At 40.0% G+C, this 144,179-nt stretch overlaps 1 protein-coding gene and 1 long non-coding RNA gene across 3 annotated transcripts; both read left to right on the top strand.

Annotated features, from left to right (window-relative positions):
• Positions 1–20,203: 20,203 nt before the first annotated feature.
• LOC110015080 lies at positions 20,204–22,488 on the top strand. Of its 2 annotated transcripts, none has more exons than XR_002290142.2 (3): positions 20,204–20,369; positions 21,833–21,927; positions 22,014–22,488. It is a non-coding gene; the product is annotated as an uncharacterized LOC110015080 (long non-coding RNA). The 2 variants fall into 2 exon arrangements; XR_002873263.1 differs by lacking the exon at positions 20,204–20,369 and adding an exon at positions 20,531–20,698.
• Positions 22,489–50,949: 28,461 nt separating this feature from the next.
• LOC101162284 (contactin-3) lies at positions 50,950–139,961 on the top strand. The gene is made up of 23 exons (XM_020703382.2): positions 50,950–51,253; positions 67,257–67,389; positions 69,194–69,329; positions 87,534–87,709; positions 91,106–91,204; positions 101,286–101,489; positions 103,305–103,407; positions 103,567–103,751; positions 104,111–104,247; positions 106,647–106,776; positions 108,842–108,992; positions 111,655–111,782; positions 115,336–115,511; positions 120,563–120,680; positions 122,455–122,613; positions 122,707–122,856; positions 125,328–125,398; positions 125,676–125,910; positions 127,874–127,983; positions 131,586–131,772; positions 132,375–132,487; positions 132,580–132,745; positions 133,265–139,961. Exons 2-23 carry the CDS (start codon positions 67,305–67,307, stop codon positions 133,354–133,356), a joined length of 3,111 nt encoding a protein of 1,036 aa, XP_020559041.1. The 5' UTR covers positions 50,950–51,253; positions 67,257–67,304; the 3' UTR covers positions 133,357–139,961.
• The last annotated feature ends 4,218 nt before the right edge of the window (positions 139,962–144,179 follow it).

Genomic DNA, 144,179 nt, shown 5'->3' with positions numbered 1-144,179 from the left:
GTGTGGTATGTGACGGGCAGTGTGTTCTAAGTTCTGACAATCAGTGCGCTGTTTCACCTAGCTGCCTGAGCCCACTACCCCTTCCCTTTCCCTTCTCACACATTTGCAGCTCCTTGTCAGAGACAGGAGTGCGCAGCTGCGGGGACAACAAATCGCAGGTTTCAAACTCTGTGATATAACAGACAACAGTAAACCAATAGTGGTACAGATTTACATCGCATCGCGCCCATTTTTATAATTAAAGATTTGTCTGCGAACCAGACGTGGCCATCAAAAGAGCCAGATATGGCTCTCCCGACCCCTGCTGTAGGCAAACCATGGTATGTTTTACAGCAAACCAAAGGGTAAATACCCACACTTGGGCTATGTCCAAACTCCCTCACTACTCCCCAGCTACTAAAATCTTATTTTAAACTTTAAAAGACATTTGGACACTGTGCTCACTACTTTTTTTTATGTAAACTGCTGCAAATATGTCATAACCGATTTTACAAAGAAAATTGTTTTACATATGACAATTTTACGAAGACCATTTATGACTAATTATAAAAATGTGGATGGTTTGCAAAAAATAACTTAAAATATATATTTTTTCCCCACAAAAAATGTTCAAACGCAATGCATTGGGATTTATATACTATCTAGTGAGCATCGATACACACTGGTTTTTTGCAGAGAGTTTGGGGAAATTTGTAGGACACTTGATTTTGGAATCGTAAATTCGGACACCACCACAAAATGGTGAATGCCCTATATAGTGCACTATGTAGTGAGTAGTGAAGGAATTCGGACACAACCTTACTATACCTGCATGTGTTGTAATGGTGGGAATGGATGGTAGTTGAGTAGTTTAGGAGCAGTTGGGGACAAAAACCAAACAGCCTCCTGCTGTGATGATGATGTGATGATGCTGTGATTTGTTACTGTTTTCATTTCCTAAAAGCCACTAAAGATGTGTTTTTTTGCAACTACTTTTAACTCTTAAACTTGAATTAAAAAAAAAAAATTGGTCAAGGAAGGGCTGGAGATTTCTTTCCTGCTTCTCGTCCAGCATCATATAAAACAATTAAAAAGAAGAAGAGCATCTGCCCAACTCTATGAGTTCTGGTACATTGCCTGTCCGTCCTGGGGGAGGATCCCTCCTTCATGTGGGCACCCCTGAGGTTTCTTCATTTTTAAATAACGGAATCCGTTATTTTTTAGGAGTTTTTCCTTACTGCGTAGGAGGGTCAAAGGGCAGGGTTGCCAGTTTAGTTTAGTTTAGTCTTTTTAGTTACAGTTTAGTATTATCCTATTGAATTCTATGCATTCATGATCCTTTTTATTGTATGTTTACCCTACATTAACCGGTACAAAGCCCACTGAGACGACTGTTGTTGTGAATTTGGTCTATACAAATAAAATTGAATTGAATTGAAAAAAAAAAAAAACTAAAAACAGATGCAAGAAAATTCCTTTCTCCATTTCTAGCCATCCATGTCGGATCCTTGTTGGTAAATGCAAGAAAGTCTCATTTAAACTTTGTGAGTATTCCTTTGTGTGGGATATACTTTATATCACCAGGCAACAGCAATGAAGACGGCTGTGATTTCTATCTTGCGGCAGAGGCCGACACCACGTCATTAAAACAAACCAACATCTGATCAGACGTGGGGGCTCTGAAATGTTTATTTGAAGTTCGGTGTGGGCGTCGTGTTTGAAAATCTCAATACAAAGGAGCAGTTTGTGACGACTTCAAAATTCCGTTCCAGCTCGCTCTTTATTTTTTTTTATTTCTAAGAGTCTTTAGTGAGTCACGTTTGGGCACAAACCTCACTTGACGACCAAACTCAGCATGGAGACCTCAGTAAATGACATTTAAAAACTGCTGAGTTTTTTCTTAGCAGACAGATGAGAAGAATTTACGCTGTAGGAGTGATTAGCGGAAATAAAAAGCCTCTTCTGAAGAGGCTTGATGAATGGAACTCAGTCTGATAATTGTTGTGAGACACAAAGGAATTGGAGCATGCTGCTGGTTCAGAAGAGAGTTTAAACTACTTGTCATGTGCAGCTGCTTGTTTTATTTCTTGAAAAATAATGAAAAAAGCTCTTAAGCTTTAGTCGTGTGCCCCATCTCTAACATCCTTCTTCTTTTTTATCCGTTAAAAAAAAAAGTATGCAAACATAATCAATATAAATGCAGTTTAGCCTCAAATGCAAAAGGGGTTAATACAAATATACATCTTCTGTGTTAGGAGATTCATAAGCCCATTGCTCAGCTGTTGGACATGACAAAAAAATAAATAAATAAAAAGAATCCAACAATAAACAAATACATATTAAATATTTGAAAATAAAACAGAGAAAACGCACCTTTAAGGAACAATACAAAAGGTTAAAACGATAAAGTGAATCAAATCGTTCTTTTCAGATTTTGAGTCAGTGACTCCGTGTAACAAAAGGTGAAATTTCATAGAAACGATGGACAAAAAAATGATGTCAGCATTCATTCATTCAATCATTCATTGATCTTCTTACAACCCGTTTTGTCCCTTCCGAGGTTACGGGGCTGCTGGAACTATCCCGGCCACTCGTGGACAAATGCAGGGCACCTCCTGGACAGGTCGCCAGTCTGTTGCAGGGCATTATGTCAGTAATGGTAACTCCATTTTGTTTTAAACTATAAAGTGAGTAATCATCTGGTTGAAGTATACCGAAGTACCGCATTTCTCGATGAGTTTGTCGAGAACATGAGGTTTTCTTTATGCATCTTGGTGAGAGATCACAAATAAAATCCTCAAAGTCTTTGCTGGAATGTATTCCAGAAGTTGAACATTTTGACATTGGGATGATTTAATGTCAAATTATGCAAAATGAGCTGGAAGCCAAAAAAAAAAAAAGCTTGCAGAGCAAACCAGATATTCCGTTCTGGCTCCATCTCCAATCTGCTTCTCCTCCAGCCCTCTCTAAATTCATGCCGATAGATCAGAGGCCTCTCTGGCTCTGTGGGTGAGAGTTGCTGTCCACGCTTGCCTGTCTCTCAGGGGTCACGCGACTCCTAGAACGGAAAGAATAATAAGCAGATTCTTGGCCGTTGCTGGGAGCATGCCGATGGCAAATCTGCCCTGCGTACGTCCCTCCGAGCCTGAGCAACATACGCAGGAGAAACTAGAAGTACACCATAGGATCAAGGGCATGGAGGGGAACACGATTAAACACATTTAGGGATGATGACTCCATCCTGAATGTCTTGAACTAATCCCGGCATTTTGACAGTTTAAACCCACACTATTATGTTTTTTTTTTTAAAAGGGGGGAAAAATCCTTTAATGGCTGCTGAGTTTTAATATTAACGAAGTTGTGACATGCAGAGTATGAATTATAAAAAATAAGAAGTATTTTAATATTCTTTCAATAGTTTGATGTTGCAGGCTCCATATTGAACCCTTTGCTAGGATGTACTGACGCATGAAATCATTGAAGTTGGAGTAGTTCAACACAGAAATCACATAGATGTTTTTCACGCGAGTACAGTGGATAAACAAAAACATGTGTGATGGTGTTAAAAATGTGCTGTTTTGATTCATTGCTTCATTTGAACCTCTTGGTGGATGCAACAAAACTCTCTAGTTATGTTAACACCAGGCAAACAACACCATATGCTAACTGTGCGTTCAAGAATGTGCTAAACATGCATTCTGTCGCTACCCAATACTACCCTATGTACTCTCAGTTGGAAGAGATTTGGTTCAAAATATTAAAGTGGTGTAAATCTAGTGAATCTTGCTCAAGGCTTTTTTTTCTTTTACAGCTCTATTCCGATATATAAAAGAATTGGTGTCATAAAATTCCAGCCGGCCACAAACTGCAAATAATTTCTCCTCCGTGATCAATTTTAAATGGTTGGCACTTCTGTGAATTCAAAGGGACGAGCTCCTAATTGGTCAAAGTTCAACCTGGTTTAACTTTCAATGATAGTTCAATGGTCGTTTTGGCGTTTTGTACGTATAGCCTGAAAACTGTTACTACTGTGCGTAGCTACATTTTTAACATGGTTGAACTGCATCATTAATATTTACCAACCAATTATTTAAAACACTATAGTTAATATGACAAAGATAAGTTAAAGTTTTAAAAATGACCAAAACTTTTCCCGGCGAAAGTGTTTTTTGAGATTTTGAAATGAGCAGGTAAAGCCCTTCTACTGCCCCTAGTGGAATGATAATGAACTACATGGCACGTTTTGTACGTATCGCCCAAAAACAGTCTAAGCAAAGTTTTAATTGAAAGTGGTGTCTAGAATGTGCATGAATGTAGCTTTGATGACTTCGTCCCCGCTCAGTCGCCCATTTTTGGAATAATAATGAGGCTTTTTTTTTTTTCAACAGTTCAGAATTCTCTTGGTGATGTCAGAGTTTATCACTCTAGTGTATCTATGTCTAGGATTTGGTCTGTTTCTGACATCAGACTTGTAGAAGAAATCAGTATTGTAGTAACATCCAGGCTTGGGGCTATTTGTTTTCAGCTCCCCATCAGTTCATCCAAAAAATAAAAGTTCACTCGGCCAATTCCGGCAAGTTCCTGGTCATCCTGCAGGAATGTTTCGAAACGCCGGCCCTCAGGGCACTTGCTACCCTGCATGTTTTGCTGTTCAAACACAACTTTTCACCTCGTCAGTGCTCTACAGACACCTGAACATAACTCGTTAAAGCCAGGCGTGTTTAAAAAAATGATGAAGTGCCTTGTGGCCAGAGCGTGAAAAGACTGAGATGCACTCTGTAAAGGGAGGTGGAATCTGCCACCGCTACGGTCCGCTCGGTGTCATACCCCTGGAGGCCCCTCTTCTTACTTGAACTGGAGACAACCGATTGGTCGCACATCATTATAGGAGCAGAGGCAAATTACTGTGGGGCATTCGGGGACCCAGAGACAGACGAAAGAATTAAACCTAAGGCAGGCTTTCGCCCTGGGTCCTGGTCACTCTCTGAAGGCAAGAAAAAGGCTAAACCTGTAAAGGACATGCAGTTATCACGTGAACAGCACTAATGGGCTCCTTGAGATGTGCACAGGATTTTGGGTGGGGTGGAAAAAATTAAAAGGCCGTGCGACAAACCTGCCTCTAACTTACTTCACCCTATTTTACTCTTGTGTGTTGTATAAGTGTTCGCTGCGACCTGTCACATACAGCAAGCCTGTAGTAAATGTGCATGTACACTTTTTCTCCACGGCTACACCAAATGGTCTACCACCCAGTCTGTGCTTTCACTGTCCAGGTTTGCCCATTTTTTACCCACTGACAGGCTGTAGCTAGGTAAAGGGCATGTCAAACAGCGACAATTCACGCACAATTTCCCCGTATGAAATTTGTCATTTGTTGATGAGCGCAGATATCTGTTTGGGGTTTTGGCCCATGGGTCTATATGGGAATTCTGTTTTGAGCTGTTCAAAAATTTTGGTCAGTTGAGAATTACACAGATTACGTGTATTTTACATAGTTTATGCACAATTATACAGTTAATCATACGCAATTCTGAATTATTTTTGCTAGATATTTATGCAATTTTGTGGCTTTTCACGACCGTAACCCTTGTGTCTAACAGACTTTTCACGAAATGTACCTTCGATGTATAACTTCTATATTGCGACCCAGACCCTCGGGTTCAACCTGGAGGTTTAATACATCTCTGTTAAAAGACCAGGAATTTATTGAATTCTTTAAAAAAGAGTGGGCAACCTTCTTAGAATTCAACAATACTTCTGAAATATCACCAAGTATTCTTTGGGAAGCAGCAAAAGCAGTCATGAGAGGGAAAATCATCTCTTATTCAACGCATAAAAAACGCAAAGAGAAAGCAGATTTATTAGAATTAGAAAATAAAATAAAAACTCTGGAGACTGCTTATGCTGCTTCTGCACAGGAACACATACTGGGCGACATGAAAAATTTAAAGCTGCAGTTAAATGACATCATCAATAAACAAACACAATTCCAGATACAAAGGCTTCGACTGGAAAGATATGAAAACTCAAATAAATCTGGCAAATTTCTAGCTAATCAGCTTAAAATTAATAAAGAAAAATCAACAATCACTTCTATTATGGACCAAACAGGGAATGTCACCCATGACCCGGTAAAAATTAATAATGCGTTTAAAGACTTTTATCAAAACTTATACACTCCACAGATCAATCCATCAGAACAAAGCATCAACTCATTTCTCAACAATATAAACCTGCCCAAGTTAAACGAAGATCAAATCACAAATTTAGACTCTCCGCTCTCGTTGTCTGACGTTGTCTGCCTGACGGCTTTCCTGCAGAGTTTTATAAGGAATTCTGGGAACAACTGGCACCAACGTTTTATAAAATGGTAAAATTTATCAATGAAAGCCAATCTCTACCACCTAACATGAACTCTGCCAACATTATCCTTCTTCTAAAACCAGACAAAGACCCCACGAGTCCTTCAAGCTATCGCCCCATTTCTTTAATTAATGCAGATGTAAAAATTATCTGCAAAGCACTAGCACAGAGAATAGAAAAAGTCACTCCTCACATAATTGACTTTGATCAAACTGGATTCATCAAAGGCAGACACTCGGATGATAATGTCCGCAGACTCGTTAACATAATAGACTTTGCCACCAAAAACCAGGAAATGACTATACTATCACTGGATGCTGAAAAAGCCTTTGATAGAGTAAACTGGAAGTTCCTCATTGCTGCCCTCCATAAGTTTGGGTTTGGAGAATCATTCATCAATTGGATCAAAATATTGTATCACAACCCCAATGCATCAGTTAGAACTAATAAACAGACTTCCAACAGGTTTTTTCTTGGAAGAGGAACTAGACAGGGTTGCCCACTCTCCCCCTCTCTTTTTGCAATATTTATCGAGCCTCTAGCTGCAGCAATAAGACAGAATGAGAGTATTAAAGGAATTAAAACCAAACACAGCCATCATAAAATTAGTCTCTATGCAGATGACATATTACTGTTTTTAAGTAATATACATTCTGTAAATGAAACGGCAACAATCATTAATGAATTCTCTTCTATATCAGACTATTCCATTAATTGGAATAAATCTGTTTTATTACCACTGAACAGTAATGCGGAGCAAGGACTCACAATACCAGTCAAATCAGGCAATATAAAATATCTAGGTATTTATTTTTCCCCCAAAATTTCAGAACTGGTGCAGCTAAACTACACCCCATTACTGAAAAACATACAGGACGATCTAACACGCTGGACCAACCTGCCTTTGTCCCTTATGGGCAAGGTAGCCACGGTAAAAATGAAAATCTTACCCAAAGTTAATTATCTCTTCTCAATGATTCCCACACAACCGCCATTAAAATGGTTCAAAACATTAGACTCATCCATATCAAGCTTTCTATGGAACAACAAACCTGCAAGAATTAGTCTAAAAACTTTAAAATCTGCAAAAAGCTGTGGAGGATTAGAATTACCTAACTTCCACAATTACTTTCTTGCAAATAGATTACAATATATCTTAAAATGGTTAAAAAATAATCCAGAAACTAACTCATGGTTAGACTTGGAACAGGCGTTATGTGGAAAGATCAACCTGTCAGATCTTCCATTTATTAGCCAAACAGTTAAAAAACAGGATTGTTTCAAAAGTATTAATATAAATGCCACTTTAACAGCCTGGTGGGAATTTCTCAAAATATCAAAATCATCAATTCAACCGTGCAAAATGACACCCATCTGGAACAACCCGGACATCCTCATAAACAAAAAAATTATCCACTTCCCAGCTTGGCAAGCAGGGGGCATAAAACAACTAGAGCACATAATTATTGATAGAAGATTCATAACTCCCCAGGAACTTCAAGACAAACATGGAATATATAACTTCTTGGAATATCAGCAACTTAAATCAATTATTACTAAAAAGTTTAAATACAGAGACAATGATTTAAAGCTACCAGATGTAGTTACCACTCTGATCAATTTCTCAATGAATAAAACTCTCTCCAAAATATACAAACTTTTATGCAATTTAGATAACAATATTTCACTTCCGACAACAAAATGGGATGCGGATTTGAGCATCAGCACAGATGAAAGTTTTTGGTCAGAAGTTTGTCTAAACACCTTTAAAATGACAAAAAGTCCAAATCTGCAGCTAATCCATTTCAAAACTCTTCACAGAATTTACTACACTGGACAGAGGCTGTTCAAGATGGGTCTCAGTAACTCAGACATTTGTCAGCACTGTGATAATAATCTACCCGACAATTACATGCATGCACTATGGTTCTGCACGCCTGTCCAGGCTCTCTGGCGACAGGTATGTGCCGATCTATCAGTCTGGCTTAAGGTTTCAATCACAGCTTCACCGTCACTTTGTGTGCTTGGTGACATGAGTGCCATCGATGTAGAAGGAGGATTAGGCTCTATCATTTTCATACCTCTTTGCACTGCTAAAAAAACTATTTTAATAAATTGGAAAAGCAAAAAAAATATAAATATAAGTCAACACAGAAATCTGCTGCTTGATCATATCAGCTTGGAAAAAATGTCAGCCCAAAGTTCAAGTAACTTCGAAAGAATTCGGTCTCTCTGGTCTCCCATAGCTAACTCCGTGACTTAGGGGGTGGGGGGGGCCTGGTCGTCGCTGCTCCTTGCCCTTCTGCCGTGGGCTGGGGTGGGGGTCGGGGCCTCCGGTGCCTGGCGGGGGTTGTTGGGGGCTCCGTTGGTCGGGGGATCGGGTCCGGCGCCTGGGTGGGAAAGGCTGGGGCGCTGCGTGGTCCTTTGGGCTTGGGTGTGGGGGTGCGTGGTGGGGGGGTGGGGTGGTGGTCTGGCTTGGCTTGGGGGGGTGGTCCCTTTGCCTGTGCTGGGGGGGGTTGGCGGGGGGCGCTGCTCGGGGGGGGGGCCCAGCGGCGCTGGATGGGCTTCCCATCTACGCCTGGGGCTGGGATCGGCCCTTCCCTGGCTCTGGGGCGGGACGGGACAACCTTCTTGGGGCCCCCGGTCGCTCTGGGTGTCCTCCGCTTCGGCTGCGGGGTCCGGGGGTGGGGTGGGGTGGGGGTTCTTGTCGGCCCTGACCTGTGGGGGGGCATTCTGGGGGAGGGGGGGGGGGGTCCACTATTGGTACGGGTACAGGACAAGTTAAAAAAAAAAAAAAAAAAAAAAAAAAAAAAAATTCTATATTGCGTATAATTGATACTTAATTTTTGGTGCCGTTTTGGCCTTTATAATTATTTGCGTGTTCTTTCCAACTTTTTCCGTGTTTTTTTTTTGTATTTTTTATGTGTTTTTTTTACTTGTCCTGTCCAACAGCTGGGCAGGCAGATGAGAGCTGAAGGCCTCTTGTGTTGGACATATTTTACTTTAACAACAGGGGTTATGAATCTTCTGACAAACCAGAGGTATGTCTGAATAAACTCCTTTTGTAATTGAGGCCAAACTTCATTAATTTCAATCATGTTTGAAAATCTTTGGTGTTGGACCGGACGGAAAAGAGAGAGGAAAAGAGAGAGGGATGTTAGGGGGGGGGGGGGGGGGGGGGTAGGAGGGTGATAATAGGAGGGGGGGAGGTAAGACAATGAAGCAGCATAAAGCAACAAGTTTACTGGTTGTTTATCATTACGGTAAAGTTCAAATGTAGTACAAATCTCAAAGGGCGGGGCCTGTCCACACACACACTCAAATGTTATCAACACACCTGCTAGCTGCAAAAATGTCCACATGTCAACATGTACACAAAACAGATAGTGTTCACACACGCATACTTATGCCTTTAAACCAACTAATGTGAAATATTTCAGTCATTCAGTCATGCAAACTATTAGTGCAAAGGTGAGCTAACACCTGTGCTCAGGAGAGTGTTTATGTTCTTCTAAAATGGATGGTGGAATGTGAAAAGAAGGAAGGAGAGTGCCCAGCCAAGACCCCCGCGTGGTTTTAATGTAGTTCATTCGTTGTATATTTGTAAAAATTCCATGTCAAGGCCCCAACTTTTTGGACGTTTTCACGTTTGACCAATTTGCCTTAAGGGCAGTTGTGACTGAGGCACAAGTTTACCTGTTTCTCTAGCTCCCTCCCAAACTACTGATTAGACAGTTTCTGTTTATAGTGTTCAACTGGACAACAAAACAACAGAAATTAACTATTAGTTGAATTTACAATCCTATTTGGATGAAATTATATTTTCTAATTGCAAAAGTTGTGACTTTCTGGACACATGACAAGTACCGTGAATGGTTAGATTCTATATCCCGTCCCTAAAAGCTTCAGCAAAAACAAAACCAACTCCTGTAAGAGAACATGTACTGCGAGGATATGTTTCAGCTTTCTTATTTCGATAAGATTGACTGTACATAAAGAACTCTATAGAGAAGAAGACAAAGAACGTCAACATAATAGTGTGCATGAAAACAAAACTGCATAAAAATGTCCTTTAGTCACTAAACAAGTTTTATGTTTCAGTATGTTTCAGTTTGTCAAACAAGTGTAGTTTTTTTTTCTTTTGGCACCTGCATTGTTGCAGTCACCATGTGCGGTAGGTGAGAATGCCAGTGTTTCAAACATCCAGACTCTTTTTTTTATTTTCTATTAATAACTACTCGCTTAGTTGGGTTGAATGTGGGGTACTCCATGGTTGCAGGATGTTTTGCCCAAAGAAATGTGTCCATCCAACCATCATTTTTTAGAATCTGCTGAATCCATATCGAGGTTGCGGGGTTGGTTGAAGAGAACCCAACTGCTGATCAAGGCAGGACATCCAGTCTTTTGCCGAGCCACACAATCTCACACATCTAGGAATACCAAATCACCTATGAAGCAAGTTTTGGAATGTGGAAGGACACCAGGATTTCAGACAGGATTTGAACACTAACCACTACACCACAATGCAGCCTCAAAGATATCCTTTTTAAAATAAAAAAATTAAAAAGAAAGAATAAACTGCATCAGTGAAGTTTTATAAAAAAAATCTGTCAGCACTTAAGGAGATTTTGCGAAAAAGAGTTAAGAAGTAGCAGCTTTTTTGGCTGTAATCTTTGTTATACTCGTGTATTGCAATACCTGTGCAGGTTTGAAATTAACACACTTGTGTAGGGAATAATTAGGACGAGATCTTCCTAAAGCAACCCCACGGCCCCGCCTATGTCAGGGAGCAACACAAGCAACAGTCAGAATGGAGTTAAAACCCTGGAGTTTTCCTCCACTCGACAAATAAGTAAAAAAACAAATAAAAAAACATGTTTTATATGATGCCAAAATATCAAGGGTTTATCACCGAATCTCAGCATAAAAAAAATATACAACCTAAGGCAGCAAAGAATGTCAAATTTTTTCGTGAAATATTTTTCTCTTGTGTTTTCTCCTTTGGTCGCAAAGCATGAAAAGAAAAAATAGAAAAATAGGTCCAAAAAAACACGACACAAAGTTGTTCGGTTCTACCAGACGGTCTCTGCAGAAACAGCATTCTTCCATTTGAGCGACATTATTAACACCATCCTCATTACATTAGACAGTTGGTTGCAGAATGTTATGCATTATTATTGCAGTGTGTTAGGACCAACTGTTGTAATAAATCCATATCTGGAGTAAAGACTCCTGGTTTTTGTTTGTCAAATGCAGACTTCTTTTTTCTTTCAAGTCAAAGGCTCTTCTGTTTCCTCACTGGCTCTTTTCTGCGTAAAGAAACTTTCCAAAAAGCCTACATTTGTTTCGTTAACTTTGCTTGATGGGGGATTTCAATTTATCGGTTGGCTAAGCCATTTGAGACCGAGCAATTTCACATGCGTCAAGAACATTGACTGTAAGAGAGAGCTGGACTGAGTGACCTCCTGACTGGCGAGAGCGGTTGCCATAGAAATGTGGACTCAGACAAATCACTGCTTATTGACTATTTCTGGTTCTAACATGGTAATGGCCTTATTACAAAAAAAGAGGAGAATTTACTTAACTTTGTTGGAACCGGAAGTAAGTCATTTCTATGGGTGATGTCACACTTATTCGACCCAGATCTCTTATACAGTCTATGGTCAAAAAAGGAGTTGGATGTGGTCGGGAGAATCCAGTAGTTTTCCAAAATAGACTTCCTTCATAAATTGATCATTAATAAAATGCAAAAAAGTTTGTTTTTGTTTTCTCTGTGGCCCGGTACCAAGTGTCCCACAGACCAGTAGCAGTACGTGGCCTGTGGGTGTTGACCTGCAAGTAACAGATGTTGCAGTTCCTCCAAAGTCCACTAGAGGCAGGTTTAGAAAAGAACAGTTCTCTGTAGAATCCTAAGAACATCAGCAACTTTTTTAAGGGATTTTTTGTGTGCCTGGTGGCATCAAAGCTTCAATCTTTTTCACCATTGTTTTTGGAAGGTTGTTGAGGTGGGCGCAGGAAACTCTGCTCCCAACACAGGCTTCTGCAGAGACCATTGGATGACTTCAGAGATTATGTCTGTGCTTTTTTAGCATCAACATGGCTTTCTCTCCTCAAAGGCACCTTAAATCTTCCTTGATTCTTTTTTGTTTTCTAGAACAGCCTGAACTCCAGAAATTATTTGTGATGTAAATCCCAGCATGCCATTAGCTGCTTGAATACCAATAGTAATCTTTTGTTCTCCATTACAGATGCTCAGGTAGAACTTCAGGAGGTTTTCTGAAAGCGCCTTCATGCTTCATCCTACAGCATTATTCATTTCAGGGTCTCGGCTGGTTTGACATTGCAATGCAGGCACTCCACTCCTGAATTGTTTTTACCTCAGCCAGCAAAGAAGCCAGAGGTGAGGAGGAAAGTAGCTCCTGTTACCATGGAGACAAAGTCCAGCATGGTTGTTTTATTGCAGTTCAAAACTTTTCATTTATACTGAAAGGACTGACGGCGTATATAAACAGTTGATGAAGCTTCTTGAAAAGACTTGTTTCATCCATTGAGATGGCATTTGTTGTCAGCATTGACTGCATATGTAAGCTGGACTGAGTGACCCTTCCCCCCAAGTGTTCCTAATAGAAAGTGCCAAAATACCATAGACTTTTCTTGAGACATATACAGTCCTTGTATTCATGAAAAGAACCTTTTCTTTCACAATATTCTTTTCGGTAGTGCAAGTTTTTCAAGTTATACACTGACCAATCAGATGAATCAAAAAAGTAGGTGGTCTTGTGTTGAGTGTTTGAAGCGTTTGACACATTCTCCAAGGCCCACCTTGAGTGGAAGAGGTGTGGTATTTTAACATACTCGCTCCTGATTGGAGAAAGTGATTGTCATCGAAATGTAGGGTGAGACCATGTCAGACCAATCAGTGCTTACTAATGAGTTCTGATTCCAACATGGTGGTAATTGTATCGCAAAAAATGGATTATGTGAAATCCTCTCCACCTTTATCCACCTTTGTCATGGCAGGGATAACACGTCAATGGTCACCTTGACCCCATGGGACAGCACAAGGCAGTACATGAACCGTGCCTGTTTATTCCGCTGTTTATTAGTGATTTATTAGTAAAAGAACAATTTGAACACGATTTGTGTGCCTTTTATGCAATATAAAGGTTTTATACCAGTGATACATGTGTAAAAAGTCTGTTGGAGATACATTGAACGTCGTAGAAAGTCCCAAATTTAAGTATGGATCTCGCAAAAATCCTGCACAATTGAGTAAAATTTATGTAATCATTGCATATAAACTATGCAAAATGCGCGTAAACTGCATAACTCTCAACTGACCCTAAATTTTGAACAGCTCAAAACCAAATTCAGGCTAAGACCCGTTGGCTGAAACCCCCAAAGGTCATCTGCGCGCATCGATGAATGGCGAACGCAGGAAACACTTATGAATTACGTTTATCACTCATGAATCAAGAAAGAACAAAATTTCATGGAGAATGTGTAAAATGTACATAGTCATTGTGTAACACGGCCTTCAAGTCGTAAGGGTCTTGTGTGTGATTTTTGCAAGATGTTTTTCGCAAATTAATGCCTTTCCATGACTATTCCATATATGTCTACTGGACGAATCACACATGTACCGCCGAAATATAACTTTTATATCGCACACATATCATGTTCAAATTACATATTAGACGCAATTTTGGGCCAGATTTAGCTTTTGCGTTGGTTTACTTGTTCTTTGTGTGGTTTCTTCATACTTTGTCCATGGTTCTTTCATGATACATCTGTGGAAATTTCATGTACAGTCCACAACTTTCTCACTTTTTCAATATATATATTCATGTAGGACCAATTTTCATCCGTGCAATATGCGCAAAATGTACGTAGTGGCTATTTAACACGGCCTCAAAAAGTGAGTGCGTGTTATTAAAATATCCAGCAGCGATTACCTGCTGTACGTTCTTCTGTCCTACAGTCTTGTAAGTCAATACCCTCCCTGGTCTTCACACAAACACTGTAGGGTGTTAGCATGTGCAGATTGCGGGGCTGCATGTTCTCGCTCACATCAAACCCCACTAAGATGCGACGACAAACCTGCAGCCGTGTGAATGTGGGAATATGTTTTGAAAGCTTGGGGGGGGACACGTGCCGCATGTGATGGATTGTTCTGTTATTGCTAAGGACTCTCTTCAGGCTGCCTGCGGGACCCTTTTCGATCCATCCACTGTCTGTTTGTACTGCTGCTCATAAATTTTACAGGCGTTGCTGGAGCCCCACGGGGAGCCTAAACAATTGCTTTATTGATGAATTTGTCTCAGACGAACAGGAGAGCCATGCCAGGCCGGCACGAGCTTCTCCACCGCACCAAAATGAATATTGCTGGCTCCTTTTCTTGTTTTTTTGTTTTGTTTTTTTCCTCATATAAATCTCATAAAGGCAGGTGGGTGAGGATCGCCCTTGAAAGGGTTTCACTAATCTTCCTTGTTTACCGTGTCTCTTTTTCTAAAAGAGGAAGAAATTAATCTTGAGGCTGAGAAAATCGATGTTGTTCACGAGGTCTTAGCATGTTTGAGACATCTGTTCATAGGGGATGTGCCTTTAAGACCAAGTCCGTACCTTTGTTGTAGACGTTTGAATGACTGTGGAATTTCTGCTGAAGCTGAGGGTTTCACTGATTGATTGATTGGTTTATTTTAAATCAGAGACCCACTTGGATGAAAATCATGCTTTCAACATATTCTTGAAGCATTCTTCTCATTATGGAGGACATATGTGAAGACAATTTAGCTTAAAATTGCATTTCCGAGTATTTCTTTAATCAAATCATTGTGAATCAGGAGCATACGATAAAAAATGCTGTTGGAAAAGAATCGTTTTTGAGTAAAAAATACACTGGGTGGATCACAATCTCTCTGCTCCGCTCCAATCTGATACATCCACTTCCAGATTAACCAAACAGGTTTTTGGATTTAGGCTAAAAATGGCATAATCCATGATGAATTTGATAACTGATCAAAGCTTATTGTAGTGGAACTTTTAGGTATTATTTTCTAAATTGATTACAAAAAAACAAATTAAAAAAAAATATGCTATTTTCTTGACCTATTTGCTCCTAATCATAAATAGACATAACTGCGCTTACAAATACAGTACACACACGACACACTGAAACCAATAAATTTAATAATTGTTAAATAGAGTTTGAGTTAAAGGTTTTTAGGAATTGCTTGACATGGAGTGGAAAGAATAATGTCACCTCAAATTTCTTTCGTCATTGTTACGTTCTTCTTAGTAAATTCGAAAGAGGATTTTCTTCCCCCAGAAATTTTTGTTTTGTAATACACAAATTATATATTGAACCAAAATAAAAGTATGACCCAAAAATCGTGCTTTAAAATGAATCCACTGGGAAAGTGAATTGTTGCATCCCATTTGGTTATCTTTAAAACACTTGACAGTGTTCCCTCACCTTTTTCTTTTTATAGTCTTGCTGGTTCATGGACTCTTTACAGCGAGTGCACAGTGTTCTTTGTCCTGATTGGCTGTAGACCATTGTCCTCCATGCTGTTTCTCTCGTTCAGAATGCGTTTGGTTTGCCGATCAGACTGTTGTTTTCATTTTATATATGTTCAACGAAGTTTTGAACTTTGAGAGTTTCAACGAGAGAAAAGTGTAAAAGTGTTCCTGTCTGCCTGAGTAAAGTGTAGAAAGTGTGTAGTGAGGAGTCTTACAGCCTTAAAACATCTGGAATCCTATTACTGATTTCAGCTATCACCGGTTATTTTTAGAACGTAACAGCGATAAACGAGGGACCGCTGTCATACACTACAGCTGAAATCATTACTGTACATCACACATCACGTAACAAAAGCTTCTCGATTGTCATCAGTAAAAACTACTGGCAACTTCTCAAAGGTTTTGGGGGTGAAGGATGATCCAAAGGACCTGTGAATGAACTGATGTCTCATCCAATAGCTTTCAGGTCACTCATTCAAAATTTGGCGTGTGTCGTCCTCACAGACAGCCTGAAGTGCCCCTCAGCGAATCTCCCCAGTGCCCGGACGTGTGTATTAGCCTCCATTAAAAAGCACACAACCAGAGTTCACAGCCAGGTCAGTTAACACTCCAGCATCCCCGAGTGGGCTCGTGACATATGTGGCGAGGATGGAGGTGGATAAGCAACTGTAGCATTGCAAAAAAAATAAATAGAAAAAAATCGGAAAGCTGTTGATATTTGAGCTGCTGATATGTTGATTCAGCCTCAAAGCTCATCATACGGCTCTTTATAGAGAAGCAGAACACTCATTATAGTCCAACAATCATGGCAACACTTTGAGAATGATGAAGGATCAGAGATTTAATGTCATGTCTGATCGCCTGATTTCCTCAGTTTCCAGTTATTTGATAAACACCTGCAGCTTTGTCTCTCAGCCTATTTGTACTTGTTCACTCCTTTTGGTTCTGGACCAGGAACCACTCTCAGGCTCATCTTTGGAGGTGGTCTTGCTTTGTTTTCCAATTGGATCGAGCTACAAATTGCTAGGAGTTTCCTTAGTCTGCACCAAACCACTGGACCAAATGGCCACCATAGCCGGACATTATGGGGTGTAAACAAGAGTAGAAAAGAAGCAACCAATGAGCCACAGACAAACGTAAAGGAACAATGAGAAACCGCTACTCTTTGGAAGTTGGTCAGGTGAATGCAGGCTCATTAACGGGATACACATGTCCGTTGTTGTTGCTGTTGAGGGTGAGTGGCTCTGTAACAGACTGGCCCCCTTTTGGCCAACAAGAGCCAGATTAGCTCCAGTAACACCGTGACCCTGAAAGGCTTCAGATGTTTGTTAATATTTAAATTTCAAAATGGGTCAATTTGACCCAGGACATAATAGGAGGGTTCACTTATAAATATACCGCACATCCGTTATAAATTACAGCTTTATTCTAATATATTGTTGAATTTCTCATAATTATACGATTTTATTAAAATTTTGACCTTTTACTCATAATTTTAGGATTTAATTTCGACTTTTTCCCCCATAATTTTTTAACTTTTTTTTATAGAAATATCAACTTTATTTTGGTAATTTTAGGACTTTTTTCTAGTAAAATGTTACCTTTTTGGTCTTAGTTTTATAACTTTATTGTTGAAAAATTTTGACTTTTTTTATCAGATCTTATGACTGTATTTTAGTGCAATTTTGAATTTTTCTCATAATTTTACAACTTATTCTTTTTAATTTTTCCTTTTTTCCTCATAATTTTAGTAACATTTTAATTATTTTCTCATAATTGTACAACTTTGTGTAAAATTTGAGCTTTTTCCTTGTAATTTTGTTTTTATTTCTTCTTTTTTTTGTGGCTCTGTCACACTAAAGCAATACGCTTGAATTTAATATCTATCATTTAAAAGAGTTCAATTTCAATATCTGGTAATTTTAAAAGTTTAGGAAATGTTGTAAAACTAAGTTTCGATTGATTGGGTCACTGATATTAAAGACATCCCCTCATAAAAATGATGACATTTCTATTTTGTGTTTTGTTCCATGTTACTTAAATGACTCACAGAGAAGATTGTCTTTGTGTTCCATCATTGCCCAGTTGCACATATGCAAAGGGTTCCCTGCAGGTGGAAAACTGGACCTCTTCAATCACTCATCTGAAATATGAGTTTGCACTGATATTGCATAAGTCTTGTTTTTACTACTCGATTTGACATCCAGTGCTTCTTCTTACAGCAACACTGACACAGAGAGACATAAACCTTTTATCATAGTTGTAGATTTATGCCATCAATTGAAAAAGATTTACTGACGCGTGGTGAAGTGAGAATACAGTGCAGCTGGTTGTAAATCCCGTCTCGGAGTTCTTTGGCTGACAGGAGCTGCGTGGTTGCGTTGGCCGGCAGAGGAAAGGCTCGTCCAAAGCCTCCGACATCCATCCTGTCTGAAACCCGTCAACGTCTGAGCAGTGCCCCATTAGTCCAGAGGACAGGAGGTGGAGGAAACTTATCATCACTGCACCATTAACCTTTAATGAACTGCTGCTGTGTTTTCAAGACAAAGCTGTTCTGAAACTCCCCCTCGGTGCGAGGTCGCTTCCCCTCACCGGGCTGCCCTTGTCAACAAGGATTTAAACTATAAATAAAGTTGGGGAGTAATCTTTGGATATGATGAGCAGGTCTATTCTGTACGTCTTTTTTTTTTAATTCTGAACCATATTTTGGCTCTTAAAAGAAATAGAAAAGAATACATAATACATTAAATCCTATTACGATCAAACCAGAACAGCCATTGAGGAGTGCTTCAAGGTCTTCTGTCATGGACTGTTATTAATAATTCGTGGGAACTTCTGAGTAGGTTTTATCTTGTGATGCCATCAAATGTTTGAGGCTTTGTTGAAGCCTGTTGCTCTGGCGTGTAAAGGATCTTCGAGGATTCATTTATTTTGGAGCCAGAATCACCAGAAGAAGAAAAAAAAATCAAGACCCACTATGATCATCTTTTGATCTATTTCAAAAGCATTCCCAGTGTTATTTTAATTAGGGTTATGCCTTTTTTAGCCAAAATATGAAAGAAAACCTGTGTTGTTTTCAAGAATTGTTTGTGCGGAGCAAGTCCACCGCCCTTTCCCGTCATCCCATAACTCAGAGCTATCTGTTTACACACTCTCCTGGACATAGTTTCTGCAGAGTGGCTTTAACTCTTTAAAGAATGTTTCTTCAATCTTTATGTGGAGCAACCCCACCCCCCTTCCCCTCCCTGTTGCTGAAAGGCCCTCGTAGCATATTTTTTACACCACAAATATGATCTTCTTCAAATGACAGTTTTCTTCTGCTCTTGTTATTAAAAACACTGATTGTATGTTTTACGCTCTTAAGGCAGTAAACAGCAGAAAAAATAGATTCAAAAAATGTAATCGATTTTGGCTTGATTGGGGTGGATAAAGGGTTAGTTTTCTTTATATAGGTCTTCCATCATCAGACAAATCATCCCCCCAAAAAACCTGATTTCCATCAGACTGGGTCTTTAAACGCTTAAAGTGAAAAAAAAAGTGTCTTAAGGACCAATAAGAATAATTTAAAAAAACAATCCAGTAAAAAAAAGGAAAAAGGGATCCAAACCAGATTATCAACAGTCACTAGAATAGTTCTATGAACGGGTTCTGGAATTTGGAACTCTTACAACAGACTGGCAAACTAGTTCCCCGCCTAAAGCTACGTTCACACTGGGCCCAGAAAGATGCATTTGAGCGACCGCCTTAAAATAAATGATGTAAACGCATGTATGTGTGTGTTTCTGGCGTCCGTTCTGTAAGTCCTTTTTTGTGCTCTACGTACTAAATGCGCAGCGATTGTGCGTGCATCAAAAGTTAAACCGGTTGAACTTTGACCAATCAGACACTCGGATTTGGTAGCGACGCAGGCATAGCGTCTCTTTCAAAACAAGGAAGTGCCAACTGGTTGAAGAATGACCATGGGAGGAGAATTTCATAATTTGTGCTTTGTGTGCTGTCTGAATTCCATGACGTCAAGTCTTTCATAGTAAATCAGAGGAGAGCTGTGAAAGAAAAAGCCTGGAGTGAGATTCACGAGATCTGCACCACTTTGATATTTTGGACCAAGTCTTTTCCAACTATATACATGTGCAAGTATCGGGTAGCCACAGATGCTAAAAACGTGTTGAAGAAGGCCTGTTTAGCGTGTTCAACGTGCCACACATGCCTGGTGTGTGTATGTAGCAAAAAGGCCTACAGTAGCTGGGATAGGATCCAGCAACCTAGTGACCCTGAAAGGGACTCAATAGGTTTGGAAATAGAAACTCAGAACTTGCAACTCAGCAGTTTGGGGTGCAAATTTAATACTGTGGATTTTTCTGTTTGTTTTTTAGGGCAGCTTGTTTCTTCTGCACTAGTGGGTGAAATCGCTGCATCAGACTCGCTGCTTTTTCCTCTTCAGCAGCTCCCTCAGAAGCAGATCAACTCAGACTCCTTCCAGTCTCTTTGAATAAGCAGATATCTAGGTGAGTCTCATATCTCCATCCTAACAGGCCCAACACACTCCAGCCACTGGGGGCAACCCCCCTCCCCCCCTCCCTCCACCTCACCAATCACGCCTGATAGCACATGACTCTCCCCTCGTGCTCTCAGACACACACGGGCACTCAGCGAGGCCCAGGACTCAGCTTTTTTATTTAAATGCGATAAATATTTAATTTGCGAACGTGTTGTGAAAGATCACACGAGCATGCACAAAGGACCCGCTGCTGAATATGCAACGCTCTGATAAATATTTCAGCACTCCATTTCCCCAACCCCCGGTTGACTCACCAGGAACCTGGAGCCGATCCTGGTGAGAATTAAACATGTTTTGCTTGCAATATTTATTCTGTAAAAACAGACACGGCTGTCCTGATGTGAGAAATTTTTTTTGGGTGGGGGTTTCCTGTGCCTGATAGGCCGTGTCACACGACCACTACATACATTTTGTACATTTTTCACGTTTGAATTTTTGTTCTTTCGTGATCCATGCGTGATAAATGTAATTAACACGTGTTCCTTGCGTTCGTCATTCGTCGATGTGCGCAGACGTGCATCAAAAGTTACGGTCACAGGGTCTTTTTGGGAATTCGGTGTTGGGCTGTTCACATTTTTTGGTCAGTTGAGAATTACGCAGTTTATGCATATTTGACGAAGTTTATACACAATTATTATGTAAATCTTACACAATTGTGCAAGATTTTTGTAAGATCCATGCACAATTTGTGTCTTTCCACAACCATTAAACCTATGTCTAACGCAGAGTTAGTCTTTTTTAACCTTTTTTGAAACATGGTACACTTTTCCTTGACAAACATCCTGCAGCACACCAGCAACCAAAATAAAAAAAAGTGAAACTCTGTATTCCATATTGCTGTACGGTCCCTCCATGATCTCATACGTATTTTTTTGTAATAATTTAGGCACAAGAAATTTGAAGTTGCAGCTGTTTTTCCTAAATGTTTTCAACTAAATTAGTTGCAAATTTGACCAGGAAGTTTTTTTCCCCTCCAGTTTATTGAAATGCAATTAATTTCATGTAAACCTTAAAAAAACTAAATTAAATGACATTTTGTCTAAATGGTAATTTATTTTAAAATATTTTTTATGTTTGTTCAAGAACAATTTTTATTATTTTTTCATTTGTCTTAATCAAAAAAAAATAACTTTACCAAAAATGTTTTATTTCTTTTTGTGTGATGAAATGGTTTCATTTTAGTTAAATGTGTCTGTTGGCGATTTCACCTTAATGCTGTTTCTTGGATTTTGTTATTACTTATATTTAAACTTAACTTCAAGTTATTCAAAAGTAAATAAAGTTTGAATTTGTTCTTCATTCCAGACATTATTAGAAATCACCTGTTTGTTTTTTTAAAGATGATTTGGACCAAACTGTCATGCTACCTCAGGGAGTCCTCTCCCCTCCCCTCTCTGCTCTGCTTCTCAGATTGAACCCAGCTGTTGGCACTCACCTCATCATCCAGCCTGCTACTTAAGAGGAACCTCCACCAGCATTCTTCGCCAGTTCGTTGCCTCTCCATGGTGCTTAACCTGGTCACTAAGTCATGCTATCTAGTTTACGCAATCCATGCTATCTAGTTAATTCCAGTTTTGTACTTCGTCTACAGAACAGATTGTATGTGTGCCAACCTGCACACGAGCATTAAGAAAAGCCTCAGAGATCCAAAGTCTCTAAGCCACGCCACGACTCCCAGCCACAACTACAAGTCACGTCAAAACTCTGAGTCATGCCACGACTCCAAAACACGTCACAACACAAAGCCACGCCAAGACTACACACCATGCAACTTCTCTCAACCTTTCCTCAAGAGTTGCTACGCCGTTGGATAAACATCATCCATTCATATATACTGGTCTCCACCCGATCACTATCCACAGACTGGGACAATAAATAATTAAATCCAGTTCCATCTCCTGTTGTCCTTCCGGGTTCCAGCAACTGGGTCTGCTCAGCCTTGCTGATCATGATACAAACACTGGAATCTCTGACTGTAATTCCTTTGTTCTCCAACATAAACTTAAGGGAAAACTAAACTGCTTAACTCTGATTTCTGCTGCTCTTCCGGGACCTGACCATCACTGGTTGTAAACACTGGTCTAACTGACTTTTTTTACGCATGTACCACACATATGTTTAAATTACATAACCGACCCACAAATCAATAATATATTGCATATAAACGTCACAATAATCCTGCATAGTTCATGTTCTTCGTTGGTTTACGTGTTCTTTGCATGGTTTATTTGTACTTCTTCCTTGGTTTTAATGTGGTTCATTCCTGATACATCTGTGACTATTTTGTTTAAAGAACCACAACCTTTCTCACTTTTTCAACCTATATTCACGTATGACCAATTCTCATCCGTGCAATATGCACAAATGTATGAAGTGGCTGTGTGACACAGCTTTAAGGTTGCTTACTTCTGCGACACATGCCCCCAACGGTTCTGTCGCATTTGTAACTAATAACACCAATAACCCACCTGCCAGCATAATATTCAGCCACTGCCTCTCTATAAAAATTGTCACACACTGTAACTGCTCCTTTTATTTATAACTCATACAGGCGTGTAAAAGCTGCTGACTAAAGAGCAGTACCACTCACTTCAACTTCTTCTGCTCTGCTGCTGCAGGATATGGATGCAGATGAAGCTGACTTTATGGCTACTTTGAATTCTTATTAGAAATAACATATCATTTGCAGGATTTAGCAGAAAGGCCAACGCTCTGACCACATCCCCATCAGTCTTAGGCTTTGCAATTTTTCTAAATGTGATTTTGGGCTGACATGCTTTTATCTGTGGAAAAGAAGTTGTGTACAAGATTGTAAAAAGCTGAAGAATTTATTATATATAAATATTTGGTAGTGTAATTAACGTGGCTCCGTACAATGCCTTACAGGTGGACACGGGCGAAATCAGTACCAGGCACGGGTTGGAGTGTAGGAAGGTCGTAGACCACTTAGTGACAACACACAAAGGGTGAGAATGTTCATACATTATTTTTTCTACGGGCATACCGCGAGCGACAAGTCTTGGCAAAAGTACATGTAAAAATAAAGTAGGTGAGATGAAGCCGTGTCAATGAGCCCCAAGGGAACTGCAAGGTACACCTACCAGATTTTGTTTATTTATTTTAACTTGTCCTGTTAAGCAGCTGAGCGAGCCGATAAGAGCTAAAGTCTCTTGTGTTGGACAGATTTTACTGTTAAAATAGGAAGTTATGAATTTTGGAGCAGATACAAAGGTGGAACCCGAGGGAGGAGGCAAAATATGAAGGCCCAAAGGCAATATGATTAGCCAAATCTCAGATTTGTGAATCACAGGGATCCCCCCACCATGGTGACAGAAGGTCAAGGAGCCAAAACCAGTGAGACAACCACCAACCACAAACCAGCTGCTAGGCCCTCCTACTCAGATAGGTCATTGGACTGGTGACCAATCCCCCTTGTGTGGTGAGTCTGGTGTGAAATGTTGTTGTTCATCTTTCAGGTTGTCGCACAGGTTTACAGCAGATGCCCTTCCTGACAGTAGGCATTAACGTGAAGGGTCTGGATGAAGCTCATTGTGCCCCCTGGGAATTGAACCCTGATTTCCCTTGTGCTAATATCCAGACCCAAGGGTGCACGTAGTGGCCTGTACAGATTGTCTGAGCCCACCAAAGAGCCCTAATCAATCGAATTTTTAATCAAAACTTTTGGCGTGAAGAGTTTGTGAAGATTTATACCACAACCCTGGGGGAAGGCGCCACTGCCAAGCAGCCTGCCCCCCAAGCCGGGGCCCGAGGCCAATCTCCCTCTCCACACATTCTTTTTTGGTGTGCATTTTTAGGTGTTTCTACCTCATTCTGTCCAACAGAAAAGTCTAAAAATGTCCTATTTATCAGGTCGTCAGGATTGCTCCAAAGGAGAGGTAGATCTGCTTGCTATCAGTGAATATTTTTACAGTTGGAGAAATCCCACCAGGCTGATTATGAGTAGGTCATGGCATACTCTAGAAATGATTATAGTGTCCGAGTATGTTGCAAATAAATGATTTACCTGATATAGGGAATTTCTTCCCTACCCCTTTGGCTTCCACCTATAGCTCCAACTGTAGGGGCATTTGAAACTGAACACATGTCCGAAAGTGTTTTTTTAAGGAGTAGCCGTAAGGACTTAGGGCTCGCTAGCCCTCCGCCGTCACGGTACTGGCTACCTATCCCTCTTGCTTGTGATATGAAGAAGAAACACATTTTTTTCCCATGAGCGTGCTCGGAAGCACATAAATTTACTTTAAATGTAGGTTTTGTTTTTGCATAACTTTTAAAAAATAATGTATTTCATGAGCGGTGGCAGGTACCCACTAGAGTAGATGACAGGCAACTATTGACACCGTCAAGCGGTAGTAACGTCCGAATTTGAAGATTCAAGGTTCGCTATATCTCTCCACTTGGAGGGATAAATGAAGGTATAAGGAGAAGTCGTGGGGTAGAAAAAAAATTCGGATTCGGCAATAGACTGCTGTAAAACCATCCATAAATTTTTTCTGGATTTTATTTTTTATTACGTATTGGCAAGAAAATAGTCGCAAAATTTTAAATTTTTCTTATCTTAAAACACTAAATCAAATCATGTTTACAAAAAGTGACGCCACATTAAATGACGATATGAAGGAAACATTCCATGAAAAAAAAGACACCATCATGTCTCAGCTTGGACTCATAGATGTGGTAAACGTCTCTACAGATCCATTCGTCTTAAACACTTTGGTTCATTGGGAAAGATCCTCATGAATGACTTTCCCCCTGATTTCTGCTCCTGTTCATGTTCATTTCCAGCACCGGCAGACTATTAGCTCACTTTCATAGAGATTAATGTTGTTTTGTTATCGTATCCGCCTGCATCTTTCTGTTAAGTGAGTGAAAATAGGGTGGGAGGGGCTACAGGAGAGCAAAAACATTTACTGCAGATGTTACTACGTTTCTACAACTCCTAAATCGCTGTCCTGCCTTGGAAAGTGGTTGTAATTATTGTTCCAATTATAGCACCGCATTAACAAGTAGGAAAAGTTGAACATATTGTTCTTTCTTGCTGGTTATTTGAAAAAGAGTCACTTTTGCCCCAGTAGTAGTCTGATATAGAAATACTCCGAAATGTCATTATTATGTCCCGCAGACGTCTTGAACTATATTTTTTTATAAATTCTTTTTTCTTCTCATTCTCAAAATTCACCAAAATTTGCATGCACCTAGTACCCGTTAAAAATGAATTTTGGGCTTAGTGAACAAGCCCCACCCTTAAAAAAAGATTACATTGCAGCGGGCAAAACCATTATCCCTTGTGCTATCCTAGGCACTTTAACATTGGGAGTTGGGTCATCTAGACCAGTGTTTTTCAACCAGTGTGCCGCGGCACACTAGTGTGCCGTGGGAAATTGCCCTCATTACCTGATCTAAAAACATTTTCCATCTCCAGGATTTCAGCTCTCTGTTCATCCAAACAGGCACTGATAAAACACTGAGGAGTTAGGAATATAAAAGATCTTAAAATTACTTTTTCTTTGTGTTTATTTAATTCTATTAAAGACATTTTGATAAGAATGACGGAACAGCGATTTACCTGCAGCTATAACAGTTTGCGGAAAAGTCCCGCACCTTTAACTGTCTCCGCCAATCATTCTTGAAGGCTTAATCACATGTCATCAGTCTGACCAATCAGAAGTGCTTAAAGTCTTCACTTCCTTGTTCCAATTTAGCTCAAAAAGTCGCTCAGTTCTAACAAAAATACCAGCTAAAGCTCGTCTTTAGCGGTGTAGCTTTCCACAGAGTCCGGTGTCAGACTGTGGAACAAGTGAACAAAACAATGAAGCTCCGAGAAGAGAGTCTGTCTGCCCTTTTTCTGCAGTTTTTACACTACATCTCCCATGATGCATTGGCTTAAATGGCCAGTGTCCCAGCGCACCATGAGTCGTCCTTGTGAAACGTCTTGAAACCACAACAAACAAACAAACAGTTTCTAAATTTTCTAATTGAACTTTTATTTCATCTCTTAGAAAAACAGCCACAACTTCCTGCTTTTTTGGCCACAATTATCACAAAAATGTACGGGAGATTGCGGGGGGGGCAGTAAATCAATACAGACCATGAGTTTCTGCTTTTCTTTTTTTTTTGGATGCTGGTGTGCCGCGGGATTTTTGTCAAGGTTAAAGTGTGCCGTGGCTCAAAAAAGGTTGAAAAACACTGATCTAGACCCACTAGACAGTGCTCTGAACCTTTTTTCTTCAATGATTTGTGATCTTCACTGGTGTCCATGGATTACATGAAATCTTTCCACCTTTATCCACCTTTGTCATGGTAGAGAGAACATGTCAATGTAAGGGTGGGGTCATCTAAGATAGCACAAGGGATAAAAAAATAAATAAATGGGGCAAAAGTCTCTGATGGGGCTCAAGCAAAATTTGTTCAAAATCAACTAACAAAACCAAAACATACATGTCAGTAATATCTGAAGGAGATTTTGAAATTGGTATGGGATGGCCATAGGACCTACAACTTGGCAGCCATTTTGTAGTAAAGCGTAAAATGTTGGCTTAACAAACGTGCCACCAGGTACGTCTACAACCACCACCAAAGTTTCAACGAGGGTCCACCTTCTTGAATTAAAAAAAAAAAAAAAATAGCTTTAGTACCTTCCACAAATGTATACTCCTCTTACTGATTTGGATTTATCCCTGCCAAATAACTTAAGCATCATTGTGTATAGCTACTTGGGAAAAAAAGGTTGCTTTTATAATAACGCCGTTAGCGTGGCGAGCTTGCAAAACTTATGTTTCCCTTTTGCTCGCATGTATTTTACCAGGATATTGTGAAGATTTGAAACATGAATCATTTGCTCAAGCTGAATAAAACAATGTGACATACAAAATGAACATATTAGGAAAGCGGGCGTGGTGAGCAAAAAACCTCAGTTGTTGAGGAAATTAAAACATTTATTTTTAAGGTTTATTCTTAAGGTTAATTCTTCTAAAATCTACATAGTCCTGTTACTCACCCCCAGGTGACCAAAAAGTAAAATGGTTGCTATGGAGATAAAGCCAACAGAAAAGCTGCCAATTTGAAAAACAAAAAACATTTTGATGAGTTTGCTACGTGCACCCGTGAGCAGGGTGAAAGGGGCAGAAGGGGAGAATAAGCGGCGTGTAAGAGTAGCTCAGCCAGTGAGGGCAGGTTAAAATGGGGTGGCGAGGGCAAGTGGCGACTGTGGGCTACACAACGCTGCTGGCTGCCTAATTTTTTTTGGTTTTCTCCCAAACTTTTGGAAGCAGTGGTTAGCAAGATTGTAGAAAAATAAAGCGATTCTCAGTGTGGCGGGGGCAGTGGAGTGATGCGGGGCCCTTGGGGTGAGCGTGTGCTTTATTTAGATGGGTGGTGATAAACATAATATTTCCATTTTGACAGCAAATCTGTTCTAAAGTTGCTGTGACATTCGTTTAGATTCCTGCCAGAGAGCTTTCAAAGGGAATGGATTATTTCCTGCCTTCCGTGTCTCCAAAAGCAAACTTAGCGGGGGCATGACACACAGAACCCCCCCACCCCCCACCCCCACCCCACCCAACACCCCCCTCGGCTGTGGTTTCTGGAGTGGCGTTCTGCCAGCAAACAAAGGCAGCATCTTCCCAGGTCAGGCTTGTCATTCAAACATGTGTAGGTAAAGAGAAGCGTGTGCAGTAATCGACTGCAGTCTCTCTGAGATGCAAGGGCCCAGATGGTAATTGTGTTCGGCAGCGGAGTGAATTAAACCAATTAGTGTCATCGTGATACATCCTTCCTGGCAGACTCACATGAATGCCACCACTGGTTTTTTTTTGCTTTTTTGCAGAGGCACTTACAGTATGTCTCCAAGTATCTGTGGAGCAACATGTGCAAAAAGGACCTTGTGATGACTGAGAGGCACGCAGAATCGAGCACCGTTTCCAACCCCTAGAGAGGTCCCTCCTCTTCCTCACGATTCATGCATTCAACATGAATGAACGGCAACGTGACTTCATTCAACCGCTCCCTTTGGATAAGACGGTTTCATTAGCATGTGACAAGACGGAAGAGTGCGGCTCCCATTCACCTCAGTCGACTCTCGTTGGCACCGCGAGAATGAAAACGCTGGAAGTGAAGCAAAAAAGGAAATAAACAATCTTAAAGAAAAGTAAGCAAATAGTTAAAGTACACTTCAAAAATTGGTTTCTACTTATGCATAGAGCTGAAAGCCTCACTTCATATACAGCATTGGGGACCAACCTTTTTGCTTTGAAGCCAAAGGCTCCTCTGTGACTCTTTTCTGAAAAGAGAAACCTTCAAAAAAATGTTTTTTTTTGTTGGCGCTGCTTTTTGTCTTTTTAGTCAAGGAGGCAAGATTTGGACATAATGTTCATGGAGGTAAATATCATATCCTTCAATATACCCTCAACCCTGAACTGATTCATACTCCTGGTAAATTTTGGACATGCCCGTTTTTGTTTAATCCTTTATTTTTTTATTTGTTATTTTTTTAACTTGTCCTGTCCAACAGCTGAGCTCACAGATGAGAGCTGAAAGCCTCTTGTGTTGGACATATGTTACTGTTACAATAGGGGTTATGAATCTTTTGACACACTAGGTGTATATTTGAATTAACCCCTTTTGTAATTTAGGCTAAACGTTTTTCATCTTATCCCTTGTGCTATCTTAGATGACCCCACCCTTACATTGATGTGTTCTCCCTACCATGACAAAGGTGGATAAAGGTGGAAAGATTTCATGTAATCCATGGAAACCAGTGAAGATCACAAATCATTAAAGAAAAAAGGTTCAGCGCACTGTCTAGTGGGTCTAGATGACCCAACTCCTAATGTTAAAGTGCCTAGGATATAGCACAAGGGTTAATCATATTTGTAAGAATTTTTTGTCGGACCGGACGGAAAAGAAAAGGAGGGAAGAAGAGAGAGGGATGTTTGTTTAATCCTAAAGATTGAAAAGTAGCTGAGAAATCGGTCCTTTGCGGCAGCTTATTCCTCCAACTTGCTGGTTGAGAATGAGTCACAGAGTCAAACTTTTGCCAGGAATATGAACACGTTCAGGGGTTGATGGTAGATTATTACCATGAGAACAGCCTAAAGCTGGGGCTCCTCGAAAGATCGATAGAGATGCAGCACATCTGTTCAGATCGTGCACTGGCATACCACCTGCAGTGCTCACAGGGAGCTCTCTTCTTTCGGCTTCTCATCTTGGATTCTGATTTTTTTTTTCCTCCAGTTTTTTCTCTTTTTTCTCCCTTTTCATGTTTGCCCACATGCTTCAGACAATTTCCTTCCATAAAACATGGCTTTCAAACTGAATGCTGATGGACAGACGTAGATTTTCTGTTAAATCAGAATCAGCTTTATTGGTCAAGTACATGGAATTTGGCTTCGGTGTCCTGTGCTCTCGTGGAAACTAGCAAGGTTTAATAAAGTGTAAATGGGAAAGACAAAAAAGGATGAGTAAAAAAAAGAAAGTAATAGAAGGTAGATATCGGAATAAATAAACATAACTAAATAAAAAAAAAGACAACAGTAGTTCCGGTGTGACAGTTTCTGGGGTTTTGTTCAGTGTTCTTGAGTGGTCAGGAGTCAGGAGTTCAATAGAGTGACGGCTCGGGGAAAGAAGCTGTCGAAAGAAAGGAAACGCCATCCTGACGGGAGGAGGCTGAAAAGGCAGTGTCCGGGATGAGAGGGGTCTTTCACGATTCTGCCAGCCCGCTTCCTGACTCTGGATCGGTACAGGTTCTGAATGGAGGGAAGGCTGGAACCAATAATCCTCTTAGTAGATCTGATGATGCTCTGTAGTCTGTTCGTATAGTGTGTAGTTGCAGATCCAAACCAGACCGTGATGGATGTGGTCAGGACAGATTGGAATTTTGCCGTGTAGAAGATGGTCAGCAGCTTCTGAGGTAGGTTGAACTTCTTGAGTTGTCGCAGGAAGTACAACCTCTGCTGAGCCTTTTTCCAGAGTAGGTCAATGTGAGTCTGTTGAGGGGACTGTGCTGTTGGGAATTGTGAGTAGGGGGTGGTGGGGTAGGGGGGTTCTTCCTGAAGTCCACTGTCATCTCCACCGTTTTAAGTGGGAGATCTGCTGCAGGAGAAAGTCACCAAAATAAAAGCATGCAGAAAAAACCCCTAAATCTGCTCTGAATTTATTGTAAAAAAAGTGCAATAATTTTAAAAAATTACCAGAAACACAGGCTTTAACCAAAACGGCCTGCAATAACCGTTCAGGGTTCTTTCTATTGAGGATGACGTCACACTATGGTAACCCCACTTGGACAAACTATGTAGCATGGAGATCTGCTCGGGCTCTACATATTTTCATTTCACGTATCCTTTTGTAACCCAAAATTCTTTTCCCTCAAAAGTTGTGTCTGACATTATGTTTAGAGAGATTTTGCCTCAACCCACTTTGTAAAAAGATCTGTGGCTGTTAGACTGAACCTGCTTCTCCACACGAGCGAACCCTGTCTCTGAGCAGAGCAACTGGAGTCTCATAGCTTCGTGTTTGCAGGCAGGGAAGGTGCTTTGTTAAAGTGCGCGGCTCGGAGAAGGGTTCGGACCACAGTCCGTTTGACTGCTCTGCGTAAAAACGAGCTACCGGATTCAGGAGAACCGTGTCTCCCGGGAGATTTGCATCTGCAAGCAAAGAAGCAACTTTGGGACAGTGTGTGCGTTAGCAGAGATTTTTGAATGAACAGTCCTGACAAATCGTGCAAACTGTCATGTAAATTCATGCTTCCGGTCGGGTCCAGACAAATCGTGCAAACTGTCATGTAAATTCATGCTTCCGGTAGGGTCCAGACAAAATAAAGGCTGATGTAATTCCAGTTTAAGCTCTTCCAAGCTAAATGTCGTTGGCACGGCTAAATGTTGTTAGCACGGCTAAATGTTGTTAGCACGGCTAAATGTTGTAGTTGTTAGCACGGCTAACTGTTGTAGTTGTTAGCACGGCTAAATGTTGTTGGAACGGCTAAATGTTGTTGGCACGGCTAAATGTTGTTGGAACGGCTAAATGTTGTTAGCACGGCTAGATGTTGTTAGCACGGCTAACTGTTGTAGTTGTTAGCACGGCTAAATGTTGTCAGCACGGCTAACTGTTGTAGTTGTTAGCACGGCTAAATGTTATTAGCACGGCTAAATGTTGTTGGCACGGCTAAATGTTGTTAGCACGCATTAACCTCACTCTTATCCTTATTCCGGTCCGTTCTGCCAATAATAAAGCACGGATTAAAAAAAACTATAGGCAAACATGCACTTAATAATAATCATAACAATGTTTAAAGCTCGTTTAGAAGATAATCTCGCTCTATGTCGGAGCTCTGTTTGTTTACAATGGACCGCATAATATCTTCTTCTATGGTAGTATCATAATTTGTCCCGACCAACAGCTATCTGATGCATCATCGGACCAACGGACAGCCAATCAAATAATGTGACGTCAGCACTAGTCCCAGGCACCCGAAGGACCCCAACGGTTATTGCAGGCCGAATAGCTTACATTTTTTTGCCTACCCTAATTCTTCAACGTTTTACGTGATTAACATAATTCTAGCTAAGCAAAGAGAAGCAGCTTTGCGCCAACACTTTACATTGTAATGTGTTGCATTTCAGTGCAAAGCGGATACAGAAAAACGACTTTTCTCCACGCCAGAATCAGCTGATTCATGTTGATCACATAACCGGTCAAAGGGTTGTGCCAGGTCAAAGAGCGTGTGTTGGCAACGTCTCCTGTGTTGAAAAGTAAAATTAAAGCTAAAGAGCGAAAGGTTAAATATTATATATTCATTTTACAACTTGAAGATTTCTTTATGTCTATAACCTCTTTATATGGATTAACCTAAAGGGCGCAGAAGAGTAAACTGGTTTGTCATAACATGAAGAAAAGTGTAATAACCTGCCAATTGAAAACATTTGAACATGTTTGGCAGTTGAGATATTTTGTGATGTATACAAAGTAAAGTATATGTTCCTTTTAATATGTTTTTCTTTATTTACAAAAAAAACTCAAAAATATATCAGATCTCCTCAGATACAACCCTCTTAGAGGTAGATCTATGACTTTTGCAATGAAATGTTTAGATTACACAACCTGAGAGTATTACAGCTCACATCCTGAAGAGAATCTGTGGGTTAATGTGTTAAATATGACTGAGTGAATTGCAGTCACTCATGACATAATCAGTAAAGATGATGAGTAGGCGCATGATTTTGATAGAGGGCAGCATGGTGGTTAGTTTGCTACAAATGTTCTGGAGGTGGGGCTCGCCTGACAACGAGAAGGCCATGGTTTTAAATCTCAGCTGGGTTCTTTCTGTGTGGAGTATGCATGGTCTTTTTGTGCATTGTGGGATATCTCTGGGCACGCCAGCCTCCTCCCACAGTACAATAACATGCTTTAGGTTAATTAATACATCTAAATTGCCCCTTGGTCTGCATGTAAGTCCTATGACGGACTGGCAGCCTGTTATGGGTGTTACCTGCCTTCGCCCAACAGTACCTGCATGGATGGATGGATTCATGTGATGAGGAGCCTCTAACATAATAAAAGGATTCTGATTATGATTCTAACACCCCTCCATCAATACCTGCCCCCTCCACAGCCATAACTGTGCTCCTCTAAGCTTCAACAGCCACAGTCGAACTCCTAATAGGAAAATAGATGTTGTTGCCTTTTGCTTGCTCAGCACATTATAAACGTTTTGATGTAATCGGTTGATCATTTAAATTGGCCATTATGGTAATGGCCTACACTTACACAGACTTATGTGGGGCTTTTCTTGATTAAGGCTCAAAGTGCTTTACATTCACAAGTCCCATTCACCCACGCACACACATTCACACACAGACTGCAGATCTGCTGCCATGCATGGCGATAACCAGACCACCAGGAGCAATGTGGGGGTTCAGACATGGGTGGATCCGAGGCGGGAACCGAACCACTCTGCACAGTTGCCTCTTAATATCATTAGGAAGTTCAGTTTAATCCTTTAACACTAGAAACGTGGCGGGCGACACCTATATAATATGTTCTTTGACTTAGCATAACTTTTTGACCTTTGGCGTGATCACAGTTGATTCCGGTTCCGGGTTACACAGCAGGACGCGTGGCGTGCCTCTCTGCGAATACAACTATCTTAAAATTACTTAAAAAGTTGATTTTTCTCCAAAAAAGAGAGCTGACCATGCCCCCGAAGAAACCCCAGGAATAGGAAGACCTCAAAAAGTCTCTTGACATTATTCAAGAAACGCTGAAAAGTTTTATGGATCAAGTGTGGGCTAAGCTAACGCCACTCTGGGAAATGATGGAAGAGTTCCGAAGATTTCGGGCTCAAAACGAGCAGCGAGAAAACCAGGTCGAGATTCTGGAGAAAAGACTGGACGATGTGGAACAGCAAGTAAGGATGAATAATGTCATTCTCACCGGAGTACCAATCAAGCCTCAAGCGAAGCTGAATGCAGCTGGAGCTAGCACTGCTAATGCTAGCGCTAGCGTAGCTAGCAGTGCTAATACGGAGATCGGTGCAGAGTCTCTGGTGCACCAAATACATTCATTTCTCACATCTAAAGGGATTTCCCTGGATCTCAATACCATCGAGACCTGCCACCTGCTCCCCAGGAGAAAGGAGACGGATAAACCAGCGATCCTCATCAGGTTTGTGAATCACAAACACAAGCTAGCTTTGATGACCCAAGGGAAAGACCTGAAAGGTTTGGCTGCTTATCTGAACGACCATCTGACCAGTAGGAATGCTGAAATCTCAAAACATGCACGGCTTCTCAGGAAGCGTAAGCAGATTGAGAACACTTGGGTTAAAGGCTGCAGGATTTATGTCAAACCGCTCGGTCCAGAGGACCGGTCAAAGGTTGTGGTTGTGAACACCATGAAAGACTTTGAAAAGTGTTTGATCACGGTCGTCTGAAACAACATGGAGTAATAAACCGAAGAGCCAAATAATTTCAAGAAATATGACACGTGGATTCATCACTTTACGTAACCTGAATAACAGCAGAGTTCTGACCTGCAGACAACTTGACCTCAACTTTCACCGTCGCTGATATCAGCTGAAGAAGGATATGGACCTGAATCTAATGTCTGCAGACATAACATTGAAGAGAACTATAAACTCTGTTTTGAACCCAGGAGATCAGCTGTTATAGGTAAAAGAAGAAATACCAACCTTGGACAATCAACAGTTATGGACCCTTTTTATTTTTCCCCTACAGCATTACTTTATTATAAAAAAAAATAAAAAAAAAATTAAAAAAAGTAAAACAAATGATTAATCACTTATTGAAAATTGTTAAATTGATTGACTTTTAATGATATTACTTCACTTTCTCCAAAACTTGATAAATTGATTCAAAAATCTTTCCTAATGTAGCATAATTTTGCACATGTTTTTAACTTTTGATACTTGATGACATTTTTGCTATGAAAATTCCTGAAACAGTGTTGTGTCTGCTTTACTGATATAGTATTATGTTTTATTTATATGAATGGCTTTTATAAGTAACATAATCTGCATATATATTCCAGATGACTGATCTGCATTTGCCATGTTGATTTCTAAAATAGTTATTTTTGACGTAATACTTAAGTAATTCATCTTTGTCATGTGCTTTATCGATATCTTATGATTTTTAATTCTGTCTGATAAAAACTGGGAACCGGATATTGATAAATCATGTAATAAAATGGTTATAGTATAATCGGGGTGGGATTATATAAGTTCGCTTCCTCCCACTCCCTTTCAAGCAATATTTATTAATATGTCTAATTATCCTAAGTTTGATTAGTTACTGTATGAATGTATAACTGATGTTTATATTGCTGTTGTGTATTATTTCTACTTAATTGCTTGAAATAAACCATTTCAAATCAAAATCAAATCAAAAACTTTCACCGTCGCTGATATCAGCTGAAGAAGGATATGGACCTGAATCTAATGTCTGCAGACATAACATCGAAGTGAACTGTAAACTGCTTAAACCCAGAAGATCGGCTGTTATCAGTAAAAGAAGAAATGCCAACCTTGGACAATTCGACAGTTTATGGACCCTTTTTATTTTTCCCCTACAGCATTACTTTATTATAAAAAAATAAAAATACAAAAAAATATATAAAAAGAGTAAAACAAATGATTAATCACTTATTGAAAATTGTTAAATTGATTGACTTTTGATGGTATTACTTCACTTGCTCCTAAAATTGATAAATTGATTCAAAAATCTTTCCTAATGTAGCATAATTTTGCACATGTTTTTAACTTTTGATACTTGATGAAATTTTGCTATGAAAATCTCTGAAACAGTGTTGTGTCTATTTTACTGATATAGTATTATGTTTTATTCATATGAATGACTTTTAAAAGTAACATAATCTGCATATATTTCAGATGCTGCATTTGCCATGTTGATTCCTAAAGGGGTTATTTTTGACGTAGTACTTAAGTAATTCATCTTTGGCATGTGCTTTATCAATACCTTATGATTCTTAATTCTGTCTGATAAAACCTAGGAACCGGATATTGATAAATCATGTAATAAAATGGTTATAGTATAATGGGGTGGGATTATATAAGTTCGCTTCCTTCCACTCCCTGTCAAGCAATATTTATTAATTATGTCTAATTATCCTAAGTTTGATTAGTTACTGTATGAATGTATAACTGATGATTATATTGCTTTTGTGTATTATTTCTATTTGATTGCTTGAAATAAACCATTTCAAATCAAAATCAAAAATCAAATCAAAATTTTGACGCAGAGAAAAGCGGATTTTTACATCTGCTTTGTGTAGTTATGCAACACATTACGCCTAAGTTTATTTTATTTTATTTATTTATTTTAGTTTCTGTTTCTGTTTTTATTTTTAATTGTGTAGCTCTTGTAAAGCTCAAACTGCAAAATGTATCAGAGGCACTTTTCATAAATTATGTTCCATTTGATTTTCTCCACAACAGAATTAGCCAAAAATACTTTGATTGTGTAAACACTTCACTCCTTTAAATCCGCTGGAATTACCTTATATGGGTTGAAAAACGTCAACACTGGAGCTAAAGCTCTTATGTTAAAGGGTTAAACAAGAGAGAAAATTGTGATAATTAAGTAATAAATGTATAAAATAAAGATGACTACTTCCAAGATTTCACCTATCGCAGGCTATTTTTTGAACACAACTCTCGCAAAAAACACAGGACCGCTGTATGGCCGCTAAGGCTACAAACACATCAAGAGGAACCTAAAAGCTTAAGATTATATAGCCAGTCTTAAAGGGCTAAAGCCTAAAAAAGTGACAGAAGACATGTACAGAGACCTGCTTCTTTCAGACTTGTGTCGAAGGCTCGTTCTCTGGAGTCAGAGTTCTCCTTCATTTTCTTTCTTTTTTTTTGTCTATTCACTCCGCACATCTCCAGCTTACATCCACCTCAGCTTCCCACCCGGTCATCTCTCCAGTGAGTTCTCCCAAAAGTCCCTCCTCTGAGGGCGTGGCCTTCCACTAATCAAAAACAGATATGGGGTCAGAAAAAGATCAGCTTAAAGTGAATGAAAAACCAGACTGTAAAAAGTTTGGTTTGGTTTGATTTGATTTTCTCCACCACAGAATCAGTACAGTAATCATGCCCCGGTGGCCAATGGGCTTAAAGCCCCACCCCCTCGGGAAAATTCTACATTGAAACTGTAAACTAAAAACTGGAGGTGAAGAGTGAAGGAAAAAAATAAATAAATAAAAGTGGAAAATACAAAACAGCAGGTGTTATGAATAAACATATTTTTATTTGGTAGCAGTTTTAGGTTTAAATATATATATATAAATTTTAAAATTACCAGTATTTTTTTCAAATTTAAAATATATATGTTTTGAAACATGTCTTTTAAGTTTAAGATGCATACTTTTGAATTAAAAACTTTTTTTCTTCAAGTTCAAATTACAAATTCACCATGAGCTGATCCTGATTTGACACCAAACAACGAAACATCATAGATGACACACATGTTTCTCTTCACAATGCATGCATAGATGAAATCCTCCACATTATTTGCAGATTCTATGAAGAAAACCCACTTTTTGCTTTAACTTCCCAGATGTGATCGATCTGCTGGTGACTTCTGCTCGGGCGTCTTCAGTTATCACCTCTGTTTTCAAGCTCGGCTGGGACCTTATGCTCTTCCTGATGGGAAAGTGGGCGTAGCCATTTGTCTGAGTGAATGTAGTGAGAATGCACGAGGGGAATGCGGTAGGCAGTCAGGTGTGTGCCCTCTGACATACTATTCCACTGCAAGGTGTTACTACAGCAGCCTGTAGCGGTTTATATGACAGGCTAATGATCATGAATGAGGATGCAGATCTGTCTGGTATGTGGGAACAACCTGGACTGAATTATGCTTTTACGTGGGTATTTAAATCAGCCTCAATTGCCGACTTCTGCTTTTTAACCGTTTTCCCCAACTGCTGAAATATAAAGTGTATTTTTCTAAACCAGCTGATCAATTGGTTGAACTCTTTTCTCAAAAGCTGCACTCTCTGGTTTTGTCCTAAAATACTATTTAGCAAACTCTGGTCTATCCTTTGCAGAATACACAACACTTTCTTACAACACAATTGGTATAAACAAGATGCAAAAACTAAACACAAAGAGGCAATGCTCAAACTCAGCTCCAACACAACAGTCACCATTAACACACAATTTTGTTTCGTTTTTTTAAAACCAAAATATTGAATTTAGGTGAAATAAAGTAATTAGTGTGAGAGCGTGTCGAAAATATTTTGTAACCCAGGTGTAACCCAAGTGTAACCCAGGGGACAGGAAGTGGATCCACGGGAGGACAGGGCTGACCCAGATAACCTGCAATCTGTCAGTAATGCTTCCCCAACATCCTCTTCCAAGATAAGTTTCAAGAGTACCATATTATCCTTAACTCTTCATCACCAATAAGGAGTATTTTTGCAGAACTTTGGCGGTGAAGCTTTGAATCTGTGCTCCTGCATGTTTTTACCAACGTCATCTCCCATTCGTCTGCAGCTCCAACTTTGAATCTTTTACAAACTTATTGAAAACTGTTTTTTTTCTCTATTTTCTGTTTTAGAGTCTGTGGTTGCTGTAACTGTGTGAGAGTTTGTCCTTACTTAAGTGGTTTCTTGCCACACTTAGTTAATATTTCTAATTTTTTTTTGGGAGATGTTGTTGACATAATGATCAGTTAGGCTAACTTATGTGGCTCCAATTTAAAGAGCTGCATGGTTTTACCCCAAATATTGGTTTCCTTAACTCTGTAAAACCAAATACATCAAAGGAATGACAGAAAATTATTATAATTTTTTTTTAAATTAAGATGTTTTTTGAACCATTTGATGAAATCCACAAAAAAATCCTGCAACATATTCTTTTATGAGATGTATAGTATAAATATTGATATGCTGGTTGATTTGGTAAGTTTTTGCTTATGTGACATTACGGTTTACCCTTGGATGCCGCCACCAGAAAACTACAATCAAAAGCACTGGATTCTCCGACATAAGAAAAAGAGGCGGTGCTTTTAGGAAAATAGACAACCTTTATTACAAATATTATTAAAATTCCTATTCAAATAGACACCCTAAAAGAGTTAACCAAACAACAAGGGCGATCATGCCCAGCCCACACAGTCAGCTGCACTCAGCCTTGCGCTCTTTGTTGCGGCACAACAGGCTCAATGCCACGGCCCTTGCTTCCCGTGGCATAACCGATGCCAGTCCAAGGTGGGGGGGACACTGGGCTCTGGTGGTGCGCGGGGCAATGGGAGGCCAGAAGGGACATCAGCAGAGGGCCTATAAAGCCTCAGTCAGTAGAGGATCAGACAGAGACCTGCTGCTTCCAGGTGGGAAGGGGCAGCAGGTGTGCAGCCTTTGGCTTTGTGTTGGCCCTAACCATAGCCAGATCGCAGGCAGTGTTTGGCCGCTCATGCGACTCCTGTGGAGAGTCCTCCTGAGCTGCGGGAGCAGGAGTGGTGCCACTGCCGGGATATCCGGGGATCGTGTGTGCTCCGAACATAGTTTCAGTGACTACCGGCCATCCACGCACTGGGGAGCGGCGTGACGGAGCTGGATCAACAGCTATCGGAACGGGTTCCCCCTACGGCCTCTCATCGCCCCGGGCACCACCAGAGCCCAGTGTTCTCCCACCTTGGACTGGCGTCGGTTATGCCACTGACGCAAGTGGCTTGGCATTGAGCCTGTTGTGCCGCAACAGAAGGCGCATGGCTGAGTGCAGCTGACTGTGTGGGCTGGGCATGATCACCCTTGTGGTTTGGGTAACTCTTTTGGGGTGTCTATTTGAATAGGAATTTTAAAAACACTGCCTGCGATCTGGCTATGGTTAGGGTCCAACACACAGCCAAAGGCTGCACACCTGCTGCACCTTCCCACCTGGAAGCAGCAGGTCTCTGTCTGAAACTCTACTGACTGAGGCTTTATAGGCCCTCTGCTGATGAAGCAGCTGGTGTGCCAGGTGATCTTAATCAAGTGGCCCTCTGCCTGCCACACCTACAAGAATGTTAACTTAAGATGCAAAAATATTCGTTAAGCCTATTGAGTTCAGACTGGACCAGTGGGGAGGGACGTCTTCTTTTTCTCATGTTTACCAGCGCATGTCCACCTACAGCTGGAAGAGGCTTGGTGCGAAATGTTCAAGCGGTGAAAATCTTGCTTATGGGGGCGAAATGGTTCGGCTCATTCCTAGCGTCCTTGCAATGGCTCTATGGATTCCCATCATGTCAGGAGAGTGGCCTTGGTTTATCTTTATTTGAATAACAAACACAGTCGTCGTCAGGCTTGTCGCCGTGTCGGGGTTCACCAGATAAACCATCGATGCTCTGAGTCCTCCATTATCAGACAATTTTCATTCAGACATCAGTACCAAATCAAAGTACTTGACTGATTAAAACATTTGACCTGATTTGACTGGAAACATGCGTTCAAAGACCAACTGTTTTCTTTGTAGCACCTCAAAACGATCGTAAAAACATGTCTAGATATGTGTGAAGACAAAAGTTTTGAACACGGTAGCCCAAAATGCACAGGATCACATATAAATACAGTGAATCAGCATCAGCAGAATCTTAAAGATTTCATGCCGCTGCTCAACTTTATGAAAATTGTCGGCGTGGTCATGAATTTAGACAGCCAGTCAGGCAGGAATGATGCCATTACGAAATCGGGTGACAGCTAGGCAGCCACAGGACGGTGTGTACTGTACATGTCACCGGACAGCGATTTCCAAATCAAGTGCTGCCAGCTGCCGGGGGGTATATAAAAGGCGGGCCATTCTGCACCACTGGTCATTCGCAACTCAGATCCTTCTTCACCCCTTTTTGTGCGCGTTGCTCTTCTAAGATTATTGCAACAAACACAATTTTCTGCCTTCTTCGTGCTCTTCTCAGCATCAACTGAAATTGGTCAATACACGGCTCTCAGAGTCGCTGTGGTGCTATCAATGCCATGATGAGTTTTGTGCGGCATCAATGCAGTCTCCCCATTTCGACCCACGGCAACCCTGATTGTCAGATTGACGTCCAGTCATCGCTGGGCCTCCTCCCCATGTCAACAGCCCTTGTCGAAAGGCTGCGCTCCTATTGTATGATTTTTAACAATCTAGTCGCCATAAAATGACTTTTCTCCGCGGCCAATGCGCAGCGTGAAAAAATGTGACTGCCGCCTCCCTAATGCTGCCGCTTTTCCACCTACCACATTTGCTTAAAAACCTGCATTTAGCTAGGTCGCCATCCGGTGGCATTTTTTGAATGTAGCGTTTAACATTTTCAACATGGTCTAACAGAATTATAAAGACTTGATCATCAACAAATCCATTATTTCAATACAGCAAGTAGACATCCAAAAATGGACAATAAATTTGGTATTCTCACCATAAAGTTTTGAAAATTAGCACTTTCCGCCAAAAGTGCTTTTGAGAATGATAATGTGCTACAGGGCAGAAAACAGGGTCCAAGTTATATATCCAAAGGGGTTTTTAAGGAGCGTTTTAATTACGCTAAAGGGATAAGGGTCTCAGAAATGTGTGTATTAACTATAAGACCAATTCTTATATAGGGTTAAGCCAAAGAAAAGCAGAAAGTCCTCAAACTGAACAAAGCGGAGAGAACAAACACAAATTAAAGAAAAAAACCCAGAAAGTTTTGTAACTGCGCTTAAAAACCAGCCAACTACATGAGAACCCACCAAAAACACGAGTCAAACATATCTACTTTTTAATGATGACAGTAAGGCTGCTTGTCAAACTGTTCCAAAAGTTTCTGCTGTTCAAATTTTTCTACCAGTTTCATCATAAAATGCCCTAAAAAATACATGAAGACTTCCAGGTTGCCCTGGTGCTTCTGTCTTCACGAGCAGCATAATCAGAGCCAGAGAACCAAGAAAAAGTCAGAAGGTTGAGTTACAGACATAATCAAAGCTGATTTTACACGTTTTATAGTGTATGTGGAGACGGTGCATGAGCAGTACATCCCTGAGTTTATCACGATTCATTAGAGGAGCTTTTTTTTTTTTTTAAAGTTAAATGATCCAAAAACACACACGTTTTTGGGATAAATCCAGAGACAATTGATTCCAAAAGCAAGACTTTAATTTATTTTAGTGGGTTAAACATTCCTCATCGTGGCACGGTGCTTAGATATAAGTGCAAGCAAAGACAATGATGCAATGTTTGACATGAACCTTCAAGTATAGAAGATTCTGATTAAGTAACTGTCTTATCCCACCAGAAGTTTCCAGATTTCCTTCAGTCTTCAGTTCCTCATTGAAGGACCGGACACGGACTCAAACACAAAATGATTACTTCAATTTATGGCTTTGTAATTTATTTAGTGTGGCGTTCAAACATTTTACAGCTGATGTACCGTTTCACATCATTACAAGTGGGGTGAAAACGCAATTTAGACCCCACAAAACAGCGAGCTGAACCTTTTTTCTTCAATGATTTGTGATCTTCACTGGTGTCCATGGATTACATGAAATCCTCTCCACCTTTATCCACCTTTGTCATGGCAGGGATAACACGTCAATGTAAGGGTGGGGTCATAGGATAGCACAAGGGCTATAAAAAGTCCCAATAGCTGTCATGCATCGGTGTGTGTCAGCAACCATTTCGTGGTTCAACCTCCCATTAATGTTGAGTGTAATTTGCCATCAAGGCTTTTGACTGGAAAGACCCATCATCAAAGACGCAAGGCTCAATGAAATGAAACACTAAAGCCTTAGAGGGTTGACTCGTACTGGTGCTACGTGTTTTTTGGTTTTGCAGACCCTTGGAGGTTCATAGAGAAGAGCGGTCACACCTTAAAGCAGGGATTCTCAAAGTGTGGCCCGCTGGAAGATTGTTTGTGGCCCTCAATAAAAGAGAGCCAGAGCAGGTTCCTTTGAGGAAAAACGTTGTGTTGGCGAGAAGAAAAGGCGCTTTCGAGCTAAGTGGACAAATGGTTACTTTGTCGTACGTCATGGGCTGGATAAAGTCATGTGCTTTATTTGTAAGCAGGCAAATGAAATGCTCAAAGAATTCAATATAAATCATCACTATGTTACAAATAATAAAAACTATGACAAATTTACCGGCAAGGAGGACAACAATAATCTAACAACTACAACGAGGCTATGCTGCACAGCAGATAAGGTGGCCCCCAGTCTAATGTCAAGTTCTTAATTTGGTACAAAAACTTTGAGAACCCCTGCCTCAAAGGGTGCGAAGGTGTGTCCTTTGCCCAATCCTGACACTGGTCTGTCTGCAGTGCATCTCCCTTGCGTTCCATGGAGAGATTTTCCCACGACTGTCAGTTAGTTCACATTGTCTCAGATGTATCTCTGGTAAGACCCCCCCTGGTAAGCCCCCCACCTCACCTCTGGCTCCCAGAGGAGTGATTGGTCCTACCACCCCTATGTCGAGTAGCTCTACTCTCTTATGTAAGGGTTAATGGCTGACAAAGTGCTTCCGCGAAGTGCGTTAAAAAGTGATAATGCACACTTTGAAGGCTATTAACCTGCTTATACCATGGTCCCTTCCTTCCAAAATAAATAAATATTCAACAGTTTTTAGTCCTTAATTCTTGTTTTTATTTCCGATTTGGATCGTTTTTTTCCCCGAAAAGTGGATTATTTGTTGCATGGTGGGGCGCCTTGTCATGGTAACATGACAGGGAGCCGCACCACCCATGCAGTCAAGATTCGGCGATATAAAGCGATATATATATGCTGATCTTTCCGATGGGCTAAATAAAGCATCAGTTCAGAGAGAAGGTTTGCCTCTTATCAGTTGTTTTTGTCCAGATGATGAAGCTAAAGGTTGTTTTAAAGAAGCCGGCGCAGTGATAAAGAAAAGTCAAGCTAGGTGACCGGAACTTCTTTTTGGGGCGTACATTATCACTTTTTAATGCACACCCAAAAGCCAATCAGAATCAAGTATGCACCGGACCATGGTATGACTAAAACTTAAGCAACCAGGACTGTGTCCTGTCCTTCCTTAGCGAGTCATTGTAAAATGCAAATTTTGTGTCATAAATTTTGTTTTTGTACTGCCAATATTAAAATGTTGTCCATGGCGGAAATGGATACCAGCGTTATGTGCAATGTTACGTGCGTTATTGCAAGGGCACATGGAAAGATCGTGAGAGGGGGTGAAGAAAATAAAATTAAAAAACATCAGATAAAAAAAAAGTAAAAGTAAAAGGAATGCAAATTTAAAAAAAAGTCAAGGACTTCTACCCTTTTGTTCCTTTTCATTCAAACCAGGTGTTGAACATCCATTTCTCTTCACACGCTGACCTGGAGTGCACAAACAAGAGTTTCACAAGAGAATTTCATTACATCTCTGAGTTTAGAGATCAGACTGAGCTTTGACCTTTTTAAAAAAACAAAAACAAAAACCTCTCCAGTCTCTTATTTAAACCTGCAAACTGTTGGAAACACTTCACAGATGGATATCTCTCTCCCCTCTTCTCCAGCCATTCACTTCTGTCCTGTGAGATGTTGAAATGAAAGTATAAAGAAATCGCACGAACTTCCGTTAATTAGCCATATTTTTTCGTTTTTCCTGCAAGCGGGGAGGGGTCAGGGAGGTGTTTTGTTGATGCTTTTGACTCGTGATCTCTTTTTTTAAATTGTTTTTATTTTCCATAACTGATTTAAATGGATCAGGGAACAGAACAGGTCACGGCCACCACAGAGCCACTGCTTTGAAAGCTTGTTTTCATTAGTATCTCCCCTTAAATGTTCGCTTAGTCACTTTTTTTATGAAGATACTTATATTTTGAGTGTTTTTTTTGCAAAGTTGATATATTCAGTAGGCTGAACCGCAGACCGTTCTTGACCTGGATTCTTGTCCATCCCATTTACTGTATAAGAGAACTGGACTAAGTGACCCCTCCCCCCTCGCGTTCCAAACTGGAACTACCCACTGGTCCCAAAATGCCAAAATCCCATAGACCTGTATTGAGATCTCTATTGAAAAATTCCTTTTGTCAGAATAACTATTCTTGCTCAACTACCTTTTTAACATGTTCTTGCTAATCCTTTCATGATATTTTTTTTTGTAGCAATCTGGCCAATCAGATGTCTAAATAAAAGGAGGTGGTCTCACACCGAACGTTCAAACCGGTTGATTGATAGATTTTAATTGATTAGTCTGACCGATGACGCCAATTGGATGAGCAGTGAAACGTTTCAAGGAAGACGTTTTTAAGACTACCCAAAGGATGACTAAAAGCAGGACGGGAAAGTCACTATTGTGTGGGACTTTTTGCACATAATCAGATAGCTTTTTCCTTGGAGACCATAGAACATATACCGTAATTTCCGGACTACAAGCCGCTACTTTTTTCCTGTGCTCACAGCCCTGCGGCTTATTCTGTGACGCGGCTGATTTATGGATTTGATTGGCGGCCGCCATGTACGTACATTCGGGCTCGGTGAATGGTTTTGTATGCGCCATCCACCACCAAGCACAAGTCATTTTTTTTTAACACACCCCTGAGCAGCCAAACAGCATGGACGTCGCATCCCAGAATCCTTTGGTGCCACTAGACCCAACGTGCACTTGATCGCCGCTACAATATGATAAAGCTTTCAAGTTAAAAGCAATCGTTAAAAGCAGCGTGAAAAAATCCCCCATCAGTAAATGGAAATGCCGGTCAGCTGCGTGACGGAGAGAACAGCGCATGCTCAGAAGTGTATTTACCTCTGAGTCATAGTGACTCGGCTGGCTGCACGTAAATATGTGTGAATAACATCAGCCTTTATTTTGTCGGGACACGACTGGAAACACAAATCCATTTGGTCGTTTTTACGGTTTCTGACTGAGCTGAATTTTGCATTGAAAAGCTCACAGCCGCCGTGTGAGCTTTTCGGATAGGAAGGGGAGACAAGGAGCCCACTTGGCGAGCGCGGAGCGCAGAGGCGTCCGGGGAGCAACAAGTGTTTGTTGTGAAAGGAAGCTTCTGACGAACGCGCCGCGCTGAGGCGCACGTATCGCGCTGAGGCGCGCGCTATTTTACTGATGTTTTTTAACCAGCCCCGTTAGTACCATAATGCTGCCGCGACACAAGTGGAAGGAGAGCTGTTCCTTTTCACCCCTCCATGCACTGCTGCTCCTTGCTCATTCTTAAACACGAACAACAGTGTGGCGAGCCGGGCGTTGGCCCCGCCTTTAGCCCCTAAGACTCATGGGAAATGGGGGATCGCGGATGTAAATTTCCTCATCATAACTGAGGGATGTAATGTTGATTATATGGTTACTGTTAGTAATTTTATGTATGATACCTAGTTTGTCAATAAGTTAAAAAAAATAAAAAAAAATCAAATAAAAAAACCCATAACTGAGGAACTTGTGAACAGAATAGAGGTGCATGCTGTTTCAGATGTGGGTGTAATTATATACATGAGCTTGAGACAAGGCCAGTACCTGCCCACAGTGTGGTAATGAGCCATGCACACTCTGGTAGTCAGGACGCGCTTTGTCGAGGCAGCGGCTTGTATAATGATGCGGCTTGTGTATGTACAAAAATATTTAAGCACGTTAAAATAGGTGGGTGCGGCTTGTAATCGGGTGCGCTTTATAACCCGGAATTTACGGTAATATCTCTATTTTGAAAAATTGTGGACTTGGGCCCCTTTTGAACTAACCGATTCAATTCTTAAACTGTTGATATTTCCATGAATGAAAAGGGATTCCATCTATTCTTCACTAGAAAAACCAGAGTCCCTGGTCAAAGATCAACCTTGCTTAACTTGCAACGCATGTTTAACAGATGCGAGATTTGCACATAGAAACTTACATAACACTGCGTCTAAACGTGCTCAATAGCTGCACATTTCATATGTAGAGCCAAGAAACGTCGTGTGAACGCAAACGTTTTGGACCCAGAAGCCTAAAATGCGCATATGGGTGCATTTATATAGACTTTTCATTGGAAATGGCTGTTTGAACACACGTTGTAGATGTCGATGTGAACTATCAAATTAGTTACGGTACTTCAAAGAGTTATTGTTATTTTACTGTCACCGGAGACAGCTCTGGTGTTAGAGGGTTAAAACTATTTTCAAGAAGATGTTTTACGAGTTGTGTTCCCTTTTAATAAAATACAAAATAAAGGGAAACATTTCTGTCATTTTTTTTAACTCTTAGACATTGAACATGTCGTCGGCAACACCTAAGTAACACATGCTCTTTGACATACCGAATCTACTGATCCCAACCCCTAAAAACAGCAATTTTTCAAATCAGCTTTTTGGATGCGTTTATAAGCAACACATTACTTACTTCAAGTTTTGCACGACGGCGCAAATCTCCTTTTCTCTGCTTCAGAATCCACTGGATTTTTAACAGTTGAAGAGTTTCGGTAGTCCAAATAATTTAAACACTGGAGATAATTCTCTATGTTCAAGTGTTAAAAGCTCCCATGTCACATGTCAGTATGACGTCCCAAAGTTGTGTTCCGTCTAAACAGCAAAGGACTTTTACCCAAATGCTGTGTGAACATGACCTCAGACAGTTTTACACACTGCAGGCAGGGAAGGGATTCAAAATAACTATTAACCACAGACTACCGGGATCTTCTGCATCAACCATCAAGGGAGTATTTAAAACCCTGCGACATAATAAATCGACTTCTGTTATGTGGAGGTCAAAGCTCAGATTCAGTCATAAATAATCCCTACACCTGGATGGTAGGCAGACACCCCAGCAGGATTTAGGATCCAAGAGCCTTCCCATCACTCATTCCTCCGACTTGGGTTACCTGTAGATGAAGGTGTGTAATGTGCGGCGTCAGTGAATGTGATAGCCTCATATCTCTCCTGACCTTGATCTGTCGTTTCCTCTGCAACACCCCAACCCTCCCAATCCCAACCGACACACACAAACACACACACGCCTTTTCTGAACCAATACGACACCAAATGACCTTAATTAATGGAGTTTCACCTCTGCTGTATTTCCCATCAGTCTCTCCTGGAGTTCTGGGGTGACCAGAAACATTAAATATTCAGATCTCAATCATTTTCTATATTTAAGTCAATCAAATGTAATAGTCATGGTAAGGTTAAAAAAAAAAAGAGTAGCAGCAATTATGGTGCAATGACAGGGGCATTTGTTTAGTCAATGCTGAATTCCTCTTCTCTCTCTTCAGTTCTTCCACAGAAGAGAAGATGAATAAAAATAATTTTAGAATTTTCTGAAGATTAACAAAGTAAATGGCTGTTTCTTTCATTAAACACATCTTTCGACCTCCAGTTTGCAAAATAACTGATTTGAAATGTTTGGATTCCTCCACTTCAACAATTGAATGTATAAAGCTACGTTCGGACCGAGCTCTGAAATGCACGTTTAAGCGACCGCTTCTGATGAAAGGTCCATGTAAACGGGCACATATGAACGTTTCGGGCTTCCATGTTCAAAATTCTTACCATCATGTTACACTACGCAAGTTTATAAGTACATTTTTGGGCTCTACCTATAAAATGCACTGCCACTGAACGGGCGATGAAAGCCAGATCAATTGATCTTTGACAACTTGGATTTAATAGTGAAGTACAGGTAGTGCACTTTTTGAACCACGGAAGTGCCAACCATTTGAAAATCGATTATGGAGGAGAAATTAATAATGGCAGTTTGTGCCCAACTGGAATTGAATGACAAGTTTTTCATATATCAGAATAGGGGCGTAAAGGAAGACGCCTGGAGCAAGATTGGTAAGTTTGCCCTCCTTCGACATTTCACATAAAACCCCAGGGTGTGATTGGCCCAAGTTGATATTAGTTATCGTTTCTATGGAAACCACTGTCAGGAGTGAGCTTCTTGGAAGTCCAGACCATTACCACTCAAAGGCCGTGTCAAACAGCCACTACGTACATTTTGTGCACTTTCCAAGTATGATTTTGGTCTTTTGCGATACACGCATGATATACGTAATTTACAAGTGTTTTATCACGTTTGTCATTCCAATGTGTGCAGGGTCTGTACATGAATTCGGTTTTGAGCTGTTAAAGGTTTTTGGTTGGTTAAGTACGGTTTATGTGTATTTAATGTTTTTTTGCAATTATTATTAATATTAGTTATTATTATTACTGGTAAATCTTATGCTTTTTTTTTTGCGAGATGCATACTGAAATTTGTGGCTTTCACAACCGTCCCATGTATGTCTAACAGACATTTCACCCATGTACCACCGATGCATAACTTTATTATTGCGTATTCAGCTCACATATCACGTTGAAATGACATAATTGACACAAAAAATCACTAAAGAATTGCATATAAACAGCGGAATAATCATGCATGGTTCCTTAACGTGTTCTTTTTCCACATTAATTCACGTATGACCAGTTTTCATCTGTGCAATATGCACAAAATGTATGTATGTAGTGGCTGTGTGACACGGCCTTGAAAGTGGGTTACATTAAATTTGTCAATTAAACATTTCAGAAAATGAGACCGCACGCCTTTATTAATGTATATGATTGGTCAGTTTATAACTTAAATAACTTGCAAAACAGAAATAAAAAAAAAGGTTTTGTAAGAACATATTTAAAAATGGAGCAGATAGCTATTCTTTTAGCTAAACTGTAAACTGAAGTAGGCCTATTGCAACTGACACTGTTTATTTTTTACGCTTTTATTTTCTTCTAACACCTTTGCTCTGCCTTTACTTGTAACATTTGTGGTAACCTATAGCACGTCACATAACAATAACATTTTATTGTATAATTATTTTATAAATATTGAATGAGCTGTGATAGTCATACAGCATTCTGCTGCTGCCATAAGATGCTAATGGGGCATAGAACTTCCGATTAGTCGTTACTTACAGATTACATTACTAACCATTATTCATCATTTGTGGCAGCCTAAATGTTATCAAACATTTTCTTTAACCAGTTAACTCGGGATTTTAAGTTAAAGTGGGTTCATTTTAGCTCTGCTTTTACAAAGTTTATATTTTATTTCTTTCCATCATGCTCGGTTCAATAATTATTCACCTTAATTTTCATAAATCTTTGTTGTTTTAATGATGAATATTTACCATTTACTAGAACTCATGTGACAAAACCTTATTTGACCAGTCACAACTAGAAATGTGCCAATCATAGGGTTGAAAACAGCAGCCATGAGCTAATGTCTCTTCTCTGAAGTAGAGATCGATATAATATAAAGTGGTAGACGTGTTTTGGCACAAGTTGGTATGGACGAGCAAAAATTCTGACTCTGATGGGGTGGGGAGTGGTACCCCCCCGGGGGGAAGAGTCTCGCCGGGGAGTAATTCAGTATAGGACCGCCCCTGTTCCCAACTTTGTTGATAACACATTCCACAGTGCGATAATGCTACATGATAGCAGCGTTAGCAATATTAACAATAACACCCAACCTAATTTAAAAAGTCGAAATAAATGTGTAGAAAAATTAGTAGTGAAAGTATAAATTGTATTCAGACTTTTTGACCGAGTGCCATGTACCAACCAGAACGAATGCATATATAAGGCGCTCCGGATTATAAGATGTATTTTGATTAAAAAAAAAAAAAGGAAGCCTTTTCAGTGCGTCAAGTAATCAGGGGAAAAGGGTATATTCCAAATATCAATTATTTGTGCTGGAAACATATTTAAAAAAAAAAAACCAGACAAAAAACAACTAATTTATAAAGCTGGATCTAAAAATACAATCTGACATCCAAGGTGGTGAAAAATAAAACAAACTTTTTTTCTTTCCCGAGAATCTCTTAACAGATTTGAAGAACTATTTTTTATGGAGATAAAAAGGAAAACAGACTGTTCCTCCACTGTGAGTGTTGTGGTGTTTTCTGGGCGTGGGAGCTGTGATAAAAATCCACACACACTCAGGTGAGAACCCACTACAGCAGAAGGGGGGGGGGGGGGGGGGGGGTCCTGTTCTGGTGATTATTTATTCATGCGTTTCATTCTTCCCCGCGTCAGCAGTGGGCGCTTCCTGCTGCACATAAAGGCGGCGGAGCCGGAGGGACGCGCGCACACTGCGAGTCTGCGCTCCGCGGCGCCGCTGTCCTCCTCTGCGCCTGCAGGCAGCACCAACCGGACTGAGAGAAAACGAGCTCGTGGAACACAGGTTCTCTTCATTTTTGGGGAGGGGGATTACGGATCTGCAAAAGGCGCAGGAGCAAAGAAAGAAAGAAAGAAAGAAAGCATATCTTTTCTTCTGTTCCACTGAGAAGAAGGAGGAAAATGCGCGCGGAGCGACGCGTCTAACGCACCGAGGAGTTTGTGAAAGCAGGTCCATGAAGAGGAAAAAGATCTGCATCAGTAAGTGTGTTTTCTGACTCACACTTTTCTGCAGTTTGGAATTGAGATAGATGAAGCTCTCTTTCTCTCTCTCACACACACACACGCACACCGACACACACACACACACACACACACACACACACACACACAAAGATGCACAGAGTTGTGTGTATCGGATGAGCGCAGGGCGCGCACGCTTCTCCTCAGAAGGGGATGCTGCGTCTCTGGGAGGACGATTCCCCTAAAAAGTCCAAACGGTGGAGCTCAGTCCCACCAAGCAAGTGCAGCAGAAAGGCACACATCTTAAATTTTAAGATGTTAAGATTTTAAGAGAGAAACCAATTCAGCTTCAAATTAGTCAATCCTGACAAAACCCTAAAACTTGTGGATGAAAATCCCAGCTCAGCATCTGTGGGCATCACGCTCTGTTATCCAGAGAGGGATGACAGAGGGTGCAGTCATCTTTATTTATGGAGGTACATATTTTGAGAATAACAAGCCTGACGTGAGGTGGAGCACATCTGCGGTGCAGCAGGATCCAGCATTGTTGGGTTTGTACGGAGGCTTTCAAATAGCCCTTTATATTGGAGCAGACAGCCAATTACATCCGGCTGCAGCCCCCTTTCTCCTGAAATGAAGTGAACGGATGGAGGGGAAGAATGGAAAGAGGTTAAGAGTCTGCTGCTCTTCATTTTTGACCTCCACTCGGCTGCAACTAGGATAAAACGTGGGGGGGGGGGGGGGGGGGGGTTAAGTCTGGGGACGTGACTGGCTGGGTGTAGGGATAGATGCCCTGCTGTCTTCAAAGTGCACTAACTGTACCCCCCAGAAGCACGGATCAGCTGAGGAACGCAGCATGGAAGCAAACATCTGCACATCTGCAGATGTTTGCTTCAGCATCCGCAGCGTGGATTGTATCCTCATCCCCAGGGAGGGCTCATGTGTGTGCCCCCCCCCTCAGTGGAGTGATATTTCAGAAGCGGAGCTCCTGTTTACAGTTACCGCTGCACGCGTTGCCCTCCAGCGTTCCAAGATTGACCTTAGCTGTCTTTCTGAGTGTCAATCACACTCATGAAGTGGGTTTCCTTTTTGTTCTCTTTCTCTTTAAAAGCTCTTTTATCCTGCCTTCATGAAAGAAGCAGAGGCACGCCAGGAAGGAGAAATCCTGCTGCCGATTGTTTTGTGAGCGGTAACATCTGTTGGGACCGAGTCAGGGGAGTGAAAATGACATGAAATGACTTTTCGTTTTAAGCCTTAATGTTCAGTTTTGGAGGGAGCCACATTAGAGCCAAATGGCTCACAGTTAGCTCTGTTACATGAGGCATTTTGCCTCATTTCAACTTCACTTAAGTTTTTATGACACAATAATATCTGCTTTTTGAAATTCCATGTGATCAGCTGAAGTACGCTACAAACGGACTCAAGCCCGTTTAGTTCTTTTGTTTCTGCAATCGTGGAGGAATGACAACTATAAAGACAATTCAACTATTTGTTTTCTATGGAATTAATACTTACTACTTTAAGCAAAATGATTTTATCTTTTCATGTTGTTGAATTAAAGATGATTAAAAAAAGAACAAAAAATCTTGCTAAAAATGGTCTATAATAGTAAAGAGTTCAAAACACAAAAGCATAAAAAAAATGCGGCCAAGGTTTTATCAATGCTAAATTGCTTGAAATAACTCAGGAAAAAAGCAAGTGCACACAAATTTTTGCAGATAAAAATTAGAAAATTTATTAAACTGATAACCGTTAACACTCTTTGGGCAAAATTCTCTACACAACAACATAAAACCAAGAAATGCTATGCGCTACATTAGCTTAAATTAGCCGGAAAGAGTTCTTTAAAAACAAAAAATAAATCTTAAAGAAATCTACTAGCTAGCTTAAAAAAACAAAAACAGGTACAGCAAAGAAATTAAAGTTTCATACATTTTTATTCCTTTGTCGCAACTTGTTTGAAGCAAGTTAATTGTTGATTTTTAAATTTATAAGAATTATTTTGTGTTTTATAAACTTTTTTATTCGGCTAACTAAAGCTAACCTTTTCAGAGAACAATGTCTTTAAATTGGATAATTTCTCTGCTATTTTGTGCTTGTAACTATTAAACATTTCATAGTAAAATTATTCACCTTTTTGCTTTGTTGACCGTGTTTTTTTGCATGTTTTTTTTTAGTTAATTATTCTTACATTTAAATTTTTAACAGCTAACAGCTCAAAACAGCGGACAAATGATGACATTTAGAAAAAATATTTTCTGAAAATGCTTAAAAGTATGAGATGTTAAAAAATGTAAATAACCCAGACGGATACCGCTAAAACAACCTAATTTGGACAATTGTAAAATGTGTAAATTTAGGATATTTTTTGACAAATTTTAATGTGTCAAAAAGCTGCCCAAAATGTAAAAACTAGTATTTGTTCCAGTTTACAGGAATCTCAAGAAGATAGATCTCAAAGAGTTTTAAGGACTGTTCCTTTGATGTATTTCAATGGAACTTAGAAGATAAAAAGCTTTGGAAAAATTCAACATAAAAACCAAAGCCGAGCTATTTGCTATTGGAAGTGATATAATAGAACAAAGAAAGCTGAAGTACGGTAGTTGGATATAAAAAGCAGAGCGAAATGACCTCACAGGAATGAATGTAACATCACGATTCTGGTTTTGAATTTTTCAAAAAGAAAGAAGAAAAAAAAGACATCTTTTTGCTGGTGTGATCTGATGTTTGTGGATCTCCATCTTTCCCAGCAGCCTTTGTGCTCTGAATCAGAGCCGCAGTGTGTGCTCGTCTTTGATAGAAAGTCTTTTTTCCTCTCCACCTGATTAGATTCTTTTGCAATTATTCTGGCCTCGGGGGGGAAATGGATGCCTTTAACCACCTCTCCTATCAATTATGCGCCAAACAACAGCCCCTGAACCAAGGAGTCATCTCATTTACTGCAGAACGCGTTTAGCCAATGACTTCTATTAGGTTTAGCTTCTGCGGAGGTGAAAGTGCGATGCCTCATTACGTCTGGCAGAGCAATCTTTTGCTCATCATTTCAGCTGAGAAGGCTGAAGGAAGAAGCACAGAAGCTGCCGCTCCTTCATCGCTGTGGAAATCAGGGGGCAGGGCTGGTTTTTCTAAATCTCCAAAGTGTCCAGAACTTTGCGTTCCTCTTCTCTGAGTCTCCTTAAGCTCCAGGTGATTCAAGTCTCTGCTGCAGCTTTTGTTTTGTTTTTTGGAGTATAACAGGTTTTGTTTGAAGGAGGAGCAGCTATGCATTGTAATTTTTTTGTGTTGTCCATTTGTTCATTTTCCTTTTATGGCTTACGGTTGGTTACGGGTGGATATAGGCTGTCTGCGAGCAAAAAATGGACAAACCTGTATGAGGTATGTAAAAATTTTAAAGATCGCAGACCCCTATGTGAACCCGTAGAGCCGAAACTTTCAAGCATATTTTTTTTCTACGAGCCACAGATCGTAGCGAATACCAATACAACGCGGAAGTGAAGGCTGTGTCACGCAGTCTACTTACAATTTTTACCGTATTTTCTACGTTAGAAATTTCAGTCTTTCGTGATACATGCGTTACATAATTCATAAGTATTTCTTGCTTTCCTCATGTGCACAGTTGTCGGTTGAGGGCTTCGGCGTCTTCACGTAAAACATATAATATAATATATATAATTATTAATAAATAAATACAAAAAACACAAGTGTTTATAAATTAACACCGCGTGCGTGAGAAGATTCACAACCTCCTTTTGTAACAGTAAAATCGTTTTGAGCTGTTAAAAACTCTGATTGGTTGAGAATGATGTATTTTATGTAGTATTTACGGTACACAAAAGTTAGGTGAATCCTATGTGCAGTAATTGGGCAGGACTTTTGCGAGATGGATACCCAAATTTTTACACTTATGTTTAATGGCCTTTTCACACATGTACCACTGATGTATAACTTTTATATCGCGTATTTGTGTGGCGCACATAGCACTTTCAAATTATTTAATTGATTTTACTTTGATTTATGTGTTCTTTGCGTGGTTTATTCATACTTCTTCCGTGGTTTTAATGTTTAATGTTCATTCTGATACATCTGTCAAAATTTCACGTAAAAATTACAACTTTTCTCACTTTTTTCCTGTATGTTCACGTATGACCAATTTTCATCCGTGCAATATGCGCAAAATGTGTGTAGCGGCTGTGTGATACGGCCTTAAAGGGTGAAGTGGGTGAGACGCAGGCAATTTTTTCACACCCCACCGAACCCTCCGCACTGCGTATATGCAACTATTGCTGCCACCATTGCAAGCAACTGTTTCGCGTAGCTTAGCTGTCAATCAGAGAGACGTTTATGTCGCTATCCCACCGGCGTCCTGAGGGCACTTACGGTTCGCCTTCACACCCTGTGGCTGCAGATTTTGCTCGGGGTCAATAAGGGGCCAGTACTCGCACCTTTCTAACAACTGTGCAGTATAAGCGCATCGAAAGACAGCATCACCTGTACGTCACAAGTGCGTGTGACTTAAATTGTCTCTACAAATACTCCACGAAATATCCCTTAAGGTAGGTGTACAAGCTTCAAAGTAAATGCAAGACACATCCCTTTCAGACAAAGTTGCCTAGACAACCCTTACTAGTAAACCCCCCATATGGGTGCGTAGGACTAATGTCTTACCAAGGCTTTTGAGTATTAAAAGACAAATATAACTTGTAGCACATCTTCTGTGGGTTCGGACGACTGATGGGTCAAGAACTGGATCCTCTGCAAATAAATTTGCACTATAAAGTGAAGGTCCAATGTTTTTTTTTCCCACTTGGTTCTACAGAATTGTAACCGTGTAATCCAGTATGATGGGGTTTTAAAGAAACTGAAGCCCCCTTTTTTAAAATCTGAAGGAAAACCGTGGAATCCACGCTGAATGTGCCTGTCGCTATGTGAGACGAGGAACAGGCAGCAGGACGATGCAGCTAAGCCAAAAGCTGACCATGAAGTTCTGCACAACCAGCCCTGTGAGATTATGATGTTAAAGCCCCCCCCAAAGTTACCAGTGGGAGACCTAAGCAAACGGATAGCAAAGAAGGCTGTGTCAAGATGCCCACACATGAATTAATCCACACAACGGGGTTGTGGTGCATGGATGATGGGCGAGCTGAAGTCTTAATCCCGAGATCATTTCCATGCTGTGATGTAGGTCAGAGCGCCAGCAAGGCCTGGAGAATGTTTCCATTTCTTTGTCCACCTTGACTCACGTGAAAAACTGCAGCTTTGCACACATTCAGACATCAGAAGGTGCTTTAAACATGTAGTTTCATTGAATAATTGGCAAAAATCACATGTCTGCAAGTCCTTTTGATTCACTTAACCGGTTAGTATAACGATAGTCAACAGGGGGCTTCGCACATAACACTTGACGTGTAGATCACGTCAAATTTGCAGCGCTTGTCTGAAAATGATCAGATTCTCATCAATGTTGGTTTATGACTCCATCCATTGATCGCATCATCAATGCGCCACAGGCCAAAGCTAATTTCCTGATTGGTTGACATGACACGAATCCTTTCGCCAATGTTCAAATATTTGAACTCTGAAAAACATTGCAAGGCGACGCCCAAAACCCGACCCAAGACTTCGAATCACGTCTGTACCCTGACTTAACATTAAAACTGGAAGCTCCTGCCGAAGCTCCTCCTGTGTTAAACGCCGTTTAAGTTTAATTGAAACTAAAAGAGGTAAAACACACAGAAGAAAACTAACACAACATGTTTTTATTTTCAGACTTTTTCAAAAATAAAAGCTAAAAAAGCAACAAAAAAATGTTTTAAATTGGATTTGTAGATTTAAAAAAAAACATCTAAAAATGAATAAAGAAAGGGAAATTTTAGTCGTTGACCACAAACAATGAAAGTTTGCATCTCAATCTGAGAAGGTTTTGACTAAAAGTAAAATCCATTACCGACTGTGATAAACACACAAAGACAGACCCTACACAGTCTGTAACAGTCTGATCATCAAACGAGTGTTGTATGATACAAAGATAAGCCGAGTTAACATAAAATGTTGTCTTTATTAACCCAAGGGACTTTAACATTGGGAGTTGGGTCATGTAGACCCACTACACAGTGGTCTGAACCTTTTTTTTCCAATGATTTTTGATCTTCACTGGTGTCCATGGATTACATGAAATCTTTTCACCTTTATCCACCTTTGTCATGGTAGGGAGAACACGTCAATGTAAGGGTGGGGTCATCTGGACCCCATACCATAGCACAAGGGTGCATTTCATTTCAGTATTTCCATTCATCACTTGGTTGATTTAAAGCTGTCCAGACCTGGACCCTTGTGTATAAAAAATTATTGCCCCTTTTACGAAATCAGGATTTTTGTTTGTAAACCCAGAACTAATGTCAGAACCAATGAGATGAATGTTTCACATATGTTATGATTATGTTTCACATAAGGTAAACCTTTCCAAAAGTGATCACCAAAAACATGTAAAATGTACTGAATTAAATTCTCACAAACTTTATTCAGGTCAGAGTTCATGATTCAAAAGGCAGAAAGAGACTTTTGGGGAAAAAAATGGATCCATAAGATGTTCAAAGAGAAAGACTCTCGTCACACTTGACAACAATATCTGGTTAGTTATTACAAATTATTACATCTGTGTTACATCATTAATGAAACTAAGACCGATTTTAGGCTACATGAGAATTACTGCCAAACATGGAAGCGGGAGTGTCATGGTGTCGGCCTGCTCTTCAGCTTCATTGATGGTTTCTTAAACTACAGGAATGTCCTCCATCATTTTCTGAGCTTAAGATCAACAGAAAAGTGGTCTGAACACAGACGCAGGTCTACCCATGAACAGATGAATCTGGAGTTTTCTTGTCAAAGTGGAGTTTTAAATCTGTCTCCCCAGTTATTAGGCAAGGCAAGGCAAGGCAAGTTTATTTGTATAGCACAATTCGTACACAAAGTAATTCAAGGTGCTTCACAAAACAGAAAAATGCATTAAAATCACAATACATCATAGAAATAATCAACATAAAATTTACTTTAAAAGAAAAGGAAGAAAAAAAAAAAGATTTAAAAAGAAAGGAAGGAAAGAAAGGTACAGATAGGACCTTTCAGTCATATACACGGCTAAACAGAAATGTTTTAAGTCTAGATTTGAACATGAACACAGAAGAGGCCTGTCTTACGCCTTCAGGGAGGCTGTTCCAGATTTTAGCTGCAGAATATTGAAACGCTCATTCCCCTTGTTTAGTTCTGACTCTGGGTATCAACAGGAGGCCGGTCCCTGAGGTCCTCAGAGTACGAGATGGTTCATATGGCACTAACATGTCAGAGATGTACTTTGGTGCTCGGCCATGGAGAGACTTGTACACAAGCAGAGCTGCTTTGAAGTCTGTTCTTTGAGGTACAGGGAGCCAGTGCAGAGACCTGAGCACAGGACTAATGTGATCATACTTCCTGGTTCTGGTCAGGACTCGAGCAGCAGCATTCTGGATGTACTGAAGCTGTTTTACAGCTCGTTTGGACAGGCCGGTGAGCAGGCCGTTACAGTAGTCTAACCTACTGGAGACAAATGCATGGATAAGTATCTCCAGGTCTCGCTTTGAGATTATGTTTTTGATTTTGGCAATGTTTTTCAGGTGGTAAAATGCCGCTGATGTTACTGACTTGATATGGCTGTTAAAGTTCAGGTCAGAGTCCATGATTACCCCTAGATTTCTGACTTGATTTGAGGGTTTAAGAGACAGAGAATGAAGGTAGCTGCTGACAATTTCTCTTTGTTTCTGTGGGCCAAAAACAATAACTTCGGTCTTGTCTGAGTTTAGCTGGAGAAAGTGGTTCTGCATCCACGCGCTGATCTGTTGGAGGCAGTGGCTGAGTGAATCCACCGGCCCATATTCACCTGTTGTCAGTGACACATAGATCTGAGTATCATCTGCATAGTTGTGATAAGATATGTTATTACTGCGTATTAACTGCCCTAGTGGCAGCATGTAGAGGTTGAACAGAAGGGGTCCCAGGATCGATCCCTGGGGCACACCACAATTCAAGCCCATGTAGTCTGAGACACAACTCCCAATTTCAACAAAATATTTCCTGTCTTCTAGATAAGACTTGAGCCAACTTAGGGCAGATCCAGAGATGCCAACCCAGTCTTGGAGTCTGTGCAAAAGGATCCCATGATCAACAGTATCAAAGGCAGCGCTCAGGTCTAGCAGGATTAAGACAGAGACTTTTCCATCATCAGTGTTCAGGCGGATGTCATTGGTTACCTTGATAAGAGCAGTTTCTGTGCTATGATGGGGTCTAAAACCTGACTGGAAAACATCAAACGAATTGTTTAATAAGAGAAAATCAGTGAGCTGTTGGTAGACAACTTTTTCAAGGACTTTTCCTAAAAATGGCAGATTAGAGATAGGTCTGTAATTATTCAGTACAGTGGGATCAAGACCGCTCTTTTTCAGGAGGGGTTTAATGACTGCAGTTTTTAAGGCCTCTGGAAATATTCCAGATTGAAGAGACATGTTAACTATTTGAGTAATTGATGGCAACACGCTGTTCAAGACAGACTTTAGAAATCTAGTGGGTAACACATCAAGGCAGCATGTAGACGAGCTCAGACGGGTGATGGTCTCTTGGACAGTTTGGTCAGTGACAGGTATAAAGTGAGTCAGCTTAGAGTGAGTAGGTGGCCGTTCGATAGTTATGTGTGTTGTGGAGTTGATGGCTTTTTTAATGCCCTGAACCTTGTCATTGAAAAATACAGCAAACTCATTACATTTAGGTGCACAAACCAATTCTATTGGTAGCTGGGTTGGAGGGTTAGTTAATCTGTTAACTGTTGTGAACAGGATACGAGAGTTGCTGCTGCAACTTCCAATTATTTCAGAGAAGTACCTTTCCCTTGTTCTGCATAAGATCTGGTTATAAGCGTACAACTCCGCCTTATATATTCCATAATGAACCTGGAGTTTTGACTTGCGCCACTTTCGCTCGGCTCTGCGGCACTGTTGTTTCTGTGCCCTGACTAGATCATCATTCCTCCAGGGAGCTTTCTGTCTATGTTTTCTCAATTGAACTTTCATAGGGGCAATGGCATCCAGAACATTCAAGATGCTAGAAGTAACAGAATTCAGCATTTCATCAACATTGGCACCAGAGACGTTTTCAGGGTTTATCATTTCTACAAACTGTGCCCTATTACAAACACTTAACTCCAGTGTTTACTGGATAAGAGAGATGTTTGGTTCATAAACAATACAGGAACAATACAGGAAATTATGATTAGGTGAGACAATTTCCAAAAATGTCACCTGCTCTTTCCGTGATTTGCTTTGTTGTACTTCAGAAAAGGGAAAAGGCTGAAACAGCGAAGCATTTGTTTGAAACTCTTGCAGGGACAGTTCTTTTTGATGCAGGCTGTCACTTTAACAGCGTTTATGTTGATGGAGTTTGCGGCACATCCAGCATTCGCTGTTTTAAACGTTTTCCTGAGGACAGACGGAACCATAAGAATCCAACCAAAGCAAAGGAGAAGAATCGACACTGCGCCTGTGTGTGTTCAGTCTTCAGGTTTTGTTTTTAGGTGTTTGAGACATTCAGGTCATCTTTTGGACCTCACCAAAAACTGCGTGAAACTGAACTTTGGATTCCTCTAAAGACTAAAAAAAAATATCCATCAGTGGAAACTGGTTACTGTTGCATTATATTGATCAGGAATGTACAAGATTCTACTATTAAAATCCATCATATATGTTAATGGTGTCAATATAAGTCCAGACTTTAGCCCTGAACATAATTACAACATCCCATTATTTAAAAGAGGGGACCTTTTAATTTAAATTACACGTCTGTTACCTTCAGATTTTACCTTTTTTTTTTTTTATTTACAGTTTACCGCCAGCAATACTGAAGCATTTTTGGATATTACACACAAAAAAATCAACTTCGGAGTGTTGCACAGAGGGAATATAGTATTTTGGAATATCTATATTTCTTTCCACAACTGATACCCACTAAAAATTCAAAGATCAAGTAAAACTACAATTCAAAAAGTTTGTAGCAAGAGTTGATTCATTGAGGATAAATAAATGCCAGAGCAGTGCAAGTTACTTCCAAGCTGTAATATTTTACAGATTACTTAGTAATAGAGTCCAAAAGTACCAATTACCCAAGATGATTACTCCCTGAATTGCAACTTCAATGCTGCAAAAACTGGCTCTTTAGAAATAAGTCAAAAATCCTGACCTCATTAGCAGATTAAACCAAGATTTCTTATTTTAAGAAGAACATTCTAGTCACTAAGACATGGTTTCTCAAACCAAGAGTATTTTTCTAGCAGGACACAAACAATAAGTTTATTTCAAAACAAGGGTCTTTTTAATTTTTTAATATTCAGTTTTAGAGGTGTATATTACTTTTAAGTCAAAGAAATTGTTAAACAGATGGAATATACTTTTTTTTTCTTTAATTCTTTAGCATTTTAGTATTTGTTGAACCGTCTGTCCTTTAAATCTCATCGTTAATAACAATCGACGAGCAGCTCTTGAACAAAAACTGTTCTACCCTGAAATTGGAAAGCTCATAAAACTTTTTTTTAAGTTTGTTTGTTTTCAAACTAAAGAGTAGAGCACCAAAAGCCGGGGGATCTAATGTTTTCCACTTAAGCATAAGCATACTGTTTTTAGCATTTTAGCCTTTTCTCATTAGTCAGTTTTTAAGTACAAACTTAGTTTTTTTCATTATTAAAAGTACAGTCAATGGCAATCCCCCCACCCCCCCAACAAATACTAATTTAAAAAAATATGAACAGTTGGAGCTGTAGAAGCTGGAATATCCCATTTTTTTCTCTAACAAAAAAAAAACAACCTTAACACACACCTATTTTCACAATTTTCAGATTTTTTTTCCAATAAAAAAGAAAGAAACTTAAATATTTATTCTGCTTCATTCATGTTGCTTTGTGTATATATATATATATATATATATATATATATATATGAAAACAAATCTGCCACATGTGTTTCTTTATTTCAATTTTTTAATTTTTTATTACTAACTAATTCTAAGTTCATGCAAAACCTAGTGTATAAGGTCAATCTATTATAAAAGAATACATTTTCTTTAAACAAATTTTTTTTTAAAATATTTTCTGGCTGGAATATCCATATTTTTTGCCAAAAATTAACTCTACTCACATCTCACTTATCCTAAATTACCCACAATGCACGTTTTCCAACTTTTTTTTTCTAAATTATTTTTCATTTAACTTATACCTAATACCTTTGAAAGTTATTTTGCTACATTTATCTTTCTTTGTGTGTAATTATATTTAAAAAAAAGAAAAGAAAACAAAAAGAAATTATCCATGTATGTTTTTTGCATTGTTTTCTCAAATCAGCTTCTTTTATAACAAATTTTCACTGAATTAATGTAAAACCTGGAGTATTAAATCAGTCAACTAAGGAAAATTTACATTTTTGAAATAAGTTATTCTTTGAATATTCTTGACTGGATTAGCCAAAAACTAGCTTAGCCCACATCTTAGATATCCTGAACTTATGTTAAAAGTTATTTTGCTTCATTTATGTTGCTTTATATGCAATTTTATTTAAAAAACAAAACAAAAACAAACAAACAAAAAAACAGTAGAATTTTTTCTTTTTGTGTTATTGTCAGAACAGTCTCTTTTATGACTAATTTTCACTAAATACATGTAAAATCTGGAACAAAAAGATTAATCAACCCTGAAGACTTACAAAGTTTATCTGAATACATTTTTATTTTTAATGTTTTGGCTGTTATTTAAGAACAGAGAACAGCAGTCTAAATAAATTGGAGAAGAGCTGTGCTGCAGTGGTTCATAGTGACGGCACACGTCAGGAACGTTGGCGTGTAATGTGCTAAAAATAGATTTTTATCTTTCCTTGTCACTCATATCAGGTGGTAGTTTGAATTTTACATCAAGCAGCAGGTCCAGAGGGCTTCAATCAAAGGCAGCTGGTTTCTTTAGTCAGTTCTTAAAGATACCTCACTCCAGTTCCAGAAACTTTTTTCCCCTATTGTGTTCAGAAATAAAGCGGCTTTAAAAGCCAGAAACAGAAATGCAGTTACCCTTATGCTAGCTCTTTATATTTACATCATGAAGATGAAGAAAATCCTCAGAAATCGAGTCTTATATATATATATATATATATATATATATATATATATATATATATATATATATATATATATATATATATATATATATATATATATATATATATATATATATATATATATATATATATATATATATAAATAACAAATGGTAAAAGAAGGTTTTCTTTGATTGGAAAATAAATAAAGTCCAGCTCAAATGTAAAAAGAGGGTCTTAACCTAACTGGTAACAGACAACAATAAACAGCGAAATAAGCCTTATGTGTCGCAGAAGCTTGACAGTTTTGAGCTAATTGAGACTCAAATGTCAGAAAAATACACAAATGAGCCACAATATTACAGACTTGTGTGGAAGTCTGTGCTGAATATTCCTGAAGACTGGAAACACTGTTACTACCTGAAGTAAGAAATAAATAAATGTGCACATTTACAAGTGCAGTTCAAGTTTTAAGTGAACCTTTCATTGACTGTCCTGTCATTTCGTGCTATAGGTAAAACGTTACAACTATAAAGTTATATAGATGTAGGCACTGGAAAGTTAAGGAGTGCTGCTAAATGCTACAGCTTTAAAGAAATAAAGACTTCGTTAAGTGCACCACAGGGTGCTGCGGGTTTTTGGGTTATTCTGGCCCACAGAGGGTTGTAGAGAGAAGTGGCCACAACTTCAGGGAAGCCCACCTTAAGATGGAACGTACCATTGTTGTGTGTGTTGTAAGTCTATCATGAAGCATTTGTAGGGATATTATAAGAGGCACCAACTTATAACCACCAGGCAGAGGGCTGCATGGAGGTGCAGTGGTTAGCACTCATGCCTCACAGTGAGAAGGCCCTGGTTTGAACCCTGCCTGAGACCTTTCTGTGTGGAGTTTGCATGTTTTCTTCATGCATGCATATATTTTTCATTTTCTTCCCAAAGCCAAAAAGCATGCATCATGGGCGTATTTGTGGTCACTCTTTAGGTGTGTTTGTGGGAGGGATTGTGTGCCCTTTGACAGACTGGCAACCTTTCTTGGGGTGCAACCCGCTTTCGCCCAACAGTAGCCGGGAAAGCCTCCATCATCTACCAAGTGTGTTTATTTCTGTTGGTTGATTATTTTAGACTGATGTGAATGGGGACTGAATATAAACATAGGTAAATCAATGTGACCACAGAGTACAGACCTTTGTGGTCATTTTAATGTATATCGGACTCATTTACCCCTTTAAGGGCCCGTACGCACCGGGACGAATATTCGCCAGGCGTTATTCGCCAGCGTTTTTCGCCACGTTTTTTGTGTTCACACCCAGGCGATTTTTGCTGACGATGAGCCGAGTGAACATGCAATGTCATTCCCTGACATTAGATGGCGCTTAATGTAAAACAGAAAAACACCTGTACACAAGGTGGCGCTGCGCAACTTTACGCTTCTCAACGTCGCTTTTCACTTAGAAGAAGAGAGCGAGTATTTACGCGCTTGTCAGAATCATACAAAGAAAATATGAATATTTCAAGCACCAGTTGCTCCAACAGAAAGGCAGTTTTGTGTTTGAGCGCCCCCAAGTTGTGTTTTACTGTAACTTCAGAAGCTCCAGACACGTGTGCAAAAGCGCCATTCTCATTGGTCGAATAGATTTCGACGCGACGCGTCAAAAAAAACAAAAACAAACCCGAGGCGTTTTTTTTTTTGACGCTTTGACGCGTGGCGTTTTTTCACGTCGGTGTGCACACTCTCATTGGTGCCCTTTGTTTAGTCACGAGGCGTTAAACGTCGGCGAAAATCGCGCGCAAAATTCGTCCCGGTGTGTACGGGCCTTAACACTGTAGATGTCACCGGGGAGAGCATATTAACAAACGCCCTTTGAACTGTTCTGGCGATTAACGTAATTCCAGTGGATTTTGACGCAAAGAAAAGCAGCTTTGAGCTTTGCAGAAGAAAGTGTTCTCTGCGTCAGAATCCGTTGGAATTATGTTGATTGCGTAAATGATTGAAGAATTACAGTAGTTGGAAGAATGTCAACAATGGAACTAAAGCTGTAGTGTTTACATACTTTGAATTATCATCAACACTGCCATATCTCTGACTTTTTATGAAAGTAATGTAATTTCGCCGGATTTTAAAGAGGAGAAGAGCAGTGAAGTGCTTACGCAATCAACGTAAAGCATGAAATTCTGTCCTGGAAAAAAGCGGCTTTGCGCCGTTACACAACAGTTTACTAAACCAAAAAGCCGCTTTTCTCCTCATCAGAATTGGGTGATGAAGGTCGATCACGTAAACCGTCAAAGAGCGTGTACTATTTTGGTGTCGCCGGGAACATCGCCGATGTTAGCCCTTTAGCTCCGGTGTTTACATTATTTTTACGAACGTAACTCTTCAAACGTTTACGCAATTAACGTAAATCAGTAGATTTTGACATGAAGAAAAGCAGCGATGTGCAACACTTGATGTTAGTAAAGTGTTGCACACCGGTGCAAATCTGATTTGAAAAGCTGCCTATCTCTGCGTCAGAATCAGCTGATTCACGCTGATCGCGTAAGCCATCCAAGAGGTTGTGATTATTGTCCAATGTCCTTCACTACTCACTATATAGTGCACTATATAGAGCGTTCACCATTTTGTAGGGCTGTTCGAATCTACAATTCCAAAACCGAGTGCCCTAGAGATCTCCCAGAAGTCTTTGCAAAAAATCAGTGTGCATCGATGCTCACTAGATTGGTTAATACTGACCACAATGCTTTGTGTCTAAACAATTTGTGTGATGAAAAAATGGTATTTAAATGTATTTTTAAAAAAATAAAATATCAACGTTTTTATCTTTGGAAGTCAGTGGATTTATAAATGATTGTCACAAAACTCTCATATCAATGAGATTTTAACTTTGGGAAATAAATGACGTCATATTCGTCATTTAAAAAAGAAAATAAAAGTAGTGAGCACGGTGTCCGAATTGCTTTTAAAATCCAGGACACTACGTGTCCCCGCACTGTATAGTTTTTTAGTAGTCAGGGATCAAGGTGGGAATTTGGACCCAGCCAGAGTTATAGTACTTAAAAAAGCGCATTATTTAGGTGTTGCTAACCACATAACCAATGTTAAAAGGTTAAAGACAGTTTATTTTATTTGCAAAAAGGGACAGCATAAATGACAAACTCAGGGTTAAGGTGGACCAAAACTCCATCTAGTAGTTACTAGGAGAACTGACCTGTCTCCAGGTATTGTCAACACATTTAAACAAGTTTAAGGTTTGCTTTTTAGTGACAATCCTAATGTAGTTTGATGCCAAATGAAGCCCGAGTGTGTCTATTTAGGTCTAGAAATATTAGATAATTCAAACCACAATGAAAATTGATTTTTGCCTCTTCAAACGTCCCTGTTAAATAAAAGAGCTCTCAGCCTAATGCTCCTAGTTTGAAGTTGTTGTCTTTCTGTACTTCTCTTCAGAGAATTTGAAAAACATTTTTGGATGAAATAAAAGCCGTACTAGTGCTTAGTAAGCCAATTTGTGGCCTCCTGCTACACAGCTTGTCAGCTCCTACTTTTAGTCAAATTGGAAGCGAAGCATGTTTTTTTTTCCTTTTTTTATTGTGGGGTTTAAGTTTTTCCTTTTTTTCCTTCAGAAATAAGAAAAAAATGAAGGTTAGAAGGCAGCCTGTGGAAAACACAGCAAGAGAAAACAGTTCAATTTCAAAGCCTGAAACTCACACCACCCATCACCTCTCGCTTCGGCGAGGCCTTCAGTCTCCTCGCTCACAAGATAAGAAGCAATTATGTAACTCAGTCGAGCTGGAATCATGTTTTTTTGCTGCTGAGTGCTTGTCGTATTTAGATCAAAATGTCTCATTTTAATCACATCCCATAATTACTTTCTCTTCAGATTAAATTCCTCTATTCAAGGGAGACCATTCTATTCAGGAGCAATTGGATGAGTCTTATTAGCCCCCTGCAACTAAAGATGATGTTACCATGGAAACAAATTGTCCTGCTATCAATCACCGGATGCCTTGCAGGTAAGACGTCGTAGTACGTATTATTTTTCCATTTCGCTGCGCTGTGACTTGTTGTAATGATGGATGTCGTGTGTAACGCGCCGGCTAAAAATCTGTTTTCTGAAGTGCATTTATTACTGTAAAACACAATTTAAGAGTTTTTTTTTTACGTATAGTTTATGAAACTGGAAGACGTGGTGAATGAAAGTGGCTGTTCATAACCTCAGTGAACCGAGCAGACCGTGAAGGTCACGCTGATTAAGCTGCATTTTATTCATGTTCAGTTTCTCTAGACCCCATGTCTTTCCTATAGCATCTGTCAGGGACGACAGATTATTACCGGCGTCCAAATTTAGTTTTCACCAAAAATCTACCTTAATAAAGCCACCGACGGTAAACCTCAAGCAGGGACCAGGATGTCAGATGACATTGCATCTCCCAGAAAACGTTATTCAAATTGGCTCATGGGTAATTCACATGCTTCGCCCCAGGGAGTGGCATCCAAGCGCTCTCACCTTCCTGGCGGACGGGTGGTTCTAACAGGGCCTGGGTCTGCGCCTGTGGTTCTGTTTTTTGTTTTTTTTCCCCCCTCTCTGGGACGTGGCAGCAGCTGCAGCTCGGCGCATTCATTATCAGCCGCTGTCCTGGTGTGGCTTTTCAAAATAAACAGACAAGTTGGCGTCAGCGTCCTCGTCAGCAAGATCCGGCGGTTTGATTGTCATACGAAGCTAATTTCTCAATGTTTTTGTTTTGGATTCCTGTTGCAGGTTCGGACCACATGTAGAACCATGGTCCACCTGCTGAAATCAGCTGGCAGTGGGATATTAATTAGGCTTACTCTGGCAGTCTGTTGGCTCAGCTTTGATATAGCAGCAGATTGTGTTCCACATCCTTTCGATTTAGTCTGCTGGCAGATGAGTGCATCCTTATGGCCCTAATTAACTGGTGCATGTGCAGCACGACATGGATGTTCTGAAAATAAATGACTCGGCTTTATTCATCAAGCCTGTCATTTGGAAGTAGTCATTCATTACCGGAGAAAAAAACGGTTACGTGCAAACCGGTGGCTCTCACCAGTACAGCTGTGGATCGTTACTGAGGCGGCAATCCGGTCAACATCAACGACTCACAGATCAAAACCACCACTCTTATTATTTTGTAGATTATGTTTGAATGGTTGCTACAGAATTGTCTTTTAGCCAAGAACTCCAGTATCTCCGAAAGATTAGCAGTCAGTCGTGAACATTTACTGTATATGAAACCCCACCTGCATCGCATTCCTAATATGGAGTCAAAGTCCCATTGACTTCTGTTGAGAAATAAACAGTAATTACTTTATTATATTTGTCAGACTAACCATTTTTGCGATTTAACAGGTCCTTGCTGATCTGATTTTTTTTCATGATTTTTTTTCTGTAGTGCAACTATTTAAGTTAGAAACTGACCAATCAGATGCCTCAATAAGACTATGTGGTCTAACGTCCAAGGTTCTAAACATTCGACAGATTTCGTGTAACCCTGTTTCAGTGGTAGGGGTCTGGGCTTCCAATACGCAAAAGTGGTTGCCGTGGAAACGCTTACCCTTACAATTCGTACCATTAATTACTGACAGACATCGTCTGGCTCCGATGTGGTGGCATCCATATGGTGAAAAAATGGCAACTGAGTTAGTTAGGGCCTTTCTTTTTTATTTTAATGGATGACATCACACACACTCCGTCCAGCTTTTATATACAGACATTGGTTGTGGCGTATCTATTTTTTATCATCAAAGAGAGAAACCTCCCAGCTTCGTGTGACCAAACTCTCTGTGCACTCTCTCCAGCCTGTACGGAGGATGTCATATTTCAAGGGCCAAGATGGAGGACGGAGCCAAGTGACCTCATTTTATCCATCAACTCCCCAGACCATCAGGCCACCCTCACCTGTGAGGCCGAGGGGAGCCCGCAGCCGCAGTACAGGTGAGCCCACCCCGAAAACCCACTTTCTCGTACGGAAATCAAAGAAAAAGCCGGCTGGTATCTTCAAAACCTGGTCATGGCTGCTCCAGGGAGAGATAAGGAAGCTTCACAGAGGGAATGCTAAATGAGGCTTTCAGTTCTAATAGAATAAAGCTTATCTGCATTTTGCCGCGCTGGATTTGTGTGTATGCAGCTGAGGATGAGTAAGGTTACCTTTGATAACGAAAAGTTTTAACCCTTGTGTTGGGTAAAGATGATGATTAATAAATGAGGACCTGGCTCAGGAAGGCATTCATGGAGAATGGACATTCCAGGGGCTCATTTGCTTCACCAGCGCTTTGATATCTTTTGGTCTTTTTCCAGCCGGCGGATGGGGGAGCTCGCCTTGTTTTTTGTTTTTTTTTTTGTTCCTGGTAGATTGTGTTTCGCAGCTTGGTCAGCACCGTACTTGCACAGCAAGCAGAGTAAAGAGGCAATAACCTTGTGAGTGACATTCTGTTAAATGCTTGCATTTCCTATAACATGGCTGTACTGGAAACACCACAGAGGCTCGGTTGGTGCTGTGTGTGTGGATCATAATACCCGAATCTGGAGGAGGCACACATGGTTACTCCATCAGACGGTTAAAGCCCATTGCCGAAGACGATGTAAAGTTTTCCCTTCCGGATTGTGATGATGGCGCGTACGATAACCTAGGGCGTTCCTGTCAGGGGGATCTGTGGTTGAGCCTCCTCTTGGGCAAGCTGCGCTGGGACCAGTGTCATGAGGGCTACCATGTTGGGAACGTCAACACCGATCAATGTTTATGAATGCTAGTTCAAATTAAACACAGTGTATGGTAGGTAGGGTTCACTTTGTATCACCGCTTCAACCTAGGAATGCCACAATTCACTTTCCCCACGATTTGGTTCAAACCGCGATACTTGGGTGACGGTTTTGTTTCGATATTTGATTTTTGGATTACAAAACAACAACAACAAAAAACATAAAACAAAAGGAAAAATCATTTTTTTACTTGCTAATAAACAGACAATGTAAATATACTAGTAAATATTCACTTACCCACGATTCGATATAATGGTATGATATTGATAGGTAAATTTGCCTATCAATAGACTTTGGCCTGTTAGCAAAAATGTATCAAAAAAAATAATCGAGAATTGTGGCATCCCTTGTTAAAACCTCTTATTTTATTTCATATTTAATATTTAAGACAACTGTATGGTGGGATTTTTCTTCTCTTTTTTGGCACTATACGGTATTAACTCGTTTATTGTGGGAGTTGTGTTCTAAAGATAAATGTTTTCACAATAATTTGTTTAGGCTTTAAAACTCCTCACTACACACTTTGTACATTTTTCTCACACATGCATGAACATTTTCACTCTTTCCTCTCTTGTTTAAAGTTCAAACCTTTGTAGAAAAATGAGTCAAGTATTAGAAATAAAAATAAAAATCGGCTCGCAATCTAAGATTGATCCAGAAAGTAGAACGCAGTCTGTACAGTTTTTAGATTGATTGACAAGGTCTAGAGCCAATCAGGATACAAAACGTACTTCACTGTTAAAAAAAAAAAGAAAAAGCAAAATTGCAAGGGACCACTATACTTTTCTGGGGGTTTAGGGGCGTGTTTACTTGATTTGCAGGTGGGTTGGTGGGGGTTGACCAACTTTGGGACGTTGTTGAGTTGGTTGGACTGGACTGGACCAATGTGCCCGACCCACTTGAGACTTTTTTTTTTCGCCTTTCAGAAGCCTTTTGGGTGAGGTTAGACGTTATCCATCCTACAGCTACTTTTCAGCTGCAGTAGGGGTGTATAGCAGGGGTGACAACAATTAACTCAATCACACAGAGATCTGGCATTCATTTTCACCATAAACGACCTTGCCGGCTAACGTGACTAAGATTAAACTCCCAACCTGCTGGTTACAAGCCAGTGCAGTCTGCTCTGCTCCACTGCTCGGGGTGGGGGGTGGGGGGATCATGGCTTTAATAAATCCTATGCTCACTAATTCTGCCTTTTCGGAGGCTTCAGTTTCAGTTTGTTGAAAGAAAAAAAAAGAGGAAGGCACTTAGCTGATGCTGCCAGTGTTCTTTTAGGTCAGCCGCTCCGCTGCTCCGAGTCACTGACCTTAATAATGAATCGGAACAGAGAGTTAAGCCAAGTTTGAAAAGGAAAAAAACTGTTGATTTTTGAGCTATCCACCTCTTCAAGTTATAAACTTACACTTTAACACACTGCAGTTTGCCTTCTCGGTTAAAGTTGTTTTAAATACCGTACTTTTCTCACAATAAGAGTGCCTTATAAATGGATTCATTCTGGTTGTGGTTACTAATGTCAAAGTGATTTTTAGAGGTACACGGCACTCTGTCAAAATGTTTGGTTGAATGTTAGAGGTATTGTGAATGCACTGACAGGGCTAACATGTAAAAGTGTTGGACTGTGGTTTTTTTGTGCGTTACTATCAAGATTTAGGGTTAGCATAGTCTCAGTAACCTTTAGTGGTATCAATCTATCTTTCTATGTGTTGCAAACAAGGTTGGGAATTATATTGTGAATAAGCAAACACAGCTAAAATGTAGTTTTGTTGGACTGTGTTTTTTTTTTGCAATTTACTAATAAGGTTAGGAGTTAGCATAATTACGTTTGTTTTAGTGGCATTGGTTGTTATGTTTTTTTAATGTATTGCAAATATGGTTGGGAATTATGGGTATTATGAACATGATAATGCAGCTAACATATAACGTTTCAGACTGGATTTTTTTACATGTTACTATCAAGGTTGGGAGTAGGCGTTTTATGTTTTAGTGGTATCAGTCTGTTTCCTTTAAGTGTGGCGAGCATGATTGGGAATTAGAAATACTGGAAATACGCTAACGTGGCTAACATATAGAGGTATCGAGCTGTGTTTTATTCTTTGTTATTATCAAGATTTGGAGTTAGTGTAGTCACTGTGTGTCACAGTAACATTTGGTGGTATCAATCTGTCTTTTTATAAGTTGGAAACAAGGTTGGTAATTACAAGTATTGTAAATGCGCTAAAACGACAAACATTTCTAATGTGGCTAACGAGTAGTGCGTTACAAACAAGTTCAAGAGTTACTGTAAACACAGAAGTCTGACCAACTGCCAGACTTGTCTTGCTTAATCCACCTTAGAGTTGGTGCACCTTATATATGACTATAAAAAGACTGTACATTGACGGTGCGCCTTATAACTTGGTGTAATTTATTGTGTGGAAATGATGGTAATCCTTTTCGGGTTTTCATCCATTTTTATGACATTGATTATTCTTAACTTCCATGAAGATGCTTTTCTTTTTTTCTTCATTTTTTTTTAAATTTTGATCTCCCTAAAATGAGAAAAGTGCTATTTTTCTCCCCAATACCTAAATGCGAAGCTCGGATTGTTCGACCTGGCTGACAGAGATGGCTTCAGGGAGTCGTGGTCGTGCTGTGAGTCACTGGAGTGTGCTGTCCTCTACTCTGCAAATGAGCAGCATTTGTGTGATTAGTCACACCGAGCAACAGGGAGTTAAAGGCATTTAAATTGCCACAGCTTCTGTAAATAAACACCTTAACAAATGTATTTTATCTAGACACAAAAAAATAGTTTCTTGCATTCTGAATTTGTTATGGCTGACGTTTAATTTACCTTCTAGAAAGTGCCTTTATTCCATAAAAATACCAGAGTAAAAAAGTCACTGTGGGATATTTAGCCTTTACTCCAAGCCCATGTGTATTTGCTTGTCTTTATAAGTGAAGGAAAAAAACCATGGAGTCAAAATGTGATGGTCTCTGAATGATGGATCCACTGACCCAGTCATGACCCTTCAACCCATTCTTGCAACCCGGTAACGGCGCAGCCAGGTCCACCCTGAATTCTGCTTTTTGCTTATTAGCCGTGTGAAGCACACATATCTCAGCGGTAGCCGCAAGAATGACAGCCTGAATTCATCAAGTAGCACAAGAAAGGAGGTCCAATTCTTCTTTAATTATCTCCCTGAGGGTTGGATCTCACTGGGTGGTTACAACTCGCAATTAGTTGGAGACACGGAAGACGGAAAAAATGCCTCATGCCCAACTGTTGTTGCACATGCTTTGATGAAGTATTTCTGAATGAAAATGTGGCGTAACGTATTGGGGCATTCAAAATTATGGTGACAGAACAGCAGGATCACTGAGAACATCAGTGATTTCCGTCAACGGTCAATGCAGTTGAATTAATTTGATTTTTTTTAGAATTTGAAGTTTCTTTGATGTGGCATTTTCTTGAAATTGGCAGAAAATGCAATGCAGAAAATCACGTCAAAACATTTAGTACTTAGACATTATGTCTAAGTGTCATTATGTCACTAAGATCAGAAAAATATTTAACAGTAGAAACACCAAAACTTTATAATGCTGATGTAAATACTGTAAACAACATAACTAGATATGAATGTTCAAATGTTATTTAAACTCCACTCTCGCACACTCAGCTCACACTACTGGTGCTGTTTTAAAAAAAGAAAACTGACAACATTTTACAAACCCAAACAACTACTCACATGATAAAAAGACAAATACAACAACTTCATCAACCCAACTTAACCATAACTACTAATTAGTAAAGAACAGCAACATAAAATGTGAATTCCCACAATGCACCCCAATATTAAGTTTCTGAATATTTTAAATTGGTGTGACCATAACTGTTAACAGAGATATTTGCTGTTCCAAGTGTTTTTTCCATTGCGATATTAGTATATTTTTAACTACAGGTTAGCATAACACCATTGTAACACATTTCTTTCTAGGTTTTTATCTCTTTCGGTAATCAAGGACACCTTGACAGAAAACGCTCAAAAGGAAAATGTTACAATCGAATTATGCATGACAACAAAGTTATAGCAATGACATTTAAATTGAGCACAGAAAGGAAAAACTGTCTACAGTATGTTAGCTGAAATCCAGAAAAGGAAAAACACGGTAGCTAAAATTCCAAAAGCGGAACAACATGTATAAAATCCAAAAAAAAAAAAATCCAAAAGAAAAAAATGAATTTAGCTATAATTGGTAAGAAAGAAAAAAACATGAGCAAAAACATGAGCAAAAGCAAATTTCAAAAAAATTCAAAACACTAAAATAAAAAAAATAGAAACAAAAAGATGTTACTAACAAAATTGTAAATACGTTGAAAATACATTAGCTAAAAGTGCAAAATAGGAAAAACACGTTGGCCAAAATCCACAAAAAAAATACATTTGTCAAAATTCAATAAAGGGAAAAACATGTTAGCTACCCCCCCATGTTACTTTTTGTATCAAAACTTTAACTGTGACATATGTGCTTATGCATTTTATGTATGTGATGATTAAAAAAAAAGTTTGCGTTGTGTTTCCTCCACTTTATGCAGATCTTTTCTTTTGCTTTTCCGTAACACCTCCCTGCTCTTCTCACTGCCAACGGAAACACCGACAGTTCCTGAGTTGACAAATTGTCTATGGTAGCGCCGGAGCTGGCCCCGGAGCTCTGAGCTCTGCCTTATGAATACACCTGTCAGTGTGTTTACTGTGAATGCGCTGTAACACAGGATCCAGGGCGCAGCAGCTGACTCAAATGTGGGAATGAAAAAGAGCTCTGCTTGGAGTTTTCTGATATTCATCTGAGTTCAGGTGACAGAGACAAAAAACGGAGCAGGAAGCAGTGAAATCTGAAGATTTATTCGTTTATTTTTGGATCAGTTTAGCTTGACATTGTAATTATGTGGTCCATAGCCACATTTTACATTCATGATTCCTGGGGAGCAGACAGATCAACTCTTTTATAACTCCCTAGATATTTGATGGATATGCATTTATTTATGTAATTTTCTCTGATCGTAGACTTCAATATTTATGGACTAAAATGTCAGAATAAAGACCATAATGTAATCCTAGTAATTATTAATTTTATGATTATTTCTATCAAAAAAAGAAAGTGCTTTACACCCCACAGTTTGTTGAATGTTAATTTGTTAAAATTTAAACTTTAAGTTTGCACTAGTCCAACCCCTCTCTAGGGACTGAGTTTCAGAGCCCAGGCTATGTGTGGAGGTGAGCCCGACTATATCTAGACGGTATCTCTCAACCTCTCGCACCAGCTCAGGCTCCTTCCCTCCCAGAGAGGTGACATTCCATGTCCCAAAAGCCAGGTTCCATGATCGGGGTACGGGCCGCCGAGGCACCCGCCCTCGACTGCCACCCAAACCACATTGCACCGGCCCCTTTTGAGGTCTCCCACGGGTGGTGGGCCCATGGGAGAGTGGTCCCACGTCGCTCCTTCGGGCTGTGCCCGACCGGGGCCCGTGGGAAGGGCCCCGGCCACCAAGCGCTCGCCTGCGAGCCCCGACCCTGGGCCTGGCTTCAGAGCGGGGCCCCGGTGACGCCAATCCGGGCGACGTAATCGGGTCCTTGTTCTGTCTTATCATAAGGGGGTTATGATAAGACCCCCAAGCTACCTTTCTCCGGTTTGACCGGAGAAAGGTAGCTTGCCATCTCTCGGTGGGTGGAGTGTCCTTGCCCAAGGTGGAGGAGTTTAAATACCATGGGGTCTTGTTCACGAGTGAGGGAAGATCGGAGCGTGAGATCGACAGGCGGAGCGGAGCGGCGTCCGTAGTTATGCGGTCGCTCTATCGGTCCGTCGTGGTGAAGAGAGAGCTGAGCCGAAAAGCAAAGCTCTCAATTTACCGGTCGATCTACGTTCCAGTACTATCCTATGGTCATGAGCTATGGGTCATGACCGAAAGAACGAGGTCCCGAATACAAGCGGCTGAAATGAGCTTCCTCCGTAGGGTGGCTGGGCGCTCCCTTAGAGATAGGGTGAGAAGCTCGGTCACCCGCGGGGAGCTCGGAGTAGAACCGCTTCTCCTCCACATCGAAAGGAGCCAGTTGACTGGCTCGGGCATCTAGTCCGGATGCCCCCGGGACGCCTCCCTGGAGAGGTGTTCCGGGCATGTCCCACTGGGCGGAGACCCAGGACACGCTGGAGAGACTACGTCTCTCGGCTGGCCTGGGAACGCCTCGGGGTCCCCCCAGAGGAGCTGGAGGAAGTGGCTGGGGTGAGGGAAGTCTGGGCATCTCTGCTCAGTCTGCTGCCCCCGCGACCCGGTCACGGACAAGCGGAGGAAGATGGATGGATGAAGTTTGCACTATTTATAAAAGAGTTGTTAAAATCAATGGGGGAAATAGATTTTTACTCTCACAATCAGTAAAAATAAGAACAGCATGGAAAGGTGTAATAAATATTTTTGTAAATAACCTCTGAAAAGAAGAACAAATTGACTTAAAATGAACATCAAAAAACTTTTCCCACTCCTTTTTTGGTCCACTTGCTCTAAAATAATTACTTCAAGAAGTGGATTGATATTTTTGGAACTGTTGAAGGGTTTTTCCAAATGCTAATCTTGAAATCAACATTAGCCCTTTAGAAAAAAGTAAATAATAATTTTGCAATAACTACAAATGTTTTGTCATAGTTAGGGTCTCCGGTGTTGCTGCAGTTAAAAGCAGTTTTGAATTTATTCTGGACAGGTCAAATATCATGAAAATCTCTTTATTTTTAGCAAAATTTCCCAAAACATATTTGTGAAGTTGCAAAACTGCCAAAATAAATGTATTATCGGAAGTTATAAAAAGGTTGCAGTTTTAAGCACCATATTTTTTTGGAGTAGAGGCAAACTTAAAATCATTTAATTTTCCCCAAAGTTGACAATATGGCAATAGTATGGCAATGTTCCATATGCTAAGCTTTAGGTAAGGGCTTACGCAAATAGATCATCAAATCATCAAATGATCGTCTAGAAATGAAAAATAAAGGGAAGTAAAAAGAACCTTTACACCTTTGTTGCTAAAGGTTTAGTCACACCTGTACGGGGGTTGACCTGTACGAGTGCCGTGTGTTTCAGGGTTGTCCAGGTCCATACGGTGTAATAGACAGGAGAATAAGGATTTCGAGGGAGCGCAGGTGTGTCTTGCAGTTCTCTTAAGGCTCCTATGGCTACCTAAGGTATGTCATAAAAATAGAGTATACAATTGTTGTGCTTGCTGTAAATGTATCTTGACCTATAATGCAAAAATAATGTAATTTGCACCCACTTATGGCGTATGGTTGATGATGTCATGTTGTTTCCACTGAGCGGTCTGGTCCACGCTGGTATTTTTAGTGTTTCTATTATAAAATGGACCCATTAAGCTGGACCAGACCTTACTATATTTTGGCCCCCATTGGTTGTAGGTTCCATATAAAAATAGAACGGACCGCTTAAGGCGGAGCTACTGATGAAACCTGTTGATTGGCTGAAGGTCACTGTGACAAAAGAAATCTCCAAGAAAGCAGCTTTATTTTTTTTCGATTCCTGCAATCTTCTCTCAAACAACATTACATGCTTTGTATAAATGCAGTACAAAAGAGATGTTGGATGACCTCCTTTGGTGTTGCTGTCAGCTTCACCCCGCATGTGCCGCGACCGCCTAATTTTGAGTGAAAACGCTCACCTAAATTGCATGGACCATTCTAAACTGTACCAGACCGCTCAGTGGAAATACCATACCCTTACGCCGCACGCAAATGGCTAGTAAAGTGTGTGTATTGGCTCCTTATTGACCGTGCACGAATGCTGCACGCACAAAATGTGCACGTGATACAAAAGTGCCCATTGAAAGCCCATAGGGTGCTCACACAAACTACTCTCTGATTGTCTAGTTTCTGAATTGCTAACATTCAGGCAGCATGCAAGGAGCCCAAATTATTTGCTGAACATCATTTATGGGCTACTAGCACAATCCACAGGATTTGCAGGGGTAAAAATAATGAAAAACAAATACAACACACCTCTGTCCCACATATTTCATGCTTACTTATTCTTGCGTGCTGTTTTTGTGTTCTCTATGACCTGTTAATCTACCAGGATAGATGCTGGTAGAAAAAAAAGGGCATAAGCACTTTCACTCTACAGGCTCACCGAGTGGCCTACGACCTTGTAGTTTCATGCAGGCTGCCTTTGCGCCCTGTACAGGTTTGCCTATTTTTACCGCCGGCTTACAACCCGTATACGCCCGTCAGGGTAGCTATGATTAAGGCTTTAAGGAAAACTTGAAAATCTACTTTAAGAAAATGACCTGAAATTTAAAACCACAGAGAGATCAGCCTTGTAAAAAAAATGGCATCGTTGCCACGGACCATCACCTTCAAAGAGGCTGCCAATGCAAATCACGATGTGGCTCCCCTGCCAATTTTTTTCTTTGTGATTAAATCTTGAGTTAACATAACCTATCGCTATAATGTCAAACTGTGGTTTATTAGTGGCTCGGGCTGCTCAGGGGCTGGAAGAGGCTCGGTGGGAACGACGGTGAGGGCCGTTTTGACAGTCCTCTCAACTTTAACAAATGGCACTGCGCCTGCCTGCATAAAGCACTGGGGGACACATGTGGTGTTAAAAAGGGGGAAAATTCCCCTTCATTGATAGATACACCTATATGTGCATCAACACACCAGCAGTGATGGATAGATGCAAGATTTTCTTTCCTTTTTTTGTAGAAATACAACAGTGATAACTTGTTAGTTATGATTGTTAGAGAGACTTTGTTAGAATTTCTGCTTGACTGTGTGTGTGTGTGTGTGTGTGTGTGTGTGTGTGTGTGTGTGTGTGTGTGTGTGTGTGTGTGTGTGTAAGAGAGAGTGCTGACTGCTCTGTCTGAGCTCCTACGGCCTTGGGAAAGCCAGGTGATCCAGTGCTGCGGCTGTACAATCCCAAGTCTATTTGATGAGGAGACCTCATACAAAATTTATGGGAACCTCAAGGTCACGAGCAGTTCAAACAGAGCATGCTCAGACCAGCGCGCTCGCCTGGACCTAGTCTGACTTACAGTAAGCTCCTCTCTTAGTGTGTTTGACTGCAGGCTGACATTCAGATCTCAGCTTTCTGTTTGACTTTAAATGGATCACAGAGTCCACGACGACATAACTGCTGTTGTTATCAGGGTGGGGTAATTGGATTTGATTTTTATTTTCTTGAAGTGTCACTGATGAAAATTTTCCTTTTGGTCCTTTTAAACATGTTACCGTTGCATTTTTCTCATGATGGCGGACACATGACAAAAAATGAAGCTAAAAATTGCATTTCTAAGTATTTCTTTATTTAAATCACTGTGAATCAGGAGCAGATAAAAAATTCAGCTTGAAAAAGATCATATAGAAAATATAGATAGTGCAAATATTGCTCGCCATTTTCGTTGCACCAGTAATGTTATGTTGGGGTTGTGAAGGATTGTAAGGTAGTGGGGGAGGGTGTAAACAGAGATATATCATCATCATCATATATCTAATAGTAAAAGGTGTCAAGAGTAGTTTATTATTAGAATCCCATAAATAACTTATTCTCATCTTTAGCTGTGACTAGTAGCTGTTCAGAATAAAAGTATATGACTGCATTTATATGCATTGAAATTGGACTCCACTGCTTTTGTCATGTTTAGATTCTATAGTAAAGGGAGCCATGTTCAAATGGAATTTCTTGTATTTTTAATTCAAGTAAATCTGCTGCAGCAGGAAGATCTTATTTGACATGGGGTATTTTATTTTGAAAGGAACTTGTACGTGCAAGGGAAAACTTTTACACAGTGAAAATTATAACTGTTATTATTTAGACATTGTAAATATTTAAAAGCAACATTTCAATGGTTTATTGGCCACAGAAACATAAATAAAGTGTTTTGGGTTTTTTTCAAACTGGGAGGTGGGACTATTGATGCTAAAGTCAGTTCAGTCGCCAATTTTCTACAATACAGATGTAGCGTTATTGGAACCACCAGTAAGCAGTGAGCTGGTCTGAGTCAACATTTCCATGGCAACTACTCTCGTCAATCAGGTGTGATCTTGTTGAAAGGCAACACACCCCTACGACTTGAACGCGGGTTTGGGAGAATCTGTGAAACATTTTGAATGTTTGACCTGAGGCCATGTACTGTTATCAGGGCATCTGATTGGTCAGTTCATAACTTGAAAAACTTGCAAGAAAGAAAAAATCGGAAGAAAATGTTAAAAAATAGTAATATTTCTTCTAATAAATGTAATGACTGAGTAATAGTAATTATTTCTCTATTTCTCTGGGTTTTGGTCAATAAAAAACTGGACCAAAAGGCTCTTTAAATATTAACTGTTGCAGACCCCCTACTCTTAGTTCACCATATTTGCATATAGGTCACGCTAATCTTTTAAAGGTTTGTTTTGTTGGGTTTTTGTTGGTTTTTGCCCAAAATACAAAAGACGTTTTGGACTTCTGCATCAAATTTATTCACTTTCAATGGGGAAAAAAAGCCAAAAAAATGTTTGAAGCTTACACAAAAGAGGTGGAAATGAGTTTCCTCCATGGGGGGATTTTGCAGCATCTGTACGTCTGGGACTTTTGCAGCTGTATTGAGTATCAGGTGTTTGATGAAGCAGCTTTTTAAAAAAAATTTTTATTTTATTTTATTCCAAGGCTCCCACAGATGAGACTCCGGCTCATCCCATTTTCTCAGCTGAAATCAATTATGGGAACATTTGCACCTGGTGGAAAATGAAGAGGCACATTTTTTAGCAAATGAACAATATTCAAAGAGTGGGGCTGACAGCTGTGAGAAAGCACCCCATTACACACACAGTTCTCCTTCGGTGTCCCTTTGGTATAAAGAGGTTACAGCTGCCTCATAGAGGTGCGACATGCAGTTTGTTCCACGAAAGGTCCTTTTTGTGCATTTTGTAATGTTTCTTTTTGTTTCATCGCTGGTTATGATGAATTAATTACACACAAAAAAAAAGGTCAATGCAACAAACTGCAATTTGTCCAGGAATTGGTCATTCTTGCAACCAAAAATTTGACAATATTTAGACATAATACAACATCTGGTAACAACCCTCTGGCTTTAAGCTTGTGGTGTTACCTAAAAGCTCTTGCAAGGCAAGTTTACTTGTTTAGTGCATCTTGGGACAATTTAAAGTGCTTTGCAGAAAAGATTAAAACATTTTTTGAAGAAATATTAAAGGTGTGATTACTGAATTAAAAATGTTTAAAAAAAAGTTTAAAAATAACAGATTTTATACTAAACTAAAAATGAAAAGTCAAAATTTTAAGTTTTGACAAAAAAACAATTAAACGCAACTGAGAACCTGGATTTAAATAAACTGATCTAGGTCTTTCTGGAAGTTTGCTCTAGATATATGATGCATAGAAGCTGAATGCAGCTTTTTAGACTCTTGGAATTGACAACAGAACAGATCAAGAAGAGCGGAAAGGTCTAGTTGGTACAGGGATTGGCAAATTCAGGCCTGGAGAGCCGGTGTGTCTGCATGATTTCCAGATGTCCAAGCCCGTACTCATGACTGATTACCTGGTGCAGGTGTGTCCAGCCAATTACAACATGCCAGAGCAGGGTATTTTGGAAAACATGCAGGAATCAAGCTCCTGGAGTTGCCCATCCCTGAGTTGGTAATTTTGTATTTTAGTCCTTTATATTCTTTATAAACCAGCAACAGAACTTTAAAGTCTATCATCCTCTGGCAGATTAGCAGCCAGTGCAAAGACATCAGAACTGGACTGATCAGGTCTACTTTTTTGGTCCTTGTGAGAAGCCGAGCCACAGAGTTCTAAATAAGCTGCAGTTTCCTTATTGATTTTTACAGAAGTCAAGTCGTCAAAAGATGAAAACATGGACTACTTAAACATTAAATTTTGAAAGAATGACAGTGGGCTGATTTTGTGACTGCCTTATATCAGACTCACATCTGCCCTCATTGTTGGATATGGGTTGCCTGTGGGCGAAAAATAGACCAACCTGTACAGAGTAGAAAATACCAAGGTCGTAGACCATAATCCCACCCCTTATTTCTGAGTTACAAGCAGGTAGGCATTGGGTCCTATTTTTAGAGTCTTTGGTATGACTGGAATGTGGATTTAAAGTCATGACCTTTTAGTTTCTAGAATTCAAATCAAACTTTATTTATGAAAAAAGCGCGTCTCATACATTGCGCAACTCGTAGCACTTTAACATTTCAAACAAAAACAAAAAAACAAAACACAATATTACAATAAAAACCCAATCCACCCTTCACCCTTCCCATTCCCCTCCATTAAAACATACGACCCATGACCCCACATACAATGAATACTGATAAAAGCAACTTCTAAAAGAAATGTAAGGCTTGGCTCTGCTGTTAGGAAACCCTATTTGGGAATCTCTTCATACCAGGAGTCAGCTGGGCCGCAGTGCCCACCCACACCGGGACGGCAAAGGGGTCCAATTCACAGCTATGAGGCTGCAAAGTTCAACTTCAGCCGCCCCACCAAGGGCAACAACTGCAGACCAAGCCGGCAAGTCCTGGCAGAAAAGAGCCCCTCAAGAAACACTGTCTTTTCAGAGTTTTTCTTGGAAAGACACTCTTCCAGTAGGCTACTGAGTTGGTAACGACTTGAGTGTGGCACAAGGTTACCATGAAACAGTGTCACTCCTATATTGCAAGTGCAAGCAACTTACATTATCCCTACACATACTTCACAATACGCTAATGCCTCATTTCCACTAAGCAGTACAGTACGGTACGGTCCAGACTAGTGCGGTATTTTAAGTGTTTCATTACCCCGATTGGGTCTAATAATCCCTCCCCCTTTGAAACAGGAAAAGCAGACATATCATTTACATTCTCCCTGTACGCTATAAGGAAGCAGGAGGCGTGGTCATGGGTGAGGTAGATGCAAATTTCATGTTTCTATGTCATTGATTGCATGAATACTAAGGCTGTCTATGTAACTGGGGGTTGGGCAGTTCGTGTTGATCTTCATCTTCCTCAGATCACATGAAACGGCAGAGCCGTAGTATCACAGTGTGTCTCAGGTGTTTCTGCAGGAAAAGTCGGTGGGAGGTTCACTGATTGGCACAGAAACACCCAGCCTGCTGGCTCCTCCGGGGGGGAGTTGTGGATTGTCCGGACTGCCCTGCTTCATCTCCCATTAAATGTGATCACGCTGAGCGGCTCAGACCCTAACTAGCCAACAATCCTTGCTTTTTTCTATTTAACCTCCTTTAGAAACTCAAAGGCGTTGCAGCTAAACAAATTATGGCTGAAAATGTTTGTCTTTTCAGAGTTTTTCTTGGGGAAAAACACGGCGCTTTTCCCTGACAGTCGCTGGAAGTTTGAAAGTATCGAGGCAAAATCAGTCACATTTAGTGACTGGCATAGGCTGTTAGATGAATAATGCAGGCGACAAGATGAAAGACAGCCTTGTGTTTTGTAGTGTGTCAGGCAGGAAACCGGGGAAGCCAGGAGTGGCTTTAAGACTGCATGATGCATCATTCTAACTGCCTTTTAGTTTGCCTGCGAGGCTAAAAATGATATTGATTTTCTTCCTCCTCCTTATCATTGGAATTTTCATTTCACAGCTCTGTTGCTGAGGGACACATATACCTGCCGTTCCTATACCGCTCTATCCCTCCGACGCTATAAGAAAGCCAACTTTTCAGGCTAATGCTGCCAGGCAGAGCGCCGTTCTCTCCTCTGCGGCGATCATATTCCACTTTGCATCTCCTCCAGCGACGTCAAACTTGAGCATTTTACAACCAAACGTTATTAAGAGCTTCGCTTCAGACTGTGGCTCCGACTAAGAGCTGTCACTTTGTAGATTCAAATTGCTTGTGAGGGTATGTGGTGACCTTTCTTGTAGGAATAAGTCTGTAGCCGGATTGGGCAGGAGCGTGTCAGAAACTCAAACAGAAAATAATTAGAAAACTCTCAAAGATCAGGGGTTTGTTGACGCTTCAGGTTTGTCTCACAAAATGTTTAGTTTCAATTAGCATTAAGTCGCAGGATCTAACAGATGGACAGTTGTGAATTGTTGATACAATAGTCCCTTGTTTTTTGCTGAAGTCTTTCTAAAAATAAAATTAAACGCTCACTGTGAAGAAAATCATACTTGTGCTGTTTTCCATGATCTAGTTGCATTTTTTTTTTTTATAATGGGGGTCATGTATAATCCAATTTAAGATTAAAACTGTAGTTCTAAGTATTACTTTTTTGACATTGCGTTGGATGAGGTGCAAATAAAAACTGGATGTTTGAAAAAGCTCGAACTTCTGATGCAGCTACTGCCGTGGGCGGGGCTAAAGTCTTGCGTTTTTCATTCCAAATCATCCACTTGCAGACAAAAAGATCCGTATACCATTTCATTTCCTCATCTAAGCTCTCATCTAGCTGTAAACTGAGCTGCTGGATGGCTCCAATATTGTTTGCCATTTTTGGCTACACTAATGCTAGTTTGGGCTTGTGAGGCACTTGTCGCTAGCGGGAGAGTGTAAACAAAGGAATGCTGGGAAATTACCTAGGCTAACTTCTACGCCAACAGTCCCGCCCACAACCCAAAAGCGATTTTCTAAAGAACTCTTGCTTCACTGCAGAAAATATGTTTTAAAAAATGAAACAGGCTTTTTGATTTGAGCTAAATGTGTGTAATTGTAATTAAAAGAGCACTAGGAACAATTCTACAATAAAAAACCAACAATATGTGTGGCAACCTAAAGATGTTTTAAGACTATAAAACTCATCATTACACACTTTATACACTTTTCTTAGACACATATTTACGTTTTAGCACTTTTAGCACTTTCTCTCTGGGTTAAACTCTCATAGTTCAAACCCTCGTTAACAAAAAAAAACATGTTGAATGTGTCGTTGAATGAAAAAGATTTGCTCACGATCCAAGATTTGTCTAAAATTTACATCTTGAACACATTCTGTACAGGAAACATAGCACGGAAGAGATTGTGTAACTCCACAATCCACAAAACTGAAACGTTGGTAAAGGTGAACCACATAATAGCGAGAAACCACTGCATAGTAACTGTAATGTGGAAGAAAGTTACAACAGCATTATCTTTATATAGACGCATACTGTAATACGGCTTTCAGTGTCAATCTTTTGTATTCTATTCAGTTTTGCTGTACAATTCTGGCCAACCGTTTTACCTTTCCAGCAATTGTGGGCAGGTTCATATAATTAAGGGAAAAATCCAACAGTTGCCCCAAAGGAAGCTCGCCTCCATCACATGTATCTATGATCTCATCACTTGTCTACAACTCACAGCTTGTGGCCATAGGTGAGGGTTGATTTAAACGGTCTACTTCTGATTGGAAGTTCGCAGGTTTGGTTCCCGCCTTGCCCCTCCCCCATGTGACGAAGTGTCCTTGGACACTGAAACCCACATTGGTGCCAGTGTTATGCAGCTGAGCTGGCATCAGGGTGTAAACTTCTGTGTGCATGGGTAATAGGAAGTGTAAAGCGCTTCGAGGCTTTATACACCATTTACCATTTAAAGTGAGCATATTCCCTTACAATCTAAATCATTCTTACCCCACAACGAACCATTAAAAAACTGTAGCTGCTGATCTGTCAATCTCACACTCCATTAAAGGTTATAATGTGAAAACTAAATCATCTTAATTAATTAACATAATTTATTTTTTAATCTCCAAACAATTTGCAACAAAATCCTACCAAGTGTGAGACATTAAACAAATTTTTACATCAGTTTTTACAAGGCTGGTGCGGAATGTTGAACATTTTACTATGAACTGATTTCATTAACAGTGCAAACCAAACGCATCACCGGCTGGTGTTGAGCCATAACGTGTCCAACAACGGGATAAGTACTTATGATCGGCTATACTTTCTTTATTCTTTAAAAAACTTGTCCTTTAAGTCGTGTTTCAGTGTTTCATATTTCATACTTTGGACATAAGTTTATGTATTTATTATTAATTTAAAGTATGCATTATTAAAATGGCCTTAAACTTCAAATATTAATGGTTTTGTGTAGAAATGCAAAACTATTCAAAAACTAGTTTTGGTCATTTTCATGCCACAAAACAGACACTTCAAAACTCTGATAATTAATCTGGTTTTAACCTTTCCCTCATGGTCCAACTCTAACCCCGATTACCATGATAACCTGTTCTACATTTGATGACTTTTATTATTAGTTACAGTACTGTATTTTACGCACTATGAAGAGGAAAGCCTTAGTTCTTTTCAAAAACTGAAAGTGCACCATATAATCCGGAGCGTCTCATATATTCATGTATTCAGACTGGACATATTATGTTTGCTGAACGTGAACCAGAGTTTGAATGAATTTGTTTATAAGCTTTAGTCCGGAGCAGGAACGTCTCTCTGACGGCAGTGTGAATACAGACCAAACACCAGATTCAGGACTCTATTTGGACCAAATTCAAGCAGACTGGGTCCAGACTAATCAATGAATACACCCCTAAAGTCTGATTGACTAGTTAACTTACTTCTGATTCACTTAATGTGCTTTTTCATTGATGATGCGCAATAAATCAGTGTGCCCAATAGTACCAAAAGTACTGTATTTTTAATGTATAAATGGCATCTTTTAGCTATGAAGTGCCTTCATTCAAAGCAATTATCATGTTGCATGGAGTTTGGTATTTTGGCCGAAGATGCAATGAATTTCCAGTCTTGGACTTGAATCCAACCAACTGGCAGATCGACAATTTGACCCGTTGAGTTCCATCCACTCATCCAGTTTCTACGTTTTCCACAGGAAGAGTCAGTGCAGCAGCTCAGAGAAGAAGTTTGTGGCAAAGATAAATGCACCATTTGGTACTATAGATCTTTCTAGAGCAGGGTTGCCAAACCCTGCAATTCCTGGGGCTTTCTCTGTCCGTCTTGCTGCAGATTGGTTGGATCAGATGATTCCAGGTTCTGAGTGATGGAACTCAGCTGGGCCCAGTAATCATCAGAACGTAGAGTGGTAAACAATCAGGTGGATAGATATGAAGCACCACCCTCGTTTTTGAACAACAGCATCCACAGATGATTGTTTACGACCCAATAACTATCACGACCACCATAAATTTGGGCTGCCGCACTATGGGACTAACGTGACATTTAATTGAATTTAAAGTAATACAATGTGACTTACATTGACAGCAAAATTAACTCCTGAGCAAAGTCAAATCTGATGACAAATGTTTCAGTTTTCTTCTGTGTAATTTGATAACATGGAGCCTGGTGGCTGGTTTTGTCCTCCCAGCTTGATGCTGCTGAACCAATCAAATCAATCTCTGTGCTAAAACACTGAGTGCCAATCCTCAGGGAGCCCAGCTACTGATTGTGTTTGCATTTTTCAGATGGTCACTAAACGGAACACTCATTGATCCGGGGCACAACTACCGGCGTCGGGTGTCTGGGGGCAGCCTGATCATTAGCAACCTGGACAAGGACCAAGACAGTGGCGTGTACCAGTGCACTGCTTTCAACACGAGGGGCTCTATCTTGAGCCGCAAAGCCAGCCTTCAGTTTGCATGTAAGTGATGCTGGAATTTTCTTTTCTTCCCTCCACTTCTCATTTAGATCGGTTGGGAATAGATTTTTTCAAGATGTGACGCAGAAGTCGAGTGAAATGTCAGATGCAGCGAACACAGGGGTAGCCTCTTACCGCCTCTGAACCCCATTGATTCTCATTAGTGCTTCCTGCTCTGACAGCATCTGCGCTTCGTCCAAACACTCATATTTTGTCAAGTGATACTCCCCATCCTGTGATCCAGACTTTTCAGACAGACCAAGTCATTTTTTTGTACTTTTGCCCAGCAGTCATTCACTTCATGCATAATGTATGCTTAACGGCCACATTAAAGACAGAAGAGGGAGAACTTACCTGCCGCACCGGCCCTATAGAGGCACCAATCTTTTTCTGATCAAGCCTGCCGACTATTGATCCCATCCCAAGGATAGGGAGCATTCCACTTCCTCTTGTGAGATGGACTGCCATTACCCCTATAGCTCAGTAATGAATCTCACTTGTGTGGGCCAAGTGAAGAGCGGATCTGCTTGACATTTATTGTCTGGCCTATTGCATGGTGAGGGAGCCCTCTTACATCAGGAAGGCTGATGCTGTTTTTCCTTGTGATTAAGGCCCTGAGATGAAAATTACGCATTTTTGTGTCTTTTCTTTGTCCTTAAAACTAAGCTTATTACTCAGTTAGTGACGCTATGACATGCAGAAAGAGTTATTGAGCGGATCAGATCTAGTTTTTTTTTTTTTTTTTACTTATTCTTCATATTTTTGCTGAATTTTGTGTGTCTTCTGTTTGCTGCCGATTTTGGAGTTACAAAAGACATGAAAAATTAATAATTAAATCTAAACTATCATCAGAATAGTTTTTTCCGTAGCGGATCTAGAACATTTCATATGGGGGGGCAGAAGACTTTGGAAGGGGGGCAAAACACCAGAGTGGAAGGCCATTAGATGTGAAAAGATTTTTTAAAAATCTGTATTTCAAACAGTTTTATTGTTGTTAGCTAAGTTGCAAATTTCTAATGCTTAAAGAAGCTTGTTTTGATGATTTCTTAATTTTTGTCAACACTAGATGTGTTTCCATTACACATGTTCACAAAACATTCTAGAAATATTTAAAAATTCCATTTCTTAATTACACGGTTTCCATTAAATCATAATTTTATAAAAATAAACACAAATAAACACAGATCATAGAGCGGCGAGCTCTTTACACGTGGGAGCGGATACGGATGAAGTGATTTCAGGAAATCGTGGTTAGTGATTTGACGGAGGGGCTGTGGAGCCAAGATTTGGAACATGCCTTCTCCAGTCTACACCTGTGTATCAATGCTAACAAAAAGAAATTTATGATTTTTAATCCTCAACCCACTCAGACACCTTGTGAAGGCAGTAAAGCGCTAGCTAAAAGGGAACTAGTGAGACACTAAACGAAAATAAAAATAAAGAAAAATCTAAAACTGCAACATAAAATAAGTTGAAAAATATAAAAGATAGCTGGAAAGGTGCTATTTGATATTAACCCTTGTGCTATCTTAGATGACCCCACCCTTACATTGATGTGTTCTCCCTACCATGACAAAGGTGGATAAAGGTGGAAAGATTTCATGTAATCCATGGACACCAGTGAAGATCACAAATCATTAAAGAAAAAAGGTTCAGAGCACTGTCTAGTGGGGTCTAGATGACCCAACTCCCAATGTTTACAGTGCCTAGGATAGCACAAGGGTTACAAACAGGTTATGTGTTTAATGGTAAGACACCTAAAATTGGCAAAACAAATGAAAGAATACTATTTTCAATTAAGCTCAAACAATATAAACTTTTTTTGGGTGCAAATTATGAGCCCAAATTGCAAAAAGAGTATCTCAATAGTCCAGTAAAGAAATAAGCCCCAGTGGAAGGTGGTTACACCAAGAAACCTAAGGAAGTAGAAAACACCTTTGTTTACAAATAAAACAGTTACAAAATAAAATGTAGGAAAATGTCCTTTGGAATGTTAAAAAGGTTAATTTTTATGCCAGATGTTACATTTACTTCTTGCGTCATTGCTGTCTGTAGATCGACACATAGATTTGCTATAAGTGGGTGAACCCTGACCTTCTTTAAACAAGCTTTTCTTTGGATGATGTTCCACATACATTGATGGATCAAACCCTTCTTTACACAAGAATTCTGATGCATAGAATGAAAAACAGTCATCTCTGAGCTGTGGTTGCCTCCCTCTGCAATCTCTTAGCCCGTGCGACAGAGACAGATTCTGCTTACAAAGGAATCGCTGAAGCTGTTGTGAGTTTGGCCTCTGGCTCTTAAGAGTGGCCGTGTGTGGTCAGTTCACTCCAGCGAAAGCCATTATTCTTCTGCTCTGACGCCCTTCCAGCATTCACAGACCATAACTCCTTGCAGTTTTTGCAATATTTGGTGAAAAAGTCATTCCTTTCTTAGCTCAGTTATAACTAGTAGCTCGTTGAGATGTCAGCTTGTGATTTTCTTTCCCCTGGAATCAGAAATGTCAGGAAATGAGGCCTGTGTTGGCTGAAGCAGACCAGAGGGCTCACAAGGATGTTACCTCTGCCAGTATTTCAAGTCGCCACCTCCCCCTTTTGGCCTCTTGTGGTCCTACTGTGACTTTGCTCTGTTTGATTCCACGGCGGTCAACAGAGAGCCGCTCATTAATCTTAGCGGCACTCTGTCCCACTTCTCTCCATAATCTTCCTCCCTCTAATTTCCCTTATCGGTCACAGTGACTTTCTTTTGTTTGTGTTTGGAAGGCTCGCTCTAGGCTGTTAGCCAGGGGGTGCAGACGGAGCTCAAAGCGAAATGCAGAAGCTTCCCTCCATCAGTCATAGAGCCGGAGGTGGTTTATCCGTCAAGGTTTTTCCTTTTTTTTGTTGTTGTAGCCAGCAGCTGCCCATTCATTTGCAGGGAATAGATTGTGCTGAGAGTATTGATGAGAAAGCTAATGCTTTTAAGTGCAATATTACACCACATTTAATAATGATGTTACTTATTGCTGCTGGCACTACAAACTGTCATTTATCACGGACAAGCCCCCGTGTTTGCTTAGTCCGAGTGCTTCCTTCCTCTCTGCTGCTCACTTGATCCTGTTTCAGTCTAATTTCTTTACCACTGCCACCACGGCATGCGTCTGCCAATGAAACGTCGCCAAGGCGCGTCTGTGCCATTTCATCAGCACTCCGGATGCCTTTGAAAAGTATCGGCTGCTGTCAGAAGACGTCCCTGGGCAATCAGCAAACCTCCATTAAAGTGCTCAAGATGTAGCATCAGAAATGCTCCGTTGTGATTTGAGGAATGATGAGAATCTAGGAAAAGTGGCTTCATCAAAAAAAAAAAAAAAAGTATATAATTGACACACTCTGAATCTGATTTTTTTTTTTTTTTTAGATCTCGACAACTTCAAAACCCAGATGGTAAGGAGTGCCGTCAACGTCCGAGAGGGCCAAGGAGTAGTTCTGCTGTGTGGACCCCCCCCACATTCTGGAGGTGCGTTTGCCATTTCAGCTGTGTTTCATTTCAGGGACGATCAAAAGAATAACCACGTTTTTTAGTATGAAATTTACAATATTGAGTATTTATTGTTGATAGCCAACATTTTACAGTAAAAGCCTTCTTCCGAGACTTCAAAACTTCAGCTAAAGCTGAAAGCAGAACTGAGTTGTACTGCTATTTGCCATCCGCAGGAGGTTCCACTGAAGCTGGTCTTTAGCATCACATCAGGTTAACTATGGTGTCAGTCCTGATTAACAATAGACTGGAAATCTGCTTTCCTTCCAAATGCCTGCAGCTATGAGGATGTAGCACCCCAGCAACCACATTGCAGCTTAGCAACCATAGTTTACATTTACCACATGCACAGATAAAAAATGAGAACTTTTCCTGACAAATGGCTGCATTTTGCAGTCCTTGGCTATGTCTGAATGCCCTCACTACTCTCAAACCCGGGGGTGTCTAGACTTTTGACAAACAGATTTGGTGAGATGTGTGGGCCAACCAATTTGCTTAAATTCTTTGAATCCTTTTAACATTAAATGTAAACAGAGCAGAGATACATCTAACTCTTTTTTTTACTAAACTGTGAATTATGTATTTGATTTTAAAATTAAATAAAAGTCTGTCTGGAAGAAAAAAAAATACTTTTGTCAATACTTAATCTGGGTATGAAACATTTTATGCACAGTTTAATCCTCAATGTAAACTTCTAAATGTAAATCATGTGAGCAAGAATATCTTATATAGATGTAGAAACCACTGTGGTTTTGATCACAGAAACAAATAAATCTGCTCCTCTCATTTGACTCTTAAGGCTCTTCACTCACACTCAGGTGGGTTTCCACTCATCTCATGTGTCCCTGCTTTCATAGCAACCCAATGAAAACATTTCAAATCCCACTCTTTTTCCTTTAAACTGTCTCTCAATGTCAAATATTTACAGTCGACGTTTTAGAAATGTGCTAGAAGGTATCACAGAAAGGTCCCCGTGTTGCTACAGGTTCACAACACCTAAGAACAGAATCTCGCCAATCCCAGTCAAGAAGTTGTACACTGTTTTTAGAAAGTGCTGGGGGGGGGCACATATTATTGATTTTATGACAGAAGCCTGCGAGCCAGTGGAAATATGAACAAAGGCTGCATTTGGTCCACTGCTGGACTTGCCTTTGGACAGTCCTGCCCTAACCCTACATTAATATGGCGTCACCCATCTGCCAAAATAATAGCCAAATAAATACAAACATTTAACAAAGAATATTTACGGATACACTGTGTGCTGATGATGGAAACTTGGGTTTTTTATTAAAAATACATTTACAATACTTTTTTCCAGCTGATAAATGGATTAGATGCATTCTGGTCTATTTTTTGCCAATCCAGTGAGCGTCGATGCACACCAGTTTTTATTCCAGAGACTTTTGGGAAGCTTCCAGGGTGCTGCGCTGGATTTTGGAAAAGTAGATTCAGACACCCGAAAAAAAATGGTGAACGTATCATTTTGTGTAAAAAGTAGTAAGGAGATTTGGACACAACCCCTTAGTGGGTTGTGGTCTCATTCTAACTGAACGAAGAGTTTCTCTGCATCAAACCATCATCTTGTGGCATTAAGTCATCAGTACGTTTTTGCCACAGATCAAGGGTTATTTGAAGTAGGAGTGTTTATGATGGCGTGATGACCGGTACTGTCATCTCACAGCAGGAGGTTTAAAACGCCAACTGGATACTTTTTATTTGATGTTTCTGTGTTCTCTCTGTCCATGTGTGCACTTTTCCTCGAGTACTATAGCTTCCTCCCACAATCCAAAAATACACCGGATGCCCTTAGGAATAAGTCTTTGTCTACATGTGTCGCTGTGATGGACTGGTGTACTCCTCTGTCACTCTAAGACAGATTGGAGAGGCTCTGGCAACCTTGTCACACAGCTAAGGAAACGTGGCTATGGTAAATGGAGCAGTGACAATTGTAGAGGAGTTCACTAAAGTTAAAGGGCAGTAAAAATATAAATTTTAAATGTGACTCCTATTAGGTTTGTAGTTATGTACATCATAGCTTTTTTCCTCTTTTAAGAAGATGATCTGCTCTACAGATTCTACTTTTGCAAGGTTACCATGGTAACCTTAAATAAGGAGGGTGAAAACATAAAACATAAAATATCTGAGAATGAGACAAACAATGCAAACTGTTTACTGAACCATTATATAAATTTGTTCAAATGACTCCTTTCAATATGAGTATTTTGCTAAAAGTTTTTTTTAAATATTTTTTAAGTTTATGGCGTTTGAAAAATGTCAATTCAAACTATAAAAATATAAGTTTAGAAATTATGTTTAATATTTACCACTTCAGATCTCGACAAACACGGATAATACCTGAGCCTTTGAAAGGACGTCCTTGGTGGTTTCACTTGACAGGCTTGTACATCCCTTAATATGAATTTCGATATGGTGTCGAAAATGAAACAAACTTCACGGTTTTCTAGCTCTGCCACACCAAGATGGAGCTCTTACAGTCCAAAAACTATATGTCTGTTACATTTCGATCGATCAACACAAGCTTCTTTCAGTTAAAATGTAAAAAATAGATTTGTTCTTTGATTTGAAAAATTAGCTAAAAATAAAAATGGACCAAAACCATTGTGTAGCTCTGCCTAGTACCCCATCTGCTGCATTTATAGGAAAAAATGAAAACGGTTTATGGTCCTTGCCAGATTAATGTGATCGGCTCTAATGAATTGATAGATCAGAGTATCATCTGCAAAGTGGATGATCTGCCCAGAAATCTATGACAGAAGGGGCTCCAACACTAAACCCTGAGGTACTCCAGTGGACAATAGGGAGGAAAAACCCAGCTGTTATATTTTTAGAGAACACCCATGGTTCTATAACATGTTTTATGAAGCTTTGTTCAGCTCAAAAGTGTGTTGCTAGCCAGTGTTGGGAAAATTAGTTTTGAAGAGTAATTGATTATTTTAGTTACTGATGAAATTGTAATTAAATTACTCATTCGCGTATTTAAAAAATAATTGACAACTCATAACTTTACTTTTTTCTACTCATAGAAATTCTCAAAGGAATAAAGAGCACAAACAAGATAGCCTTTTAAAATCCACAAAATAAAAACATAGAGGCTAGACAAGAACAATCACTTTTTTTAGCACCACCTCATTAATGTCACCACACGAATATGAGAGAATGTACATTGTATAGTACACAGTGTACAGACAGGTTGCTCATTGCAACTAAGGCAGTGGAAAGCAGTTCATCTCCTGTTTTTGCCTTTGTTTTCAACTATTTGGAAATAATTTTAATATCTCCAGTTGCCAAATGCCCCCTACAAAAATAGAATGACCAAAATCTGAACTGTAATTCGCTACGTTGCTCTGTTACTGACTAAAGTAATTAAATTACAGTAATTCACTACTTTGTAATTTATTACGCTGTTGCTAGTAAGGCCCGAATCTGCAAGACAAGACGAAACTATTCCTAAAATCTAATGTAGTGGCAGAAGTGCAGTCAGATTCACTTTTTTGATACTAGGGTGAGCTTTAAAAAATATAAATCTTTAATGACCCACTTTGATGAAAGTTTTGTTTTGTTTTTCGGTGTTTTATAACATGTTCTTGTGGCATTTTTCTGACGATGGAGGACATAAAAATAGGAACACTATTTGTGACATAGAAAGTATGCTGGGTGGGTCACAAGTGCTCTGCACTGGGGAAGAGAATAGGGGCGGGGTTGCTCCACACCAGCAGTCCTGCCCACAACATAGCAGAAACAATGTCCTAGAAAACAATAGGTTTTTGAATTTTGTCTAAAAACTGCATAATCATAATTAAAAGACGACTCGGAACACTTTGAAAATAGATCTAAAGATGATCAAGCTTGGTTTTTTACGCTTGATATCGATTTATATATTACGTAACTGTTGGAAATCACTTGTTTTTTTCCTTTTTTCTGTGTGTTCCTTGAATGTTGTATGATAGGGAAATGTAGAACTGTTGTGAAATGTTGAGAATCACAGCTTTTAATGAGTTTGAGTGAAGTGCAATGTCTGTGGAGGGCAAGCTGGTCTGGGTGTTTTGGAAACAGCTGATCTATTGGGATTTTAGCCCCAAACCATGGTTTTCAGAAAGGAAAGCATCCAAAAAGCAGTTCTTCTTATGGATAAAAAAAAGAAACAGATTGTTGATGCCAGAGTTCAGAAGAGAATGGTTTGACATCCCAGAAGGTGATGAGAAAAACACAGAAAATCAGTTTCAACCACTGCTTGTGGAACATCCTGCTTTAAAGCAAAAAAAAATAGAAACTGAAGCAGAATTTTTTAATGATGATTTAAAGAACATTGCAGAGTGTAATGCGTCTAAATTTGTCCTGCAACATTTATATATTGTCTTAAGGAAGGGACATTCAAAAGTCACTTATTGATGTCACGAGCCTTCAAAATAAGACTATTTTTTCTTGTGTAGGTATTGTGTGGGATTCCACACACACAGTTGCGCTTTTGCCAGCTTAATATAGAGACATAAGCTATTAAAAGGTATAAGCATTTGCCTGAATGGTTCTGCCAAGGCACCATCACCAAGATGGAGAGCTTACAGTTAGAAAATAAACTCATATGTCACATTTTTCCCCCCAAACTGTTCCACATTCAAATCAAGCAATGAAAATTAACGTATATTCAAAGCTTTTCTACAAAATTAGACTTTATAATTGTGGAAAAACAAATTGTATTTAAAATCTAGTGGGAAAAAGTAAAAAAAAAAACAAGTCTTTGATTGTTGTTGAGTTTATAATCGATAGCTAATTTAGCCTTCTTGTACTGTATGAATGCCAAGAGTGAATGATGCAGCAACACAACTTTACTGTTATAACTACTTGTTTTTTCAGATGGTAAAGTAACTACACAAGTATTTAGATTTTTCGTCTTAAACTGTTTACAACTACACCAGCTTTTCAGCATAGGAGCTTAATTAAAAAAGGAACTTGTTCTGGTAAAAGTGTCTAAATAAGTTTGATACATTCTATATTTTAATTTATACTGTAAACATAGTTTGTTTCTTGGTCAGTTATGGAGTGATTTTTGTGCCATTGTTCTACATCATGTCCATGTCTGTGATTGGCTGGCTTTTGCGGCACATTTGTAACGTGGTCCCCTGCTCTGTTTCCAATGCAGAAGATAGAGAATTTCTCTTGAGTGAAATTTAGTTTTGATGTATTTTGGAGTTTCAAGTGCAAAACCCTGTTTTGAGCAGACAGAACTTTTAGTTTTACGCTCCAAACAGTGAGTGTTGCAAAGCCATTTTGAAGCCATTTTTACTGAAGATCAAAAAACCTGTGTCGTTTTCTGAGACATAGTTTCTGCAGAGCGGAACGAAATTCGCCTCTGGGTTGTGGGCGGGATCGTTAGCACAGGGCAACCCCGCACCCACTTCCCCTCTCCAACAATGAGAGCTCTGCTAGCTTACAGTCCCTCACACCTACAACACTACCTGTGCAACAAAAAGCACCTCAAGCAATATTGGCGCTATCCAGCTGTAGTTTCTGCATCACAAATACAACCCTGATTCACATTGATTTGCATAAAGAAATACTCAGAAATGCCATTTTAATCTTAATCTTCTTTAAATTTGTCCTCCATCATGAGAAAAAATGCTGTTAAAAACACCCAAAACATGATTTTCATCCAAGTGGGTGTTTGATTGTTCACATGAGAAACAGACGGTCTTCTGTAAGCGAGAGGCTCTAGAGAGAAGACAAAGTTGCAGCGTTCACGGCTCCACCACTCTGCATATCTGCTGGAAGCTGAGGACTTGCACAATGACTGCTCCCTGGCCTGTCACCTTCTCGGTACAATGGCTTTTACAGTGGAACAACCAATTTCCTTCACAAGAGAACAGTTTGTCGCAGCGCATTGTACAGCTGGTCTTTGGGATAATGGGTCAGAGTACTCCGTGTGAAATACAGTTTGACAGCTCCCCACTCTGACTCAGACGCAGACGCCACCGGGCGCCGTAACTGTGCTTTTGTGTTTTAGCACACTTTCAAAAGTGAAGGCAGAGTGAGCTTAACGCTGTATACCTCTGTCGCTCCACCTCGCCTTTGTCGCGCCCTCCCTGACACCCACTTCTTTTTTTCTCCTTCTACTGTATCAATCAAGTATAGTGTACACCATCATTATGGATTTTCTTTGTACGTGATTGGCCTATTATATGGCCAGCTGTCTCAACAAGCATTACATTCACACATACTTGAGACTGTTTTGTTCATATTTTTTGTTTAGTTATTTTCTTTATTCATCCAAACACTGCCAAGAACTTTCTAATGAAATGAGTTTGAAGCATTTATTAGTTTTTCAAGTTTGCAACTTTAACGTTCTAATTAAACATATAATTTCAGTTCTGTGATCTCACATCTACCTAGTTCTAATTAACAATACAATTCAGTCACTGGATACAATTTAATCTTTCATTTTAAACATTTTGCAGTTTTTTGTTTTTTTTCCCCTCCTGCTTGCAATATAGTTCAGTTTTTCATAGTTTAGTTTGACTATTTGTTCTTCACTTTAGCTCATCTTTGATTGTTGTTTATTTTGTATATTTGCCTGATTTAAAAAGGTTTCCTGTATTTTTAGGGCCTTTTTTCTTTTTTTTCTAATCCCTGACGAATGCTTTCTATGAAATCATTTCATAGCATTTAGTAATTTTTCGAGTTTAGTTTGAAACTTTGTTGTTCTATTTAAACCATAAAAAATGAATTTCACTTCCATAAACAGTGTTTTACTTTGGTACTTTCAGGTTTTTAATTAGTACCATGTTTTCTGGATTTAAAAGCATTTAAAAGAAAAACTTTTTTTTTTTTAAACTTCAGTGCATCTCATATTCAGGAGCGCGTCAGATATATAGATTCATTCTGGTTGTGTTTACTGATGTTGAAGCGATTTTCAATGGACACATTCAACTTAAGTGTTATTATAAGTTAACACAGTTAACATGTTGCGGTGTCAGACTGCTTTAACTTCATTTCTGTGATCTCACATTTCCTTTATTCTAATTTAGCATTTCAAATCCCGTTCAGTCTTTTATTTTGAAAAGTTTTTAGCCTCCTGTTGTCAATATAGTTTTTATCTCTTGGTTTAGTTTTGACTTACAATGGCTTACATTTGTTTCCCCCCTTTTTTTTAAATCATTCTTTTGCTAATTCTGGGTCTTTGTTTATTTTGTTTATTAGCCTGATTTTAAATGTTTACATTATTTTTTAGCTTTTCGTTTCTTTTTGCATCAAACCACTGCTGAATACTTATATTGAAATCATTTCAAAGCATACAGCGGTTTTTCACGCTTAGTTTACAACTTTAATGTTCTTTTTAAACAAAGACTTATTTAAAATACTTAAAAATGTTAACATTGTTGACATAAATTTGGCATTTTAGCTACTATCTGAAAGGTTTTGACATACTAATTTTACCTACTCCTTTCAGATTTTTCAGCTACTCCAGCATAGCATTTTAACTTCAGTATTTTATTCCGTTTTTGGATTTAGTTGAGTAATTTGTTAGTGTTTAGGGGCTTTAAGTTCTTTTCTGTGATCTAATGTTAATTTTATTGTAATTAAACCTTTGAATCCTTTTTAATTTTTTTATTTATATTTTCTTTTTGGTTCTGTTAGTCGTATATCAGTGTAGTTTTGCCTACAATGACAATTCTTAAACATTTTGGATCGTACTTTTCTTTTTTTGTAGTATATTAGCATGATTTGTATCGTATTCTTGGGCCTTTTTTATGTTTATTATGAATTTGGTTTATAGAAAAACATTCAAAATTAAGTTTATTTCAGTGGTCTTACTGACAGTTTAGCACCCCAATTCCTGTTCAGTCTTTTATTTTGAAAATTCAGCATCTAAGTTGACTTTTGTAAACCTCCTATTGGCAATATGGCTCCTAAATTCCAATGTTGCTTGACTCCATTTGTTTTTGACTTCTTTGTTTTATTCTTTAACCAGTTGTGGATCTTTCTGGTTCTTTTGTTAATTAAATTTCAAATATTGCTAGTATATCTTGAGGCTTTTCCTACTAATTTAGAATTGTTTGAGTAATCCGATTTTTCTGGCTTCTTCTTCGTTGTCTCGTCCTTTCTGTAGCTGATACACCCTTTTGTACTAAGAGTTCAGTTGTATCAGTGCAGAAAGATCAAATCTTTAACTTTAGGCATTTAAATGGGATTAAACTTAGTTCAATAGAATAAAATGTTGATGTAGCTTTCGTGCCAGAAAAGTATTTGATTGATTAAATGAAGTGCAGGTCTTGTATTTCACTCTGCACAAAGAGCGCCTCTGTAAAACTATCTTTGCACAGTAGAGCACTGTAGTTCAGATAAGGGTTACGCTGACTCGGAGCTTTGCGGCTCCTGCTTCTTTAATCAGAAGGAGCTTTGTATCTGCATCACTGCGCTCTGCTCGGACGCTTCGCTCCATCCATCCATCCATCCATTTGTGGCTTGGCCCCCCTCAGGGGAGTTGTGTGGGAATGATTGACAGTCACTGCATACACCTTGTGACTAAGACCCCCGCTCACCTCGGCAGTCAGAGGATTACATGGGGGGCCGTCTTCGCGCTCGTGGAGGTAGCATGCGCCTTCTTGAAAATGACACAGTAATTCATCACGACAGTTCTTTCTTTTTTTTCGTGGAAGGTCTGCCGCTCGCAAAGGCAAATGACCGCGTCTTCCCATTTCCGTATGTCGATTCATTGATCCCACAATCTGGCCGTTTAATCGTTCATGCCGCCCTCAGACTAAATCACTCAGGGACCCGGGGAATGAAGGCCATGTGTCGGGGGAGGGCCACTGATGCGCTGTAATCCAGTTTGTTTCGCTTCCTTTCCTATGGGCTCCCATGTTTCTGCACTGATAACTATTACATTCTTGGTAGCTCCAGAAGGAAAGACGAAAATGACGTGACGTTCTAGCACATTAAGGTCACGGGCTTAAGTCCTGTGTAGTGAAGGTCTATCTGCGCAAATGGTTTTGAACTTTACTTTTGACAAAAGTCGTCATTCTGGGAGGCATAGGTCATGCATGTCATGCCTCTGTTGATCGGTAGAAGATATCCTCAGATTGTTCAAGCACTCCTCTGTAATTTGCTTCTTTTGCCCTCCATGACTTCCATTATGGTAAAAAAAGGTAAACGGCGTATACTTTCCTACCTTCCTTAACCCTTGTGCTACCCTATGGGCTCCAGGTGACCCCACCCTTACATTGACGTGTTCTCCCTACCATGACAAAGGTGGATAAAGGTGGAAAGATTTCATGTAATCCATGGACACCAGTGAAGATCACAAATCATTGAAGAAAAAAGGTTCAGTGCACTGTCTAGTGGGTCTACATGACCCCACTCCCAAAGTTAAAGTGCCTTGAATAGCACAAGGGTTAAAGGCCCAAAGAGCTTTATGCTACGTTCACAGTAGGCATGTGACGCATGTTCAAGAACACGCTAAAAACAGTTCTTTGAATGCGCGTTTAGTATGTGGTGTTCACACTACACAAGCAGATAGCCGATTCTCCATCTTTTTCTTTTGCTACCGTTTATAAGCACATTTCCACCACCTACAGCTGGAATAGGCTTGGTGTGAAATGTCGGTGCAAATCTATCGGATCTTGCTCCTTTTCCTCTCACAGCTCTGTTCTGAGAAATGATTGGTGCCATGATATTGGCTGGGGACAAATCGCAATTAATTATTTTTATCATTTCCAGTTTAGAACGTGAAGCCCGAAACAAACATATAGCATATTCACATCGATTTTTCATTGAAAACGCGTGTTGCTGAGGGCAGTAAGAACGTAGCTTTATAGTTCTATTTATCGAAGCGCGCACAGACTCACACACAAGCGCCGCTGACTTATTACGGCGCCAGCCTATAACCACCAGGAGCAATGACGGGTTCAGTGTCTTGCCCGAGAAAACTGTAAAACATGAGTGGGCAAGGGAGCAACCAAACACTGCGATCTTCCAATTAAAGGTCAACTGCTCTACCTCTCCACCATTAACCTTATTAACATTCCCCTTCTCATCTTTCCTGCAGAGTTGACTTTTGCCTGGATCTTCAACCAGTACCCATACTTTGTCCAACAAGACAGCCGGAGGTTTATCTCCCAGGAGACTGGGAGTCTGTACATCGCCAAAGTGGAGCCCTCAGACGTTGGCAACTACACTTGTGTGGTAAACAACACCATCACAAGGGAGAAAGCCCTCAGTTCTCCGACACCATTGGTCCTCAGGAACGACGGTGAGGGATTTCCTGGGCCACCTAATTGTCTCAGTGCTTTTAACATGTTTTTTTTTTAACATGTTGGTTTTTAAAATAGCACTGTTCTTTTAATGTTTGCATCTATGATTCCATGATACCCCACAAGGACACACTTAAAGTAAACAAACCTTTTTGATTTCCAAGTCAGGCTGAATACATATCCTGATTGAGGGACATCTTTAAAAATGTAAAAAGTTTAAATAATTCAACAGGAAAATATTTTTTTTCTAGCCATAAGAAATTGTTGGAAACCACAGCTAGACTGCGGTCAGACCCCGGAAAATAATTTCCTGGTTGTTGTTGTTTTGTTTTGTTTTAATCTGCAGAACAGTGCAATTTCCCGTGGTCCCTCACCAAAACAGCAGCCCAAAAATAAAATTTACTTCCTGTTGTTCCTTCATTTTTTTTCAAAAGTGTAATTTAACTGTTTAACTCTGGAGATATCGCCAATGACGGCAAAATAACACTCAACTACCGTGAATCTTCAACACAGGTACCATAATTCTACTATAAATCCAATGTGAGTCCAACGGATTCAGCTGATTTACGATTTTCGAAGCTTAAATGGTTTATATTAGTGGTAGCATGCCTTTTTCCACTTGAGATTTCATGAGGACCCTTGTGAAACCCTGCAAAGTGGTCTAATATTTACCAACCGAGAACTAAAAAAGAAAAGAAAAAAAGAGAGTAAGGTTGCAATATTTTTTTTAAACATTTCTTAAAAACTCACGTGGGTTTACTTCCATTTTTATCAGTGTTTTATGGAATTTAGGTTTAACTCTGGCAGATTTTATAATTCCTACTATTTCCCTAAAGTACAGCTGGTACAGCGTATGAGTCCCTATGGGCAGAAAGGGAAGAGCCATTTGATGCTGCTCGCGGCTTTATTTATCAATATATCAATAATCCTGCTTCTAGCAAACATTGTCTACAGATGTCTAATAAACAATCTGTAAAAATACAAAATTTCCCCCGACTTCCAAGTGAATTTTATAATGATGGAAGACAGAAACAGCTGATTGAAAGGTGGTATATAAGGGCACAAAACTGTTTATGGTACCACCAACTGTGTCCCTAAGCAGAAAGCAGAGGAGCAGCTTTGGGGCGGTGTGTGAGCTTTTCAAATAATAAAAACACGTTTAGAAAATCATCTTGTATATTATTATCGAGCTGCCACATATCTATTTATGTGGAAGCTTGGCTTGTTTACAGCGGAACTCATTTCCTCTTTTGGTATTTTAAAGAGTACTGCGCATGTCCAAATGATTTATTCTGACCAAAAGTGTGGCCCATGTAGACATCAGTTATAATCGGAAAAGGTTTTTCTGGGCCCATGTACACGGTTGAATTCGAATCCAATCTTTGATCCGATCAAAACATTTTGAACATGTAACCGTAGCTATAGACAGATATCCATTCTAAACAAGATTTACCCCATCGGTAGAGAAAAAACAGTCTGTTGGGGCTTTTAATCTGAAGGCATGCACAGGATGTGATTATCTCATGCTCCCGGCTGTGGGGATGGAGCCGGGGATGGTAAAGGGCACGATCCCAATTCTGCAAAGAAGTATATGGGCTGTCCGTGTGATGTGAATATAAATAACGTCATAAATGAAGGCACATTCGCAGATCGCTTAAGTGATAAATCTCTGATGTGCGTCTTGAATTTTTTATAACTTACCTCTGATTTCCCCTCTCTTTATGCGCCCAGCTATGGTCAGTTTTCGCTGTGTGGCGTTTCGGGTGCTAGCGTTCCACCAAACCTCTGTCGTGTTCTGTTTTTTGTCTTTTTAGGAGTAATGGGTGAATATGAACCCAAAATAGAAGTTCATTTTCTGGACCCAGTTCCAGCAGCTAAAGAGTCGATGGTGAAACTGGAATGCTTCGCACTGGGAAAGTAAGTCAGGCTGGAAAAGCAGGCATCCTTCAAAGCCTTTTGAAACCTGATTGATTTGTACAAATCAACAAGTGAAAAAGCATCCACCGGGTCTCACTTTATCGTATCGACCCAATCGACCAAACTGCAATCTGACAAACTTTTGGTCCTCTTTTGCAGCCCGGTTCCAGAAATAAGCTGGAGGAGAACCAGCGGCGTTCCTTTCCCCAGCAAGGTGAAAATGAAGAATTCAAACGCCGTCCTGGAAATACCCAATTTCCAGCAGGACGATTCAGGCACCTATGAATGTATAGCGGAGAATCGGCGAGGCAAAAATGTGGCGCGGGGTCGCATTTCATTCCACGGTGAGCCAACCCCTTTCAAATTGAATGACAATGAAAGCGGCAAGGACTGGAACAGATATTCAGAACAGGAAACAGCAGCTTGAATCCCATTTGTTTGTTTACAACCGTCTGGATAAAAGCTATGAAACCTCCACACAGAGCTCTCTACGAAGGATGAATATAATTTTAGAGGCTTAAAAATGATTTCTGAAGCCTGCTTGAAGCCTTAACTCCAACTTTATTACACGCCTGCACTTTTTATTTATTTATTTTTACGCCTTTGTGATTCCTGATAAAAAAAGAAAAGGTCTTTGCAAGTCCGAGGCTTTAATAATTAAAAACACAGTTTTAAATTGGTAATCCTTTATTGACTCTCCCAGCTAAACCTCACTGGATCCAGACCATGACGGACTCGGCTTTGTCCATAGAGGAAAACCTCTTCTGGGAGTGTAAAGCCAGTGGAAAGCCCAAACCATCCTACAGCTGGCTGAAGAATGGAGAGCAAGTGATGGCAGAGGTTTGATTTCTTTTACTGAAAACTGAAACTTGGAATCTTGTGGAGAACGTTGGGAAACTGAAATTTTCCAACAGGGACTAAGTGCAAATTCAAATGTTGTGACATCAAAGTTCATCTTTCTATTTCATGTCTTAATTCAAATCAGGATAGAGGGAATTCATTTTAACCCTTTAACACCAGAGTTGTCGCTGGCAACACCTGAATAACACAATATTTTAACGGCGGATATGATTTCAAAAAGATAAAATCGAATTAAAATGAGCATTTTGCGATGATTATTTATGATCCGCTGTCTTCTGAAGATAAAAACATTGTTGGTTTATCGAAAAAATACATTTTTAAATAAATTTTTTTGGTAAAAAAAATGTTCTGACGAAATGCATTGTGGTCTATATTCGCCGATCTAGTGAGCATTGATGCACACTGGTTTTTCGCAGAGACTTCTGGGAAATTTCAAGGGATATTGATTTTGGAATTGTAGTTTTGGACAGCACCACAAAATGGCAAATGCACTATATAGGGATTAGAGTAGGAATTCAGACATCCAGTACTCATGGATTACTGTTATGTTGAGAGAGTAGCATAGGTTTATCTTTACATGAAAGACAAATGCAGACGACGTCAGCTTGTCACCGCGACTGGGTTTATCAGATAAGCCGATTTCATACGTCACTACCAAATCCCAGTCCCTGATGGGTCAAAGTTCGACCTGGTTTGACTTGCAACCCAAGTTTTGTACGTAGAGCCCATAAACAGTCATAGAAACAAGTGTAGCTACGTGTGAACACAAGAGTTTAGAACGCGGAAGCCCGTATCACTTCTTTACATAGACCAGGGCAGCTCCTTCCTGGTCTTCGAGATCTACCACGCTGCCTGTTTTTTAACTCTCCCTGCTTGCTGCTGATTACCTGGATCTGGTGTGTTCATTCAATCATATTGAGCTAATCAGTTGCTAACAGGGGTTGTAGATCTGGAAAATGGGCAGGGTGGTAGATTTTAGAGGACCAGGAATTAGCAGCCCTGACATTGAATTTTGATTAGAAGTGGTCACTTGAACGCACGTTTCCGAGGGCCGTGATTGTTTCTGCTTTAGCGTCCACTTAAATGACGTTGATTGAAAAACGGTTGAAGAGTTACGGTAGTCAAACGAACGTAGACACTAAAGCTGAAAACGTAGAACTAAAGCTCCAATGTCAAAGGTTTGCCAACGTTTTCTTGACAAATTCTTTGAAATATGTTTATGTGAGGTCAGATCAACGCTCCTTAAGGGACGATCAACTGCTTCCGAGACGTTTCCACCGATATCTTCATTGACCTTGCTTTTGGATGAGCATAGAACCGGACCTATATCCTGAAGTTTGAAGCTATGATGCAGTCGGAATTGTAGCTTCAGGCTGACATACTTTAACCCCTTCATGCCTTACCTTATTTCCAATTACCGGAATGTAAAAAAATATTCTGTAGTGTTTTTCCTTTCAAGATGATAGTATATTAAGTTAAATCCTGGATTAAATCGTACCTTGTTTAATCAGCAACATGCAGTGTAAAGGGGTTAGACTACGGTCACATATCTCGAAATGCCACAGAGTGGCGGCCTAAATACAAGTTCGGCAGGTGGCCACTGAGGGTTTAGAAGAAACTTAAAACTGAACAACGACTTTACAATTTTCTTTTACATCAGTCAGTGGCCACCTGGGCACATTTCAAGATCACGCTGTGGCAGTCCAGTGACAGATGGGAGGCAGGAAGGCAGCAGTGCGATAACTGACTGATAGGATGGTCTCCAAGGTCCCCAAAATCATCTGATGATTGGCCGACTTCTTTCGCCACCCTGCAGCCTTCCAGTCCCACTGCCACCGTCCGATTTTTAGAAATCGAACGGTGACAGTGTGGACACTCCAAGAGGACTGTTGACATGGGCCGGGGGCCCAGCGATGACCAGATGTCGAACGGAGACTCACAATGAAGTATTGTTTACAATCACAGCTTCAGGCCTTAAAGGGAAAGATTCAGTCTGTACAGGTTTATGGCTGAAAGCTTAATCAAGGAATTAACAAAGCAACGTTGCACTCCTACCTCCACCCCTTGATTGGTGTGCTTATGGCTTTAAAATCACCATCATCATGGAGCCACCATTTTCCATTTTTCCTGCCGCTCAGTGTCTTCAGGAAATCAAACCATCTAATGATTTGATTTCCATGTCTCACAGCACATTTACTCTTTTCTGCTGTTTCTCCTCATCTGTTCCGAGATGATTACGCGGTGACACGCGGCTCTCTAAGAAGGCTCGCCTCATCCTCCCCCATCATTGCCGTGGCAGTAATTGCCGCCGTGCCTTTGGACATCACGGTTCATGGTCGTGCGACAGATATGCAGATTTGTTTCTCTGTGTTCCGCAGGGCCGGGTGCAGATCGAAAACGGGGCCCTCTCCATAACCGCGCTGAACCTGTCGGATTCCGGGATGTATCAGTGTGTGGCCGAAAACAAACACGGCACTATTTATTACAGCGCCCAGCTAATGGTGTTGGGTAAGATCGTCTCTCTGCTCCTCCCACTCCGCGCCTGGATGTCTGTGTTTTCAGATAAAAAAGATGCACGCACCTTTTTGCAGAAATCAGCCTCCAAACACAGCTGATGCAAACATGATGCCTGCCAGCATAAAAAGAAAAAAATATATATCAGATGGAGTGTCTCGTCTTACTTTTAGTTGTTTGGTGTATTGATTTGGATACTACAAACTCTGCCTCATGGCATTGTTCTTGCTTTCTCGTGTAGACCAGGTATTGATTTTTTTTGCAGAGCTTTGATGACTTCCATCTGACTGGCTCCACAAGAAATTCAATTCTCTCTTGATACGTATGATGACACTTGAGGGTCCTAATGATGGCTAACTTGAATGCCATGATGTGTGCGGACCCTGGCTGCCTGTGTGTGGGTGTGAACTCCAAGGATGGGAGGGAACGAGGGTAGCAAGGGGACGGTGGCCCTGAAGGGCTAATCACATCAGCAAATCCCTCCATGCAAAGTCAAGTTAAAGATCGTGATGACAATTAAAAAAGTAAAACAATTAATAAGGAAAAAACAAAACAACAACACTACATTTTAGGAACCAAGGTGAAATCCCAAAAAAGGAAACAAAAAAGCAAACCGAAAACAGTAGGTATTATGGGACATCACAAGTGATGTGGGATGGCGGAAAGCTTTCAACAGACTATATTTGATCCACTCTGATCATCCTTTGTTCCATTTCATCTTTGTTCCATGTAGTCTTTTATGATAATTTCATTTTTAGCCAAACTGAAAAAACCTGTGTTTTTTTCTGCAGACTGACAGGAGTTGATCAGAAGTTCACCTGTGGGCGGAACTGTTGAGTAACCCTGTCCTCTCTGTCCCCTGTTGCTAAGAGCTCTCAGTTAACACTCCCTCCCGCTAGCTTACCCCTCCCCCCACCACCACCACTGCCGCCTCCCACCTAACATTACCAGTGCTTAAAAATTGGCGAGCAATACAGAATCAATCCCGCTTTACAGGTTTGATTCAAATTCTAGCTCAGATGAAGAAAATGAAGACGTCCACGGATTTATTATTTGTCTGCAAGTGGATGCATCAACGGAAAGCTTGTGGCCCGCCCAGTTTATTTTCTACAAAGCAAGTGCAATCTTTCCACAAACAGCATTTTTTCATCTGCTCCTGATTCACAACGACTTAAACAACAATTTTTAAAGCTTAATTTTCTTTAAATTTCCTCCATCATCAGATAAATCCCACAAGAAAATATTAAAAGCACAAGGTATATTGCAGTGGGTCTTGAAATTTCTCTCGTTCAATCAGTGATGTCCTCTAATAACTACCTTTACTGGTTTCTTATTTACGTTCCTTTTTGTAATATATTTCATCTTTATTTACGGACATTATTTAAGTGTTTTTAACGTTTTTTTTTGATTGACATTTTGGCTTCCGGAAATTGGTTTTAATTTATAAAATGTGGAGTATATTCCACATACTTTAAAGCTTTAGTTTCCAAAAAATGACACTTATATATGGACTAATTTGGGTTGTGCTTCTGATGGTGAAGCAATTTTGAGAAGTTCACGGCGCTCTGACATCTGTCAAAATGGTGAGTTCATCAATGCGGCTAACGCGTAGCGGCCCTGAACTGTGTTTTTTATTTTATTTTTTTGCGCGTTGCAAACAAGGTTGGGATTTCCAGGTTTTGTAAATACGCTAATTTGGCTAACACTTCCAACGTAGCTAACGTGTAGCATGTTACAAATGAAGTCTAGAGTTACTGTGAACACAGTCAAATTCTCACTGACGGACTCCTCATCTAATGCGCCATGAAGCTCAGTGTGTCACATATCACATACATTCAAAAACCGACCATTCATTGTAATCTGTTGTGACTCATACTGCACAGTAATGTTTGTTTATAATAATTTGTTTTCCATTTTTATTGACTGTTTATCTGTTGATTGATGATTTGTTGATGTGATTTGCACCTCAGGGCCACCGTACTAGGGTCTTCTGCTAAAGCTTTTTTTTTTTTTTTTTTTTTTTGCTGCTTTTTCTTCACCCATCTCTCCTCCCTTGCAGCTTCAGCACCACACTTCTCCAAAACGCCACTAAAAACGGTGCTAAAAGCTCGCTTGGGCAGCGAGGTCACTCTGGAATGCAAGCCCGAGGCCTCTCCCCCAGCAATTAGCCTGTGGAAGAAAGGGAATGAGATTTTGCAAAGAAGCGAAAGGTGGGAACTAAATGCATGTTTCATTCACACTCGCTCTTTTCATTGGCATGAAAGGAAAAAGGCTAATGAGAAGGAGAAAACAACGCCCACTAAAATAAAAAATTGTCCAAACCACGATTCCGAGACCACATTCACCTAAATGAGAAGGATTAGAGGTAAAGCTGGAAGAAAAAGTGAAGTTTTAGCTTTAACCCTTTTAATTACTCCTGACATGTAAAAGAGTGAAAGATGCAATCACTGAGATTGAAGAGCGAGGAAATCTAAAGACTTTATATTTTTTCTCCATTGAAATGATCTGAAGTAGGCTCTAATTGTTCATTAAACCATATTGAACTAGTTTGGAGAAGTTTCTCTGGAGCTTTTCCCAAACACTTTCAAGCTGTTATACATGAGAGATTACTTGTTATTTTTATAATTAATATCTGTTAATTTCCTTTTTTTTTTAAGTTTAAAGTTAAAAGCCCTGATCCAAAATCTTATCTTTGAATCAGCAGCTAAACAGAGGAGGGATGTCCCGATCTGTTTAGAATTTGGGCCCAAGGTTAGGACTTTCAAAAGTGGATTTTGGATCCCAGTGAGGGATTGGATATGTGTGTGTTTGTAACACATATGTAGCGTGTTACAAAAAGCTCTAAAGGTTACTGTGAACACAGGTACTAAAGTCTGACTGACTCCTTTTTTCTCACTTAATGTGCGTAAAATGTAACATAAGATCCAAAGTAGACAATTCATTGTTAGTGTGGAAAATGCTGTACTATGATCAGCACCAAATATTTCAAGCTTAATTTTACAGATCCGTACTATACTAGAAGTCTGCATATCATGAACAGAACACTATATCTTATTGCCATAAAGCGCAGCAGAATACAACAGTAGTCTGAGCAGGAAGCAGATAAAAACAGTTCAATAAGGTTACCAAGGTATTCACAGTTTGTAACTTCCAGTTTCAATAGAAGAACTACAAAAGCATTATAAAAGAAAAAGATCATTTATTTCTTTTTGAGCAGAAATAAACGGAGAGACAGCAGTGAGATTACTGATAAAAGACCGTCTACAAAGTGCAAGTTCTGAGAAAAAGTGATCAGAAAAAAAAGAAAAAGGAATAAAGTTAAAAAAAAACAAAGAAAAACAACAATGGTTTCTTTATTTCTTGATATGAGCTATTAATGATCATTTTCATTTTATAACAACAATTTTGGAAGAAAGTTAATTTTTTAATATGTTAAAGGAAATATGCATGTAATCTAACCAATAATGTTCAATAGTTCTTAAGATAATAAAGTTACCATCACCAAACTTTCTCACATGACTAAACATCACTTATCTTTACTAGTTAATACCGTTGGTTAACTTTTTCTTAGTTACGCAATTTTTCCTTGTTTACTCAAGCTACATCACAGTAGTGCACTGTAAAAATAATAATCGGAGACGATCTGGCTCTATTTATTTTGCATTTGTCCTTTTTTTTTATTTATTTGTTCCTAAAGTATCTGATTGGAACTTGGTATCTGCAGACTTTCCACATCATATGACTGAATCGGATCCAGGTCGTTAAAACCTGATTGGGAAAACAGACCTAAACACACCTATTCGGATAATTTCTTCTTCGTCTTTCTGCTGCTCCCTTTAGGAGTCACCCCAGCCAATCAGAAAGGTGGATGTAGCATTTACAGATACATTTGTGTCACATTCTGGGCTCTAAAAGCCAGACTTATGACTCAGTGGCATCCTAAGTTACAACTCGGATGAAGACTTCTTAGCGTCATGCAGGCACACAGTTAAAATTAAAGCGTCGCTGCTTATCATAAAATATGAAGGGGGTGAGTAAGGCTGTGATGGAAAACTCCAGATAACTGGCGGAATTCCCAAAGGGAATGACATTTAAGGCAGTGCCGCTCTGTGTGAAGCCCATTTACGCTTTGAAAGCAGAAGCAAACAGATGTTTATGTGGTGCAACAGAGTGTGGCAGTTTTGAGTAAAATCCCCGATCCCACCCAGGATGTAGGACTGAGCTGCATCTAAAGTGAATTTTTTGGAAAATTAACTTGGATACAAACAAAAAGTGCAATTATATACGATTCCAACAATTGCAATTATAGCAAATACTAATGTTTGTTCTTTTAAAAACGCATTTCGGGCTCTGTGTGCGCAACTTTCTAAAATGTAAAGGTCATCTTTTTATGGAAGACAGAAAGGGGGCGTCTCTGCTAACATTTTTTAGGCTAGTTTTTTTGGGAGGCCCAGACCATGATGAAACCCCTCCTTTATTTTTTTCTGGTATAATTTCTTCTTGAGTGTGTGAACATACAGTACCGCTCTTTTTATTATTCGTTTTGTTTAACTGCATGGTTTGGGAAAAAAATAAAATAAAAATAAAATAATTGCATGGTTTGCTAGCTGATATTTACTTTCATATTTCTTCAAAGTAGAAAGAAACTTAACTTGTTACTTTGAACGTGGTGGATCTTAAAAGTATTTGTATGTGTTTTAGGGGGCATTTTTGTTTGTTTCCTTTGTTATGAGCTTTATGTAAAAGTGTTTGATTTTTAAGGGAAATAACACATAAATGAAACACGGCTAGACTGCAAAATAATGATATACTAATTTTATTATATATGTATCAAACTTTCCATGGTATTGTGACTGAGTTCATTTTCCACAGGTTATCGCTGTTTTCAAACGGAACACTTCAAATCGCCAATGTCACCAAATGGGATGCAGCCATCTACACATGCGTGGCTAAAAACCAGTTCGGATCGGCGAGCACATCCGGAAGGCTCATCATCACAGGTAACAACCACAGCTTTTCCTTCAACCACAAACCTTCATAGGAAAATAAGTCTAGTATTATAGACTGATCTGATTGAATATTGATGCTAATTTGTCCAGCCGAATGCATTCTGAACAGGGGAAATGCTTTGCAATGACCAGGAAAAGCATTCATCTCAAACATGTGTTCTCATGTGTCAATAGTGTGAAAAGAAAAGTAACTCACAGAGTTTGTACGTCCCTAAACCCAAAGCTCGGAGAAACGCAGAAACGCTTTTTTTAAACTATGGGACATAAGGGACAGTTCACGTAATTTCTCGCTGCCCATCATCACGTTCTACAGCCTTTTTCACCAAAAATGTCTGCCTCCAAAAGGGAAATATTCCATAGCAACCAGAGAGTCTCTCTCATGTCATGTAATTATTAGTAAATTTTGTCTTTTCATCAAAGTAGAATGTCCATTTTCCTTAGCAACCACTATTGATGTTTGCCATATTCACATCATTAACCTTTTGACACAGCATGACCCATGAATATGCTTTAAATGTACATGAGTTGATTGGATAAAAAATTTTGCAAGAAGGGAGTTTTATTTATTTTTTTGCGTTTAAACTGTGAGACAAACGTTTTCAAGAGTTTCTGGATAATGAGAACGTTTAGTGCAACTTTTAATGAGAAGCATTTTTACAGTCAGCTGACCACAGGAGAGGTCTTTGGGTAAAATTCCTGAGGCAAAGTTTGTCAAGTTTTTTACTGAAAGCTGTTCCATGAGAGGAGAATTTAAAGGAAAAAAGCTAAAATGACTGTAAACTCAAAGCAAATATAAATAAAAATGGCAGCTTTGACCAAATAGTAAAACTTTTCATCACCATTATACAAAAAAGAAGAAGAAATAAAACTGAATGCTTTAAACTGTATGCCAGAGGTGTGGACTTGAGTCACAGGACTTAGACTCGAGTCGGACTCAAGTTACGAATTTGATGACTTGACAAAATGTTAATACTTGTAACTCAACTTGGACTTAAATACCAGTAACTCTTAACCACACTCTTACTTAAGCCCTTTGACTTGAAAAGACTTTCACCAACACCTGAAGATGACCACGTCTCCCCCTCTGTCCTTGGATTTGTGTGCATCTGCGTGTGCTGTTGGCACAACATCCAATCAAATTAGATCCATGTTGTTTTGATCCAACATATCTAATCTAATTGTCAAACTGGTGTCAGGGCTTATTGGAGGAAACCGGAGAATTTCTTGGAAAGTTTTGATAAATAAACAGTTTCTAAAAAAATGAATGGTCTGTGTAAATATTCTGTTGTCGAAAGGCCTTGAAGCATCCAACGGTACAACTTGACTTAAAGGCCTGTTCACACCGGGACGAATTTCGCCCGCGATTTTCGCCGACGTTTAACGCCTCGTGACTAAACAAAGGGCACCAATGTGAGTGTGCACACCGACGCGAAAAAACGCCACGCATCAAAGCGTCACTTTTTAAAAAACGCCTCGGGTTCGTTTTTTGGGTTTGACGCGTCGCGTCGAAATCTATTCGACCAATGAGAACGGCGCTTTTGCACACGTGTCTGGAGCCTCTGAAGTTACAGTAAAACACAACTTGGGGGCGCTCAAACACAAAACTGCCTTGCTGAGCACACATACCAGCGAAGAAGATAGACGCCGAGTTGCATCTACACTGCCGCGAAGAAATAATGACGGACATTCTAACTAGCGCGTAAATACTTGCTCTCTTCTTCTGAGTGAAAAGCGACTTTAAGAAGCGTAAAGTTGCCCAGCGCCACCTTGTGTACAGGAGTATTTCTGTTTTACATTAAGCGCCTTCTAATGTCAGGGAATGAAATTTCATGTTCGCTCGGCTCATCGTCAGCAAAAATCGCCTGGGTGTGAACACAAAAAACGTGGCGAAAAACGCTGGCGAATAACGCCTGGCGAATATTCGTCCCGGTGTGTACGGGCCTTAAGACTCATCACTCTTGACTTGTGACTTGAGGACAAAGGCTTGAGACTAGTTTATGATTTGCAAAACAAGGACTTGGTCCCAACTCTTATGCTGAATGGACATTCACAACAGTCACTATCCTTTTCAAGGGTAGGTAGCTTAAGCCTTACATATCAATCCGTGCATTTTTGGGTTGTTCAGGCCCGGGGAGGGTTGTAGAGAGGAGCGGACGCATCTTAAAGGAGCGCAGGTCTCGCCGTTCTCTTGAGGCTCACCTCAAGGAACGTGAAAATTCAACATACCATTATCTTGCGTGTGGGAAAAGTATCGCGTAGTGTTTGTAAGGTCGATGTGAGTTGCATGCATCAGTACATACAATGTACTGGTGATGCAGTTGGTAATGTGCCAGTACTGGTTCCTTACTGACTTGTGCACAAGGTGCGCAAGTGATACATAAGTGCAAGTGGAGCACAGTGAGAGGTTTACGACCTTTCCTGCAGGTTTCATGCGTGTTCAGTACAGATTTGACCAGTTTTCGCCCGCAGACAGCCTGTATCCACCTGCGAGAGCAGTTGTGACTTTGTCTTTCATAAGTTTTGGAATATTTAGAGGAATTGCTACATTTAGACAGTTTTCAATTTAGACAGAGGTTATGCATTTGTCATTTCCTTTACCAATGGAGGGACGTTATTTTGGTCAAAGTAATTGAAACAGAACAAAATGGAGAAACTGGTCATCTTCACCTCCGGATTAAACCCTCAAAATTGGAATGAAACAGTTAAGCCTGGCTGTACCAATTAGATGATGAACTCAAGCAGAAAACACAATTGGGTAAAAAAATAAAATAATTCATTTGTTGGGGTGATTGAGCTTAAAGTGCTGAGATGGGAGTTTAAAAAGGAGCGAATGAACAAACTGCAAGTGTATCACAGCCAGAAGAAAAACTTTTATAAGGAAATGTGGGAAAACCCTCTTTTTTTAATTTTTTTTTTTTTTTCAGAAGACTGAGATGCTGAAAAGGATTGCATATAAAGTTGTTGCTGCTAGTTTTACAATCCATTCAATCATGAGCTGCATTGACTTTTTCCTTCTGCTGCTTCAGCTCTGTTGTGTGAACATTTCCTCATTTCAGATATTTATGTTTTTCTTTTGTTTTATTGCACATACACAGACTCTAAGCAAGGTTACTGCAGAACTCCTACGGGTGACGTTCATCATTACCAGCATTGTCGTTACATAGCAACAAATATTACCCTTGATGTACATAAAGGTCATCATTTATGAGTGCTGTGACATAACATCCCCTCGCCCCCCCATGTGTCTGTAGCCATCAAACGTATTCTCATAAGCTTTGGCTCTTCTTGTACAATGACAGTTTAATGTCGTAAATTTAATTACAGTGACCTTTCCTGCACAAACGGAGGCCTTTGGTGTGTTGAAGCCTCTGGTGGGAACAAGCTCTGATATATTCAACGATTTTTTTTTTTTCAAGCGATCAAAACTCTTCGTGTAATGATGTTTGGGTTTTTGTGCTCTGTTAGATGGTTTTTTTTGGGCGGGGGATGGCAGCTGCAGAGTTTTTATGATGGCGTTCCCATACCTGTGCTGTGATCTGTGCAGAACCCACCAGACTCACCATGAGGCCCACCAACATGGAGATCATCGTGGGGGAGAGCATTGTGCTGCCCTGCCAGATCGCCTCGGACCCCGCTCTGGATGTCACGTTCTCCTGGGCGTTCAACGGGCAGCTCATCGACTTCCGGCGAGACGGCGACCACTATGAAAGAGTGGGCGGGGTGAGTCATGGAGACTAATGATGCCATACGCTTGCACACCCTGCACAATAAAGCACATATTTATAATCATCGTGATATCAGTATGTGCAATAGGCATATCGCAAAAGATGACTTAAACTGCAATTAACGCTTACATAGTCTTCATGCGATATTACGGCCTATCCATTTGAAGCAATTTACGCTGTCTTTTGCGATATGTGTATTACAAAAGACAGCATAAGTAAGGGTTAAGGGCCGACGAAGTGTGCATTATAACCTTTTAACGCACGACGTGGAAGCCTGAACAATCCTCCGCTTCGTGTCGGACGGTTGCTTCTGCAAAGTGCGTTAAAAAGTGATAATGCACACTCCGAAGGCCATTAACCTGGTTATACCATGGTCCCTTACAAAAGCAATAAATATTAACCAGTTTTTAGTCCTTAATTCGTGTGTTTTTTTCCCGATTTGGATCGCTTTTCTCACCTAAAGCGGACTATTTGTTACGTGGTGCGGCACGTCGTAACAAATAGTCTGCGTTGCACCGCACCACTTCTGCATTCAAGATGCTGCACGGCGATATAAAGCGATATATATATGCTGATCTTTCTGATGGGCTGAATAAAGAATCAGTTCAGGGAGAGAGATCACCTCTTAGTTTTTGTCCAAATGATGAAGCAAAAGGTTACTTTAAAGAAGCCGGCGCAGTGATACAAAACATTTAAGCTAGGTGACCGGAACTTCTTTTTTCACCGTGCGGTTATCAGGTTTTAACGCATACCCAGCAGCCAATCAGAATCGAGTATTCACCCGGACCATGGTATAAATTCCAATAAATGGTCAATCTGCAATATTGTAAATAAAAGGGTTACCATAGATTTCTGTCTCCTATATAGACAAGGGTCATTCGGGGAGTATTTTTCTTATGTTGAATTCTATATAAATAAAATTGTTGCAGTGAAATGGGAATGACTTATTAGTATTTTTTGTGTTAGTTTTTGTTATAAGTCATATATCACGCTGCAATATGTGCGAGATTGATTACCAATATCGCACATCACGAGTTCTCCTTATATCGTGCAGCCCTTTTTTGGACCATTATTTAAAAAAAAACAAAGTCTCATCAGAACATGACATGTAAAGGATTTAATCAGCCAATGGAGCTGTCAAAAGCAAATCATTTCTGAAAAAGTCCTTCCTTTTAAGACACAAATATTTTTGGCCAGCTACTCTTCGGGGCTTTTATCTACAAGCGTTGATTTTCATCAGCGTCAACAAAAATGATCCAGAATAAAAGGTTAGTCATCACCGCAAAACAACAGGACAGCGTTTCTCCACAGCTTCATGTTCTGCGTTGACATTCTTTCCACTACGGTAACTCTTCAACCGTTTAAGTAATTAACGTAATTCCAGCTGACTTTAAATCAACGGAAAGCAGTTTTGAGCCATTATGCAACACAACATAATGTGTTGCATAACGGTGCAAGGCCGACAAAGAAAAAGCTGCTGTTCTCTTTTTTTTTTTTTTTTTTTTTTTTTTTTCTTTTTTTAACTTGTCCTGTCCAACAGCTGGGCAGACAGATGAGAGCTGAGGGCCTCTTGTGTTGGACAGATTTTACTTTAACAAGAGGGGTTATTAATCTTCAGACAAACCAAAGGTATGTCTGGATAAACCCCTTTTGTAATTGAGGCCAAACTTTATTAATTTCAATCATGTCTGAAAATCTTTGGTGTTGGACCGGACGGAAAAGGAAAGAGGGGAAGAAGAGAGAGGGACGATAGAGAGAGGGGGGGTAGGGGGTGATAATAGGAGGGGAAGGGGGATAAGACCATGAAGCAGCATAAAGCAACAAGTTTACTGGTTGTTAATCATTATGGTAACGTTCAAATGTAGTGCAATAAGGGCGGAGCCTGTCCACACACACACTCAAATGTTATAAACACACCTGCTAGCTGCAAAAAATGTCCACCTGTCGACATATATACAAAACAGATAGTGTTCACACGCATACTTATGCCTTAAAACCAACTAGTGTGAAATATTTCAGTCATTCAGTCATGCAAACTGTAAGTGCAAAGGTGAGCTAACACCTGTGCTCAGGTGAGTGTTTATGTTCCTCTAAAATGGATGGTGGAACGTGGAAAGAAGGAGGGAGAGTGCCCAGCCATCCCCACCCCAAGACCCCCACCGCAGCAGCAGCGGCAGCCGGAATCCCCCCAACGCCACACGGGAACCGGCAGGGAACAACCGCCGCCCGGGCGACCAAGCCCGCCACCCAGGCCAGGGCCAGCCGGACCGCCGCAAGGCCCCCAGAGCCAGAGAGCAGGGAAGCACGGAGGGAGAGAGAGCGCCGCCCCAGCCCAACCAGGAGAGCAGCCCCCCCGCCGCGCCGGGAGAACCCAACGCAGGGCCCCACCGGAGACGGACGCCCACAGCCCCAGACGAGCACCCCACCACCACCCAGGAGTTCCGGGCATCCCCCCGCCCCAACCCCAGGTACGAGCCAGGACCCCCCAAGGGAGACCCGCTCCGCGCTCCAGGCAGCCATCCGCCCGGCCCGCGGCTGGTCCAGGGAGGAGCGGGGCAGGGGCCCGCCGCCCCCGCCCGAGAGGGGGGGAACCCCGGGAAAAAAAAAGAGGGCCCACAAGGGGTGTTGTAAATATGGCCCGACCAGGCTCGGCCACAGTTGGAAATATGGCGGGGCCCAGCGCCCAGGAGCAAGGACCAGAACCCACCCACGCTGTTCTCTGCGTCAGAATCAGCTGATTCATGTTGATTGCCTAAATGTTCAAAGATTCACTGTATTTCAGAGACAAGTATTATTTAGATGTTGCCGGCAACGTCTCTGAGTTGAAAATTTTGTCCTTGCGTTACAATACCTTTTATGTCACTAATCCTTTGCAGTTTCCTCACAGCTCAGAGATCCATCGGCTGCGTTCACACCGAACGCGCTGCAGAGGCAGCCAGTTTTAACGTTAACTGAATGAACAGACGCGATCCGAGGTCCTGTAGTACCGTTTGTGCGCCGCGAATTTTCAACCAGATCTGTCTATAATACGAGACGTATTTTCCTTTGAACTTTAAGAGTTTAAACAAGAGAAAAGTGTGAAAGTGTTCATGTCTAAAACGGGTATAAAGTGTGTGGTGAGGAGTTTTACAGCCATAAAATTCCATATATTATTTATATATATATATTAGAAGTAAAGGAATTTTTGGTTGATGTTTGAATTATTGACCTTGATTCATCAATTGAATTGGATCCCCACTGAAGTAGCAATCTGCTGCCCCAGGATTGACTTGTAGTCAAAAAACATATATATAGTAATATGTGAGGACTGATGGTTGTATGCACTCAAATACATCTTTTCCTAAACGATCTATATGATTAGGTTGACATCACTTCCTCTTGTTGAACCTCTGACTAGGTATTGGTGTGAAGTCCTTGCTGTGATTTTGGTGTGGAGAGCGTCTTCATTAGGAAAGTCTTTCTACCTTTCTAATTCTGTCACCTCGAGGGAGGACATTGTTTTGTCATCTTCCTCCGCCATAATTGAATTTGCATACCTATTTGTGAATCTTTAGCCCCAAAATAATTAAGTAATGAAGCGGCTGGCATTTACCAAGGGCAGACCCGACACCCATAAATGTTCACTGGAAGTCTTTTACCTTGAAATAATGAGCCTTCCTTGAATTTTGTTCCTTTTGATGAAGGACAGAGTTAATTGTTCCTTTGGCTTTGGAACCGTTCGGCAGGCGGCGGCGCATTAAAAGGCGGCTTCTCCTGCTTCAGACCTGCAGGATTGCGAATAGAGTGCGATGAAGTTTAATAGGATACGCTTTTCTCGGAATGTGTTTCCCCTGTCCAGAGAGATTACCAGAATCCCCCACCACCGCCTCCCCCAACTCAACAGCTTCTGATGAATTCATTAACATAATTAAAGCAAATCTGCCTCATCACTTCCTTCCTGCCAAGACAGGAGGCCTTGCAACTCGTCACAAGCTCTGAGGTTGTCCAGGTGGTGCCTGACGTGAGAAAGCAAATTAAACGTGAGGAGAAAAAAAAAAAAAGGAAAAAAAAACTGTCAAATGTAGGAAAACAGATGAGAGGAAGTGGGAAGGGGAGAGAAAAACGGGCAAAAGTGGTCTTATTCTCCCATGGCTGCATTGAAATGCCTTTTGGACCGACCTTCCTTTGTCAGGTGGGCCTCGGAGGAATGAAGAAGACTTCCCGCTTCGCAACAGCAGAGTGGAGCCATGATGACCTGCCACTGGGGGGGGGGGGGGGGCGTCACTGCGGCAGGTTTTCATACCTGGCTTGGCAGCTGTGTTGATGTGTTTTTGCTTCCTTTCTTCTTTCCCACATTGCTATTCTTAGATCCTTTAACATTCATTAAACGAGAATCCATAAACATTGTTTTCCTTAACAAGAATTTTCACACGTCTTTTTCTATTTTAATCGTGAGATTAAATTATGGGAAAAGGGGAGGGGACGAAACGTTGACCCCTGGTTCCAGACTTTATGTGCTGCCAGGTCTTCTTGGTTTTAGACTTCCAATGAAAAGTCAATGTAAACGCGTGAAAAAAACATTTTTCAGGGTTTCTCATCCAAAATTCATGTACACACATAGCGACACAAGTTTCTACGACTGTTTTCAGGCTCTACGTTCAAAATGCACGGCCATATTTGAACTTCAAACCAGTTGACCTTGACCAATCGGTATCGTCCTTTTCAATCTACCAAAGTCCTAACCCTTTGAAAATTGATCATGAAGGAGAATTTGATGATTGTGGTTTGTGCCCGACAGGAATAATAAGACATGACAAGTCTTTCAAATATCAGAATAGAGCTGTGAAAATATAAAGCCTGGAGCAAGATTTGCACAACTTCAACATTTGACACCAAGCCTCTTCCAACTGAGCACATGCCCCAGTATTGGCAACGACAGTCCAGTGTGAACACAGTGCGTTTAGGAACGCTCATTCAGCGAGTTCGAGAACACGCATCACATGCATGGTGTGAACGTAGCTTCACAAATGAAATAAACCCATCTCTGCACTCGTCTACCTTCTGCAGAGCCTTTCTGGAGATCTGATGATTCGCAACATCCAGCTGAAACACGGCGGGAAGTACGTGTGTGTTATCGACACCGATGTGGAGAGCCTGTCCACCTCTGCCATTCTGGTCGTCAAAGGTAAGACAGCCGCTCAATTTGTTTTTCGACGCCAGCGTATGAATAACCTTATATATTTACTCCAAAACAGAGGTGGAAGTGTGGAATCGCTTAAAGTGAAAGACATTTGACAGAAAGCTGTGGAAAAACCCTGAAGGCTTCCATCAGAAATTCAGCAGAGGAGAGCAGAAGTGGAGGCTGCCCGAGTCTGAATGTCACCTTTGATTTAGATCATTTACAAATGGGACATGTGCCGCTACAGGTTCAGCACTTATGCAAGAACAGATGAGTCCAAGTTTGAAGAGCCGTTATTCTATGGTCTGTGCTGAAATTGAATTTGCATTCAAGTCTCCCACTCTGCTCCGTCTGTGTTCTCAGGCTTAACATAGAACAAGCATTGGGAGGGGCGGGGTTTAACCGACAAAATAATGAAACAAATTAACCTTTGATTTAACAAGATGCAAGTAAATATTACATATTTCCAAAAAAAACTTTTTAATAGAAAAAATGAAAAACAGTTTCCACAAAATTAGTGTTTTAAATTCAATAAATATTGAACTTTTAGGAGGAAAATGTTTATTCCTGATATTGAAAAAGTGTTTTCTTTTTGGCAAAAAAGGTTAAAAAATTGACAAAAATAGATTAATTGATTTGATGAATCAATATTGTATTCAATTTTACTAACAAAATAATGAAATATTACTTAATAACCAGTTTTCTTGCCTAAGAAATTGGGTCACAGGTTAAAACAGTGGAGCAACTGTCGCACAGTTGATATTCATGCATACAGGTATTCTATGGTCAGTGGATCTCTAATATTGTCAATCTAACCATCTAGTCCAGGTTTTCTCGCTTTGCTTTAAACTTTCTTGTTAATGACAGCTTCTGTTTGGTTTTGTTCTTTTTGGTTGGGTTTTGTGCAGAAGTTGCAATCTATTTGTTCATTTCGGACGGATTTCCACAGGTGTGTGTGTGTGTGTGTGTCCTTGTTTGACAAAAAAAATTCAATTAAGATTCTTTTTTCTGAGTTGGTTCATTTTTGTGAAAATTATGGTTTTCTTTTATATTTTCATTGCAAAAGCAAATTTCTTTGGTCAAACCAAACTTTTTTTTTTATATAACTACTGAATGAAACGAGTAATATTTTACTCGCAAAAACTCCAAATTCAATCATTATTTTGTATCAAATTTGTCATTTCCAGAAGTATGTAATTTTTTTTAAATTATTCCTTTCATGCAAAAAATCCAAATAATTAAATTATTCCAAATAAAAATTGATAAATTGTGTGAAAATACAAAAGTTATGTGTTTAAGTTATTATACATATATATATATATATATATATATATATATATATATATATATATATATATATATATATATATATATATATATATATACACATATACACATATATATATATATATACATATATATATATATATATATACACATATATATATATACACATATATATATATATATATATATATATATATATATATATATATACACATATATATATATATATACACATATATATATATATATATATATATATATATATATATATATATATATATATATATATATATATGTATATTGATTTTTTTTAAAAAAAGGTTTTTGTTAGATAATCCACCCTTTTTATGATAACTTAACAGTATTTGAGTTCATTTTTAAGACTAAAGTGAATAGGGTTATCTAAATTCCTTTTCAGTATTAAAGTGAACATTATTAAAAAGTCTCATGGACTGGGTTCTTACATCTCCGGTTCTTTGTTTTGTTGTTTCAGCCCCCCCAGGCCCCCCAGACAAGGTTACAGTGGAAGAAATCACAGACAGCACTGCGCAGCTGAGTTGGACTCCAGGCCGGGACAACGGCAGCCCGATTACCGGTTACAGCGTCCAGGCTCGGACACCTTTCACGGTGGGCTGGCAGGCCATGGACACAGGTATTCGAACCAGCAACCCTCGCCACTGCAAGGCGCTTTCTGATCCTCCAATATGTGAAGACAAAAGTTCCTAAAAAGCCTTCGACGTTTCAGTGCCGGAGGCGGTCACCGGGAACATGCTCACAGCCACAGTGGTGGGGCTGAATGCATGGGTGGAGTACGAGTTCAGGGTGGTGGCTCGCAATGCCGTTGGCCTCGGAGAGCCAAGCCCGTCCTCTGCCAAGACCAGGACGGAGGACACAAGTATGTGGACCACACGCAGACACACTGCAGTGAGGCACTGCATGTCGGTAGGGATGTAGGCATGGGTACTGTTTGGGTACTGTTTGGATTTTAATCAGTGTCAAACTGCAATTCTGTAATGGCTCTGGTAGTGATGCTTCACAAATAAAATAAAAATCAAAACAATTCCATTATTTCATATAAATCCTATCCAAAAAGACCTAGTCCTATTTTCAAGTTGCAACACACCCCTAATGTTAACTAATGGAACCACAAGTTTTGATCCTCTTATGGTGAGCGACATAAAAAACCATGAATGTGCGGGTTAGCCTCCACTTCATATCATTTCTGACCATAAAAACCAACTGAGTCCTATCTTTAATATTTAACATGGGAGGAAATAGGAAATGACTCGCATTGCAATCTACTCCTACTGGTAACTAACGCAACCACAAGTTTTGGTACCGTCTTGGTGAACTCCACTTCTAATTGAAAGTCCTTTTATCCTATCATGTGACCTGATTTCGATGATGTCAGTCAAAACAGATCTATTTCTGAGCTGATAGTTCTCGGTCTTTCTGTAAAAGCTTTTTTTTTTTTTTATTAAACATTGAAGTGAGCTCTGCTGGTTTTCTTTGCAACCACAGCTCTTACCGTAAACCTGATGACTTAACACTAACCTTCCCTGTTTTCTAATGACTCGTACACTTCTGTGCCTGATTTTAGTCGAGTCATCAATTTCCTGAGTTGTTTTGTAGGCCTCCCCCCGGATCAATGTTTTGACCCCCCTGACACAGTAACATCTTTTTCTTGACCACAGGATGCATCCTCAGACACAACGGTTCAATAACACGCTGAGGCTGAAAAACACCTTCATCACTGTAGGATTTTCCCCAGAACTGAACTTTTCAGCTAATTTAAAGAGCTGAGCAGAAAAAATAAAATAAAATAAATAAGTAAAAAATGTTTTTACATTTGTCACATTTTAATGAACACACTTGTTAAGAACAAATAAGGGCAGTTAAAGTATTTTTCTTTTTACTTAAGCTGCCTGGTTTGGTTTTAAAAAGTATGTTTGGAGTTTTCTTTCCTGTTCTCACCCCGATCACCGTGTGACCCTTACATCCAGAACTGATGTTGTTTGGAGCTGCTTTACGATTTTCATAACATCTGATGAAAGTAAAAAAATAAATTAAAAAAAAGAGCACAATCAATGTCGCTGACATGGTTCCATATGAGGTATACTTTAAGATGTGTTTTATTTTGAACTCCAATGAGATCCACCAACCATGAATGGAGAGAACGTGTACCAAAAGTCTAGACCTCACTGACCCGGTGAAGGTCAGAGTTCATGATTGAACATTCAAAATTAGACTTTTGAAGCAATGGGGATCCATGGGAAAGTTTAAGAAGACTCATCTCATATTTGACAAAAACATCTGAATTATCTTCAAAACTTGTGGATCAATGTGGTGTGGACCAAGAAGACAGAAAACAACATTTCTGGAAGATGTACAGACACATCTGAACCAAAATGGACTTTCCGAAAAAAAATATGGTGGTAGTGTGCTGATGTGGTCACTGATTTGTTACCTCAAGACTTGCTATTTGAGGTACCAAGTCGTGAGGTAATAAAAGCAGCGCACACACCAGCACACTATTGAACCAAGATAACATATACTGTCCAATCCAAAAAACACTTTACTAAAACAACATGGTGTGTGCTGGTGTAAGCACTGCTTTTACTACCCCAAGTCTTAGTATCTTGAAGTACCAAGTCTTGAGGTTGCAAAGCATCAAAACCTGTTACCTTAAGATTTGGTACCTTGGGGCAGCAAAGCAACAAGGTACCAGTTCTTGGGGTTGCAGTGCCCGCACCAGCACACTACCACCACCATGTTTTTCTGATAGTCCGTTTTGGTTCAGTTGTGTGTCCTTCCAGTACACCTTCCAGAAATGTCCTTTTCTGTCTTCTCTGTCCACAAATGACACAGAAGTCTTGTTACCTCAAAGCCTGGAAGATTTTTTCTTTTATTTTTATGAATGTTGCAATTTCTTTTTCCAATTACCTGAAATGTTTAAATGACTTTGTATCAGTCAATAGTAGCTCTAGGGCGCAATTACTTGTTTTCACTTAACGCAGGTTTAAATGTGTTTTTCTTTATAGATACATTCAAAAAAAAATGTTGAATCAAATAGCAAATTTACTGGGATTACCTTTGGAGGGCAAGCAGATGTGACAAACCGGTGAAACAAATCAGGAAAAACAGACAAAAATGTTATTTTTGAGAGGATTGTTGTGTGCAAAAAAGCAGTGGGTGCAGATAAGGAGAAAACAAGATTCAGCAGATGACTCTCCTTGAACAAACTTCTGAGAACACTGGCTGAGTTTGTTCAAACGTCATTTACAGAATAAATCTTGAGGCCTAACAAGGGCCCACTGAGCGTCGTAAACTGTCCTCTAATTGCTCTCCCTCTGGGCTCTACCTCAGTCCCTGACACGGCTCCCACTGATGTTGGAGGGGGAGGCGGCACAAAGTCTGAATTAGTGATAACTTGGGAGGTAAGTCATCTGTCACATTTTACTGTTCCTTCTATCACCGGGTAATGGCTTTGTTTAATTGTGCAGAATTAAGTGGATCGGTTTTATGGCCTACGTTAGAGTAAGACACTGCAGCTTCTGGTGCTGGAAGCACACTCCTCCCCGCCCCCTTTTGAAGGGCTCGGCGAGCCCGGCCAACAGGGGAAGCCCTGTGGGGTTCAGGTCTCAGAGACGGGCCGGTCTGCTTCTTCGTCTGTATGCGTTTTAATATCACTATAGTTTTGTGTTTTGCTCCCAGCCGGTTCCTGAGGAGCTGCAGAACGGGGACGGCTTTGGCTACATCATCGCCTTCAGGCCGGCGGGTGCGGTCACATGGACGCGGGCGGTCATCTCCACGCCCGGCGTGTCTCGCTACGTTTTCCGCAACGACACCATCCCACCCTTTTCACCATTTGACATCAAAGTGGGGGCCTACAACAACCGAGGAGAGGGGCCATTCAGCACCATTACCACCGTTTACTCGGCAGAAGACGGTAAATTAAAGCTGTTTTAGCGCTGGTGGACCTGGAATCTGCATTTGATCCCGTAGATCGTAGCATTATGATTGCTGGCCTTCATGATGATTACAGTCTGTTGTGCTCCTTACACCAGTAAGAAAATTTTCGCTGTCGGTTCATTAACTTCTTAAATGGGAAAAATGACTTTTGGCTTTTCCCCGTTGTCTCTATTTTAATCATTTTATTTATGATTGCTCATGGGAAACTAATCGTAAATACAGTATAGCCAAATTTCCTATCATTGTTATGCAGATGACTTCCAGCTATATTTTGCATTACTTAAAAAAGATGACACTTGGTCTGATTTATTGGATTGTTTTCAGCCTATGCTACGTTCAGACCACCCTCGGAAACGTGCGTTCAAGCATTTATTTGTAATAAGAAGTCTATTTTTGGCTTCCATGTTCATGGTTCAAGTTTTTAAGTCTGTTTTCTGGCTCTACCTACAAAAAGTGCATTGAAAGTTAAACCAATTCAACTTTGACCAATCAGGGACTCGGGTTTAGTAGTGACGTAAGGGTGGCGTTCTCTTCAATTCACGGAAGCGGCAACCGTTTGAAAATTGGTCATGAAGGAGGAATAATTGCAGTCAGTGCCCGGCTGGAATTCTATGACACAAAATCTTTTGTATCAGAATAGAGCTATGAAAGAAAAAGCCAGATGCTAAAATCTCGTTAAAGAACCCGTTTCTGAACGAGCTTCACATGCTCGGCGTGCACGTAGCATTACTTACAACTGCCATTTGGGGTGTATGGGCCGTTGGCAAGCGAAAAATTTGGCAAACCTATTTGGGCACACAGTTGGGCCGGAAAAAAAAAAGATACAAGGTAGCGGACTGAACATGAAAATGTTCATGCGCATGTTTTTCTACTGAGACACAGTGGGCCAACACTTAAACATTATGTAAGGTAAAGGAAGGCTAAAGTAGGTAAGATGCAGGCGTGTTTTACCGCACACATGATGATTGTACGTTCCATTTTCATGAACCGTCATGGTGGCCTCAAGGGAACTACAAGACACACTTGCACTCCTTTGAAGATGCGGCTGCTCCTGTCTACGACCCTCTACAGGTCTTGACTTCCCAAAAAACCCGCACGATAGCATGTAACCAAGGCCTTAACTAGAATAAACCATTTTCACTTAAACCATCAAAAGACAGAAGTGTACATTTTGCCCCTGAATACAAAATCCCTTCAAACATACGACAAATAGAATCTCTGGGCTCCTCTGTTCAGTCGAGTCTCTGAAATCTTTGGGGGTTGTTTGACAAACCCCAGGAAATTCAAAACAAATACATTTCACCTGAAGTCTTTGCAACGCGGTTTACATTAGTGTTGGTGCAAAGCCGCTTTTCTCCGTGTCAGAATCAACTGATTCACGTCGATCATGTAAACTGTTGAAGAGTTATGGTTGGTCAAAGAGCCTGCGTTGCGACATCTCCAGTTTTAAAGAGTAAAACTGTGACAATCCTTATTTTAGTTTGTTCTATAAATTGGATGATTTTTCTTAAAACCTAGTTGATTTTAAATTCTCTCTTTTGTTTTTGTGATTTTATCTGAGAAAGACGGCATAGAAATAAACACCGACTTCCTTACTTAACGAGATTCCTCTCCTCACAACTGCAAAGAAAGACGCATTGCATCCGCCTCCGCTTAAATCAGCGCTGGATATTAGTTATTGTGTCGGTAGATTACAGGAAATGTTAGCAGACGCTTACCGCACTGCGCTATCGGAGAGGTTTCCTGTTAATTGAATTTGCCGGGCAGATAGTATTCCCTCATGTCAGTCACGGATCCCATTAAAGAGAAGGGTGATTTTGGGGGGGGGGCTTCTCTGTGAAAATACTAGCCTATTTTGTCCTTTTACCTCTGCTTGCTCTAAGTGATGGCACCGGATGAGTTGTCGGGTTCCTCACCATACTTCTGCTCTATTTCTGCAGTCCCCAGTGTGCCTCCTAAGAGGGTTTGGGCCAGAAGTTTGTCTGCGGCACAAATTGAAGTAATGTGGGAAGCTGTCTCTGACATGCCTGAAAGAGTGCTGGGATATGAGGTATGGACCACAGAAAAGAAATATTATGTGTGTGTTCCTGCAAAACAGGAACGTTAAACAATTTCCTGCAGTTTCACTACTGGTTTGGAACCGTCGCTGTCTTTTTAAAGTAAACCTCAGTTTGTGCAGAGTGTTAAAACTGTTCGGATTTGAAGCCTTTAACACCAGAGCTTTAGGCCCAGTATTGGCGTTATTTCGACCATCGTAACTCTCCACTCGTTTACGAAATTAACATAATTCCTGCAGATTCTGAAGACTGAGAAAAGCAATCAACGTAAATCCGCTGATTCTGTTGCAGAGAGAAGCAGCTATGCACCAATATAAAATCTGTTGCATTAATAAATACTTCATTAGAATAACGTTGCTGTGTGAATGGTCAAAAAATTATGGTAGTTTAGTCAATTGACGTAATTCTCATGGATTCTGAAAGCTGAGAAAAGCAGCTTTGTGCTGATATGCAACATGTTAAAATATAGAGCGGTTGTTACGCAATCAACATAAATCAGCAGATTTTTTCGCTGAGAACAGCGACTTTGCGTCTAAATGTAAAGTTTTACGTTAACGAAAAATCAGTTGGATGATTGCTTGTTAAAAAGCGTTTTTTTTAAACATTAAACTTATTTAATAATGTAAAATATTACAAACATTTGTATAAACACCACAAGTTACCATCAAGTTCATCCTTTATGCTAAGTGTTAACAAGAGCTACAAAGTTATTTCCTGCAGAAATGTTTTTGAACTCTGATAATTCATTTCCGTTTCCTTATAAAGTGCCAGTTCCCTCCCCCTTGTGGTCTCAAGGCTCAGCACAAAAGGCAGGAAACATTAAACCAAGCTAAATTAATTACCTTTGTTTAAATCCAGTTTATCTGAGACATTCTAGATCCTTATAATCCAGTTTGTTCCAGATCATTTCAATAAGGCCAAAGAGTCTTTACTGTGTTTGAAGTGTTGTTTTTATAAGACGTGACCTTCAGATTGGATTGCAAAGTTTTTCAGTTTAATTCCTGTTCAAAGGCAAGTATGCAGTGACTATGGAGAGAAGATTGCCTTTGAGCAGTCAGGGAGAAACCACCAGACAGGAAGGATTCATTCATATTCAATCAATATATACATATATATGATTTTCGGATTTTTGATCACCGCGGTGATGAAGCAGCAGGAGTCGCGGTGTCGAAAAACCAACATTTTTTAAGGTTCTACAACTGGTTCACTCTTACAACAATTTCCACAATCAAATGACACAAATAAGCCTTAAATATATGTTAGTTTTAGCTCTAGTTAATAATAAACAAAAACATGAGAAGCCCCAAAAATGATTCCGTAGGAATACTGGGAAACTCCTTATAAAGTCAATGAAATCTGAGGCATTTTAATATATCAGCAGTAACTGTTTGCTAAAACACAACTGTGTATGAAGTATACCATTTTTTGCAAATATGTTTTGTAGTGGTTTACTTCTTCTAACTAGAACAACCTTGAAACCAATAAACAGCGGCCTTTTCATCTATTTACCTTAGGAGATGCTGCTGAATCTTACTTATATCTCTGCAGAGATTTCATTTTAGGCTATGATTATATCATGACTTGACCTCAGTAGTTACAAACACCTGCAGCCAACTCACAAGAGAGAAGAGACAAGTCTTCCTCTTTTCAAAAACTGTAGAGTGCTTTGCTGTTTTTAGTCCCCACAGTGCTCTTTGAAAATCTGTCACCTCTGGCCCTTGGCACAAAGCTCTCCAGTTGCCATGGCGCTGGTCACATTGTCCTTTTAGAACAGAGCTCAATTCTCTGATTGCGGGTTCTGAAGTGGATTAAGGCTGTTGAATCTCAACGGACCACCAACAGCATAGGAAGTGGGGGCGCTCAGACTTAAATTAGACGCTGATAGGATTGCAAATCCTATCAAACTCCACATCAGATCCTCTGCAGAAGATGGTGGTGGTGCAAACTGTATTTCAGAGATTTCCACATGCAGCTTTAACTGATGACATGCTTTGGAAAGCATAAAAGGAAACACTATTCCAAAGGGAGTTCTTTAGTTTGGGTTGGTTGGATGTTTTTGCGTGGATGGAAAAACAAACTAACGTTATGGATTCAAAAGGGAGCGTCTAAAAGTTAAGGCATGATCTTATTGGAGAACTTCTTGGACTGTCTATTGAAAAGGGATTACAGTTGTCAAGTCTTGACGTTCAGAAGAACGTTGCTTGTTCACTTTGAGACATAAGTAAACAGAAACAGAAGTACAAGTAGGGGGTTGTAGAAACTTGATAGAAAAAAGGAGAAATATTTTGGTCAGAAGTTACTTTAAAGTGTTCTCAATGAACACCAAACAACGATGTTCAAAGGAAAAAAAATGCATTTCAAATGGATTTTAGTAGAAAAAAACGTAGAGAAAAAACATGTTTGTAGCTGAACAGCCGAAGTAAGTACGCCTAAGTAATATTAGCAAGGTGCTAAAAATGTGTCATGTGTAGCCTTATGGGGTGATCACAGTTTTTTGATATGCAAGCTACTTTTGGAAAAACAAGCTCCAAAATCTCTCTCTCTTTATGTATACATACAGAGGGAAAGAGACATGTACGGTATAATTATGTTCAAGATTTTTGTTTGGAGTGACTGACCTTGAGCCAGTCTAGAAAAAAAAGCACATTAACAACTGCATCCATGGTAAGGAATCTGATGCAGAACACATTTCTGGAGTTTAGGAGGAAGAAAACCTCCATATTTACTAGCAGAGCATAGTGCTCAGTTAGGTGGGACCACACATGTATGCAGACACATGTACCAGAGGATGTTTGATTGGCGGTTTTGCCAATCAGTCAATTGATGTATTTTAGGGTTAGGAAGATGATTGGATTACAACAATTTTAAATAGAGAGAGAATTTGTTTATTCATTTTGATGCCACGTAATTTCGGTCAATCACGATCGACATATTGGGAACCTCTGACTAACTTTAATTGGTAATGTGTTGAAAGCAAAACTTTGGAGGAAAAACACAGAACCCTGCGGTACACCATGTGAGGGAAAATCTTATGTAATCTATCGAAACAAAATGCCTTAAATCTTCTTAATATAAACCCTGTAAAAGGAAAAAAAACATATTTTGGTCCCTCTAATAGTCATAATGAATTAGCTGTCATTTTTTATTGTGAACTAATGATAACACCATCAACAACTGGACACAAGGTCAGTAAAGACCCCAAAATAGAAAAAATAAAAAACTCCTTTTGATTAAATAATTCTCACAGCTCTCCACGTTTTTTGTTTTTTTTTGACGAAATAAATCCATTCCTTGGTGAGTAATTTATGACAGTTAAAAGATGAATAACCATTTATCCAAATTAATTAGACAAACAAATATTTGAAACTTATTTCTTGTGTGACCGACTAATTCCCCGTTTTATAAGACGCAAGCTGGTGATGAGATTCGCATCAATAATTGAGATTCCACTTGTGCAAAAATATATTATTCATCTCCTGCTTACCGCTCCTGCAATACGAGTAGCATTTTATATTTCAAGGCAGAGAGTGAGAGATGAAAATGACAAATGTTGCAGTCAGAGGTGTGAACCGCTTTCGCACCTTCTCCCCGCCAGGTTGTGTACTGGGAAGATGACACCAAACCCGACACCATCGGCAAAGTGCGCATAACTGGAAACTACACCCTGGTTAATATCACGGGGCTGAAAGCAAACACGGCGTTCTACCTCTCTGTGGCTGCTTTCAACACTGCCGGCCCCGGACCGCAGTCTGCGCCCATCAACTGCACCACAAAGAAGCCACGTGAGTCCATCGCCTCTTCTTTTTATGTCCCACAGCAGTCCTGGACTGCAAGGACCAGATTGTTTTTTCAATATTGCCTTCTTTTTGCGGCACATACTCGAAAACACACCAAAATTGGCAAACGCCTAGTACCTGGTGACGGTGAATTTTTGGCTATAGATTTTGGGCCAAAGAGGACAGAAAAAAAACATCTAATAAAAAGAAATGCGGTCAAAATCTCTTCTGGGGCTCAAAAGAAGATTTCAAAATTCACTAGGAAAACCAAAACGTGTGTCCGGGATCACCAAAGGAGGTTTTGGAATTATGGGATGGCCACAGGACCTACGTTTGTTTGAGTGATCTTCACAAAAGTTCACCCACACGCCACCAGGTTAAACTATGGGAGAACGTATAAAAAACAGCAAAAAGTCAAGAACACTTTTCGTGCCGAACACACCTCTGTTATACCATGACAACACTGAAAAAGGGGTTGACCACATGCACAATTCACACACATATAAGGCTCCTCCCCCAATAAAATCAATCTAATTTTTAAATACATTCTGTGTTGACTTCTGTTCTGTTTTCACACTCAAAACTTACGTCAAATATTCTTATTTCAGCTCCCGATCGCGCTCCGCTCAACATACAATGGACCATGATTGGCTCCACGCTCACCCTGCACTGGGACCCTGTGGTCGCCACGGAGACAGAGTCAAAGGTGACAGGGTATTCGGTAGGTTCCCATCTTTTGCGGAGCTCTGATTTATCAGCCGCTTTCTCCGTTCCTGTTAACCATCTTTTCGGCACGCCCCCGTCTCATCCCAGGTGGTGGTGAAGAAGCATCGCTACAATGAAATCAACACCATCTTCACCAACAAAACCACAGCCGAGCTCAGCCTCTCTGCCAGCGACAACTATCTGATTCAGATCAAGGCTCTGAGCGAGGGCGGGGAAGGCGTGGGCAGCGAGCCCATCCACATACACAAGCTGAGTAGGTTTACCATCTTTCTTTTCTCGTGTCGTTTCCGTTTTGACCACTGGAATAACAAAGAGGGCTCACTTAATTTTTGCAGAGCTGCATCTGTTTGGAATGGTGTAATAGACTTATTTTTAGTGCAGGAAAAAGCGACCTTTTTAGAAATGCGCACACGCGGCCATCCATCTCTGCCATTGAGTTATTATTCCTTGTTGACTGGTTGCACAGGGCTGCAGCATATAAAGCAGTTCTGTGCTCCTATCTCACTGCCGAGCAACACTGTGGGGCCCCTCAGCTTGCCATTCTCCTCTTTGATGTGATACCAACTTCATCTTCTCGAGATACTTTAATAGCCTCTCCTGTTGAAAAGCAGTAATAGTGCAGATATGAAAAAGTTTGCCTTGATTTATGATGACTTGCTTGAAATTTACAGCAGACTATGGGGGGGGGGTTTCTTCCTTTATTTCATAAAAATACAGAAATAGAAATATTTTTTGCCTCTGCATAAGCTAATACAACGCTTCTGGGTTGCAGGCATGGGGGCAAGAGGTTCGGGAGCAGGTCACCTCAGTCGGGTTTCCCTCTCCGCCCTACTCATCCGGTCACTGCTCTGCTCGCTCTGGTGATACGGGACATCTACTTTCCCTTCTGTATTCTTCTCGATGCCGACCCTCAGCTGGACCGGCACAAGGTTTCAATGGCGAGACTAGAACAGGATTTGACTGAAACTCCAAAAGAAATCGGAGTCCTTTTTGTAGGACAGTAAGATGGAATCCTAACCAGTGGCGTGTATGATAACTTGCAGGGTATCTTCCAGTGTAAAAGTGCCAGGTTGTGCTTCAGAAAGTCTGACGTCCACTTGACCTTTATTCTTTCATATGTCGTTCAGATGCTATTGCCTTAAAAGCCACTTCACAAAAATATAACAAACCAAAGTAGAGAACGCTTATATAATAGAAAACAAAGTTAAACGTACACAGAAGCATCACCGATGCTTCCCGTTAACCTTCATATAATCACAAGAGTTGCTGAAAACACATTGGGTTTAGTGTGTCCTGTTGAAATAGTTCCTGCAGCAGACATTGCTAAGAAATATTTGACACAGACGCAAAATCCAACCAATTAAAATAACGTTTGGCAGAGCTGTCATGGCCAATGTAACCATGCGACTGCGCATTTAAATATTATCGGTGATAAAGCTGCTTTTCAGTGAAAGGAAATTTACCGTTTTATTTGTCATTGAAATAATGCTGTCCAACAAACAAACCAAGGCACTGAGCCACAGTTGAGTGCTGTTATCAGACTAATATGGATTGCTGCGTTCACACCAAATGCTACTTGTGCATCTATTTGTGTCCGCCTCCACAACAAATTTGCTGCTAGATGCTTGTCCAAAAGTTTGATTATAAATTTGACGTTCCTTGAAAGGAGCCATTAAAAAGTTTTTCTCAACCTTGCTGCTTTATCATGAAAGACATAGACGGTGTTGTGAGAGCAGCTTGACTATTTATTTTGGGGAGCTCCAAAAAGGTGTCAGCAAGCATATTGCCATGTCTGGGTTCATGAAATCTCTCCCAGTGCGGTGAGGTTCATCATCTACTGTAGGACCTGTGTCAGAATGACGGCCACGTCTTGGTACTAATATGAAAAATATCAAAGTTCAGAGGAGGACAAATGGCAATGGGCAGCTTTCCCTCTCATGTTGGTTTTAAATTTCAGCCGCTGAATTCCTGAGAAACGTTAATGTCAGAATGTTTTGCACTTTTGGCCTCCACCCATGTAGAAAGTGTCTCTGCGCCACCAGAAACATGTTGCCACAAGAGAATCACACAATGCCTGATGCTCAAAATTCACCGCATGACTCGTCGTAGCCTCTGTGCATTATCTTAACATTTAAACTAGACGCCCCTGATGTGCTCATCGCATATGGTGTGAACGTAGCTTAAGGTTATCTTAACTCACTATCCATTAGTTCTCGGCCATGCATACTTAGTGGTCACTCAGTACTACCATTTCTGTACTTTTAATACTTATTTACTATTAAAACTGATTTCAGCATAGGGATGGTGGGGTTCCCAGTTTTGGAGCCTTCGGGATCCCTTTCTTACTTCTTTGCAGATGATGTGGTTCTTGTAGATTTTTATTGAGACCTCCAGCTCTTGGAGTCCACTAACCCAAGTTTGAGTCTATGGTTTTCTGCTAGAGCAGGGATGGATCGTCCTCAGCAACGCTGATGTGACGGCAGTGTCGCTTCCTGCTAACTCTATGTGATGTGCCATGAACTACTAGTAAACTTAGAAGTGACTTCTTAAACCAATACCTGTGGCTAAAATCAAAACATTTTCAACATAATTTGTGGTTATACATAAATATGGTGTGTAACAAACGCTTTAAATTCATTCACACAATCAGGCACTTGACGGCAAATTGTTGCTCCTTCTGAACAATGGACAACTCAACTCATCACAATACTGATGTGTGACTGTACTGTATATCTATCTTTGTTGAAAAGTGAAGGATGGATCAGTGCAGCTATATGGACGTTGTGTTAAGGGATGAGTACGAGTTATTGGATTGAAATGCTTTCACCCTCACCTATAGTCACCAGCAGAAGTGCTGAAGGAAAAACTAAGACATCAGATAAAGCCGGCTACAAAAGGTTGATGCTAAATGATAGCTGGATTTTCACCTGGAGTGAAAAAAACAAGCTTCATATCAACTGGATATCCGGCTATGATCCCTTCTGGGTATGTTTCGTGGACATGCCCAACCAAGTGGTGGCACTCTGTTAGACCCTGGACCACAATGAGATATTTCTCTAAAGAAATTGTCAGATTTTATGGAGCTGGAGGTTGGGGTGGAGGGAGTCTAGGAGGTTGCTGCTCTTGCGACCCAAATACAGTTAAGCAGAAGCGCATTTATGGAATTGTTTATCTGTGCCATTTTTCCTAAAGAACATTGCATTGCGGGCATCGTATTTTCACTAGTGTTTGTCAAATACATGAAAAATTCATAATTGATGAGCTGTGCCTGAAACCCACTTAATTTGGGTTGCTGAAATAATATCAAGTCTGCCAGAGAGCCACAGGCTCCCGAGCTTTCTACTCCCTCAACAAGCCGATAGAGCTTGGCATTTCTGCTCTCTATCTTGAGCTTCTATAAATAATAAATGCCTATCACAGTCTGCATTATCAGTCCAGCGGAAGAGGTTGAGGGTGATAGATGTACGGTGAAGCTCAGTGCAGATGCCCTGAAGTGTGCCGGGTTTTTTTCTATACTACGATGACCCCTGTGGTCTGAAACACATCGCGATCTACAGCCTAGATGACCGGCTGCCACAATAGGACAAGATAACAGTGCCTTTATTAGAACTTACCCAGTGTTTTTCTTTATTTCCTGTCCAGATAGCAGAGTGGTCTTTTTTTATGACTTTGACGTATATTAGCGATGAAAAAGCTCAGAATGTGGCAGCCACTTTTAGTGAAAAGAAGAAAACAATTGCAATGGAATGTGCAGATGGCTGGTCCAGATATTCTTGATCTGTCTCTTGGTCCCAGCATAAAGCTACGTTCACACCGTCCTTGGCACCGTCAGGCGACCACTTCCAATGTAAAGTCTATGTAAACTCGCGTTTAGGGCTTCTGTGTTCAAAACATTGCTACACAAGTTTCTAATTACCTTTTATATGACCATTTTCCTACAGGAATATGTCCTTTTAATCCCCAAAGTGTCAATTGTTTGAAAATTGGTCAGGGAGGAGAAATTGCGGTTTGTGCCGGTCCAGAATTTTATAAAACAAAGTCTGTCATATATCAGAATAGAGCTGTAAAAGAAAAAGCCTGGAGCAAATTTGCAAGATATTGGTATTTTAACAACGGCTCCGGGTGGTGGATATGCGCTAGTAAACACTAGCAAAAGAAAAAGACAAAGCCCCTCCCAGATTGACCATTGTCAACACCATATGCTAAAGACAGCATCAGAAGAATGGTGTGGGAATGGTCTGGAGAGTCCAAAAACTGCGTACCTTTCACAGCTTTTACATCAGTTGGTCAAAAGAAGCAACTGCTGGGGTCCTGGGTAATGTTCAAGTTAAGGGACGTAGTCAACAGAACAGCTATTTCTTTCTGTGCCTTTGCTAAATGTGGGGTTGTGCAGGATTTCTGAGCTAGAGGCAATGTTTTGGTCTTCATATTGCACTCTTTACCTCCAATCCCCTCCCCTTTCTTCTCAAAGTCAAATTAAAGCACAACGATTTGATGCAAGGTGACTGGAAGTCGTCACTTAACCGTCTGAACAGGTGGACGGGACCCCAGAGGCCTCATAAAAGGTCCAAACGGCTGACGCGATTGGGCTGTCCTATCTGCCCCCTTGACTGGATTCATAAAACTCTGTGCTCGTTGATTAAACTGCTGCGGCCCAAGTCAACGGGATATTGATTTTCCAGGGCCATTATTGTGACTGTCACAATTCCAGCTGCTTGATTGACCAATGCCCAACTTCTTATGCACTTGTTTTTTTGTGTGACAGTACAGTATGTTAGGTTTTAAAAGTCCTCTACTATCTAGTCCCCCCCCCCCAAAGACAATGCTTCTATCCTTACAATTGGAAAGGAATCTCCTTGTTTTCGTCTACTTTTTTTTTTTTACTTCATTTACTCCTTAGACTCAAGACAGAAGATGAGTAGCATAGTGACAGATTGTGGCTTTGAATCGAAGCAGTGACCTGAAATTGAACTGCTGATTTGATTTTTTATTTTGTTTTTTGGGTTGCAAATCAAAACCAGCTTCATGCCAACAGCAAAGACGCCCGGTCTAACCAGCATTTAAAACCATGACAGTTGTTGTGTTAGAAACAATTCAAGATCACAAACTACTTTTTTTCTGGCTTTCATGCATAACACAGTTTAGAGGGATGTTGCTAACGTGGCTAATTGTCTCTACGGCATTTTATTCAAATTGAGTAAATAAACTTGAAAGGGTCATGTTGGGTCATTTCAACTGAATAAATGTGTTAAAACAAATATCCCAACATAAAATCATTAAAAGGAAATCCACATTGTTAGCGCTTTACAATTTTTTTCTTGCTACCATGTTAAGCTATTAGATTGCTAACTAACAATTTGCATTTTTTTTTTATATATCAGCAAATATCTACATAAAACATGCATGTTGACTACAAAAAGGTATTATTTTACAACTTCTCCTTTCTGGGTTACATTTAAAGTTCATGAATTACCAGCGCTTTATATTTAATCCCATCTGGGTGGTTGGTTAAAATGTTTTCTTGGAGGCTAAAGGTCATTTTGCATCTCGCAAAATCATGCACAATTGTGTAAGATTTAGATGCTAAACTACGTAAAAAACAGATAAACTGTGTAATTCTCCACTGACCAAAAATATTGAACAGCACAAACCTTAATTCACGTTAAAACCCATTGACCGAAACCCTAGACAGACATCTGCGCTTATCAGTAAATGTAGAATGCAAAAAATACACCCTTCTATGATTCATCTATGATTGAAAAACATTTCTTTCACAACTCACATATCAGAGGTGGATGGAAATAGCAGCCTTTTTCTTTTTCTTTAATCAAGAATGGACAATGATTTTTGCAGAAATTTAAGTTGTTGCGACATTAATCTAAACGTTGTGGTACCATTTCATTGGATGTAGATATAAAATGTAACTACAGATTGTAAACTAAATAAGGTTGAAAATCTAATTTTCCTTTTTCCAAATGATTGTCCTCATCCTGATAATTACCAGCTTACTGATTGATGTCCACTGATGTCCACTTCATTAATTTCTAAAATTAGGCACAGATTGTAACAGATGAGTCTCCCTTATGCCACACCATATGTGACTTGAGGAGGTAGAAATTAAACTATTTACAAGTGCCACTTTGCAAAAAACAAAACAAAAAGAAAAGTGCCACTTTTCCCTTCTGGTATATTTTGAGGAGATTTTTTAGGATGTAATATAATTTAGCAAAAACAACTATGTAGAGTAGTTCTTTTGGGTGATTTACAGGAGGATCTAAACACATGGTATATTGATCCACTTTTAACATGATCCCGTGGCATTTTTCTGATTATGGAGAGATCTTAAAAAAAACAATGTATTTGTTTTGTAAGAAATTTGCTGGGCGGGGCATATACGTTTTAGTTTTGCTTGCCCGTTATGGCATCTGGCTCAAAACTGTGCAGTTGGATAGCTCACCATTACATCATACTGCCCACCATTTTTTGTTGCACCGGTAATGTTAGGTTGGGGTGTGAGAGGCTGTAAACCAGCCGGAGAGAATGTGAACAGAGAGCTCTCGGCAACAGGGGAAGGCGGGTTTACACAGTGGTTGACCTAGAACTTGGAAGCAAATTTCTAATGAACTACTGCCGCTCTCTAAAAAACTATGTCCCAAAAAACAAGAGGTTTTATGAGTTTTGCTAAAAAATTCTATATACCACTTTGAAAAGATAATCGTAGGTCTTTAAATTCAGTTCAGTATTTGTTCCTTAGTCTAAGTGATGATTTACAACATTTACTAACCCCATACTTTTTTCACAAGACATTTCTGGGTTTTAGACATTCACTATTTTGTTCCTGCAAATCTATGTACAAAGAAATAAAAAGCAAACAAACAAAAAAAACGTATGTCTGGTCTGACCGGGTCTCTCAGCTGTTCTGTTTGAAGTTAAATCATTTCTTTTAATTTCTTAGAAATACAAACCCAATAGCAAATAATTTAATTTTTTTCATAATGTAATTAATTTAATGTAAGTAATAATGTAATTTCATAATTTTTTAATGAACAAAAAAATGTTTGAAGTCGCGCCAAATTTGTCTAACATCTGTTCAAGCGGAAAATCATAAATTAATGCTAAAAGTCACAATCTAGCAGGTAAAGGATGTGGCTGGAGTTTATCATCAACATTTCTATGATATTGCTTCAGTTAGTTTAGCCTCTGTAGTTATTCTTAGGAAGTTCACCAACAATGTAAATAGCTTGCAAATATTTCTTAACAGCCACTTTACTGCTTTTTTATAGTGTTTTCGGGCTTTAATACTGATGTATTAATCAATGATCTCTGTGAGATACATGTATGATGGCATTTTCATATTGAAAAGTAACTGTAATGTCTTGTATACTAAAACTGTGCATGTTATTAATGTTTGTTCATTTGTGTTGTTTTTCTTTTTCTAAAACTAAGTTAATAAAAATGTTTATTCATGATGCCTGTGGTTTTTCCGCACATTATCCGTTTCTGGAAATGGGATTCTATAGTGCAAATATGATGAGAGATTTTAAAGAGTTGAATACATTTATTTTGTTTTTGCACATTCTCCCTTTCTTTGCACCAAACGCCTGATCCCCAGAGCTAACAATCGAATTTCCCCATGGCAAGATTAATAAACTATTTTATCCTTGTATTACTCAAGATTTCCAAATAATACCAAAAGGCCAGATTTTGCGCCACAAATACATAATCTTAAGTAAAAAGACTCTCAATTTAAGAAAGATTGTCTAATTTTCTCTCTTGCAGGAAAAATAATCTTATTGTGTAATGTGAAAACATAAAAAAGCACATCTTAGAGACTAGAATTTTTTTTCTTAAAGTAAGAATGTTAGGTGAGAGGATTTTTCTTACACCACTGGGTCTCCGCAACGCAAGCTTCACGCAGAAGTTCTATCTCCGGACCTTTGACGTGTCGATGTTGCAGCAAAAAGCCAGAGAAACATTATAATAAACATTATATTTTATATTTAAGGATACATGCCCACGGAATAACGCACGTCAACACTGCAGATAACCCGGCATCCAGAAGTTTAATTTTGGTAGTACAAAAGCACAACATAATTTATGACATCAGACATTAAAGTTAACGTTAAAGTCCCATAAGCTGTCACACACCTAGGTGTGTGACATTTGTTCTCTGCATTTGAGCCATTCCCTGGGGGAGCGGTGAGCTGCAGACACAGCCGCGCCCGGGATTCACCCCCCCCAATCTAACCCCTTAATGCTGAGTGTCAAGCAGGGAGGCATTGGGTCCCATTTTTAGAGTCTTTGGTACCTTCCAATCACCGGGCAGACACTCTACCAGAAGGCCACTGAGCTGGTGCATTTTCCAAGGACTCAGTGAGGAAGGAGAGGCCATGGAGCCTGATTGCTTCTGTTTTGGATGAGCTAGGGGACGAGCTACTCAAGACGGGGGTTGCTGGACCGCCCGCTCCTCTGGGTGCTTGGAGGGGGGGGTCAATGTAAACTAACTGATGGTTGTCAGACAGGCTCCCCCATGCAAAACAAAGCAGACGCAAAGCCACGGTAAGTATGGTCCTAGTTGGTCTGAGTTGATGTTTCTATGGCAACCACTCTCACCAATCAGGAGTGGGCTTGTTGGAAGTCCACATCTCTACCACATGAAACTGGGCTCAGGAGGATGTGTCAAACATTTCAAACGTGAGACCAGATGTTTTTATTGAGGCGTGTGATTGGTCAATTTATAACTTAATTAACTTTTACTAAAAAAAAAACCATCAAGACAAAAAAAAAATAGGATTTGCAATTACATGTTAAACAAACGTAGCCGAGAAAGAATGGTTATTCTGACAAATAGAATTACTGAGTAATAACTGTTTGTGTTTTTATAGAAGTCTATGGGATTTTTGGCTTCTTGGAACCAACGGGTACTTCCTGTTTGGGACACGAGGGTGGGGGAGTCACTGCATCCTTAACAGACAAAGTTACATGTTCTCCAATCCAAACTATTACAAACATCTCTTTTTTAGTGCAGCAATGATTAAAGCCTCTCCTCCAGATCATTTTGAGAGTCTCTCTATCTGAAAGTCTTTTAAAGAATCCTGTTGTGGTGCTGCTGATCCAAACAAGCTCTGCTTTTCAACCCAAATCCATGTTGGTATTGGTTCTTGCTAAGAAAAGACGGTTAACGTCAATGCCAGCACCGAGCTTTAATCCTCACAAACACAGAGGCTCTCTACAAAAACATCTATACATCTACGCGGCCCGCTGCTGAATAATTCATCGCAGTTCACCGAGAGGACTTTTCACATATCAAGGGGGGAATCTAATGATCAAATGAATTGTATGAGCTTGAACATGGATGGGCGACAGACATCACAGCGGCGGCTGATTTGACTAAAAGCACCTCCTTTTCTAATCCAACGCAAAAGCGGCAGAAAAGCCTCGCTTCTTGTGAAAAGCACAAATCGCTGGCAAACAGGCCATCAGAGTCAGTGAGATCTGAGCGGGATTATTTTATATGACAGCAGTTTGTAGAGCAAAAGGAGTGCTTTGGAATAATCACAGACTCATCAAAGCGCTGTCGACCCGGCTCGGCACTTCAACGTCATTGGAGCGACGTAGGAAATTGGGTCCCAAAACAAGCAGATGCTTCACCTCTGAGCAGAGATTGGATCTGTGCAGGACTCCAGCTGGAGCAGGACTCCGAGGAGAACTTCATCTGGATGTCCAGTCATACAACTGGAATCTAAAGGCCATGTCACATAGCCACTGCGTACGTTTTTTGCATTTCCCACGGATGAAATTTGGTCTTTTGTGATACATGTGTGATAAACGTATTTCATAAATATTTCTTGCTTTGTGTGCAGATGTCCTACATCTATCGGTTTTACGCTGTTTAATATTTTTGGTCGGTTGAGAATTACGCAGTTTACATGTAATTTACTAAATTTACATGCAATTATTACGTAAATCGTATTCAATTGTATGTGATTTTTTGCGAGATGCATACCCAAATTTGTGGCTTTCCACAACGGTACCACATTAGTAATATTCAAAGTTAGACTGAAACCATTCCTCTTTGGACAGGCTTATTATCAGACTAGTTAGTATTCAGAGATTATTTACCTTAATGTTAATGTGTAAATTAAAATGAATAACAATGACTATTTGTTTTTAGTAGGCTGCTAGAAGTTATAGCTGGTGTAACTATGGTGCTCTGGGGTTCTGTCATCTTTCTCATCTACTTCTACCCTTCCTCTCTTCTCCATTTTTGGTCATTATTCATCATTTAGTTTTCCATGCCTCTGTTTGGTGCAGTGCGATTCATGTATTGTCCCTCTTTCCCTCTCCCCTCCTGGGGAGTGGGATTGCTTCCAGATTCCAGTTGGCTCATCCGTGCTCCTGTACCTGACCGTGTACCTCGTCTCTGCTCCTGCTCCCGACTGTCCCCCCAACTTCATCTGGATGAAGCTAGTCTGCTGGACTTTAAAGATGTAGTTGTAGGGTTAGATAAGTTAATTCTTCTCTATGAGTTCTGGTAAATCGCCTGCCCCGTCCTGGGGGAGGATCCCTCCTTCATGTGGGCACCCCTGAGGTTTCTTCGTTTTTTCCGGAATCCGGTTTTCTAGGAGTTTTTCCTTACCGCGAAGAGTTCAATAGGAAAATACTAAAATGAACTAACAAACTGACTAAGCTGTACTGGCATCCCTGCCCTTAGACCCCCCTTCGCGGTAAGGAAAAACTCCTAAAAAAAACGGATTCCGGAAAAAACGAAGTAGGCACTTTACCATAGTGAGTTGGGTCATCTAGACCCACTAGACTGCGCTGAACCTTTTTACTTCAATGATTTGTGATCTTCACTGGTGTCCATGAATTACATGAAATCTTTCCACCTTTATCCACCTTTGTCATGGTAGGGAGAACACGTCAATGTAAGGGTGGGGTCATCTAAGATAGCACAAGGGTTTTAAAGATCACAACAATAAAAAAATAATAATAAAAAAAATCATAAAATTTAACATCAGATTTTAGAAATCAAAACACATTCACAATAAAATAAAACAAAATAAAAGAGAAACATATTTATCAAAAAGATACTGTAAAAAATAGAAGATTTGGCATGAAAACCTTTCATCTACATGATAAAAAACTGGTAGTTAAAACAATGTCTGTTTGTAGTGTTTTATAAAACTCAAAACTTTGATTATTGTATTCTTTGTTAATTTTGGACAAACCTAAAGAGGTAATTTGCAATATCTGAGTTTAGTTTAAAAATGAAACAAACTCATAAAAAGATTCACCAGGTTTTGAACCGTTTACAGCCTCCTAATATCCCTTTATTGAAAGTTTTGATCTTATCTGTGAGAATGCTGACGTGATTGGTTACGGTTTAGAGATCGCTTGAGTTTGCATCAATAGTTATGATCACTGCATCAGAAATTTTCTCCAGGGGAGCTATAAATCTAACGCAGCATTGATCCCATGTTTGGCATGAAGGACAGAGGCTTGCTGCATCACCACCCTCCTCCCTGCGTGCCGCCGAGCCACCGAGTCTTTCAGATTCAGATTTACAAACATAAAAACCCAAAGTATTTTTCAGCTACTGATTATTTTTCATATCAGCATTGTTTTTTTTTGTTGTTTTTGAGTTCATATAGGGTCAATGAAGAATTGTAGATGTATAGCAGTTC

This window comes from Oryzias latipes, chromosome 5 (assembly GCF_002234675.1).
Source record: "Oryzias latipes chromosome 5, ASM223467v1".
NCBI classification, from domain to species: domain Eukaryota; kingdom Metazoa; phylum Chordata; class Actinopteri; order Beloniformes; family Adrianichthyidae; genus Oryzias; species Oryzias latipes.
Note: the sequence above shows the minus strand (reverse complement) of the source record. Positions and strands in the feature narration are given on the sequence as shown.

Excerpts from the sequence above, each read along its gene's own strand:
- LOC101162284 (XM_020703382.2), top strand. The coding sequence starts at position 67,305 with ATGAGTCTTATTAGCCCCCTGCAACTAAAGATGATGTTACCATGGAAA. Across the intron at positions 108,993-111,654 it reads ATTTTGCAAAGAAGCGAAAG|GTTATCGCTGTTTTCAAACG; the intron begins GTGGGAACTAAA and ends CATTTTCCACAG. Across the intron at positions 122,614-122,706 it reads CTGGCAGGCCATGGACACAG|TGCCGGAGGCGGTCACCGGG; the intron begins GTATTCGAACCA and ends TCGACGTTTCAG.